At 42.7% G+C, this 144,179-nt stretch overlaps 4 protein-coding genes across 18 annotated transcripts in view; 3 read left to right on the top strand and 1 right to left on the bottom strand.

Moving 5' to 3' along the window:
• LOC110521687 (nucleoprotein TPR) overlaps positions 1–35,274 on the top strand; it is a 37,401-nt gene extending 2,127 nt beyond the window's left edge. Inside the window, exons 7-49 of one of the 8 annotated variants that reach the window (XM_036968490.1) lie at positions 831–1,004; positions 5,703–5,790; positions 5,943–6,083; positions 6,780–6,877; positions 10,780–10,977; positions 11,396–11,503; positions 11,707–11,933; positions 12,208–12,371; positions 12,585–12,727; positions 13,235–13,383; positions 13,552–13,714; positions 13,900–14,034; positions 14,193–14,333; positions 14,723–14,906; positions 16,058–16,224; positions 16,377–16,529; positions 16,727–16,843; positions 17,116–17,319; positions 17,569–17,756; positions 17,904–18,051; positions 21,340–21,477; positions 21,664–21,795; positions 21,982–22,106; positions 22,937–23,147; positions 23,482–23,628; positions 26,499–26,697; positions 28,550–28,746; positions 28,840–28,910; positions 28,996–29,195; positions 29,671–29,946; positions 30,126–30,370; positions 30,460–30,663; positions 31,470–31,598; positions 32,112–32,205; positions 32,501–32,646; positions 32,740–32,844; positions 33,281–33,372; positions 33,461–33,561; positions 33,751–33,849; positions 33,985–34,138; positions 34,240–34,358; positions 34,646–34,729; positions 34,962–35,274. In XM_036968490.1, the coding sequence (XP_036824385.1) occupies positions 831–1,004; positions 5,703–5,790; positions 5,943–6,083; positions 6,780–6,877; positions 10,780–10,977; positions 11,396–11,503; positions 11,707–11,933; positions 12,208–12,371; positions 12,585–12,727; positions 13,235–13,383; positions 13,552–13,714; positions 13,900–14,034; positions 14,193–14,333; positions 14,723–14,906; positions 16,058–16,224; positions 16,377–16,529; positions 16,727–16,843; positions 17,116–17,319; positions 17,569–17,756; positions 17,904–18,051; positions 21,340–21,477; positions 21,664–21,795; positions 21,982–22,106; positions 22,937–23,147; positions 23,482–23,628; positions 26,499–26,697; positions 28,550–28,746; positions 28,840–28,910; positions 28,996–29,195; positions 29,671–29,946; positions 30,126–30,370; positions 30,460–30,663; positions 31,470–31,598; positions 32,112–32,205; positions 32,501–32,646; positions 32,740–32,844; positions 33,281–33,372; positions 33,461–33,561; positions 33,751–33,849; positions 33,985–34,138; positions 34,240–34,358; positions 34,646–34,729; positions 34,962–35,014 (6,411 nt within the window). In that variant the 3' untranslated portion in view covers positions 35,015–35,274. Of the gene's footprint in view, positions 1–830; positions 1,005–5,702; positions 5,791–5,942; positions 6,084–6,779; positions 6,878–10,779; positions 10,978–11,395; positions 11,504–11,706; positions 11,934–12,207; positions 12,372–12,584; positions 12,728–13,234; positions 13,384–13,551; positions 13,715–13,899; positions 14,035–14,192; positions 14,334–14,722; positions 14,907–16,057; positions 16,225–16,376; positions 16,530–16,726; positions 16,844–17,115; positions 17,320–17,568; positions 17,757–17,903; positions 18,052–21,339; positions 21,478–21,663; positions 21,796–21,981; positions 22,107–22,936; positions 23,148–23,481; positions 23,629–26,498; positions 26,698–28,549; positions 28,747–28,839; positions 28,911–28,995; positions 29,196–29,670; positions 29,947–30,125; positions 30,371–30,456; positions 30,664–31,469; positions 31,599–32,111; positions 32,206–32,500; positions 32,647–32,739; positions 32,845–33,280; positions 33,373–33,460; positions 33,562–33,750; positions 33,850–33,984; positions 34,139–34,239; positions 34,359–34,645; positions 34,730–34,961 lie in introns of all 8 variants that reach the window. The other 7 variants (XM_036968495.1, XM_036968491.1, XM_036968489.1 and 4 more) reach the window with 7 other exon arrangements.
• Positions 34,878–58,185, bottom strand: LOC100135939 (proteoglycan 4). Of its 4 annotated transcripts, none has more exons than XM_036968497.1 (14): positions 58,060–58,185; positions 57,844–57,932; positions 56,242–56,358; positions 55,739–55,861; positions 53,485–53,565; positions 52,324–52,392; positions 51,808–52,224; positions 50,857–51,552; positions 50,294–50,380; positions 45,828–45,964; positions 45,542–45,698; positions 42,814–42,921; positions 42,201–42,329; positions 34,878–35,423 (listed from the first exon to the last, which is right to left on the bottom strand). In XM_036968497.1, the coding sequence occupies exons 2-14, from the start codon at positions 57,905–57,907 to the stop codon at positions 35,305–35,307; spliced, it is 2,304 nt and encodes a 767-aa protein (XP_036824392.1). In that variant the 5' UTR covers positions 57,908–57,932; positions 58,060–58,185; the 3' UTR covers positions 34,878–35,304. The 4 variants fall into 4 exon arrangements, with proteins under 4 accessions (XP_036824392.1, XP_021455129.2, XP_021455128.2 ...); XM_021599454.2 differs by lacking the exon at positions 58,060–58,185 and adding an exon at positions 53,680–53,750 and having other exon boundaries at positions 57,844–57,937; XM_021599453.2 differs by lacking the exon at positions 52,324–52,392.
• Positions 58,186–71,245: 13,060 nt separating this feature from the next.
• LOC110521686 (capping protein, Arp2/3 and myosin-I linker protein 3) lies at positions 71,246–122,572 on the top strand. Of its 4 annotated transcripts, none has more exons than XM_021599448.2 (39): positions 71,246–71,401; positions 73,641–73,735; positions 76,429–76,479; positions 76,569–76,628; positions 76,973–77,094; positions 77,214–77,308; positions 79,565–79,635; positions 82,106–82,179; positions 82,333–82,408; positions 82,501–82,589; positions 82,728–82,822; positions 82,922–83,008; positions 83,628–83,737; positions 84,930–85,007; positions 85,196–85,272; positions 85,768–85,872; positions 86,116–86,185; positions 89,152–89,233; positions 95,647–95,746; positions 96,030–96,084; positions 96,659–96,831; positions 96,925–96,993; positions 97,549–97,642; positions 97,853–97,951; positions 102,035–102,154; positions 104,116–104,229; positions 104,371–104,546; positions 104,761–104,848; positions 105,117–105,236; positions 105,311–105,377; positions 105,776–105,963; positions 112,076–112,155; positions 116,093–116,266; positions 117,227–117,428; positions 117,531–118,284; positions 118,716–118,822; positions 119,618–119,738; positions 119,819–119,890; positions 120,663–122,572. In XM_021599448.2, exons 1-39 carry the CDS (start codon positions 71,269–71,271, stop codon positions 120,701–120,703), a joined length of 4,584 nt encoding a protein of 1,527 aa, XP_021455123.1. In that variant the 5' UTR covers positions 71,246–71,268; the 3' UTR covers positions 120,704–122,572. The 4 variants fall into 4 exon arrangements, 3 of the variants coding, with proteins under 3 accessions (XP_021455123.1, XP_021455122.1, XP_036824565.1); XM_021599447.2 differs by having other exon boundaries at positions 120,148–122,572; XR_002473179.2 differs by lacking the exon at positions 119,618–119,738 and having other exon boundaries at positions 119,778–119,890; positions 120,663–120,680.
• A 10,451-nt stretch (positions 122,573–133,023) lies between these two features.
• LOC110522778 (transcription factor MafA-like) lies at positions 133,024–142,849 on the top strand. Of its 2 annotated transcripts, none has more exons than XM_036968669.1 (5): positions 133,024–133,255; positions 137,932–138,744; positions 138,908–139,189; positions 140,148–140,366; positions 141,049–142,849. In XM_036968669.1, exons 2-5 carry the CDS (start codon positions 138,118–138,120, stop codon positions 141,193–141,195), a joined length of 1,275 nt encoding a protein of 424 aa, XP_036824564.1. In that variant the 5' UTR covers positions 133,024–133,255; positions 137,932–138,117; the 3' UTR covers positions 141,196–142,849. The 2 variants fall into 2 exon arrangements, with proteins under 2 accessions (XP_036824564.1, XP_036824563.1); XM_036968668.1 differs by having other exon boundaries at positions 137,925–138,744.
• Positions 142,850–144,179: the final 1,330 nt, after the last annotated feature.

Below are 144,179 nucleotides of genomic sequence, written 5' to 3'. Positions count from 1 at the left end.
GTTATTTAACCTTTTTAATTTTTGGGAAAAATGTATCGCTGATATGAACAATCCTTATGTTTCCAAAGCAGTACTGCAAGCGATGCTTGTCAATGTTTAGAGCAAGCATCCGGGCTCTTAACAAAACTCCATGGCATTGTTGAATACTCATTTATGATTGGCTTGAAGGGCATTCTATAGCATCCATTATTTCCCTATTACGCATGGTGTATCAGCACGGTAGAATTCAATGGCTATAGTTCATTCTGATATTTTCTATTGAGCTGTTTCTGAAAGCAAAAGTCGAATTGAAAACATTATTGACATTGTTGAATTCGATTTTCATAATAGCAAGCTAGGACTTGATAGTTTAGTTAACTAAACTAGCAATTACGTTTGGATACCATGGCAACTACTGTATCTATCTAGTAAACTTGCTAGTAGCTACTTCAGTGGATGTTGAACACATTTCTACCTGCAAATGTGTTAAATTATAGCCATGGTATAAAAGGGATAATCCATTCGTGGCTCTGCGTTCTCTGGAAAATAATGCAACTCCGTGGAATGTCAGTTCCATTCCACCTTCCACGTCGTTCATTATTTTCTAGAGAAAGCATAACCCCTCGTTGATGATCTCTGACGTAGTTAGCGTCTGAATGGGGTAAACCAAGACATAACAGTAAAAAAGCATTATTTTTCTATCATAAATAGTTATGTTGGGACAACTGTACATGCTGGTTTCATATTCATCTATTGAGTATGTTTTTGATATGACAATGTCTCTAAACTATTACCTGACTGGTTTATCCCCATCTACTGTGTCAACATTATGTTTTCGGTTGTTTTTGTAGTTGAACAGAGTCCAGGACCAAGTGACAAGTTTAAAGACTTCAAGTGAAAGCCTTCAGAAGCAGACTGAAGACATGATCAGCAAACTGAAAGAGGCTAAGGAGCAGCACGCTAGCATGGAGGAGAAGTTTAGGAATGAGCTGAATGCCAACATAAAGCTCTCCAACTTGTACAAGGTATGTAGAACAAGTCTAGGATTTGCTTTCAATTCCAATGAGTACTCTATAGCTCTCAAAATCAGTCATGATTACAGATGTTGCTAATTTGATCGGTAATTTTTTTTTTGCTTTTCAAATCAAATGTCTTTGTCACATGCACCAAATATAACGGGTGTATATTTTACCGTGAAATGCTGACTTATAAATAAGCCCTTTCTCAACAATGCAGAGTTAAAAAGTGAGGGAAATTAGCACACAAAAAAAGGAAACGGTAACACAATAAAATAACGAGGCTATATACAAGGAGTACGGTAGGGGTAAAAGTAGTGATGCACCGATATGACATTTTTTGTTCGATTATGAGCTCCGATATTTTCCTTGACAAAAAACTCGATACCGATATTTAAAATTTTAGCAGCCCTTTGAGCATTCTAGTACAGTTAAATAGTTAACACACACACATGGATGGAGCGGTCTAAGACACTGCATCTCAGTGCAAGAGGCATCACTACAGTCCCTGGTTCGAATCCAGGCTGTATCACATCCGGACGTAATTGGGAGTCCCATAGGGCGGCGCACAATTGGCCCAGCATCGTCCGGGGTAGGCCGTCATTGTAAATAAGAATTTGTTCTTAACTGACTTGCCTAGTTAAATAAAGATTACACACACACACTACACTGACCAAAACGTTGTTTTGTTGGTATTTACGTATGTCCCCATTAGCAGTAAAACATAATCAAAACCTATTTATTTCACTTGCTGTGGTGTTTCGTTGTTCAGTCGTTTCATTCTCAACCAGGATTTCTATGGAATGCCGTTTGAGCCTTTGCGTGTCAAAAAAGATACACGTTAAATAGTGTCATAAGCTTGTCGACCAATCAGGACCTGAATATACACGTCGCATAATTTAAAGCGTTCATAAATTGTTAGTGTAGTTATTACACATTGAATACACTATCACTCGTATTTCATATGTCACAACGATTCATCGATACGTATGCTATGATGCTGGTAAAGTTGTCTCAAGCACCTACTGTGCTGGTCAAAAAAAAAAGCTAGCTAGCTCATGGATGGAAACAATGTTCTTTCCCAAAAGCATAGCTACTGAAACAGATTGTCATTTTGCTATCTTTAGCTAGCTAACTATATAGCTAGGTGTCATCATCTAAAATAAGTTCTTATTTGATACAGCCTGGATTCGAACTAGGGACTGTAGTGACGCGTCTTGCACTGAGATGCAGTGCCTTAGAACGCTGCGTCCGTGCGTATGTTAACTATTTAACTGTACTGGAATCCTTAAAAGGCCGCTAACATTTTTAATATCAGTTATCGATGACGGGTTTTTTGTCAAGGAAAATATCGGTATCGGCCAAACATGTCTGTGCATCACTACTGCGAATACAAATACCTTAAAGGGTAGGGACGTGGATCGGAACCAGTTAGTATTTGTTGTAACCACCATTTTGCTTCATGCAGCGCGACACCTCTCCTTCGCATAGAGTTGATCAGGCTGTTTATTGTGGCTTGTGGAATGTTGTCCCACTCCTCTTCAATGGCTGTGTGAATTTGCTGGATATTTACATTTTAGCCATTTAGCGGACTCTCTTATCCAGAGCGACTTAGTGCATTCATCTTAAGATAGCTAGGTGGGACAACACAGCACAGGCATAAAGGTACATTTTTCCTCAACTTGGCTATCCGTAGAGTCAGAGCTAGAAGGTGTGTGGGGGTCAAGTGCTGGTTGAGGTAAGGAAGAGGATTATTTAAGATACTGTATGAAGAGGTAGGGTTTCAGATGTTTTCGGAAGATGGGTAGGGACTCTGCTGTTCTAGCTTCAAGGGGAAGCTGGTTCCACCGCCAGGACAGACAAGAGCTTGGACTGGGCTGAGCGGGAGCTGCCCTCCCCTAGGTAGAACGGAGTGATCGGGTCGGGATGTAGGGTTTGCGCATACCCAGGAGGTAGGGAGGGGCAGTCCTCTTGCTATTCCCGTAGGTAACCACCATGGTCTTTTAGTGGATGCGAGCTGGAAGCCATTGGAGTGTGCAGCCAGTGAGTGGAAGCCAGTGGAGTGTGCAGAGGAGCGGGGTGACATTTTTGGAGAAGTTGCAGGGGTTTGATTGGTCAAGTGGGAAGCCCAGCCAACAGCAAGTTGCAGAAGTCCAGGCTGGGGAGGACAAGTGCCTGGATTAGGACCTGCACTAATTCCTGTGTGAGGTAGGGTCATACTCTATGGATGTTGTAGAGCATGAACCTGCAGGAGCGGGTCACTGATTTCATGTTTTAAAAAAAACAAAAAAACAGGGTTTTGTCCAGGGTCACACCAAGTTTCTTTGCACTCTGGGAGGTTGACACTGTGTAGTTGTCAACTGTGATGGAGGCCTTTGAGCAGGCAGGCCTTCCCGTGAGGATGAGCAGTTTTGTTTTGTTGAGCTTGAGGTGGTGGGTCGACATGCAAGTTGAGGTGGGGGGGGGGGGGGGGGGGGGGTAGTTGACATCTGTATAGAAATGATAGGAGAGACCACGTGAGGATATGATGGAGGCGAGTGACTTGGTGTATAGAGAGAAAATGAAAGGGCCTAGAATCGAGCCCTGGGGGGCAAAATTAGTGAGAGTACGTAGTGCAGACACAGATCCTCTCCATGTCACCTGGTAGGAGCGGCCTGCCATGTAGGATGCAGTACAAGAGTGTGCATATCCTGAGACGCCCAGCCCTAGGAGGATCTGATACGTTCAGTGTCGAAGGCAGCGGAGAGATCTAGAAGGATGAGAACAGGGGAGAGAGAGTCAACTTTGGCAGTGTGGAGAGCCTCCATGTCACAGAGTAGAGCAGTCTCGTTGAGTGACCCGTCTTGGTTAGTGTCGAGAAGATTGTTCTGAGAGAGATAATGAGAAAGTTAATCAGAGACAGCATTCTCAATTGTTTTACAAAAAAATGAAGAAGTGAAAAAGGTCTATAGTTTTTAATGTCAGTTGAGTCGAGTGTTGGTTTCTTAAAGAGGGGATGCATCCAGTGGTATTGGCGGGAACTGGAACATGCTGTCCTCCACGTCGATCCCAAACATGCTCAGTGGGTGACATATCTGGTGAATATGCAGGCTATGGAAGAACTGGGACATTTTCAGCTTGCAGGAATTGTGTACAGATCCTTGCATTATCATGCTGAAACGCATAAGGTGATGGCGGCGGCTGAATGGCACGACAATGGGCTTCAGGATCTCATCACAATATCTCTGTATGTACAAATTACCATTGATAAAATACAATTGTGTCAGTAGCTTATTCCTGCCCATAACCATAACCCCACTGACACCATTGGGGCACTCTGTTCACAATATTGACATCAGCAAACCGTCATACACACTGTCTGCTATTTGAAAACGGGATTTATCATGAAGAGCACACTTCTCCAGTGTGCTAGTGGCCATCGAAGGTGAGCATTTGCCCACTGAAATGCCCACTGAAATCAGTTAGGATGCCGAACTGCGGTCAGGACAAGACCCTGGTGAGGACGACGAGCACGCAGATGAGCTTCCCTGAGACGATTTCTGCTCTGGTGGACATTCCTGCAGTCAGCATGCCAATTGCTTGAGACATCAGTGGCATTGTTGTGTGATAAAACTGCACATTTTAGTGGCATTTTATTGTCCCCAGCACAAGGTGCACCTGTGTAATGATCATGCTGTTTAATCAGCTTCTTGATATGCCACATCTGTCAGGTGGATGGATTATCTTGTCAAAGGAGAAATGCTCACTAATGGGAATGTGCACAAAATGTTTGAGAAATAAGCTTTGTGCATGTGGCAAATGTTTGAGATCTTTTATTTCAGCTCATGAAACATGGGACCAACACTACATGTTGCGTTTATATTTTTGTTCAGTATAGACTAAAACTTTCTTGGTAAATAATATGGTCTACAGCTTATCATGAGGCATTCCAACCTTGAGACTTCCTTTTAATATTAGAGATCGCGCACCAGCTGTTGCAAACAGAGAGACACACAACTGCTGTTCTCATAGAAAAAACAGCTAGAATTATATTTTCCATGTCCTTGTTCATCCAAGAATCGGAAAACAAAGGATATTGCAGTTCTTCAGATCACTTTGATAGGATAGTCTCGAACGGAGCTCGTCCAGTTTATTCTCCAGTAATTGCAGGTTTGCCAATCGAATGGAGGGCAGAGGCGGTTTATCCACTCGCCGACATAGTCTCATCAGATATCCCGCACGCTGGTCTCTGTAACACCGCCTCTTCCTTTTTCGAGTGTCTGGGATTTGGGCCTTGTCCGGTATGAGAAAGCATGACCTTCGCATCAGACTCATTAAAGTAAAAATCCTCATCCAAATAGAGGTTTGCGATCGCTGTTCTGATGTCCAAAAGCTATTTTTGGTCATAGGAAACAGTGGCAGAAACATTATGTCGAAAAAAATTTAAGATCAGCGCAAAAAACACTAAATGGCATAATTGGTCAAGTGCCCATAAAATGGCTGCTATTCCCTCCAGTGCCATTCTACAGTATTTTCTTTATTTTTTAATAATTTTTTACTTTAGTTACAAAAAAATAGCTTTTTTTGTGGGTAAGCTTTTGGTGACCATTTTAGTTAACAGGTGCATGTTACATTTTCATGGTGGATGAAGTGAATAATTTAGCTAATAAGTGCATTAATTGTTCCTGTCCAAACACTGGCCAACAACCCTTTACCTTGTCTTCCCAGGGAGCTGCTGCAGACTCTGAGTCCAAGAGTGAGGAGTTGAGTGGGGCTGTAGAGGAGCTGCACAAGCTGCTGAAGGATGCTGTAGAAGGTGAGGGAGGGAGAGAGAGACCAGAAAGACAGTCACACACAACTATTGTCTCAATGCAAAACTGTCTAACACAGGCACTATGTTTTCTTGTCATTGGTAGGCTAACTTTATTTGTCATTAGTCTGAATTCTCCTCTCCTTTCCTCTCTACAGCGAACAAGGCCCTGGAGGTGAAACTGCAGGAGATGGATGCCTGTCGGATCAAGGAGGCTGCTGAGCTGAAGGACAGTATCTCCAGTCTGGAGAAAGAACTGGACAACGCCAACGAACTTCTGTCCGACACCAAGCTCAGAGGTCAGACTTAAGAAAAAATCAGCGGTTTTTTTACTGAAAAGTTGACTGGACCTTCAAATGACTTTAATAGGGATGCTGTCTCTCCGAGTTAGCATCATTACCAGCAGATTTGACAAACTGGCCACAGTCTGATTTCTATTGATCAAAGAATGATCAAAGAAACCCCATCATCCGAATACAAATCATTCTTGTTTTAGGATGATGGGGTTTCTTTGATCATGCTCTGGAGACTTTAGTGTGAAATTGTTAGCAGTTGATGTTATTCTTTAATAACACAGACCCCAAAGCAAATCAGGGGGAGGAAAATAGGTCTATTCAAAATGCACAAATCATGCTTGGAAGTAGTAGATGGTCATTCTCCCCTGTCCTCAGTGATGCTCTCCAGTGATTCTCTCCCCAGAAGAAAGGGACAGGATCTAGTTTTATAACCCAGCCCTAGCCTGTGGTTGACCAACTAGAAGTCCTTGCAGTACAACATGGCCAAATAACAAGTATTCTATTTCAGGCTAACTGTATAGACAAATTCCTGCCATTTTCTCTGACCCATTGATAAATCATTCCTTATTACAGAAAAAACACTTACCATTGATCGTTATTTCTATTTACTTTCTCTGCGTTGTGTATTTATCTTCGACATATTCTTACAAAATGGAGGAGGAACCTGTTTGCATGGTTGTCTATTTCAATGCCCTGCAGGTGCAGCCTCAGTGCTGTCAGAGGAAACGGTTACCACCATGTCCCCAACTGCAGCCGCCGTGGCCAAGATTGTCAAACCTGGCATGAAGCTGACTGAGGTAACCACTAGAGAACGGCCGACGTGGATTTGTTTTAGGGCCAATACCGTTTTTTGGGGTGTCAAGGAGGCCGATGGCCAGTATTTTAAGCCGATATTCAATATTTTTGTATATAGTTCCCCCATTTTAGGGGTACCAAAAGTATTGGGCCAAATATGTGTATTAAAGTAGTAAAAAGTTACGTATTTGGTCCCATGTTCTTAGCATGCAATGACTACATCAAGTTTGTGACTATACATATTTGTTGAATGCATTTGCTGTTTGTTTTGGTTGTTTCAAATCATTTTGTGCCTAATAGAAATTAATGGTAAATAATGTATTGTCATTTTGGAGTCACTTTTATTGTAATCAAGTATAGAATGTTTCGAAACACTTCTGCATTAATATGGACGCTACCATGATTACGGATAATCCTGAATGAATCCTGAATAATGATGCACAAATATACTCCCCCAAAAATGCATGTCTTGGGGTGGTGATATTTGTGCGTCAAACTTTCTCGCTGACCATTCACAATTCATTCAGGATTATCTGTAAACAGTAGCATCCACATTACTGTAGAAGTGTTTAGAAATTCGATTTTATTATTTGCAATAAAGGTGACACGTTACATTATTTACCATTCATTTATATTGGTCGCAAAATAATCGGAAAGGTTAGTATGTCTTGGGGGTATGGTATTTGTGCGTCTAACTTTCTCACTCATTCACATGAGCTGGAAAGCAACCAAAACAAAAAGCAAATGCATCCCACAAATTGGTAGAATCACAAGCTTGATATAGTTATTGTGTGCTATGAAGATGGGACCAAATACTAAACTTTTCACTACTTTAATACACATACACGTGAATTTGTCCCAATACTGTTGGTCCCCAAAAACGTGGGGACTATGTACAAAATGTGCTGTAATTTGTAAATGGTTCACATGATATGGATGAAAATCCCCTCAAATTAAATCTGGCAGGCTGCACTTCAACCTCATCGTCATATTGTTGTAAATCCAAAGTGCTGGGGTACAGGGCCAAAACAACAGTGTGTCACTGTCCCATTACTTTTGGAGCTCACTGTATATTAGCCTACTGATCATGTTATCAGTAGAAGCCTCACTCCAGCTTGCATAGAAGCATCACTCCAGAATGGCACGCCTGTATGGAAGGACCTCATATAGGCATTGCTGTTTGAGACTATAAAATAGCATTTATTCAATGCAAGTAGTTCCAACGTAACGTCATGATTTATAATCACAGATGCTTATGAAAATAGTTTATTTATTATTTTGTCATTTTCCTTGATCAGGATTTTTTTTTTAAACATTTTTGCTTTCAGGACGCATCTCTAAACAACTCAGCTGCCAGGACGAAATTCGAAACAACTCAATTGGCTAGTTCAGCTATCTGTCAAGAAAAAGGCGGGTTGTAACTTCAGCCTACTGCTACTTTTGGATAGGGCGAGGCTGTAACTCCGCTCCCTTTCACATCTCTCACCATTAGTGATGGGTAGGATTGGGCAGTATTAGGGCTGTTACAGTGACCGTATTACTGCCACACCGGCAGTCATGACCGCAGTCAAATTCCACGTGACCGTTTAGTCACGGCAACTAGGCTTCTCCAAAACTGTGCTTTGATGCTGCTGATGGTCATTAGTAGCCTACCAAATTTGATAACTGCCTGGTACTCAGCACTCCATTGTCCCTCTGCATGATAATGGTCCAGTCTAAATCCAAACTAATTTCACACATATTATTTAGTATATGTAAAGACAAGATTAAAGTAAGAATAGTCTGATGGGTGACAACATTATACCATGTGAATGATGTATTATCACATGTGAATGATGCCCAGCGTGTGCAGTAAGGCAAGAAACAGCACTGATTTTTTTCACATAATAGTCGGACATCTCATGTAGCTAGCTCATAGACTTATATGTTTTGATAAGGTTTGTATCACAACTAAAGTGGCCAAATAACTAACTAAAAATAATTAACTAAAAATAAGCACATTTATCTGCTTTACAACCGGTGTTGGCAGCGCATGAGTTTCAAGTTTGGGGAAGATAATTTTCACCATAAATTCACCGTTTATAATAAAGCATTACATGCATAATCGCATTTGCGGTCACTTTTGAGAACAGTATTTTCCCGCTAATTGCAATTTGGAACATTCCTGCTTATAGCCAGCCTAATGCAGTGTGCACATTGCTGGGCTTATAATGTGAATAAATATCCCAGTAGTTTATCAATATTTTGTGGTAAATGTTCTGATTTGTTGCATCAGCCTCATTGCTTTTAAAATGTGTTTTTTTGATGCTAGTTGTTGTATTCATTTGGGATCTATCACATCCCACAACCTTCTCAGAGTATGTTTGGAATATTTATTTATTGCACAGTAGGACAAATTGACCAATAGAATAGGTCAACTTTTGTACTATGGGGATAGTAAATGGACAGACCAGTGCTTTTGCTGTTCGTTAGGCCTACTCGTCTTTTTGGCTGACGAAATGTAAATCCGTGCAGTTGCGTTCCCGATGTGTCTGTCTTCACTTGAAGCCTACTTCGAAGATGAGATGCCTGTGAGAAGGGCCCGATTACGTGACGGGAATTAGCTAATAAGAATTGAGGTATCTGAGGGAGCCATGTGAGTGAGAGGTGCTTCGGAGCAAAGCGATTGGCAGCCGGGAGGAAGGAATTATAATGATTTTATTCAGCTCAAGGGCACAACTGCCACAAGGCATGGACTATTTTAGGGGGCATTATGTCCAAACGTGGGAATGCATAAATAACTCAAAATTAAGCATATAGGAGGACCTGTTTCTTTGTTAACTGCTCAACACAGAATAGCGGGACTCCTTTGGAAATCCTTTGGAGAAAATATCCTTTCTATTTTATTCAGCTATGTTCAATTGTAGTCTTCATATTATAAAATAATGCCACGGAATTCTAAGCAAATCTTGTCTGCTAAATGAACTAGTATAGCCCACAGCCATATGGCATAGCCAGATCAGGGCCTAACATAAGGACAACTCAGAGTATGCTATTATGTTCTTCTGAAATAGACGACATTTTCTACATATCATGTTTCTTTAGACCTGCCTAAAATAAATAATGGATTAACTGTGATGGTCTAGTCTATATTACATGGATTTATTACCCTTTTTTAAAAGATGTTCCAAAGGTCTGCATCAAGAAGGATTATTTCTTAGTTTTGATGTCTTCACTATTATTCAACAATAGTTTAAAAAATGTCAGATAAACCCTTGAATCAGTAGGTGTCCAAACTTTTGACTGGTACTGTATGTATTCTGTATTTACAGAATTCATCTGCAGAGATTCTTGACTTTGCTCAGCAAATGGTTATATTAAGAAACATGACGCTCATAGTATACAGTACCATGTATTGTATCATAGTATACAGTACCATGTATTGTATCATAGTATACAGTACCATGTATTGTATCATAGTATACAGTACCATATATTGTATCATAGTATACAGTACCATATATTGTGTCATAGTATACAGTACCATGTATTGTGTCATAGTATACAGTATCATATATTGTGTCATAGTATACAGTACCATGTATTGTATCATAGTATACAGTATCATGTATTGTGTCATAGTATACAGTACCATGTATTGTATCATAGTATACAGTACCATATATTGTGTCATAGTATACAGTACCATGTATTGTATCATAGTATACAGTATCATATATTGTATCATAGTATACAGTACCATGTATTGTATCATAGTATACAGTACCATGTATTGTATCATAGTATACAGTACCATGTATTGTATCATAGTATACAGTACCATGTATTGTGTCATAGTATACAGTATCATATATTGTATCATAGTATACAGTATGAGTTTGAGCTTCTTCTTTCTTCTCTCCAGTTGTATACGGCGTATGTGGAGACCCAGGAGGCGCTGGAGCTGCAGCGTGTGGAGAACAAACGGGTGAATAAGTACCTGGATGACATAGTGCAGGAGGTGGAGGCCAAGGGTCCCGTCCTCAAACGCCAGCGGGACGAACATGAGCGCATGCAGAAGTCTGTGGCCAGCCTGTCGGCCAAGCTGGAACAGGCAGTTAAGGTGTTTTTTAATTTTATTTATAGTTTGTAAATTTGTTATACAGTACCAAAAAACCTGCTGTAAGTCAAACGGAGGATATGTGAGGATAGTTAGAAACCAATGTACAGTCAACTCCTGATTAATGCAAGGTTTTGAACTGCACTAAAACTGCACTAAACCAGATCATGCAGATTGTCCAGCGTAAGTGAAAATAATGTGTTTGAATTGTAATTGGTGAACTGCACTGCACTGCTATGTATTTGAGTTGGTATTGGTGAACTGCACTGCACTGCTATGTATTTGAGTTGGTATTGGTGAACTGCACTGCACTGCTATGTATTTGAGTTGGTATTGGTGAACTGCACTGTTGATGCCGTGCACTAATGAAAGTCCACTAAATACGTTCTGACACACTATGACTGGTTACTATGTGTTTCAGGAGGTGCAACGTCTGCAGAAGGTGACTGACGAGGCCAACAAGCACTCTTCTGTCCTGGAGAGAGACAACCGTAGGTCTGAGGTGCAACTGGCAGACATGGCACAGCAGGTGGGACATCCTGTATTATCTCTTTTAGTGAAGCCTCACTGCTTTTCTTAACATCACCTCTAAAACCTCAGTGTTGTCATAGAATTATGTGTGAAAAAAATCTATACAAATGTTGATTATAAAAAAAGTGACTGTTGTAGGTATGACTGTTTTTAATTCGGACATAATCAATAGCTTTTTCACCCCATACCATTACCCACCAGATCCGTGTCCTACTCATTGAGCTGGAGGAGGCACGTGGCAACCACGTAGCATTCGATGAGGAGGTGAGCTCTGCTGACATCAGCAGCACGTCGGAGGTCATCACACAGCACCTGGTGACGTTCCGTGGCGTGGAGGAGCTCCAGCAGCAGAACCAGCGCCTCCTGGTGGCCCTCCGAGAGCTCAGCGACGCACAGGAGAGAGAGGAGACTGAGACCACAGGCACCAAGTGTGATATACTTAATTGTCCATGTTCTTTGCTGATCATTTGTGTTTTGCTTTCATCCCAACCCCCTCCCCCCTAAAATAAGTGTCTGATTGTCCGTGTCTCCATCCAGAAACAACCCTTAGCCCCGACCCACTAGATGCTTTTGTAGGTCTGATTTGGAATAGTATAAGCAATATGGTGGTAGCTCCTGCTCCACCTTTCCTTTTGGTTTCCCTGTCAGCAAAATGTTTCTGTTATCTGTGGATAGGTAAAGGTCATTGTATTCTCCCTCCAGGCGCAGTGAGCTGGAGCGGAGTCTGGAGAAGGCCCAGGCAGAGCTGGAGGCTCTGAGGGAGCAGCGGAGCCACCAGATGCAGCTGGCAGAGTCCATTGTCAGGCAGAGAGACATGTACCGTGTGCTGCTGGCTCAGGCCACTGGAGTCAGCTTCCCTCAGCAAGGTGGGGTTCACATACATTTCCTTCTTCAGGGCCTGATGAGGCTAGTGTAGCCAAACCTTTGTAAATGTGGGTGCAGGAATAAAGCACGGGAGCAACATATACCCTGTGTAGCCTTTTGGTTCTTTATTGTTAGTCAGTTTTGGCCCAGCCCTGGTGGAGAACTTTTAGATTTGTATATTACCTACACACTGACCCTTTGACCTCTTGTCTCAGGTGCAGCACCCGAGGAATTCTCCCTGACCTCCACCCCCCACCGCTCTCCAGCTGCCACCCCCACCACAGCCGCGCCCACTGGAATCGTTACAATGGCGACAGAGTCAACTGAGGCGGTGGAGGCCAAGGCAGCCCTCCGACAGGTGAGCCCACATAATTCTCACCCTTTTGCCCTCAGAACATCCTCAACTTGTCAGGGCATGGACTCTACAAAGTGTCAAAAGCGTTCCACAGGGATGTTGGCCCATGTTGACTCCAATGCTTCCCACAGTTGTGTCAAGTTGGCTGGATGTCCTTTGGGTGGTGGACCATTCTTGATACACACGGTAAACTGTCAAGGGTGAAAAACCCAGCTGCTTTGCATTTCTTGACACAAACCGGTGCACCTGGCACCTACTACCATACCCCATTCAAACGCAATGACAGAGTATTTCTCCCTCAACAGTTTTCCGTATGGGGTGCGCAACTGAATAGTAGGAAGGTGCTCCAAATGTTTTGTACACTCGGTGTATATGCAACATTATCTGTCCTTCTGTCGCATCAAACCACCATTTTATGATAGATCACAAACAATATCCTTCAATCGGGTTGATTAAAAAATTGTTGCTGTACTCTTATCTGAAGGAACATCTTGTTTGCTGTGTGTGTAGTTGCAGGAGGTGTTCTCCTCCTATAAGAGGGAGAGGTCTGAGAGTGACAAGGCCCTGGCGGAACAGACTGAGAAGCTACAGGAGCAGGTGTCTGACCAGAGATCACAGAATGCCAAGATATCCACCCAACTGGAGTTTACCTCCAAGAGGTAAGAGCACTGCACATCATTCTCAGGACACTACACAATATCACATGATGAGGTAGCTTGTCTTTTTCTTTGAACTCAGGAGTATGACGTTACTTCACAATATTTTAGCAAAGTTTGCTTGATAACTAACGGAACCTCCTTGGCGACTTATTTCCCCCCCCCCCCCAGGTATGAGATGCTGCAGGATAATGTGGAGGGCTACAGGAAGGATATTGCCTCTTTGAAGGAGAAGGGACAGAAGATGGCTGCTGTAGCCCAGAAGAATGAGCAAACTGTTAACACCTTGACAGAGGACCTGAGAGTTGCACAGGAGAAACTCAACATGGCAGAGGTGTGTGTTTGTGTGTGTACCTCATGTTTGTGTGTCCCAAGCCTTTTGTTCATTGTGTTAGACAGACAATACTTAGTCTCTCTCTCTTTCGTAATGTGTGTTAGTGTTTTGCTCCGCCTTTCTATACCTGCATTACATCTAGTTTCTAAGCCACAATGAGCTGTGCTGACACTGTTCTCCCCCAGGGTCGTGCTGAGAGCCTCAGGAAGGAGATGGATATGCTGAAGCTAGTGGAGTCCAGACTGACCCAGGAGAAAGAGACCATGCAGACCCAACAACGAGGACAGAACATGCTGCTCACCAATCTCAAGACCATACAGGTTTACACACACTCCATGTGCTTGCCTATACACAAACACCAATGTCAAGACAATGGAAACAACTCAAACTAACCACTCATAAAATGGTTGAGGCACTGTTATCTCTCTCTCTCTGCATTCGTCTGTTTTAACGTTCCACTCCCTGTGTGCTCATCCAGGCCACATTGGAGCGCTCAGAGACGGACACCAGGCAGCGCCTGAGCGCCCAGATAGAGAAGCAGGAAAGAGAGATCGGCCAGCTGCAGAAGAGACTGGGGCACGATGTTGAGCAACGCCACCTGCTGGGCAGAAACCAAGATGTAAGTCCCTGATACCTTTTCTCAGTGCCAACCACAACCCCCTCTACCTGGATTCTATCGATTGTTCTCTTCTATCTTTCCGCTTTCTCTAATATCACACTTCATTTTTTCCCCAGAGACTTGCTTCAAAAAGGCAGCACTCAAAGCATTTGTACATGCATACCAGTGGAGGCTGGTGGGAGGAGCTATAGGAGGACAGTTGCATTTGTAATGGCTGGAATGGAATAAATGGAACGGTATCAAACACATGGAAACCACATTTGATTCCGTTGCGTTTATTCCATTCCGGCAGAGCAATGAGCCCGTCCTCCTATAGCGCCTCCCACCAGCCCCCACTGATACGCACCATAGATTAAATGAACCCCTTCCGCTCTTTTTTTAATTTCCAGTTGCAGCTGATGGATGCCAAAAGGCAGCTGGAGACCCAGACAGGCCTGCTCCAGAAGACCAGGGATCAGCTGAGTGCTGCCCAGCTGGAGATTAGCTCTCTCAGGCTGCAGCAGGGCAGTGAAGAAGGCGGCCGTCCGTCCCTGGGCTCCCAAAGCTCCCCGTCCATTCCCATGGGCCTCAAAGGTAAGAGTACACACAATGTTACAGAATCAACCTCAGTGCCTTCTAAGACCTCAGAATGTTCAGGAACCACTCATAAAAGTTTTTATATCCTGAGAATCAAAATCAAATCAAATGTATTTATATAGCCCTTTGTACATCAGCTGATATCTGAAAGTGCTGTACAGAAACCCAGCCTAAAACACCAAACAGCAAGCAATGCAGGTGTAGAAGCACGGTGGCTAGGAAAAACTCCCTAGAAAGGCCAAAACCTAGGAAGAAACCTAGAGAGGAACCAGGCTATGTGGGGTGGCCAGTCCTCTTCTGGCTGTGCCGGGTGGAGATTATAACAGAACATGGCCAAGATGTTCAAATGTTCATAAATGACCAGCATGGTCCAATAATAATAAGGCAGAACAGTTGAAACTGGAGCAGCAGCACGGCCAGGTGGACTGGGGACAGCAAGGAGTCATCATGTCAGGCATGGTCCGAGGGAGGGAGGGAGGGAGGGAGGGAGGGAGGGAGGGAGGGAGGGAGAACACACACACACCTAATAGGACAGGATAAGTACTCCAGATATAACAAACTGACCCTAGCCCCCCGACACATAAACTACTGGAGGCTGAGACAGGAGGGGTCAGGAGACACTGTGGCCCCATCCGAGAATGTTGGAATGGCTTGAATGCGGATAGTACTCAGTTGGAGTTTTCCTCAAGACAGGCACGTACACAATTGCTATTTTCAAATAGTCTCTGATTCATATTTTTCAGACCGCCAAGCTGGTCTACAATTAATTGATTTAGGCCAGTCTAACATTCTCTTAATTGTTTCCTTAAAGTTGTGGGATGTTGTTCTGCTTTTCCTTGTGTAGACATAGGTCAGGTCGGTGTCTATAGCCATGCTTTCATTAGGTCGTCCTATAGTATTTTATAGGAAATGTAGTAAAACAAGCCAAATAAAACCCTCAAACAGGCCTGGAGGGTGTATGCTTCTGGTGCCTGCACCATTAGCAGTGTTATGGTAGTATCATTAGGGTTCGCCACAGCGTTCTTTTTCTATGCTGTCCATGACAGCTGTGACTTCAGTCTGTGGCACTTACACCTCTCTCCCTCTCTCTCTCCTTACCTCTCTGCTCCTCGCCCTTCTTCACCCCCCCTTTCCTCTAACCTCCCCAGGACTCCATGGTTCAAAAGGGGACTCTGAGGATCTGCGTGGCCGCCTGAGGCAGGCCGAGACGCAGGCAGAGGAGCTGGCAGAGCAGTTGAGGACAGCCACCTCCAGCAAAGAGCAGTACAGAGCCATGGCCCAGAGCCTAGAGGAGTCCATGGATAAGGAGAAGCAGGTCAGGACTCCACCCTGACCCCTAACCCCTTAGTAGTGTACCACCCCTTAGTAGCATGCCACCCTATCCCCTAACCCCTTAGTAGTGCAGTTCCATAAGCATTTTTAGCCCCAAATCTCTCACTCACTTCCTCTCCTTGTTCCTCTCTCTAGGTGATGGAGCAGGCTCGGTCCTCCATGGAGGAGCGTGTAAAGGAGGCTCAGGAGCAGCACCGTCATCTGGAGAGAAAGCTCCTGGAGGCAGAGAAGGAGAAGCAGGGCCTACAGGAGGAGAAGAGGAAAGCCCTGGCCTCCGTAGAGCAGCAGGTATGAAGCAGACATCTATGCCCTTATTAAAAATCTCCTCACTGTATAGCTCGAATGGTATAGCTGATACATTCAGTAGTATTTAACCACATCCAGTACGCACCATAGGTGCTGGGTTCACACAATGCCGACGTCCTCATTGTTCCATGTTGAAGATATGAACAGATTCCTGTTTTCCTTAACCCTGTGTGTGTCAGGTGGCTGAGCTGAGGAGGAGTCTGAGCAGTGTGCAGGCGGACCACCAGGAGGCGCTACAGAGAGCGGTGGTGGCAGCAGCCCAGGAACAGCAGGCCATACTGGATAGCCAAGAGCAGGTGAGATGGAGGCTGTGGCTAATTGGCCCTTATCGAGTTGTAGTGATATGCCAACTTTTCACAAGGCATATCTGACCAAGCTATTTGCCACCTTGTTTCCCACTTTCCTGCTATAGAGCATTATCTAGCTTGATTGTCGCTAACCCAAGTAGATGTCAACTATGATAATGTAGCATACATTACCAACCATTCATTAAGTACTGTATTACAGCTAGGTCGTCAGATAAAGCTAGTCTGTAATGCTGGTCTCTCCTCTTCTTCCCCCCTCCCAGGCCACGCTGGTGTCGGAGGCGCAGGATAAGTACGAGCGTGAGATGATGCTTCACGCTGCAGACGTGGAGGCCCTCCAGGCAGCGAAGGCCCAGGCTCTGCAGGCAGCCACGCTCAGACAGCAGCTGGAGGAGAGGGCTCAGAGAACCTCTGCTCAGCTGCTGGAGGCCAGAGTCTCCTGGGAGGAACAGGAGAGGATCCTCAAGGTAGGTAATAGCAGTCGATTGATTAGATAGCAGTCAAGGGAAACGCTTATATTATGAATAATAGATATGGTGTTTGTTGCAAATGGTTTGACGTGTAGATGATGATGGTCAAATTGATTTTTACACTTCTCTGTTGATGTTGGAAGCTAGCTAGTGATTGTGAACTCCCACTAGTTTGCAGGGGTTGTGCTGCTTACGTAGCTGGTGTACACCATGAGGCTATAATGTACATCTCTCTCTCGTTGTCAGGAGGAGATGTCTAAGGTGGTGTCTCGCTCTGAGGAGCTGCAGAGGCAAAACAGCCTCCTCCATGAACAGATTCAGACCATGAGCAGCAAGATAGCCGCCACCCTGCAGCGCCAGGTCAACGAGAGCCCTCTGAACATCTCCCTCACTGAGCAGGGAAAGTCTCAGGACCAGGTCCTCGAGATACTCAGGTAATGGTCTCTCACCTCCTCCCTCAATCTGTCTCTTTGCAAAGCAAGAGCAAGTCTGCCATTTAAAGCCAATTTCATGCAATCACTTCACTTCTGCAACACCTTTTCTCTCATCATATCTTCTGTCCCTTCCCTGTCGTGATGCAGGTTTGTGCGTCGGGAGAAGGAGATAGCGGAGTCACGGTTCGAGGTGGCCCAGGGAGAAAGTCTTCGTCACAGGCTGAGAGTGGAGCACCTGGAGAGAGAGCTGAGAGAACTGCAGGAGAGCTTTAGTGCTGAGCGGGAAAGGATGCAGGTGAGCTGGACAATATGGACAGCCAATGGTTTATGGGGGGATTTCCGGGACCCAGATTAATCCTATTTCTAGACTAAAAAGACATTTCAAAATCAGAGTGGTGAAAAAAAACACAAATTTTGTTGTCTTCATGATGAAATCGGTATGGATCTGTCTCCGTTCGTTAGTATCTCAAACACCACTGGGCCGATTTTGACTAGACTTGGGGTAAATGATGCGTCTTGCCATAGGTCTGGCATTTACTAAATTACTGATTAGTCCAAGGGGAGCGCTATAGTAATTCCAAACTTTGAACAAACTTATCGCCTGTCCCGTTTGAGCAACCGTCATGACATTGTGTACATATATGCATCTCCTCATGAGAAACCAGTTTCACATAAGTTCACCCAACCTATAACCTCCGCCCATTCACAAAAGGTGAACATTTTGATAGGGTGTGAAGACAATCATTGTATAATTATTATATATATTTGTTTAACCTTTATTTAACTAGGCAAGTCAGTTAAGAACAAATTCTTATTTACAATGACGGCCAAACCCGGTCGATGCTGCCCAATTGAGCGCCGCCCTATGGGACTCCTAATCACGGCCGGATGTGATACAGCCTGGATTCGAGCCAGGTACTTATAGTGACTCCTCTTGCACTGAGATGCAGTGCCTTAGACCGCTGCGCAAATCCGGAGTCCCGCTTCCGAATGGCGAGCTCAGGGCCAGGATCTCCTTCCAGAGAGACATCAGGGACTGTAACATAATCTGTTTCAGGAAATCATGGCTCTCTCTGGATATACTGTCCCCGTACATACAGCCAGCTGGTTTCTCAGTGCATCACACAGACATGAATAAAGAACTCTCCGGGAAGAAAGGTGGTGGTGTATGTTTCATGATTAACCACTCATGGTGTGGTTGTGATAACGTATTTTGTTCACCCGACCCTAGAATACCTCACAATCAAATGCCGACTGTATTTCCTCCCAAGAGAATTCTCTTCTGTTACAGTCACAGCCGTGTATATTCCCCCTCAATCCGATACCATGACGGCCCTCAGGGAACTACACTGGACTTTATGCCAACTGGAAACCACATATCCTGAGGCTGCATTTATTGTAGTTGGGGATTTTAACAAATCAAATTTGATGAAAACGCTATCGAAGTTCTATCAACACATTGACTGTAGTACTCATGCTGCTAAAACACTCGACCACTGCTATTCTCTTTCCGGGATGCCTACAGGGCCCTCCCTTCGGCAAATCAGATCACAACTCCATTTTGGACTCCCTCCCTTCCTATTGGCAGAAACTCAAACAGGATTTACCCGTGCTAAGGTCTATTCAACGCTGGTCTGACAAATCGGAATCCATGCTGCAAGATTGTTTTGATCACGCGGACTGGGATATGTTCCAGGTAGCCTCTGAGAATAACATTGATGTATACACGGGCACGGTGACTATACACAGACACGGTGAGTTCATCAGGAAGTGTATAGGGGATGCTGTTCACGCTGTGCTTATAACCTACCCAAACCAGAAACCGTGGATAGATAGCAGCATCGCGCTAAACTGAAAGCGTGAAACACTGCATTTAACCATGACAAGGTGACTGGGAATATGGTCGAATACAAACAGTGTAGTTATTCCCTCCGCAAGGCAATCAAACAGGCAAAACGTCAGAACAGCGACAAAGAGGAGTCGCAGTTCAAAACGGCTCAGACACAAGACGTATGTGGCAGGGTCTACAGACTATTATGGATTACAAAGGGAAAACCAGCCACGTCGCAGACACCATCTTGCTCCCGGACAAGCTAAACACCTTCGCCCACATTGAGGATAACACAGTGCCATTGACGCGGCCTGCTCCCAAAGACTGTGGGCTCTGGCTCTCCGTGGCCGACGTGAGTAAGACATTTAATCGTGTTAACCCTCGCAAAGCTGCTGGCCCAGACGGCATCCCTAGCCGCATCCTCAGAGCTTGCGCAGATCAGCTGGCTGGAGTGTTTATGGACATATTCAATCTCTCCCTATCCTAGTCTGTTGTCCCCACATGCTTCAAGATGTCCACCATTGTTCCTGTACCCAAGAAAGAAAAGGTAACTGAACTAAATGACTATCGTCCCATAGCACTCACTTCAGTCATCATGAAGTGCTTTGAGAGGCTAGTTAAGAATCATATCACCTATACCTTACCTGACACCCTAGAGCCACTTCAATTTGCCCCAATAGATCTACAGACAATGCAATCGCCATTGCACTGCACACAGCCCTATCTCATTTGGACAAGAGGAATACCTATGTAAGGATACTGTTCATTGGCTATAGCTTCTTAGCCTTCAACACCATAGTACCCTCCAAGCTCGTCATCAAGCTCAGGGCCCTGGGCCTGAACTCCACCCTGTGCAACTGGGTCCTGGACTTCCTGACGGGCCGCCCCCAGGTGGTGAAGGTAGGAAACAACACCTCCACTTCACTGATGCTCAGCCCCCTCCTGTACTCCCTGTTCACCCATTACTGTGTGGCCACGCACGGCTCCAAATCAATCATCAAGTTTGCAGATGACACAACCGTAGTAGGCCTGATTACCAACAATGACGAGACAGCCTACAGGGAGGAGGTGAGGACCCTGGCGGAGTGGTGCCAGGAAAATAACCTCTCCCTCAACATCAACAAAACAAATTAGATGATTGTGGACTTCAGGAAAAAGCAGAGGGAGCACGCCCCTTTCCACATTGACTGGACCACAGTGGAGAACGTGGAAAACTTCAAGTTCCTTGGCATACACATCATTGACGATTTTGAAATTGTCCACCCACACTGAAGAAATGTGGCTTGGCCCCTGAGACCCTTACAAACTTTTACAGATGCACAATTGAGAGCATACAGTCGGGCTGCATCACCACCTGGTACGGCAACTGCACTGCCCACAACCGCTGGGCTTTCCAGAGAGTGTTGCGGTCTACCTAATGCATCACCGGGGGCAAACTTCCTGCTTGCGTACTCCTTTACTAATTTCTTATGTATATACTGTATTCTATTCTATCACTCCGACATTGCTCGTCCTAATGGTTATATATTTCTTAATTCCATTCTTTTACTTTCAGATTTGTGTGTATTGTTCATTAAAATTAGATTTGAATTTTCACTAATTCGCCCAATGGGGGCGCTGCGTCATTAGTGGCAGACATGTTTACTGTTGCCTTGTTCATGAATGAAGAGGGTGTGGGTGATGAGAGAAATGGCAGCGTTAAATGATCATGTCACCTAAGTGCTGTTTATGACCTTTAACCCCTGACCCCAGGTGACAGCTAAGACCCTGGCTCAGCACGATGAGCTGATGAAGAAGACTGAGACCATGAGTGTCCTGATGGAGACCAACAAGATGCTGAGAGAGGAGAAGGAGAGGATGGAGCAGGAGCTGCAGCAGACACAGGCTAAAGTAAGACAGCAGATTTACTTTCTCGGGGTTAAATCACCAAACTTTGGATTTGATATCATAACCAATGTAAAAAAAAATCTCAGGAAACCTTCTGTGAATTTGGTCCCAGTTTAGTTTTTAGGCCTGTTTTAGACTGAGGCCTAACTTTTTTTCTCTGTGTATTGATTGACATATTTTTATATATAGGTGCGTAAGCTGGAGTTAGACGTAATGCCCATGCAGGAGTCCAACGCTGAGCTGAGTGAGAAGAGCGGCATGCTGCAGGCAGAGAAGAGGATTCTGGAAGAGGACATCAAACGCTGGAAGGCCAGAACACAGGTTGCTTAGCGACAGAAAAAAGAATACCCCCCCCCTCCCAAAAATATCTCTAAAACTCTACTTTCTCAAAGTAGTGACACCAAGCTTGAACGATGCCTTCCTTGCGACCCACAGCTTGTCAAATGTCTGTAAACCTATCTATTGAGTTTGGATTTGAAACATAATCTGTTCTGTATGTCCACATAGCAACTGGTGAGCCAGCAGAAGGACCCGGAGGAGTACAAGCGTCTCCACTTTGAGAAAGAGGCTCACCTCAAACGCATCCAGCAACTCACTGAGGAGACAGGCAGGCTCAAGGCTGAGGTGACCAGGTGGGAGTTAGCCTAGTCTGTAATCCAAACTGAATATCACTGTTTTACTATTCTCTTATTACAGGGTACCAACGACCGCAAGGAAGCTGATTTACTTGATACAATAGAAAAATGGGCTCCTCTTTGAAAAGCACAAATGCTACACAATAAATTGGCAAGCTACACAATACAAAGTTTGATAATCAGATGAATGTAGTATAATGTAAAGTCTTTAGTATTTTTGTATTAAAGGGGCTACATGTAGAATTCTAGCATTGTTATTTCAGAAAATGTCCATAATATGTATGCAGTAATAGTGGAATGATAGTGAAATAATATTGTCAACCACTAAATAAATATTTTGGGTCCATACAAAATTGCATTCTGATGGTGCAGCCTCCCAATTTGACAACAAAAGATGGTCCGTCTCTTGTCAAATGGAAAAGCTGCCCCCCCCTCTTCCATCAGCATCACTCAAATGCGTGGTAATCTCCTCAGGAAGAGATTCAACAGTGGCAATAGAAATTGCTCTGCCATTACCTGGTTGGAATTTGTTTTCTTAAATGTTTGCCTAATTTCAATTTGTTACAAAACAAGTATAGAAAATTGCATCATCTAAACCACTGTGAAATCTATTTTAAATAACTCAAAATATCAAATGTTTCAGCTGTTTGAAGCTGGTATACAAAACTGGAAGTAAAAAGACGCAAAAGCGGGTCAGGGGACAGGGAGTAAAGCCAGGAAAGGGGGGGGGGGGTTGTTTGAATTCAGGCTGTGTTGTTGTAATTCACCTAGTTTCGCAAGGGGGCTGCATTCTACATGTAGATCTTTAATATGTGATCTCCCTGTAGGAGTGGCGGGTCGGTGACGTCCCTGCAGAGCCAGGTGCAGATCCTGCGTGAAGGCCTGGGGAAGGTGAGCTCTGAGAGGGATGTGCTGAGGAGGGACGTGGAGGCCAAGAACCTGGACATCCAGGAGAAGTTCCGCACCATCACTCAGGTCAGGAAGATCGGCCGGCGCTACAAGGCCCAGTATGATGAGCTCAAGGTGGAGCACGACAAGGTGGGTTATTTGGTTAAACAACTGGGGCCTTTTCTGGTTTCATAGAGGGAAACTTTTTATTTGTTTTTATTGATTGTCAGGAAGTTGTTTCCTGAAACCCAGCCTTGAATTCACTCCGTCTCCAAGATTCAAGAACAAGATTCCTCTCAGTCCTTTTCTCATGAAGCTAATAATATCCCTACTCATCTTGTCGCTAAATTACAGATGTGCTGGTCTGGAATGGTACCAAGTCGGACAACTCAAAATGTCTAACCTGATGTCCTTGATTAAATAGACATTCTTTTGTGTGAATTCTGCCATGCTGTGTTGAGTGTTGGACTGATCTCCTTTACAGATGGTGTCAGAGGCAGCATCCACACCAGCCCAGGAGCAGGAGGCCCAGCAAGCCTCAGCCCAGGAGCTCCAGGGTCTAAGAGACTCCCTGGGACAGTCTGAGACCCGGACTAGAGACCTGGAGGGACAGCTGGATAACCTCAACAAGGTCAGAGCAGTGTTTCCACTATACCAGTGGTCACCAACGTTTCTGAGTCAAGATCACTTTCTGAGTCAAAATACAAGCCTAGATCTACCGCTCAGATTTTATTTTTTAACATGGCTTAAACGTAAGACTATGCAACATTAACCAATTTAAAAACAGTTATTTCTATAGCAATGTTTGTGCAGTAGGCTATAGCCCCAATACATTATCACTGCATATTGGCTCTGCTTGAATTACCCTGCCAATGTTCTTCTCAGATCATTTGTTGTATTACTTGAGGCACAGCTGAGTGAGCATAATAATGTGCTTTTTTTTAATTTTTTTTTTACTGGACCGAGGGAGGGAGAGCAGTGGGAGCAACCGCCCCTCTGCTCTCCCTCCCTCCACTGAGAAAAGGGTGATAGTTAGAGATGGCCTGGCCAATTTAATAAGGGCTGATTTTCACTATTTTCATAACAATCGGTAATCGTCCTTTTTGGACACCGATTATGGCCGATTACATTGCAATCCACAAGGAAACTGCGTGGCAGGCTGACCACCTGTTACGCTATTGCAGCCTCAAAAGGACTCTGTGGCTGCAACTAGCCAAGGTAAATTGCTAGCTAGCATTAAACTTATCGTATAAAATTTTTACAAAAATCTTAATATAATCACTAGTTAACTACACATGGTTGATGATATTACTAGGTTATCTAGCTTGTCCTGTGTTGCATATAATCAATGTGGTGCCTGTTAATTTATCATCGAATCACAGCCTACTTCAACTTCGCCAAACGGGTGATGATTTAACAAAAGTGCATTGCCAAAAAAAGCTATCTTTGCAGAAATGTACCTAGCCATAAACATCAATGCCTTTATTAAAATAAATACACAGAAGTATATTTTTTTAAACCTGCGTATTTAGTTAAAAGAAATTAATGTTAGCAGGCAATATTAACTAGGGAACTTGTGTCACTTCTCTTGCGTTCAGTGCAAGCAGAGGCAGGGTATACGCAACATTTTGGGCTGCCTGGCTCCGTTATGAATAGTAAACTAATTTTCCAGAATGTTACATAATTATGACATAACATTGAAGGTTGTGCAATGTAACAGAAATATTTAGACTTAGGATTGCCACCGTTCGATAAAATATGGAACCGTTCAGTATTTCACTGAAAGAATAAACGCTTTCTTTTCGAAATGATAGTTTCCGGATTTTACCATATTAATGACCAAAGGCTCGTATTTCTCTGTGTTTATTATATTATAATTAAGTATATGATTTGATATAGCAGTCTGACTGAGCGGTGGTAGGCAGCAGCAGGCCCGTAAGCATTCATTCAAATAGCACTTTCCTGCGTTTGCCAGCAGCTCTTAGCAATGCTTGAGGCACAGCGCTGTTTATGACTTCAAGCCTATCAACTCCCAAGATTAGGCTGGCAATACTAAAGGCTAAAGAACATCCAACAGTCAAAGGTATATGAAATACAAATGGTATAGAGAGAAATAGTCGACGCGTCATAATTCCTATATAACTACAACCTAAAACTTCACAACTGGGAATATTGAACCAACAGCTTTCATATGTTCTCATGTTTTGAGCAAGGAACGTAAACGTTAGCTTTTTTACATGGCACATATTGCACTATTACTTTCTTCTCCAACAGTGTTTTTGCATTATTTAAACCAAATTGAACATGTTTCATTATTTATTTGAGACTAAATAGATTTTATTTATGAATTATATTAAGTTAAAATAAAAGTGTTCATTCAGTATTGTTGTAATTGTCATTATTACAAATATATATAGACAAATCTCCCGATTAATCGGTATCGTTTTTTTGGTCCTCCAATAATCAGTATCGGCGTGGAAAAATCATAATCGGTCGACATCTAGACACCGTCTTCCAGCTGATGGCGAAACTCAAGTCGCACTGCATTATTTCTGCGTCATCCACTAATTAATGTTACTCCTATGAACAGAGAAAGTGAAATATTCCTCGACATTAAAAAAACACAAGCCTCTAATAATTACAACGTAACTTATCAAAACACTTTGCTATACTCATTCATTGATCTGCAGTGTTGGTTGTAGCATGAGTGGAAGTAGGGAGAACACGCATTTTAAAGTGTTGACAATGCCGAATAACAACTTAAACATGAACTTACTCAAAAACAGCAGCACCTTGCTGTATTCGTTGAGTCTCCATTGACTTCAAGGCTTCTTTTTACAGTCTATGACTTCGAGGAAACTGCAGACACGGTGATCTAAGCTATCTGATTGGTCTGCCTTAGGCCTAGAGGTGCACTTTATTTGCTCTTAGGGCCGGCCGGGTAGGCGGAGTTCTACCTTTAGAAACATTAAATGGATCCAAATAGGAACACTTTGCCTTCCCTGTGTTAGGGCTGCTGAATCGAGAGTACCAACAACGCGGAGAAAAAAAGAAAAAAAAGGGACACAAGGCTTTATCGTTGGGTTTTTTACAGAAATGTTTGGAGATCGACCGGTTGGTGACCACCTATCTACATTATTTTCCAGGCAACATCCAGGCTCACTTTCACCAAAATTGTAAATTGAAACTAGTAATTGCCTAACTCTTTTAGGCGGTGGTTTCATGGGATAAATCATTTTTCTACTTACCCAGAGTCTGATGAACTCATGGATAGCATTTGTATGTCTCTGCGTGCAGTATGATATTGAATATTGCATTGTCGGGAAAGAGCTTGTTAGTAAGCATTTCACTATACGGTTTTACACCTGCTGTATCCTGTGCACGTGACAAACTTTGAAAGTTGAAGGAACTTAGAGATGGCATTGGCTCTCGAAACAAACTAGCGTTATTGCATTGACTGGAAGTCTACAGGTATGCTAAACCATGGTGCGTCCCCCTCAGGTGGTGGCTGAGCGTGAGGCAGAGGTGCGTGGGACCCAGGAGCAGGCCTCCGGGCTGCAGACGGAGCTGACCAGGTTGAGACAGGAGCTGCAGGAGAAGGCCTCCCAGGAGGACACCCTCAGACAGCAGATGTCTGAGAAGGAGGAGAAGACCAGGAAAGCCTTCGTAGGGGCCAAGCAGAAGATCAACCAGCTCATCGGTAAGAGGCCAGGCCAGGTAACATGACTGCGGCGCAAGCTTGTGTGTCGGGTTGAGTCTTGGTGAGCTTTGCATAGAGGAATATGTGAATGCTGATCTCTCATATGTTTTTACTTGTCGTCTCAAACGTTTGCTGGGTGTCTGGGAAAAAGATTAACACCCACCAAATGAGCATAGATTTGGGTATTGGCAGGCAACAATGTCTATATCACCAGCCACGTTGGCGGGGGTCAATTTGCAGGGCTCTACAGTGCAAGCATTACATTTGCTTATTAAAAATAGTCAAAAGTCAAGTTTGAGCACATGTTGCTGTTATAGCAGAATAGCAGGAAAAGGCTGCAGTAGCTGTTTTCAAAGTATTTCTGCTGTTTTGTTTCATATCTGCTAATTGCACAAAGAAATATGAATCCTCTGTATCCCACCTCACATGGCAACACTGCCTGGCAGAGGAGCTGTGCGCACTGAGTGAAGTGCTGATACATTTTTGGAGGCTCAGTTCGCTGGAAATAAAGTTGGTCTAATTTACTCTAAAGACTACAAAGTGGGACCTTATCCTTGTGTTTCTTAGCTGTTTATACTGAACAAAAATATAAACCCATATGTCAAAGATTTTACTGAGTTCAGTTCATATAAGGAAATCTCTCATTTTAAATATACTAATTAGGCCCTTATGGATTTCACATGACTGGAAATACAGATCTCCATCTGTTAGTCACAGATAAAAAAAAAGTAGGGGTGTGGATCAGAAAACCAGTCAGTATCTGGTGTGACCATTTGCCTCATGCAGCGTGTCACATCTCCTTTGCATAGAGTTGATCAGGCTGTTTATTGTGACCTGTGAATGCTGTCCCATTCCTCAATGGCTTTGCGATGTTGCTGGATATTGGAATGCTCTGTCATACATGTCAGTCCAGAGCATCCCTAACATGCTCAGTGGGTGACATATCTGGTGAATATGCAGGCAATGGAAGAACTGGGACATTTTCAGCTTGCAGGAATTGTGTAGAGATCCTTGCATTATCATGCTGAAACATAAGGTGATGGCGGCGGCTGAATGGCACGACAATGGGCTTCAGGATCCCGTCACGTTACCTCTGTTTATTCAAATTGCCATCGATAAATTGCAGTTGTGTTCGTTTTCCATAGCTTATGCTTGCCCTTTCCATAACCCCACCGCCACCATGGGGCACTCTGTTCACAACATTTACAACAGCAAACCGCTCACCCACACAACACTCCATGCTGTCTGCCATCTGCCCAGTACAATTGAAACTGAGATTCATCCTAGAAGAGCACACTTCTCTAGCGTGCCAGTGGCCATCGAAGTTGAGCATTTGTCCACTGAAGTTAACTTTCCTGAGACGGTTTCAGACCGTTTGCTCAAATTCTTCGGTTTGCAAACCCACAGTTTCATCAGCTGTCCGGGTGGCTGGTCTCAGACGATCCCGCAGGTGAAGAAGCTGGATGTGGAGGTCCTGGGCTGGCGTGGTTACATGGTCTGCGGTAGTGAGGCCGGTTGGACATACTGACAAATTCTCTAAAATGACATTGTGGTAGAGAAATCAACATTAAATTCTCTGGCAACAACTGTAGACCTGTAGTCGGCATGCCTATTGCTCCCTCAACCTGAGACATCTGTGGCATTCTGTTGTGTGACACAACTGCACATTTTAGAGTGGACTTTTATTTTCCCCACCACAAAGAATTTACATATTGCGTTTACATTTTTGTTCAGAAACATTACAACGCATGTTTTTTCAAATGTTTTATTATTATGGCCAAGATATTCATCTACCTGCCACAGTTACTGGTGGACTAAATTACCTTTCACCTCATCCCAACCTCTTCCCCAGGCTCCAAGGACCAGCTGCAGAAGGAGAACGAGGAACTGAAGCAACAGAGGGAGGAGCTGGAGGTCAGGGTCAGTGCTCTGAAGTCACAGTACGAGGGCCGTCTGAGCCGACAGGAGAGGGAGCTGCGGGACCTGAGGGAGCAGCAGGAGAGACACGGGGAGCAGAGGGACGAGCCTCCTGAACAGGGCCTCAACAAGGTGAGATGGAGCACTTCTGCTTAATACCTCACAAGCCTGGATTGCTATTCATTATGGCCATGGTGCGAATAACAAATTATATTCTACCTGTAGGCCCAGGAACAGCAGAGGACCACCGAGCAGAGAGGACCACTGAAGACCACCCCAGCTGCAGACAGGGGCAGGTAAAGTACATGCTACTCCTGTACACCACGTTCAATGATGTTTGGTGTTACATTGTTCACCTGTTGTATTTCCCCATCCCTATAGCGCCAGTACCTCAGAGCCCCCCACTGCCAACATCAAGCCCACTCCTCTGGGGGCCCAGGGCCAGAGCAAGCCCCCTGTCAACCCCGGGAACAAGTCCACTCCCCGGGCCAGCATCCGGCCCATGATCACCCCCGCCACTGTGCCCACCCCCACTCCTACTGCTACGGTCATGCCCACAACACAGGTGGAGAACCAGGAAGGTGAGGAGTTCTGTGGAGCTAATATCATTGTTAAATCAAATAACATTACAACAGGTGTAGACGTGACCTTGAAATTCTTCCTTACGAGCCCTTTCCAAACAATGCAGAGTTAAAAAATAAGATGATTTGGCAAAAAAGGAAACGATAACATAAAAAAAATTACAATAACGAGACTATATAGGAGGAGTACCGGTACCGAGTCAATGTGAAGGGGTATGAGGTAATATGTACATGTAGGTACTAGGTGTAAAAGTGATAGTGATGTGAATGTTATTGCATAGTTGTTTGAGTATTGGTCGTTTTAAAAGTGCTAGATGGCATTGTGTTATGGTTGTTGAAGTGAACTTTATTACTTGAATTTGATGAGATCCACGGGGGGGATACTAATGCACATTTCAGACAGAAGGATAGTGAATCAGACCGTAGCCATGGTATTTCCCTGTCTGACCCCCTAGTGACCCTCTGACCCTTCCAGCCATGCAGTCTTCTGAGGGCCCGCTGGAGCATGTGACTGTGTATGGCAGTGCCAGCGGTTCAGTACGGTCAACCAGCCCCAGCGTTCAGACCGCCAACCCAGTGCTGGCGGTCCAGCAGACCCAGACCACAGCCTTCGTCCAACCAACACAGCAACAGAGCCTGCCCCACACTGAACCAGCCAATCAGGAGCAGCCCCTGGCCCCAGTCGTCATTGAAGCTGCACCCAGCTCGCAAGTGGAGAGGCCTTCGACGTCCACAGCTGTGTTTGGGACAGGTGGGAGACCGAATTTAATCTAACCTGGGGTTTCTATAGATTTGGGGTATAATAGCTTTGTCTAACTAAGCTCAAGGGTTGGCAATGTACTCACTGTATTACCACTGGCCCTCAAATATTGAATGAAATACGCATAACCACCAAGTGAAGTTGGAAATGTGACTTTTCCAACCTTCCAGTTTCAGCCACCCCAGGGACATCCTCCATGTCCAAGAGACCGCGTGAGGAGGAGCAGGACACCTCTACGGTGACTGACACGGACACCCCCCAGGAGGACCCATCTGAACCCCCCATCCCCAAGAAGCTACGCATCATCCAGAGGGTGGACCCAGAGGAGCCAGAGGCCCAGGAGGAGGTGCTGGCTGAGAGCAGTACAGAGGGATTGGTGCCTGGAGAGAGCCACGAGGCCCCAGAGAGCAGCCAGGTGAGTGTGTGCATGCGGGTACCCACCCTATGTCTAGAGGCTGAGAGGGTCTTTTGTGCGTGTAGCCATGTGTGTGTCTATATCAGCAGGTGGTGGAGGAGTACCCAGTACTAGACGAGGCTGATGAGGGGACAGCGTCTCAGTCTGTCCCCGTAGAGCTACTACTGTCCCAGCCCACAGAGGTCACACTCTCATACGACTCCCCCGAAGAATCCCCTCAGCACGACGTCATCGTCATAGTGACTGACTCGGAGAGCGAGGATGAGCAGGAGGATGACGAGGAAGAGGAACCGGTATGGACTGAGGGAAATATTGTTGATGGAAATATTTTAGGGGCTAGACACTTTAATTGAACTCCCTCAAGGCTTAGCAGATGGAAAATCTTGCCTAAAATTGAGGTATTTGGCCCTTAGAAACCTGTCAAATTTACATTTTAGTAATTTAGCAGACGCTCTTATCCAGCGCGATCCAGCGTACATTTCGTACTTTTCCATAATGGTCTCCCGTGGGAATTGAACCCACAACCCTGGCGTTTCAAGCACCGTGCTCTATCAACTGAGCCAAACTCTATCAGAATGGATGAAAAGGTCTATATGCAGCCCATACTCATGAAGATGTTAAATTCACCAATGTGCTGGATTATGAGACCTTTTGGTAACACTTTACTTGACACCCAGCCTCATAACAGTCATAACCATGTCATAACAACTGACCTAACTGGTCATAACTGTCCTGACACATATTTAGACCTGTTTTGAAATATTGCGTTATTTTATGTCTAGTTATGACACCAACGTTAGTGTAAAAATCCACAAACCCTACCACCCAAGGCAAAATATTCCAGTCCATCATAGCCTCCGTGTTAACAGTATGTTTGTCGTATTTGTGTGTAACTCTGTATTGTTGTATGTGACGAACTGCTTTGCTTTATCTTGGCCAGGTCACAGTTGTAAATGAGAACATGTTCTCAACTTGCCTACCTGGTTAAATAAAGGTGGAAAAAAATGACAAAAAGAAATAAAACATTTATTGACCATGTAAAATGATCTTTGTAATTGCGTAATGTGTTACCAACCTTTTTATACCTGCCTCTCTGTAGGACTATGATGAAGAGGAGGAGGATGAGGATGATGAGGATGAAGAGGATGGCGGGATGGGAGAAGAGGGAGAGGAGAGCAACGAAGGTAGCGGAGACGGCAACGAGGCATACGAAGACGACTACACAGAGGTAAGATCAACACGCGCACACTGTTACTAACCCGAACTAGATCATTTCCGGTATGTTTTGTAATCCCGCCCACTCTCAAATTATTTCCACTCTCACGCCTCCCGTTGATATTACAGCTAGCCAATGTTGTAACCACATGCACGTTTTTCTGTGTGACCAAACAGTGTCTCAGCAGTGCTCTTGCTTCTCTCTGCTACCTCATGTCTGTGTTGTGATCTTGTGGCGGTGTGTGTGGGAGGGAGGGAGGTGTTGGGGGAACTGGAGGGTTGGCAGGGGAGAGGGGTCAGGGTGGGAGTGCAGAAGAAAGTGGGGATGGCGGCACCGTCTCTGCCTAGCTAGCTGTAAAGTTACAAGACCTCTTAAGGGAATGAACACCTGTACAAGGGAAATAAATCAGGACCAGAATGCATTGCTAACTGCACCAACACTGCCGGGCAGTAGGTAGTGTGTGGGAACCACCCTGTAACAACCCCCCCTCTCTCCCACTGTGTGTGCGTTCCTCCTCCCTCAAAGGGTGCTGACGCGACAGACCCAGGCACGGAGACAGAGGAGAGTCTAGGAGCATCAGACTCCACTCAGCGCCCGGACGACTCCCAGACACACAGCTGTAAGACGATGGATACTCTGTCACACACCGTTGTCTCGACAGCCACCTAATGAAACTTTCGCAGGAGTGCCTGCGAGAGATGTTATATGTTAGTGTCTGTCCGGATTGAGTGATACATTTCAGTCACTCTGTTGCTAGACTAACCAAGTCATTTGATTCACCATATCGGAAACTCATACAGACATGAGCCTATTTCACAATATTATTGCGTTGTCTGTTGTTTTATTGTGATTTTGATGTGAAGGAGAACTCTCTGTCAAGCTAAACCACTGTTTCCCCTCTCCTGTTCTGTCAGTTGAGGGCAGCAGCAGTATGGAAGCCTTCTCCAGTGACCCAACCAGTTCTGCTCCCAGAATGCCCCGGTCACCACGGAGGGCACCCCACCCGCTGCCCCCCCGTCTCAACATCACCCAGGAACTGGGCCCCCCTGCTCAGGTACAGGTGTGTGCTTATGACTCAATATAACCATTTAAACTGTGTCTCTCTGTGTAAAACAATTGTATTGCAGTTTGTGGTATGGTTACATTTGTGCAGTATCAGGTTGTGGTAACCAGTAATGCGGGCGTCTTACAGCGCTCCATGCGTCGCCAGTCTGTAGGCAGAGTCCCTCAGCTCACCCCTGGGATGGCCAGCAGCGGAGTAAGTCACACCCTTGCATCTTAAAGGGGTATAATGTGAGATTTTGGCAATCAAGCCCTTTTTCTACCCAGTCAGATGAACTCATGAATACTATTTGTATGTCTCTGCGTGCAGTTTGAAGGAAGTTGTAGGTCTTTTTGCGAGCCTTTGCTAACTAGTGTTGGCGCAATGATGAAGTCTATGGGAACAGATGGCATTGTAGCTGTTCCCATAGACTCCCGGTCATTGCGCTAACGCTAGTTTACACTTTTGCTAGTGCTAGTTAGCAACTTCTTTCAAACTGCACAAAGAGACAAAGAAACGGTATCCATGAGTTCATCTGACTCTGGGTAGTTAGGAAAGGGGCTTAATTGCCAAAATCTCGCCCTATCCCTTTAAACTGTATTTTATGTGTTTTGTTGTCATTGTCTGTATAATATTCTCGCCCCTCCTACAGCAGCACTACTTTGACGATGATGACAGGATGGTACCCAGTACTCCTACTCTGGTGGTGCCACACCGCTCTGACGGCTTTGCAGAAGCTATCCAGTGAGTAACACTTAAACACACCAAAATCAGCAGCTAAACACCACTAGTGAAGTTCCCATAGTACTTCTGACCTCTCTCTGTGGTCCAGTTCTCCCCAGGTGTCTGGTGTTCCCCGATTCCGGTTCGGCACCCCAGAGGACCTGATATCCCAGACCTCCCACTCTGACCTGGGACAGCTGGCATCACAAGGTGGGTAGTGGACTGTACACAGGCACACCTCATCCCGTTTATTTGTTCCCATACCCTAATATACCCTTTTTTTCTGAGCCCTTTAATTTGACGAGAGCTTACTTTTGCCACGTCCGTATCTCCATCTCTCAAATTGTGTGGTTTGTTTATTGTCGGTTTGGTTCTAAAGTGTATCTGTGTGTGTTGTAGGTCTGGGGATGTATGATAGTCCTCTGTTCCTGCCAGGTCATGAGGATGAGTCTGGGGGCCGCAGTGTTCCCACGACACCCCTGCAGGTGGCTGCCCCAGGTATGGTTCACACACACATTCTCTCTACTATCTCAACTCGAGACAATTTGAGAATTGTGACATGTGTATCAGGCTATTAAGTTTCATTATTGGCAGTAATATTTGAACACTCCAGAATTCACTTTCTTCCCCCAGTGTCCACATTCACAGAGGTCCCGCCCTCTGACTGCACCGAACACTCCTCCCTGTCTGTTCCTATGGTAACCAGCTCTACCCCGGGCCAGGCGGTGGCTGGAGGATCCCCTCCTGGGGACGAGAGAGATGTCTTAATGGAGTCTGAGGGAGACCGGTGAGACCATCTTGCTTACTCTATGAAATTGAACTTGATCCACAGCAGTAGTTAATGGTGTGATCCTCCATAGTAAATGACTGTGATTTGTGTATGTCCAGTGTGGAGGTGTCTCTGGAGCCGGTGGCGTCTCAGGCAGGGGAGATGGAGGAACCTGCCCAGCCCTCAGACGACGCAAGCCTGCCTTCTACCAGCCAGGAACCCTCCTCCAGCTCTGCAGGTACTGACCCCTAACATTGTAACCCCTACCCATGCTCCAACCTTATATCAAACTATAAATAGGTGGATTTTATTGGATCAGCATTCTAGTTAGATTTCAGTCAAAATGACAAGCTTTATACCGGTTTTATAGGAGCTTGGTTCCGACCCCCTTGGAATGAATGTTTAATGAAATGGTCCATTGTCTCTGACTAGTAGGACAGATTGCTTTCACATTTGGTCTGTAGGAGCACCCAATGTTGGAATGAGCCGGGTAACTGCGCCCTTCTCTCACCCTCTCTACCTTAGACACTAGTAGCACTCAGCCCAAACCCTCTAGACCAGGACCCAGCCGTCAACTTCAACGCTGGACAGAGAACCATATGAGGAGAGGTTAGATAACACACACATTTATACTGTACACAGCTCTTAATACCACGTATATTAAACATGTCCACATCCATTGTTGATGTTAAAGCAATTTTAATAGTCACAAGCTAAAACATTTAATGTAAAATTGTTACATTAGCATTGTCTTTGCATTATATATTATATAATGTGATTTGTTTTTACATTGGTAAAGCAGACCGTTGTCTCATCAGTATGTGTCTTTTGATGGAACCAGGGACGTTGCCATCACGGGGTGTAACTGGGACAGGGAGGAGATTCGCCAGATGAACAACCAATCAGAGCTCCTGCCCTGACATCATCGCCATGGCACTACAAGATTGGTCACCATGGTTCCAAAGAGAACACCCGCGGTCACCATTAATCGAAATGACATATCACGTTTTAGAATCGGTTCTAGTCATGATGATCACAGATAATTTCATTGTTATGATTAATCATGTTTTTTATACTTAAAAGTTAGCAAGGACTCCGCTTACAAAAGCATTGTGGTGTTGGTTTTTATGACTAATAAAGTTTATGTGACTCAATCGGTTTTTGATATTCCTGGCTGTTTTTTCTCAGACTTCCTTTGGACAGTTTAAAAAGTCTTTGGCTGAGTTCTTCTGGGGAGTGGCGCTCACGGGAGGAGTAGCTATGAAAGGCCGTTCATCTCTCATATTGACGTTGTAGTATTTGGCTGAAAGACAAGAGGGGAGAGTGATTTGCGGAAAATATGGGCTCACTTGATGTCATTGCAGAGTTTACTTGTTTTGACTTGAACCATGCTAAATGTATAACTGACTGAAAACCACCAACCATGAACCATGTTTTGTCAGAAAAACATGGCATGTGGAAGGCCTCTTAATTGGCCACAGCAGACCCTGAGCCTCATGTTTTGTTCTTTTAGTGACAATAACCAGACGGATAGAAATACATCCCTACTCAGAGTTAGGAAGGTCAGCTGCTGTTGACAACCTATGACGGGATCAGGACCTAACCATGCTGTGCCAGCAGACCGATCATCTTAACTCCACCATCCCCTCCCTCTTGCTCCAGTTAGTCAGACAGACCAATTATTTTGACTAATCATGCCAGATCTTTTTCAGAGCTGATCTAATTGGTCAAAAAAACAAGGAAGGAAAAAAATATATACAGTGGGGCAAAAAAGTATTTAGTCAGCCACCAATTGTGCAAGTTCTCCCACTTAAAAAGATGAGAGAAGCCTGTAATTTTCATCATATGTACACTTCAACTATGACAGAGAAAATGAGGGGAAAGAATCCAGAAAATCACATTGTAGGATTTTTTATGAATTTATTTGCAAATTAGTATTTGGTCACCTACAAACAAGCAAGATTTCTGGCTCTCACAGACCTGTAACTTCTTCTTTAAGAGGCTCCTCTGTCCTCCACTCGTTACCTGTATTAATGGCACCTGTTTGAACTTGTTATCAGTATAAAAGACACCTGTCCACAACGTCAAACAGTCACACTCCAAACTCCACTATGGCCAAGACCAAAGAGCTGTCAAAGGACACCAGAAACAAAATTGTAGACCTGCACCAGGCTGGGAAGACTGAATCTGCAATAGGTAAGCAGCTTAGTTTGAAGAAGTCAACTGTGGGAGCAATTATTAGGAAATGGAAGACATACAAGACCACTGATAATCTCCCTCGATCTGGGGCTCCATGCAAGATCTCACCCCGTGGTGTCAAAATGATCACAAGAACGGTGAGCAAAAATCCCAGAACCACATGGGGGGGACCTAGTGAATGACCTACAGAGAGCTGGGACCAAAGTAACAAAGCCTGCCATCAGTAACACACTACGCCGCCAGGGACTCAAATCCTGCAGTGCCAGACGTGTCCCCCTGCTTAAGCCAGTACATGTCCAGGCCCGTCTGAAGTTTGCTAGAGAGCATTTGGATGATCCAGAAGAAGATTGGGAGAATGTCATATGGTCAGATGAAACCAAAATATAACCCACTGGAGGCCTAGCCAGTCTCCAGATCTCAACCCCATAGAAAATCTTTGGAGGGAGTTGAAAGTCCATGTTGCCCAGCAACAGCCCCAACACATCACTGCTCTAGAGGAGATCTGCATGGAGGAATGGGCCAAAATACCAGCAACAGTGTGTGAAAACCTTGTGAAGACTTACAGAAAACGTTTGACCTCGGTTATTGCCAACAAAGGGTATATAACAAAGTATTGAGAAACTTTTGTTATTGACCAAATACTTACTTTCCACCATAATTTGCAAATAAATTCATAAAAAATCCTACAATGTGATATTCTGGATTTTTTTTCTCCTCATTTTGTCTATCATAGTTGAAGTGTACCTATGATGAAAATTACAGGCCTCTCTCATCTTGTTAAGTGGGAGAACTTGCACAATTGGTGTCTGACTAAATACTTTTTTGCCCCAATGTATATATCCAAATTGAGCTGCCGGTCTAAATGCAGCTTGTTATCCACCCCACCCAGACATATATGGGGCTCAGAGGTGTCACACACCGTCATCTCTAAGGTATAATCTAGGAATGGATTTTTACAGCAGACAGATCAGTGCAGGGTTTTCCTGCAAACTAGTCTTAAAATAATAAGTTAAAGTAGTGACATTGAATTAAATCATCAAAGAAAGACTACAGGCTTTGATTTGGTCCACAAAAAAATATGATTTTGTAGAGGTCTATGCTACCTATAAGATTTATGGGAAGATTGAAAACATCTGTTTTCATATTCAGTAATGGAATAAAGTTATTTTATATATTTGTCACTTATTAAGCATCCTAAGTATTTATTTTTTTGTGGCCCACTTAATGACTGTGAGCTTGAGTTATTTCGGTATTTTCCGCGTAAAGAGTAAAAAAAAAAATATTGGTCAGGTACAGTTGAAGTTGGAAGTTTGCTTTGCTGCAGGATGGACTGGTGCACTTCACAAAATAGATGGCATCATGAGGGAGGGAAATTATGTGGATATATTGAAACAACATCTCAAGACATCAGCCAGGAAGTTAAAGTTTGGTCGCAAAATGGTCTTGCTTCCAAAGTTGTGGCAAAATGGCTTAAGGACAACAAAGTCAAGGTATTGGAGTGGCCATCACAAGGCCCTGACCTCAATCCTATAGAACTTTTGTGGGCAGAAATGAAAAAGCGTGTGCGAGCAAGGAGGCCTACAAATCTGACTCCGTTACACCAGCTCTGTTAGTAGGAATGGGCCAAAATTCACCCAATTTATTGTGGGAAGCTTGTGGAAGGCTACCCAAAACGTTTGACCCAAGTTAAACAATTTAAGAGCAATGCTACCAAATACAAATTGAGTGTATGTAAACTTCTGACCCACTGGGAATGTGATGAAAGAAGTAAAGGCTGAAATAAATCATTCTCTCTACTATTATTCTGACATTTCACTTTCTTAAAATAAAGTGGTGATCCTAACTGACTGTATTTTTACTAGGATTAAGTGTCAGGAATTGTGAAAAACTGAGTTTAAATGTATTTGGCTAAGGTGTATGTAAACTTCCAACTTCAACTGTATTTCAGGAGATTCTCTGCAAATAAGTTAAGTTTAAATTCATGTTTACCGATACCTTTTACTTTTGAGTCCTGTCTAATTCTTTCTGCAAGCGGTTCAATCTCAGTGCAAACAGGAGGGGGGGGGGACATCCCTGTCTTGTGCCACTTTCTAAAGACATTGCATCAGATAATGTATTATGTGTATATGTTTGCTTTGGGACATTTTTATATGTTTTTATAAAATGTATTATTTCAGCTGGAAAGTTTAAAGATTCCAAAGTTTTAATAGAAAGCCCTTTTGGCATACAGCAATTATTGATAAATCTATAGCTTGTTTTTTTGTGCATTGTATTAAACTGAAATGTTCTTGTATTTTTAATAAACCCTGTTTGATATGTATCAAGTCTGGGAAGACTTTTACCATTCTATTGCTTAAGCTTATTTTGCCACAATTTATTACATTTATGGGTCTATAATCAGTAGTTGACTCTAGATTTTCCTGGCTTTAATATAACTGAAATATCTGTTTGATACATGAAACTAGTGAGTACTGGATTGAGGGACAAACTTTGTCCCAAAATAATGAATAGAAGTCAATGGGAAAGTCATCCATTCCTGGTGCTGTTCTCAGCGCGAATGTTTGAAAAGTATCTAATATTTACTTTTTGATCTCTGTTTTTAGTGATTATTTTTTGACTGCTGATAATTGGTTCAGGGTTGTTGAGTCTAAGACGGCTATAGGATTCATCCAACTGTTTAATTCTGATTTATATAGATTTTCAGAGAGCTTTTAAAATGGTACTTAATCACAATATTTTTAATTACCAAATGTGTATCTTTTAAAATTATAACTGGTTTACCATGTTTTCGTTTTTGTGAGAGCTGTGAGATATTTACCAGGTTTATTTGCCATTAAGTAATATGCTTTATTTGAGATTAACCTGTAATTGTTGGCTCTCTCCAAAAGTAAAATATTGTAATTCCTGTTTACATTCAGACATTTTATTTTCTTCTTTACCTTGTAAATATTTTTTTTATGGGCTTTTTCTAAGATCGTGATACATTTTTCTTAAATTGTATTTTCTAAATCAGATTTAGCTTTAATTTAGATTATCATTCCTCTAATGTACGCTTTAAAGGCATCCCAGATTAAATTGGGGTTGGCTTTTCTCTATCCTCTGTCTGCATTTGTAATGGTTAAGGTTTTTATTTTTTCGTTTACGTATTTAATACATTTCTCCAAATTCTGTCACTAAGTGTATCTTCTATTGATGTAATTAAGCATGATACCAGTGAATGATCAGATATCACTATATCATACATTTTTTTTAAATCCAGTAAATTGTTAAGTGCATTTTTGGAAATTAATGTAGTCGATTCTTGTATAGCTTTTCTTACTTTGAGAAAAAAAAGAAATAGTATTTTGTAGTTGGGAGTAGTAATCTCCAGTTGTCCTGAAAAATATTTGTAAAGATGAATTTTTTTCAGCCTATTTGGAGGCTACCTAAATTTGCCTTGTTTATTACTACGTCTGGCGATCTTATTGAATGTATGATTTAGGTCACCTGCTAAATTGTTGTTCCTGTCTGGATATGATATAGTATAGCTTGAATTCGATCTACAAACACCAGATATGCCCCTGGTGGGATATACAATGATATCAATGTGTATTTTTCACCATGCAAGGTACAATTCAACATTGGAATATGGCCTTATTGGTCCATGTGCTGGGTTTTAGGGAAAATGTTGTCCTTATTTATCAGGATGATGACACCTGCTGTTACCTGCTGTAGGTGGCAGCATTGTCCTGTCCAACCCAGCCCCTCTTTAAATATGACAGAATGGCATGGCTTCCAAAGTTTTTGTATTTATTTTCAGTAATACCAATTATCCCAACGAAGACGTTCTTTAAAAAAGTATAGTCAGTCAAAGAGACTTTAAAAAAGGAAGATGTAAAATTGAGGGTGGTTTTAACCTTCCAGGCTTGGAATTGTATCAAATTGCTTCCCAAGGGTTTTACTTGTGATTATATATATATATATATATATACTGAACAAAAATATAAACTATAGAGTGTTGATCCAATGTTTCATGAGCTGAAATAAAAGTTCACAGATATTGTCCATACGCACAAAAAGCTTATTTCTCTCAAATGATGTGCACATTTGTTTACATCCCTGTTAGTGAGCATTTCTACTTTGCCAAGATAACCCATCCACCTGACAGGTGGAGTATATCAAGAAGCTGATTAAACAGCAAGATCATTACAAAGGTATACCTTGTGCTGGGGACAATACAAGCCCACTCTTAAATGTGCAGTTTTGTCACAACACAAATGTGACAGATGTCTCAAGTTGAGGGAGTGTGCAATTGGCATGCTGACTGCAGAAATGTCCACCAGAGCTGTTGCCAGAGAATTTGTAATACCTAAGCCGCCTCCAACGTCGTTTTAGAGAATTTGGCAGTACGTCCAACCGGCCTCACAACCACAGACCACATGTAACCATGCCAGCCCAGGACCTCCACATCCAGTTTCTTCACCTGGGGTATCGTCTGAGACCAGCCACCCGGACAGCTAATGAAACAGGAGTATTTATGTCTGTAATAAAGCCCTTTTGTGGGGAAAAATGTATTCTGATTGGCTGGGCCAGCTCCCCAGTGGGTGGGCCTATGCCCTTCCAGGCCCACCCGTGGCTGTGCCCCTGCCCAGTCATGTGAAATCCATGGATTAGGGCCTAATGAATTTATTTTATTTGACTGATTTCTTACATGAACTGTGACTCAGTAAAGTCGTTGCATTTATATTTTTGTTCAGTATAGTTAAATGCAATAAATGGTAACAATGGGTACATCTTGAAGATGCCGGTACCGGAGCACCAAGATGAGCGGTAGCGGAGTGCCAAGTCTAGGTCCAAAAGGCTCCTTAACAGCTTCTACCCCCAATCCATAAGACTGTTGAACAGTTCATCAAATGGCTACCTGGACTGTTTTGTATTGACCCCCCACCTTTATTTACGCTGCTGCTACTCAAAGTTGATCTATGCATAGTCACTTTACACCTACCTACATGTATATATTACCTTGAATAACCTGTACCCCTGCACATTGACTCAGTACCGGTAGCCCCTGCATATAGCCTAGTTATTGTGTTACTTTTTAAAACTTTTCTTTATTTTGTAAATATTTTCTTAACTCTTATTTTTCCTCAAAACTGCATTGCTGGTTAAAGAAGTGTAAGTAAGCATTTCACGGTAAAGTCTACACCTGTTGTATTTGGCGCATGTGACAAATAACCTTTGATTTGATGATGCGCATGCTCATCCTCAGAATTTTTTTACCTGTCTATTTTCAAAGGATAAGGCTGTGAACATGAACAACTTCATAGTTAAGAAAACTATAACAACATGGAAGAAAATGAAACGTATTCTACAAGAACCAATATAACTCCCTCAAAACACATCCTTATGGAACAATCCTTAGATAGCTTTTCAGAATTCACAATAAATTGGTCCACATGGAAAACTAAATGCATAGTAAATGACTTGGTAATTAGATTTTTTTTTCTTCCCATGACAGCTTTAAAAAGCAATTTTGGATTGACCAATGTAGATATTTTCAAATATATGCAACTTAAACATTTTATATCACAAAAAGTTGATTTGAAATATTTTGGAGATGAGAAAAATCTTGAGGGAATCCTATTTGAGTCAGAAAAGGATATTCATATGATAGGTAAGCTATAGAAAACCTTGCCTTTCCAACTAACAATCTCTTAGAAAAAAATGTAAACTACTGGAACCAAGATTTAAAAAGAACTGGGGGGGTGCTAGCGGGTCTGGGCAGGTGTGATGTAGTTGATGTTTGTATGATGCTGTCATTTGTATGTTTTGTATTGTTTATAAAAAATAAAAATATATATATTTTTTTAAATATGATTTTGTATCTGGGCTAAATACTTACAGCGTGAGAGGAGGTAGTAGTTGTATCCCTCAGGTTTCCTGTGGGTGGGGATGGACACGGCGGAGGTCACGGTGGAGGGGAAGCCTCTCCAGGTCAGACGGATGTTGATCTCCTGTCCCAGCAGAGACACTGAGAGGAGAGACACAGTTCAGTTTAGAGATTGACAAATCATCAATATTATTGATGATGGTCTGATGTTTGAAATTGAGAGTTTATGGTCTAGGAGTCTGATTGTTGGAGTAAAATGTCATGGACTGAATTGTGCGTCATTGCAGTCTGTCCGTTTACTTTTAGTTACTCATTAAAAACATTGTGTTGTGACACTACACTACGATCTGATTCTGCACCCACACAATCTGTTCTGCTTGTTTTCCCTGAATTACCTGTTTACATACAGTGGACCTTGTTCCCTCTCTTTCTCGTTCTTTCATCTCTCTCCCCTTCCGAGCAGCATCTCTCTCTCTGTGAGTCATCTTTATAGATAAAATGTGCCTCAACTCAAATATAACCTTACCTAAAACCTGAACAGTTCCTCATGTTTTCACCACTACTTCAGTCTGACAAAATGTTCACTGAAAGGACTGAAAAGGTCAAAATGTGGGCGGCTCATTACCTGCTTGTCTGGCAATGCGGTTGTGTACGGTATAAACAGAGTTGTGGGCCTTCCTGTTACATGTAGGGCTGGTGCCAGACTGGTAGGAATACTTCTGCACCAAGCCACCTGAATAGACAATGATACAGATATTAGACATGCTAACTCAGGATACTACATGAGCATGCTTGTTTATGTTATGTTATACCTAAGTCAATCTGTTATCACTGGCATTAGCAATAAAACATAATCTCATGTATTTATCATATCAGGGGTTAAGGGATATTAAAAACTGGGTGGTTCGAGCCCTGAATACTGATTGGCTGACAGCCGTGGTATAGCAGACCGTATACCGCGGTCGGTAGGACAAAAAATATTTGTATATTTATAATTTTTTTTTTGAAATATTTTTACTGCTCTAATTACGTTGGTAACCAGTTTATAATAACAATAAGGCACCTCAGGGGTTTATGGCATATGGCCAATATACCATGGCTAAGGGCTGTGTCCAGGCACTCCGCGAACCACACACCCTCGTGCCTTATTGATTAAATAAACAATGGGCTATGTGTTCTCTGGAAAATAATGAACAATGTGGAAGGTGTGAATTTACCTTCCACCGAGTTGGATTCTTTTCCAGAGAAAGCATAGAGGCCTAGTTGATTATCCCTTTTAAACCATGGCTATAATTTAACACATTTTCCGCAAGAAATGTGTTCATTTGTATGTATAAATGTGTTCAACATCCACTGAAGTAGCTACTAGCAAGTTTACTAGATAGCTACAGTAGTTGCCAAGGCAACCAAACAAACAGACTTTCTAGTTTAGCTAACCAAACATCGAATTCAACAATGCTAATAATGTTTTCAATTTGACTTTTGCTTTCAAAAGCCGCTCAAAATAGAACATTGAATTCTACCGGTCTGATATACCGTGCATGATACAGAAATAATGCATGCTCTAGCATGCCCTTCAAGCCAATGAGAAACAATGTAATGGTATAATTAAGCAATAAGGTCTGAGGGGGTGTGGTATATGGCCAATACACCAACGCTAAGGGCTGTTCTTTTTTTCACGATGCAACCGAAGTGCCTGGATTCAGCCGTTAGCCATGGTACATTGGTCATATACCACAAACCCCTGAGGTGCCTTATTAATATTATAAACTACCATAGTTGAACACACTTCTACCGCCAAATGAACACATTTCTAGCAGCATATGTGTTAAATTATAAACTGGGTGGTTTGAGTCCTGAATGCTGACTGGCTGACAGCCGTGGCATAGCAGACCATATACCACGGGTTTTACAAAACATTTTATCTGGGTTGGCCTCCCCCTTGGGTTGTGTCGTGGCAGAGATATTTGTGGGCTATACTCGGCCTTGTCTCAGAATGGTAAGTTGGTGGTTGAAGATATCCCTCTAGTGCTGTGGGGGCTGTGCTTTGGCAAAGTGGGTGGGGTTATGTCCTGCCTGTTTGGCCCTGTCCGGGGGTCTCATCGGATGGGGCCACAGTGTCTCCTGACCCCTCCTGTCTCAGCCTCCAGTATTTATGCTGCAGTAGTTTATGTGTCGGGGGGCTAGGGTCAGTCTGTATCTGTCATATCCGGTGTCCTGTGTGAATTTAAGTATGCGCTCTCTAATTCTCTCTTTCTTTCCCTCTCTCTCTCGGAGGACCTGAGCCCTAGGACCATGCCTCAGGACTACCTGGCATGATGTCTCCTTGCTGTCCCCCAATCCACCTGGCCGTGCTGCTACTCCAGGTTCAACTGTTCTGCCTGCGGCTATGAAACCCTGACCTGTTCACCGGACGTGCTACCTGTCCCAGACCTACTGTTTTCAACTCTCTAGAGACAGCAGGAGGTGCTGACTTGTTGCACCCTCGACAACTATTGTGATTATTATTATTTGACCCTGCTGGTCATTTATGAACATTTGAACATCTTGGCCATGTTCTGTTATAATCTCCACCCGGCACAGCCAGAAGGGGACTGGCCACCCCACATAGCCTGGTTCCTCTCTAGGTTTCTTCCTAGGTTTTGGCCATTCTAGGGAGCTTTTCTTAACCACCGTGCTTCTACACCTGCATTGCTTGCTATTTGGGGTTTTAGGCTGGGTTTCTCTACAGCACTTTGAGATATCAGCTGATGTAAGAAGGTCTATATAAATACATTTGATTTTACTGTTCTAATTATGATGGTAACCAGTTTATAATAGCATTAAGGCACCTTGAGGTTTGTGGTATATGGCCAATATATCACGACTATCCAGGCACCCCACGTTGCACTGTGCTTGAGAACAGTCCTTAGCCATGGCATATTGTCCATATACCACAACCCCTCTGCCTTATTGCCTAATTATAGCCTTGGTATGAAAGGGATAATCAACTCTGAGCTGTATGCGTTCTCTGGAAAATAATGCAAGTTTGTGGAAGGTTAGTTCCACTCCGCTAACACACCTTTCACGTTGCTCTTGATTTTCCATAGAATGCATAGTCCCTCATTGATTATCCCTTACACAATGGGCTAGTAGTGTGTAAGTAGTGTGTAGGAGGTTGGTGGCACCTTAATTGGGAAGGACGGGCTTGTGGTAATGGCTGGAGTGGAATCAGTGGAATGGTATCAAATACACCAAACACATGGTTTCTATGTGTTTGATGCCATTCCATTTGCTCCGTTCCAGACATTATTATGAGCCGCCCTCCCCACAGCAGCCTCCACTGAAGTAGTTTGGCTATAGAGATCAGTCACCTCTCTTGAAGAAGTAGACAGACTCTTTCCTCTTGTGGTACTCAGGCACAGACAGGGCAGCCGTAATCTGACCTTGCAGCCCATTGAAGCCTACACTGATCAGCTTGGGGAAGCCCATGTCCATCATGCTGTTCTCAAACCTCCAGTAGTTAGCACCCTGCGGAGGGGACAGCACACACATTAATATATATATATTTGTTTTGTTCTGTGTGTCACCTCCACTTAATGTGGTATAGAAGTCTTATAGCACACAATAGGCTTAGGATAGTCACAAGGTGTACTGTACCTTGAAGAAGTATGTCTTGCCCTGGCAGTTGCAGCGGGTGAAGACGGTGTCAATGGGAGAAGGGACTCCCCACACGTCTGTTATCCGATGGGCAGGTCCAGCCATCCTGTTACTATCCATGACCCAGAAATAGTGTCCTACAAGGGAAGCAACACTGGTACTTGCATCTGCATCTTGTCTTCAATCACTTTTCATCCTCAATGTATCCTCTATAGCCTTCAAACTCAACTCTGGACCGCAAAGCCAGATCCATTGCATTTTTTCATTGCTCCCCTCTAATCAGGGACTGATTTCGACCTGGGACACCAGGTGTGTGCAATTAATTATCAGGTACAACAGAAAACCAGCAGGCTCGCTTCAGATCTTGTAAGGTAAGAGTTGAATACCCCTGCTCTATAGTCTATATTGGGGGCATTAAATTGTGAGCCTGGAGGTCTGGGGTAATACTAGTTATCTGTTATACCTGATAATGAATTGCACCCACCTGGTGTCCCAGGTCTAAATCAGTCCTTCATTAGAGGGGAAGAGTGGAAATCATCAGTGCTATGGAACTGGTTTCAAGGTCCAGATTCAAAATTTCCTGGTCTATTTAATACATGGTGTTGTTTTAATAAACTTTAGTTAACTCTCTATACCCTCATGTCTCAATTTAGAACATTCTCTTGGGTTGAAAAACAATCAAAATGTCACATCTATAGAAAGCAAATAAGAGCTGAAGGACAGTCTACTCACAATTTCTTTGCATCATTGAATATTCAGGGTGCCGTCTGAGAGGGAAAAACCCAACATCTGGTGTGTTTGGCACATAGACTTAATTATCTACACCAAGCCGTTCACGCTCTCTGTAGCCGATGTGAGTAAGACCTTTAAACAGGTCAACATTCACAAGGCTGCAGGACCAGATGGATAACCAGGACGTGTACTCAGAGCACGCGCTGACCTACTGGCAAGTGTCTTTACTGACATTTTCAACCTGTCCCTGACCGAGTCTGTAATACCAACATGTTCAAGTAGATCACCATAGTCCCTGTGCCCAATAACACTAAAGTAACCCACATAAATGACTACCGACCCATAGCACTCACAGCTGTAGCCATGAAGTGCTTAGAAAGGCTGGTCATGGCTCACATCAACATTTCCCAGAAACCTAGACACACTCCAATTTGCATACTGCCCCAACAGATGACACAATCTCTACTGCACTGCCCTTTACCACGTGTACAAAAGGAACACCTACGTGAGAATGCTGTTCATTGACTACAGCTCAGCATTCAACACCATAGTGTCATCAAAGCTCATCACTAAGCTAAGGACCCTAGGACTAAACACCTCCCTCTGCAACTGGATCCTGGACTTCCTGACGGGCCGTCCCCAGGTGGTAAGGGTAGGCAACAACATCTGCCACGCTGATCCTCAACATGGGGGCCCCTCAGAGGTATGTGCTTAGTCCCCTCCTGTACTCACTGTTCACCCATGACTGCGTGGCCAAACACGACTCCAACACTATTATTAAGTTTGCCGAAGACACAACGGTGGTAGGCCCTGATCACCGACAATGAGACAGCCTATAGGGAGGAGGTCAGAGACCTGTGTGGTGGAATTGATTGTAATCAAAAGGAGAGACTTTTAAGATTTCTTCAAAACAATCAAACGTTATTATTTAATTACTGCAGTAATGGAGCTGGTCGGTAATCACCCCTGGAGGTGATCACCGATGGAGCTGGTTTGAGCCACAGCATTTTATGGCAAAGTCCAATCTCTTTCAGTTTACATGACACACAAAAGATGCATGGAATGGGTCACACGGTTAAGATTTGTATGAAAGATACTTAAAATTCACAGCAGACAGTATCTGCTGTAAAAACATGATAACTCATTGTATAGAGATGAGCCTGGCCCCCCAACCCCATACTGGAGCCATCTCTCCCTGATACCATCTCTCCCTGATATTTTGCTCTCACACCTGGCAGTGTGGTGCTAGGACAACAACCTCTCCTTCAATGTGATCAAAACAAAGGAGATGATCGTGGACTACAGGAAAAGGAGGGCAGAGCATGCCCCCATTCTCATTGACGGGGCTGTAGTGGAGTAGGTTGAGAGCTTCAAGTTCCTTGGCGTCCACATCACAAACTAACTATCATGGTCCAAACACACCAAGACAGTTGTGAAGAGGGGACGACAACGCCTATTCCCCCTCAGGAGACTGAAAAGACTGGCATGGGTCCTCAGATCCTCAAAATTGTTTTACAGAACTGGTTCCATCACCGCCTGGTATGGCAACTGCTTGGCCCCCATCCGCAAGACGCTACAGAGTGCATACAGCCCACTACATCACTGGGGCTAAGTTTCTTGCCATCCAGGACCTCTATACCAGGCGGTGTCAGAAAAGGGCCTGAACATTTCCAAAGGCTCCAGCCACCCTAGTCATTGACTGTTCTCTCTGCTAGCGCACAGCAAGCGGTACCAGTGTGCCAAGTCTAGGTCCAAAAGGCTTCTTAACAGCTTCTACTCCCAAGCCATAAGACTGCTGAATAGCTAATCAAATCTCGCTGTTTATTATCTATGCATATTCACTTTACCTCTACCTAAATGTCCAGTACCAGTCAAAGGTTTGGACACACCTACTCATTCAAGGGTTTTCCTTTATTTTTTACTATTTTCTATATAGTAGAATAATAGTGAAGACATCAAAACTATAAAATAACACATATCTAATCATATAGTAACCAAAAAAGTCTGGAACAAATCAAAATATATTTTATATTGGAGATTCTTCAAAGTAGCCACCATTTACCTTGATGACAGCTTTGCAGACTTTTGGCATTCTCTCAAACAGCTTCGCCTGGAATGCTTTTCCAACAGTCTTGAAGGAGTTCCCACATATGCTGAGCAGTTGTTGGCTGTTCTCCTTCTTGGTCAAATAGCCCTTACAAAGCCTGGAGAGGTGTTGGGTTATTGTCCTGTTGAAAACAAATGATAGTCCCACTAAGCGCAAACCAGATGGGATGGCGTATCGCTGCAGAATGCTATGGTAGACATCCTGGTTAAGTGTGCCTTCAAAATAAATCACTGACAGTGTCACCAGCAAAGCAGCCCCACACCATCACATCTCCTCCTCCATGCTTCACGGTGGGAACTACACATCTGGAGAACATCCGATTTCCTACTATGTGTCTCACAAAGACACAGTGATTGGCATCAGAAATCTCACATTGGACACATCAGATTTCCACCGGTCTAATGTCCATTGCTCTTGTTTCTTGGCCCTAGCAAGTCTCTTATTATTATTGTTCCTTTATTAGTGGTTTCTTTGCATGAATTCGACCATGAAGGCTTGATTCACGCAGCCTCTTCTGAACAGTTGATGTTGAGATGTGTCTGTTACTTAAACTCTGTGAAGCATTTATTTGGGCTGCAATCTTGGGTGCAGTTAACTCTAATGAACTTATCTTCTGTAGCAGAGGTAACTCTGGGCCTCTTTTCCTGTGGCGGTCCTCATGAGATCCAGTTTCATCGTAGCGCTTGATGGTTTTTGCGACTGCACTTGAAGAAACTTGAAAAGTTCTTGAAATGTATCGAATTGACTAGTAATTTGGACTGTCGTTTTTCTTTGCTTATTTGAGCTGTTCTTGCCATACTATGGACTTAGTATTTTACCAAACAGGGCCTCTGTATCTTTTGTATACCATATTTAAACAATTAAAATACAGAAATCCCGGTTTTGAATATAAACTATATTGTTGATAAACACATTTAAGCTCAGGAGTTACTCTTGTCATTTTAGTGTTTTAAGTCTGAACTACAGTCTACGTTTTTAACCTGAAAAGGGTCAGGCAGTTTGGCACGACAAGGAGTCTAATGAAATGGATTGGTACACAACACAACTGACGGGATCAAACGGATTTAGAAGGAAAGAAATTCCACAAATGAACTCTTAACAAGGCACACCTGTTAATTGAAACACATTCCAGGTGACTACCTCATGAAGCTGGTTGAGAGAATGTAAAAAGTGTGCAAAGCTGTCATCAAGGCAAATGGTGGCTACACTTTTCTGGTTACTACCTGATTCCATATGTGTTATTTCATAGTTTTGATGTCTTCAATATTATTCTTCAATGTAGAAAATAGTAAAAATAAAGAAAAACCCTTGAATAAGTAGGTGTGTCCAAACTTTTGACTATTACTGTACATATTCCCTCAATTACCTCGACTAACCTGTAGCCCAGCACATTGACTCGGTACAGGTACCCCCTGTATATAAGCTAGTTATTGTTATTGTTAATTTTATATTTATATATTTTTACTTTAGTTAATTTAGTAAATATTTTCATAACTCTTATTTTTCTTAAAACTACATTGTTGGTTAAGGTCTTGTAAGTAAGCATTTCACGGTAAGGTCTACACCGGTTGTATTCGGCGTGTGTCACATAAAATTTGATTTGATTTTGATTTGGTCTGGCACTGACCTCTGAAAACCACCACGGTCCCGTTCCTCAGCGTAGTGACCGCACCAACAGGGCGACCGCTGCAGATGTTGGTGTCGTTGTGTTCATCTGGAGGAAAAAGCCACGTTTAAAAGGAGCCACATGTGAGGACTAATAAGAAAAACAACATGGAGAATGTGTTAAGTGAATCAGAACAATTTCATGTGTCTGACCATGTGTCAACTGGCTAATGTGTTTCTCCCAAGAACTTTTACTGAACAGCACACACAACTTTAATGTCAATTCTTTTTCTGTTTGCTCTGTGAAGGAGTATTTTTTTTCCAAACCACAGAAACTGCTGGACTGACTTGTTAGGCTCTGGGAAAACGGTCACCTTTGACAGTTAATATAGTGCAGCTACACTTGACAGGAGGAAGCTCTTTTCATCCAAGAGAAGTAATACATCTCAGTGCCACCTATAAGAAAAGTAGGGCTGGCGAATCTACCCAGTAATAGCTTTTACCATTAGTAATAAGTGCTCTACAACATTGATTGAGTTTCTTTGCAATGGTATTAAAGTAAGGCAAAGCAAGGTCTAAGCTTACCTGCTTGGTAGTCCCTGGGGTTGTCTGTGCCCAGAGCTTGGTTGATATCCGTGAGGGTGTTTGGCTGGGTGGATTTGGGCTTAGGTTTCTCTGTGGGTTTACTAGGCTTGATTTTCTCAGTGAGTTTGTTTTGGGTTGGTTTGGTGGTGGGGACGGGGACAGGGACGGGAGTGGGGGCGGGAGTGAGGGCGGGAGTGGGGGCGGGAGTGAAATTCGTGGAGTTGCTTGTGGTCTCCTCTGGTGCTGCCTCATCTCCTTCCTCTTGTCCCGCTGGGTCTATTGTGAGACGCGTAGCCAGATCTCCAGTCTGGGGGACACTGTTGTCATTAAAATTATTTGGGGTGGCCCCTCTACCAGGTTTGGACTCGGGACCACTCTCAGATGCTGGTGCCTCGGAGGCCACATTGGGATCCTGTAGGTTCGAGGGTGTGGGTTCAGATTCATCTGGCACTGTGTTCTTAGATTCTGCCTCCTGACCTTCAGGGTCTAATTCACTCTGTCCTTCAGGTAGGAGTTCAGGGGTGTCCTCTGCAGGAGTAGGCCCGGGCTGGGGCTCTGAGCTCGGGGAAGCCTGGTCGGAGGACTGAGGGGAAACTGGGGAGGCGGGGGTGGGCTCAGAGGTGGCCCTAGGGAGTGTTGGGTCGGCTGCAGATGGGCTGCTGCTGGAATAAGGCTGTCCCTCAGCATCACTGGAGTCTGGAACACATGAGATTTGTGTCAGTGTCAGATTTGAATCCAGATGACTCAAAATAATTGTGAAACATCTTATCCAATACAATTTCTAGGAACAGTGAGATAGGACTATCTCTCAAATGTTGGTATGTGAGAGATGGCTTGGCTATCATTTCCCGCACTGTGCCAATATATAATTCTATACATATAAACTGTAAGCTCCTAACCGTACAATGAATTTCCCTGTTGTGACAATAAAGATTGAAATGAATTTGTTACCTGTTGCCTCAGCGTGGGTCTCATTGGCTGGTTCGGAAGTAGAGGGTTTGGGGTTGGCTGCTGGTCGGGTTCCTTCCGAGCCTGGTGTTGCTTCTGTATCCAATTCCTCAGGGAAGGGTGTGTAGTCCCCCTTTAAAATGGCCTCTTTCTCAGGGTCATCCTCTGTATCTGTGGGTTGGGGGTTAGTGTTAAGCGTGGGGTCTAAGGGGTCTGAAGAGGCTGGCTCAGTTGGTGAGAACTCTGACCCGCTGGTGCTCTCTGAGGCAGGGGTTTCTTCAGGGTCATCTGGGTTAGCGGTCGCCTCTGGATCCACCAGACCAGCTTCAGGGTCCTCTGGGTAAGGGCTTGCCTCTGGATCCTCTGACCCAGTATCAGGAGAGGGAACAGGAAGATCTGGCCAGGTCTCACCCTTCACATCTGTGGAAGGGAATAATGGCAAAATGTATGTACATTTTGAATCATTAAAATGTACATATGAGTAGCTATGTTGAGAAAATATCTTAATGTTTCTATCACCATCTTCCTGTTCATCCTGGAGTTCTGGTTCTGGGGTGAACAATGGCATAGGCTGGTCGTCTGACAAATCTGGAAATTAATTAGATCGTTTTTTAAATAACTTTGATTTATTCCCTGGGGTTGAGTTATATGGGACATTTGTAATTATTACACAACTCTATTTATTACACAAGTAAATGTTCCTGTTGTTCTAGTTCATCCTGGCATGTCTTAAACCAAACAGTCCACCAGATAAACTATGGACAAAGAACACAATGGCATTTTATCGAGATACAGTAATGGGATCCTGAGGCCCACTGTCGTGCCAACACCTCAAGTTTCAGTATGATAATACACGGCCCCATGTCACAAGGATCTGTACACAATTTCTGGAAGCTGAAAATGTCCCAGTTCTTCCATGGCCTGCATATTCATCAGACATGTCACCCATTGAGTATGCTCTGGATCGACGGGTATGACAGCGTGTTCCAGTTTCCGCCAACATTAAGCAATTTCGCACCACCATGGAAAAGGAGTGGGACAACATTCCACAGGCCACAATCAACAGCCTAATCAACCCCATGCGAAGGAGATGTGTCACGCTGCATGAGGCAAATGGTGGTCACAGCAGATACTGACTGGTTTTCTGATCCATGTCCCAACATTTTTTTAAGGTATCTGTGACCAACAGATGCATATCTGTATTCTCAGTCATGTGAAATCCATAGATTAGGACCTAATGAATTTATTTCAATTGATTTCCTTATATGAACGTTAACTCTTTGAAATTGTTGCATGTTGCATTTATATTTTCGTTCAGTGTATAATTACATTATTTCCCTTTGTTTCTCTTTGCCGGTAGGGCCGTGACACATCTGGGGAGACTTGGCCGCCGGGCTCCAGCTCAAGTCACAGCCAGAGAGAACTGCAGCAGTGTGACAGGCAATCCAAAACATCTGGGAGTCACACTCTCTACCAAGTGCTTTGTTGGTCAAGAAAAGTTCAAAATATCTGTATTTTTTGTTAGACAATATTACACTATTATTACAGGGAGTGTTTTGACTTTGGTGTTGGAAGATGTTGGGCTGAGTGGATACTGGTGAATAATACATTTACATTCTTATTTAAGACTAAAGTGTTGGTTGTCCATCTCCTCAGAAAGGTTGTTCTGAAAGTACTGACCTTCACTTAGTTCCACCTGTGGATTGGGAGTCATCTCTGGCTCCTCAGTTGTTTGGATCTGGGGAGGCTCTGGTTCTGGCTCTGGTGTGTCAATCAAGTACTAAATGAGTAAAGAGTATCCAAAAGCAACTACCTTTCCTACAATAATGATCTAAAATCTATTGTTTATAATAACTATTGCTTTATGAAATATACCTTTTGGTTTGTTATCGATTACGTTATCGCATGAGCTAGTCATCGGTGTTGTTGTACTGGCTGGTCTTGAACTAAAACAGAAAATAGTTGAGATGAACTGACGGGCTTCTGCATTTTAACATGCATATTTATATGAATATACTGCATGCCTATCTTTAAATCAACTCTATACCTGTTGATTAGTCATCATTTATGTTATTGCATGAGCTAGTCTTCAGTGTTGTTGTGCTGCCTGTTTTTTTTTTGGTGTCTGTAATAATTATTAAAAGAGAAAATAGTCAAAACAAACTGATGCAGGCTACTATATGAGTTTAACATTAACATGCCTATTTGGGATGCTTTCAGACCACTTTACTTTTTCCACATTTTGTTACAGCCTTATCCTAAAATTGATTCATTTCCCCCCCCCCTCATCAATCTACACACAATACCCCAAAATGACAAAGCAAAAACAGGATTTTTTAAATTTTAGAAATAAAAAACCTGAGATATCACATTTACATAAGTATTCAGGCCCTTTACTCAGTACTTTGTTGAAGCACCTTTGGCAGCAATTACAGCCTTGAGTCTTCTTGAGTATGACGCTACCAGCTTGGAACAACTGTATTTGGGGAGTTTCTCCCATTCTTCTCTGCAGATCCTCTCAAGCTCTGTCAGGTTGGATGGGGAGCATTGCTGCATAGCTATTTTCAGGTCTCTCCAGAGATGTTGGATCGGGTTCAAGTCTGGGCTCTGGCTGGGCCATTCAAGAGCATTCAGACACTTGTCCCGAAGCCACTCCTGAGTTGTCTTGGCTGTGTGGTTAGGGTTGTTGTCCTGTTGGAAGGTGAACCTTCGCCCCAGTCTGAGGTCCTGAGCACTCTGGAGGAGGTTTTCATCAATGATCTCTCTGTACTTTGCTCCGTTCATATTTCCCTCGATCCTGACTAGTCTCCCAGTCCTTGCCTCTGAAAAACATCTCCACAACATGATGCTGCCACCATCATGCTTCACCGTACGGATGGTACCAGGTTCCCTCCAGACATGACGTTTGGAATTCAGGCCAAAGTGTTCAATCTTGTTTTCCTTAGACCAGAATCTTGTTTCTCATGGTCTGAGAGTCTTTAGGTGCCTTTTAGCAAACTCCAAGCGGGATTTCATGTGCCTTTTACTGAGGAGTGGCTTCCATCTGGCAACAGTAACCTAAAGGCCTGATTGGTGGAGTGATGCAGAGATGGTTGTCCTTCTGGAAGGTTCTCCCATCTCCACAGAGGAACTCTGGATCTCTGTCAGAATGACCATCGGATTCTTGGTCACCTCCCTGACCAAGGCTTTTCTCCCCCGATTGCTCAGTTTGGCCGGGCGGCCATCTCTAGGAAGAGTCTTGGTGATTTCAAACTTTTTTTGTTTTGTTTTTTGCTCTGACATGCACTGTCAACGGTGGAACCTTACGTAGACAGGTGTGTGCCTTTCCAAATCATGTCCAATCAATTGAATTTACCACAGGTGGACTCCAATCAAGTTGTAGAAACATCTCAAGGATGATGAATGGAAACAGGATGCACCTGGGCTCAATTTCGAAGTCTCATAGCAAAGGGTCTGAATACTTATGTAAATAAGGTATTTCAAGCTTGTAGCGTCATACCCAAAATGGCTCGAGCCTGTATACATTTTTTTTTGTTTTTAACGGTTTTCGCTTTTTCATTATGGGTTATTGTGAGTAGATTGACATTTTCTATTTAATCCAAAATGTGGACAAAGAGAAGGGTTCTGAATACTTTCTGAATGCACTGAATGCATAGTGCCAGCATGCCTATCTTTATTGTCATAATATGACATATTATGTCATACTATCATGTACCAGACATTATTTCATACATTACTTCATGTCATACATATTATATCATATATGAAATCAAAGGCGCAACTTTGACTGGGGATGAGGGGGACATGTCCCCCTACATTCTGAAATTGCATTTTTGTCCCCCCTCACTTTTATAATTGGAATGTGCCTCAAAATGAGACAATGGTGTGCTTTACTTCACAAGACTATTTTAGGTGTCTTGGACATTTTACTAACCTTCTATGCCACACTGGCTGTCGTAGTCTGGGCAACACTTTTTGTACCGTGCACAGTCAGGATCACAGTCGCACAGCCTTCCCCTCTTAAAGGATTCACCACACCGCCCTTTACACGAGTCACCTGGTACCCAGACATACAGTACATCCATTATCACACCAGTCCTGGTTGTGCTATTATAACACATGCATAATACCTGTATGTACATGTGGATCTTTATCATCTGAATAAATGACATGTCAAGCACTCTCATGGATAATTTGTGATAATACAGGGTTTCCCAAACTCGGTACTGCAGACCCCAAGGGGTGCACATTTTGGCTTTTGCCATAGCACTACACAGTTGATTCAAATAAGCAGCTCATCATCACACTTTGGTTATTTGAATGAGCTGTGTAGTGCTAGGGCAAAAACCTAAACGCTCATCCCTTGGGGTGCCCAAGACCCAGTTTGGGAAACTCGGACACCACTAATACAGTAAATATGATAAGAAAAGTCCTTACTGGTGGTGCACTGGGATTCGTAGTCAATACAGCACTCATTGTGAGTGAGACAGTCATAATCACACTGGCACATGTAACCCCTGTTATACTCTCCTCCACATTGCCCATTGCAGCTTGCTATACAGAAAAGACAACAACATCATGTATATTTAGTGTCATTCAGTAGCCTAGCACACGGTTTCCAAAACTCTGTCCTTTCCCTGGATACACGTTTAGTTTTTTGCCGTAGCGCTACACAGCTGATTCAAATAACCAACTCATTATTCATCTTTGATTATTTTAATCAGCTGTGTAGTGCTAGGGCAAAATCCAAAACATGCTCCACAGTCATGGAGATATGTCACAAGTCACCAGCTATGACAGCAGTATCAATATCATTCCAACAATAAGGCCTTGTCACATTTGTCACAGAACTTGTCACTAGTGCTGAGCGATTAGTGCTTTATGAGGTCGGTTCAGTTTTGGTTTCAATTTCTTTATATATTTTTTAAAATATTAAATGTACTATGCATTATGTGGGTTGACTGATGTAACAACATAGAGTAAAACAAACAAAAGTCCCATGATGGTAGTGACTACCCATTACTGTTTATCACTTATTAACAATAATTTACTCACATTACTTTAATAAAATATTTGTTATATTTGATGACTTTATTATTTAATTCCAAGTCATCGTCTCATACAGAGCTGAAGTACATGCAATTGAAGTAGTTCTTCAAAGTAAATAAGACATACTTGTATGACCACTGAATACCAACTATCAATCACTAAATCATGTATTCTTCAGGCTTGCGAAGCAACTGCTTTCTATCCCTCTCGATCCTGTGTTCTCTCCTCTCTCAGTCTCCATGTCTTGCTCAGCACAGACCAGACAAGATTAAGCGGGACGCGCAATGGATTATGGTCACTGTAGGTAATTACCACGTTTTCTGCGCTAAACTATACTGAACAACAATATAAAAGCAACATATAAAGTGTTGGTCCCATGTTTCATGAGCTGAAATAAAATATCCCAGAAATGTTCCAAAAGCTAATTTCTCTCAAATTTTGTGCACAAATTTGTTTACATCCCTGTTAGTGAGCATTTCTCCTTTGCCAAGATAATCCATCCACCTGACAGGTTTAGTATATCAAGAAGCTGATTAATAGTCACATCAAGTTCACTGCACATCACTGCACATCAAGCTCACATAAACATTTCTTTCAATAGAATTCAAATAATTGAACCGATGTCGTCAATTAGTTGTTTAAAACATAAAATATGACAGACTTTTCAGTTAATTGCTCAGCACTACTTGTAACACTGACAAGATAATGGCTGAATCATACATTATAGAGCCAGAATACACTTTTTCCGTCTCTAGTTAATAATTTGTTAATAAGTCAATAGAAATCAGAGAGTGGGCAAGCAGTACACACAATCTGTTTTACCTTCCCGGAAAGCAGTTCAGTACACTCATGGTAATTTAAATCAAGAGAGTGACAACATGCATCCTTATCTCTAACTGACATTAAAACTATTTAGAATAAAACCCAGAAACACACACACAAGGAGCTGAATCAAAGCAATTTACATACGCAGTGATTACAAATACTCACACTGAGCAGAATTGAATGGGAGAGCACAAGCCAGCAGAAGAGCAAAGAAAACTGATGGAGTCATCTTCACAGGTGTCCTCTGTTTCAACCTGAGCAGTAGCATGTCAGACAGAAAGGAGAGAAGAAAAAACATCCCAACTCAGTTAATTTCTATTCCATTAGAATGTATATAATCTATGTACAACAGTTACTTGAGAGTGAAAAGTCTCATTGTACCTTGAAAGAGTAACCCTCTGTCCAGATCTAGCGGAGTCCTGCACTGTGTCTGCTTTTATAAGGAATGGGAGAGAGGCTGGCTGCCGGTTTCGTGTCTGATAGGAATCCCCCCCTTATATTTTGGGTCCTGGTGTGGTAGGACAGTAGGACTCATGAGGCAATTATAAGTTATATTCTTCAAGAATCAATGGGTACATATCATTAATTTATAACTTCAAAAATGTATGTAGCATCTGCTGATTACCCCTTTAAATGTCAATAATCTATCCTCCAGAGTGGTGTCACTACAGACCCGGGTTCGATTCCAGGCTGTGTCACAGCTGGCTGTGACCGGGAGACCCATGAGGCGGCACACAATTGGCCTGGGTAAGGGGGGGGTTTGGCCAGCCGGGATTTCCTTGTCCCATCGCGCTCTAGCAACTCCTTATGGTGGGCCGGGCGCCTGCAAACTGACTTCGGTCGCCAGCTGGATGGGGTTTCCTCTGACACATTGGTGCGACTGGCTTCCGGATTAAGCAGGTAGTGTGGCTTGGCAGGGTCGTGTTTCGGAGGACACATGGTTCTTGACCTTCGCCTTTCCTGAGTCCCTAGGGGCGTTGCAGTGATGGGACAAGACTTTAACTACCAATTGGGGAGAAAAAGGGGTAACAGTACAAAAACAATGATAAAGTCAATAATCTGAAAACGTATGAACTCAGATTTGTCTCATTTTCACATATGTTGTAGCATAGACCCTATTTTACATTGTCTGAAGTTTTGGTGTTGTGTCCGCCATCAGATGAGACATACCATACTCTTTAATGCAGGGTGGGTGCCATTTCAATCATAGAAATATAATTCATAGAAAGGACCTATCCCTTCAGAGACTGCAATTTAGCTGGTAACACCATTGACATTTTAATTCAATTTAATTCCACCCACCGTCGAACGTCAACACGAATGGGAATGTATTTTATAATGACCATATTTCTATGATTTTCTATGATTTCAATAGGTTTTGGGAGATTGACAGATTAATTTAAAACAATGGATATTCCAACTCAAGTCAACATTCTCTGATGTGTGGACCTCCAATCATCTTTGTGGTATCATTTGAAAGAGGACATTTCAATGTTATTCATATCAGCCAACACGACAAGAGAATGCTGTTTCTCAACTGATGGCAGGCACAACACAAACAACTGAGATGATGTCAAATATGTGTGTGTGTGTGTGTGTGTGTGTGTGTGTGTGTGTGTGTGTGTGTGTGTGTGTGTGTGTCTGTGCCAATGTTTGTGTTGCTTCACAGTCCCCGCTGTTCCATAAGGTGTTTTTTTAATCTGTTTTCTTTATCTAATTGTACTGCTTGCGTCAGTTACTTGATATGGAATAGAGTTCCATGTTATCATGGCTCTATGTACTACTGTGTGCCTCCCATAGTCTGTTTTGGACTTTGGGACTGTGAAGAGACCTCTTGTGGCATGTCTTGTGGGGTATGCATGGGTGTCCGAGCTGTGTGCCAGTAGTTTAGACAGACAGCTCAGTGCATTCAACATGTCAATACCTCTCATAAATAAAAGTAGTGATGAAGTCAATCTCTCCTCCACTTTCAGCCAGTAGAGATTGACATGCATATTATTAATATTAGCTCTCTGTGTACATCCAAGGGCCAGCCGTGCTGCCCTGTTCTGAGCCAATTGCAATTTTCCTAAGTCCTTTTTTTGTGGCACCTGACCACACAACTGAACAGTAGTCAAGGTGCGACAAAACTAGGGCCTGTAGGACCTGCTTTTTTGATAATGTTGTTAAGAAGGCACAGCATTGCTTTATTATAGACAGACTTCTCCCCATCTTAGCTACTACTGCATCATTATATTTTGACTATGACAGTTTACAATCTAGGGTTACTCAAAGCAGTTTAGTCATCTCAACTTGCTCAATTTCCACATTATTTACTACAAGATTTAGTGTTTTAGGGTTTAGTGAGTGTTTTGTTACAAATACAATGCTTTTAGTTTTAGAAATATTTGGTGCTAACTTATTCCTTGCCACCCACTCTGAAACTAACTGCAGCTCTTTGTTGAGTGTTGCAGTCATTTCAGTCACGATAGTAGCTGATATGTATAGTGTTGAGTCATCCGCATACATAGACACTCTGGCTTTACTCAAAGTCAGTGGCATGTTGTTAGTAAAAATTGAAAAAAGCAAGGGGCCTAAACATCTACCCTGGGGAATTCCTGATTCTAACTGGATTATATTTGAGAGGCTTCCATTAAAGAACACCCTCTGTGTTCTGTTAGACAAGTAACTCGTTAACTCTTTATCCACATTATAGCAGGGGATTTTCCAGCAGCAGACTATGATCGATAATGTTAAAAGTCAAACAAGACAGCCCACACAATCATTTTATCATCAATTTCTCTCAGCCAATCATCAGTAATTTGTGTAAGTGCTGTGCTTGTTGAGTGTCCATCCCTGTAAGCATGCTGAAATTCTGTTGTCAATTTGTTTACTGTGACATAGCATTGTATCTGGTAAAACACATTTTTTTCCAGAAGTTTACTAAGGGTTGGTAACAGGCTGATTGGTCAGCTATTTGAGCCAGTAAAGGGGGCTTTACTATTCTTGGGTAGCGAAACTACTTTAGCTTCCCTCCAGGCCTGAGGGAACACGCTCTAGTAGGCTTAAATTGAAGATGTGGCAAATAAATTTGGCAATATCGTCTGCTATTATCCTCAGTAATTTTCCAACCAGATTGTCAGACCCTGGTGGCTTGTCATTGTTGATAGACAACTATTTTTTCACCTCTTCCCCACTGACTTTATAGAATTCAAAAGTACAATTCTTGTCTTTCATAATTTGGTCCGATATAGTTGGATGTGTAGTGTCAGCGTTTGTTGCTGGCATGTCATCCCTAAGTTTGCTTATCTTACCAATGAAAAAGGCATTAAAGTAGTTTACAATATCAGTGGGCCTTGTGATGAATGAGCCATCTGATTCAATTACAATTACATTCCCCAAAATGTAATTTAAGGTGCTCCAAAGCTTTTTGCGATCATTCTTTGTATAATTTATCTTTGTTTCATAGTGCAGTTTCTTTTTCTTTTTCTTCAGTTTAGTCACATGATTTCTTAATTTGCAGTACATTTGCCAATTAGTTGGGCTGCCAGACTTAATTGCCATACCTTTTGCCTCATCCCTCTCAACCATACAATTTTTCAATCCCTCATCAATTCAAGGGGATTTAACAGTTTTTACAGTCATTTTCTTAATGGGTACGTCCTTATTAGTAACTGGAATAAGTATTTTCATAAATGCTTCAAGTGCAGTGTCTGGTTGCTCCTCATTACACACCACAGACCAGCAAATATTATTTACATCATCAACATCATACAAAACGTATTGTATGACCTCTTATAGACAATATTAGGCCAAGGCTTTGGAACTTTGGTTATATGGCTATTATATTGTGATCCCTACATCCTATGGATTTAGATACTGCTTTAAAGCAAATATCTGCAGCATTAGTAAAGATGTGATCAAGAACATGTTGATGATTTCATTCCTATGCTGTTGTAACTACCCTGGTATGTTGACTGACAACCACTGGTTACAGTTTGACGTTTTCTCCTGAGTGGGCAGCTTGATGATATCCAGTCAATATTTAAATCACCCAGAAAATATACCTCTCTGTTGATATCACATACGTTATCAAGCATTTTAAATATATTATCCAGATACTGACTGTTAGCACATGGTGGTCTATAGCAGCTTCCCACAATAATGGGCTTTAGGTGAGGCAGATGAACCTGTAGCCATATCATTTCCGGTCACAACTTGCAGACTTGTTTACGTGTTGCTGTGCGTTTTGTTGCCAACCTATTTTGCTACCTGACAACTTTACGGTTTTGACTTTTTTCTTTTTTTTTTTCCTCAACTTTTTCACTCCGGACGCTTTATCTGGACATGGTTTGTCAGGACCTCCGACAGCTGAAGCTAAGTAGTAACATTAACATGATGCCTTCTAATTGCAGTCGCTGTACTCATAATATACAGGAGAACGATCGCCTTATGGCGAGGATAGCTGTGCTACAAGCCCAGCTTCAGATGCAATCGTTAGGCAAGGGTAATTTCAGTGTAGGAAAGGATGAAACAGCGTCTGTGCCACCAGTAAGTACAGATAGTAGTATAAATCCCCTGGCACAGTCCCCGCAGCCGGACAACTTTCTCACGGTTTCTGGAAGGAAATGCTGTAGGAATGCTCAACCGGTGTCGCTCATTCAGCCGACAGAAACTTTCAACCGGTTTTCCCCATTAAGCAGCGAGTCGGAGTCAGAGGCCGAAACTCCTCCCGTTACGGGGTCTGAGACGCCGAAGCTTCCCACCATTAGCTCTGACAAATTGAAAACTCTAGTCATTGGCGACTCCATTACCCTCACTATTAGACTTAGAACGAATCATCCAGCGATCATACACTGTTTACCAGGGGGCAGGGCTACCGACGTTAAGGCTAATCTGAAGATGGTGCTGGCTAAAGCTAAAACTGAAGAGTGTAGAGAGTATAGAGATATTGTTATCCACGTCGGCACCAACGATGTTAGGATGAAACACCAAGCGCAACATAGCTTCTGCGTGTAAATCAGCTAGAAAGATGTGTCGGCATCGAGTAATTGTCTCTGGCCCCCTCCCAGTTAGGGGGAGTGATGAGCTCTACAGCAGAGTCTCACAACTCAATCGCTGGTTGAAAACTGTTTTCTGCCCCTCCCAAAAGATAGAATTTGTAGATAATTGGCCCTCTTTCCGGGACTCACCCACAAACAGGACCAAGCCTGACCTGCTGAGGAGTGACGGACTCCATCCTAGCTGGAGGGGTGCTCTCATCTTATCTACCAACATAGACAGGGCTCTAACTCCTCTAGCTCCACAATGAAATAGGGTGCAGGCCAGGCAGCAGGCTGTTATCCAGCCTGCCAGCATAGTGGAGTCTGCCACTAGCACAGTCAGTGTAGTCAGCTCAGCTATCACCATTGAGACCGTGTCTGTGCCTCGACCTAGGTTGAATTGGTCTACACGGACAAGTTCTGGCCTGGTTTAGATCTTATCTGTCGGAAAGATATCAGTTTGTCTCTGTGAATGGTTTGTCCTCTGACAAATCAACTGTAAATTTCGGTGTTCCTCAAGGTTCCGTTTTAGGACCACTATTGTTTTCACTATATATTTTACCTCTTGGGGATGTCATTCGAAAACATAATGTTAACTTTCACTGCTATGTGGATGACACACAGCTGTACATTTCAATGAAACATGGTGAAGCCCCAAAATTGCCCTCGCTTGAAGCATGTGTTTCAGACATAAGGAAGTGGATGGCTGCAAACTTTCTACTTTTAAACTCGGACAAAACAGAGATGCTTGTTCTAGGTCCCAAGAAACAAAGAGATCTTCTGTTGAATCTGACAATTAATCTTAATGGTTGTACAGTCGTCTCAAATAAAACTGTGAAGGACCTCGGCGTTACTCTGGACCCTGATCTCTCTTTTGAAGAACATATCAATACCATTTCAAGGACAGCTTTTTTCCATCTACGTAACATTGCAAAAATCAGAAACTTTCTGCCCAAAAATGATGCAGAAAAAATTAATCCATGCTTTTGTCACTTCTAGGTTAGACTACTGCAATGCTCTACTTTTCGGCTACCCGGATAAAGCACTAAATAAACTTCAGTTAGTGCTAAATACGGCTGCTAGAATCCTGACTAGAACCAACATTTTTTATCATATTACTCCAGTGCTAGCCTCCCTACACTGGCTTCCTGTCAAAGCAAGGGTTGATTTCAAGGTTTTACTGCTAACCTACAAAGCATTACATGGGCTTGCTCCTACCTATCTCTCTGATTTGGTCCTGCCGGACATACCCACACGTACGCTACGGTCACAAGACGCAGGCCTCCTAATTGTCCCTAGAATTTATAAGCAAACAGCTGGAAGCAGGGCTTTCTCCTATAGAGCTCCATTTTTATGGAACGGTCTGCCTACCCATGTCAGAGACGCAAACTCGGTCTCAACCTTTAAGTCTTTACTGAAGACTCATCTCTTCAGTGGGTCATATGATTGAGTGTAGTCTGGCCCAGGAGTGGGAAGGTGAACGGAAAGTCTCTGGAGCAACGAACCGCCCTTGCTGTCTCTGCCTGGCCGGTTCCCCTCTTTCCACTGGGATTCCCTGCCTCTAACCCTATTACAGGGGCTGAGTCACTGGCTTACTGGGGCTCTCTCATACCGTCCCTGGGAGGGGTGCGTCACCTGAGTGGGTTGAGTCACTGATGTGATCATCCTGTTTGGGTTGGTGCCTCCCCCTTGGGTTGTGCCGTGGCGGAGATCTTTGTGGGCTATACTCAGCCTTGTCTCAGGATGGTAAGTTGGTGGTTGAAGATATCCCTCTAGTGGTGTGGGGGCTGTGCTTTGGCAAAGTGGGTGGGGTTATATCCTTCCTGTTTGGCCCTGTCCGGGGGTGTCCTCGGATGGGGCCACAGTGTCTCCTGACCCCTCCTGTCTCAGCCTCCAGTATTTATGCTGCAGTAGTTTATGTGTCGGGGGGCTAGGGTCAGTTTGTTATATCTGGAGTACTTCTCCTGTTCTATTCGGTGTCCTGTATGAATTTAAGTGTGCTCTCTCTAATTCTCTCTTTCTGTCTTTCTTTCTCTCTCTCGGAGGACCTGAGCCCTAGGACCATGCCTCAGGACTACCTGGCATGATGACTCCTTGCTGTCCCCAGTCCACCTGGACGTGCTGCTGCTCCAGTTTCAACTGTTCTGCCTTATTATTATTGGACCATGCTGGTCATTTATGAACATTTGAACATCTTGGCCATGTTCTGTTATAATCTCCACCCGGCACAGCCAGAAGAGGACTGGCCACCCCACATAGCCTGGTTCCTCTCTAGGTTTCTTCCTAGGTTTTGGCCTTTCTAGGGAGTTTTTCCTAGCCACCGTGCTTCTACACCTGCATTGCTTGCTGTTTGGGGTTTTAGGCTGGGTTTCTGTACAGCACTTTGAGATATCAGCTGATGCACGAAGGGCTATATAAATACATTTGATTTGATGATTACTTCAACAGTATTTAACATTAGATCATCTCTAAGCTTTACAGGAATGTGTTTCTGAATATAGACCGCAACACCGCCTCCGCTGGCATTTCTGTCTTTTCGGGAGATGTTATAACCATGTCTTGCTACCACTGTATCATCAAAGGTATATCTAAGTGAGTTTCAGAAATAGTCACAAGCAGATGACTTTCATGGACCTTATTTATTGACTTCATGGACCTTGTTTATTAGGCTACATACAGTATGTTAATATGAGCTATTTTTAGCACTTTTCTGGGTTGCTTGATTGCTTTTAATGCTTTACTGGGAAGCTTATCAGAGGTAGACTTACTCATGTTATTTACATTGGAGCTGATAATGCAGGGAAAGCTGCATAAAGTGGTATTCCTACTATTGCACACCGCCTCAGTGCTAACAGTGTAACTCTGGGTTATAGGCTCATGATTACTGCTTACAATAGCTGTAGGATAAACAAATGTATTTGGTGAATTTAGGGGTACATAAATTAAATTACTTACATTGCGTTTGCCAATGCCCCTAAGATCATGTACATTTGATGCAGCATTATGACGACTCATTGTCACAATGGTAGGGATTAACTGAGTTGGTCTTGGATCAGAGGCAGTTGCAGAGGCAGTTGCAGTGCGTCCTGTGTGGCGGATACGTTGGATTTATCGAATGCATGCATCAAACTGTATGCGTAGACGGTTTGACAGAAATGGTAGCAGAAGGGGAATGTTGAATTTTTGTTGCACACATATCTAGATGATGCTGCATACCATTTTGCGCAATAACACTGTCGGTGTGATCGAAGCATAATCTACAACATAAACTCAGCAAAAAAAGAAACGTCCCTTTTTCAGGACCCTGTCTTTCAAAGATAATTTGTAAAAATCCAAATAGCTTCACAGATCTTCAGTGCAAAGGGCTTGAACACTGTTTCCCATGCTTGTTCAATGAACCATAAACAATTAATGAACATGCACCCGTGGAACGGTCGTTAAGACACTAACAGCTTACAGACGGTAGGCAATTAAGGTCATAGTTATAAAAACTTAGGACACTAAAGAGGCCTTTCTACTGACTGAAAAACACCAAAAGAAAGATGCCCAGGGTCCCTGCTCATCTGTATGAACGTGCCTTAAGCATGCTGCAAGGAGGCATGAGGACTGCAGATGTGGCAAGGGCAATAAATTGCAATGTCCGTACTGTGAGACGCCTAAGACAGCGCTACAGAGAGACAGGACGGACAGCTGATCGTCCTCGCAGTGGCAGACCAAGTGTAACAACCCGTGCACAGGATCGGCACATCCAAACAACACACCTGCTGGACAGGTACAGGATGGCTACAACAACTGCCCGAGTTACACCAGGAACACACAGTTACACTTACCAGATGATCATTTGAAACTGAAGTTCTTGTTGGAAGTTATTCTTGAAAAGGGAGAAGCTAACAAATTAGCAACAACATTCTCTTTGATAACACCTGCTGCAGCTGCTGCAAACTAACTGTCAACTAAAGCTAGCTAACTAGACCGTGGGAAAACTACTGCTCGCTATTGCTGTTGGCCTTCAAGAAGGTAGAAGTTTCCATACCTTATTGTAAAAACAGTCCCACCCATTAAGTCAAAATGTGATTGGTTGATTCCATTGTCCCTCCAAAATCTTGCCCTAATTAAGTTGAATGGCAGATGCCATTATCTAGCTTCTGATCGCCAATGGCTGAGGATCTTTCTCCTAAGAGACAAGCAATGAAAAATCTCTTCAGTGTTAACCCGTTCCTTTCCAACCAAAACTGAAGAGATTAAATCAGAAAACCTAGGCAAATAATAATATCATTATCATTATTATTATTATATTATTATAATCATTATTTTATAAATCCTTAGCCCTTCTCTGAAAGTGTAGAAGGCCCAGTGTTCACCACTGTGTTTGTGTTAGTAATAATTTGAAGAGTGGCTCTATTTTCCCTCAGCATGTATTTTTTCACCATTCTGAATGTCTAAAGAATCCATTTGTTGTTCTGAAAAATAATCACAGAAATACTGGCAATTTTGAACTGTTATTATGGTGGTGATTTGACCAAATTACAGTACAATCATGGTCTTGAAATGGACTTGCATTTTTCTGGTCTTAGTTTTGACTCGGTCTCGGCACTCCTCCGGTTAGGAAGTCAAGGACCCAGTGGATAGGGATGCAGTCTGGGCCGGCAGCCTTGGGAGGGTCAACACATTTGAATGACTTACACACGTCCTCCATGGAGACCGTAAGTACGTAGCCCTTGTTGTCCTCAGGGGCTCTCCTTGTCCACTCAAAGTCGTCATTGTGCTCGAAGCGTGAGAATAAAAGTGTTTTGCCTGTCCGGTAGGGTGGCGTTGGTGTCCACGACGTGGCTGGCTTTCTTTTTGTAATCCGTGATCATTAGGAGCCCCTGCCACATACCTCGTGTCCCACCCGCTGAATTGCTCCTCCACTTTATCCCTATATTTGTTTTTCGCCATCTTGAGCGATCTTCAGAGGTCGTATTTGTACTGTTTAACCATACTATTGTCCCCGGTCCCCTTGCCGTGTTTATAAGCAGCATCTCTCTCCTTTAGCTTCCCTGCAAGGCTGCCATTGTATAGGATGAGCAATGACTAGAATACAGTATATGCATACACTATCGTTCAACAGTTTGGGGTCACTTAGAAATTCCCTTGTTTTTGAAAGTCAAGTTCATTTTTGTCCATTAATATAGCATCAAATTGATCTGAACTACATCGTAGACATTGTTAATGTTGTAAATGACTATTGTAGCTGGAAGATTTTTTATGAAATATCTTCGTAGGCGTACAGAGGCCCATTATCAGAAACCATCACACCTGTGTTCCAATGGCATGTTGTGTTAGCTAATCCAAGTTTATCATTTTAAAAGGCTAATTGATCATTAGGAAACCCTTTTGCAATTATGTTAGCACATCTGAAAACTTTTGTTTTGATAAAAGAAGCAATAAAACTGGCCTTCTTTAGACAAATTCAGTATCTGTAGCATCAGCATTTGTGGGTTCGATTACAGGCTCAAAATGTCCAGAAACAAATAACTTTCTTCTGAAACTCGTCAGTCTATTCTTGTTCTTGTTAAGAAGTTAAGGCTATTCCATATGAGAAATTGCCAATAAACTGAAGATCTCGTACAACGCTGTGTACTACTCCCTTCACAGAACAGCGCAAACTGTCTCTAACCAGAATAGAAAGAGAAGTGGGAGGCCCCGGTGCACAACTGAGCAAGAGGACAAGTACATTAGAGTGTCTAGTTTGAGAAACAGACGCCTCACAAGTCCTCAACTGGCAGTTTTGTTAAATAGTACCTGCAAAACACCAGTCTCAAAGTCAACAGCGAAGAGGCGACTCCGTGATGCTGGCCTTCTTCAATTAGCTGACACAACATGCCATTGGAACACAGGAGTGAAGGTTGCAGACAATGGGCCTCTGTACACCTATGTAGATATTCCATTTTAAAAAATCTGCCATTTCCAGATACAATAGTCATTTACAAAATTAACAATGTCTACACTGTTTTCTGATCAATTTGATGTTATTTTAATGGACAAAAAATGTGCTTTTCTTTCAAAAACAAGGACATTTCTAAGTGACCCCAAACTTTTGAAAGGTAGTGTATAAAGTGGATAAAACAGTATGTAAACCTTGTTAAAGTGACCAGTGTACAATGTCTCTATACTGTACATGGGGCAGCAGAACCTAAGATACAGGGTGGAGTACCGGGTGTTAGCCGGTTAGTAACAGTGATTCAGGTTCAGGGCAGGGTACCGGGCAGTGGCCGGCTAGTGATGTTTGTTCAACAGTCTGATGGCCTGGAGATAGAAGCTGTTTTTCAGTCTCAGTCCCGGTTTTGATACACCTGTACTGTCTCCGTCTGCTAGATGGTAGCAGGGTGAACAGGGCGTGGCTCAGATGGCTGAGATCCTTGATGATCTTCTTGGCCTTCCTATGACACTGGGGGCTGTGGATGTCCTGGAGGGCAGACAATGTGACCCCGGTGATGCTTTGGGCTGGCTGCACCACCCTCCGAAGAGCCATGTGGTTGCGGCACTGGAGAGAGAAGCTCTCCAGCCATTTCTGATCCTTTCCTTCACAGCAACTCCACTCAACCACCAGTCATGGTCATGGAGTTTAGGGCATAAATAATACAGGAGTAGATAGTGTATATAGATGCACTGGGGCTTTAGTGGGCAGATAGTCTAGATTAAACACTGCACTCAAATCCACCAATCTGAACATGCTCTCTTTAGAGCAACGTTTTACCCCGTTCTTCTCACATTACATAAAGATAACATTTGAGAGCCCCAGTGTCAACTAAATAGGCTACAATAAACATATTCAAACAACAAAACAATCAAACAAAACTATAATTTAAATCATTCAAAATGATTAAAAAGTCTAAAACAAAATGATGAGTTACTGCAATTAGGTCCTCATTTCAAATTAAGCCAGGGTTATAGCATCATGCACATTATATGATTATATTTGGCCATTGAGATTTATATGATCTAATTATAATTATAATCATTCGATGAGGGAATGAAAATGTTGAGGAACTCACTCAGAATGACAGTGAAGGAGAGGAAATTAATTATATCTATCCGGAGTGGCATTACTGTGGTGCACAATTAAAAACCGAACAAATCTCTCCTTCTCCCTCAATCTCTCTGTCTGTCGTTCTCTCTATCTGTTGTGTCAATTTGTAGCATATATTGATGGATGTAAAGATTGTTAGCTATACCGACAAGGCCTGTAATTGCTAACAGGATCAATATCATACTGTGTGCCTATAGCTGCCCCGTATACAGACTCCTACAGTCCAATTGACTCACTGGGGTAAGGCTGAAAACAGAAAAGTAGTGAGATGTTTGTATGACACACTTTGACCTCTAAGATTAAACACCTGCTAACAAAATGTAATATATTTTGAATGTATATTTGTATGTTTGTTTGTCTCCTGATCTTGACAAAACAACTTTTGTTATGTAATAATCATGAGAAAATGATAGATGCACTGGAGCTTCCACTAAGGAAGTCCAGAGGACATATGAATGAAACAATTATTCACACTTTATGATCACAAGTTGTTTTGAGTTGTTTTTGTTGAGATCAAAAGATCATTTTCTCATGATTATTACATAACAAAAGTTGCTTTGTCAAGACCATGAGATAAACAAACATACAAATTTAAATTCAAATATATTACATTTTGTTAGCAGGTGTTTAATCTTCGATGTCAAAGTGTGTCATACAAACATTCAAACACACAAACATATTGCGTTTTGTTAGGTTGAGTTTAACATCAGATATCAAAGTGTGTCTTTAAAAGTGACAATGGGTCATGTCAGATAGATTTTGGGGGACATTTAATCCATGTTCTGGGGCCAGGACTAAAATAGCTAAAGATGAATACTACTAACATCCACTACCGTTGTGCAAAACACTTAACCCCTAAACTGTTCCAGGGGCGCTCCACTGCGGCTGACCCTCTGCCGCGCCCACCATTTTGGTGTGTGTGGTGTGTGTGTGTGTGTGGTCCCTTAATGTCTATGCTATGGTGTGGTCCCGCCGTCCCAGAGGTGTTGGAATAACATACGGGAAGCACTCTTTTCACCCCTCTTCGATCCCGAAATGACTTGTTCTAGCAGGTTAGGATAATTGATGTAGCAGGTTAAGAGACTGAGGTCAAGGTTAGGAAAGGGTTAGGGTTAGCAAACATGTGTTCCTAACCTGCTACGAAAATCCATTTGTATCTAAGTGGCTTGAAAATAGTGTCCCCATCACATACAGCAACCTCTGATTTGGAAGCCATATATAACCACTATAGTGTTCAACCGTAGCATAATTGTGTTGAAACGTGTTACCGCTATTTCTATCAGTAGCGTCACTATCCTCCTGATCATCTATTGATCAGTATTAGTTTCACAGTTCCAACAATTTCTGATACCACCAAATCCTCTTGCCCAATGTATCTCCTATTCTTTCAATTGTCTCTTTCCAACTCTCCTCCTCCCTTCCACCGCTGCGCGCTCTCTCACGTTGGCACATTAAACTATACTCTGAGAGCGGGTTTAGCAGCAGTCAGATGGTGGAATGCTTCGGAGAGAAGCAATCCGTTCGGTCCATCATTGCGAAAGGAAAAGGGGCGGTGATAGAGGAAGAAGAGACATGGCATCTAAAGACATAACTGCCTCTTGTTTCGTCAGTGTGAGCAGGGATATTACAGGTAGGGAAATATCAACATTATTCCTATTCCCATTATCTCGATCATCATCATCATCTGTAACGCGTACGGATTCTGGCTTTTCCCAGTCTGCGACTGAACAGGCGCATTGGGGGTTAATAAGCAACACCTCGTTCATGTATGCTAGTGCCACCAAGCTTTGTGTGTCATTCTTTATATGTCATCATCTAGGCTAAACGTGCTTTGCATTATTTGAGCATTTAAAGTTCGAAAATTATGTAAAGCAAAGACACCCTGCTTGCACAGGATTTACGATAAAAGCACAGCAGGCATGCAGATCATGTAAAATCCCCAGGCCTGGGCCATAGGAAAAGGGGCGTTGTGAAAATCATCGTGTGCATCACGCGTGGGTTTACTCGCTCATGGTGTGATCTGCATTCAGAATGTCATGCCAGGTTGTAAGAATAGGAATTGCTACCCTCTCAGCGTGTTGGCAGTGAGCATGGTCTTTCTTTGTCTGCTGTGTGTATGTGTGTGTGTGTGTGACAGAGAGAGAGAGAGAGAGAGAGAGAGAGAGAGAGAGAGAGAGAGAGAGAGAGAGAGAGAGAGAGAGAGTGTGTGAGTGAGTGAGTGATTGTGAAGAAAGATAGCGAGGGGGAGCAGCATGCATTTTCTTGCCAACAATTTGCATGTATTCTTCACTTCCCTTTATTGAACAAGCCAGACATGGACCTTGTATACTATACTTCTCATTAGTAGAATTCTCAGATGATGAGGCTGCCATTGAGTTGACACAAGCTTACGTCTCAAAAACTCACACCATCAGACCACACACAGGCTCACGCACACTCACACCTACATCACACACAGCTGGCACACACACTTAGGCCTACCTAGCTACACACACACACTCTCTCACCCTCTAACCAACACCACACACACATGCTTGCGTTTGCAGGGAGTCTCTGCTGAGATAATTATTCCTAATGGCTCTATTAACCACACTGTGATAATTAATTCAGTGGAATCCCTGCCTTTCAATCCACTCACCTGCCTGCCAGCCACTTCCCTCTGTCTCAGATAGCCAGCTATATAGCATCAGACTCCAAGTGGCCAGAGCCAAAATACCATCTATGTTTAAACAGTCATCATGGTGTTCAAGATCATCTTCTTCTTCTTCATCATCAGAACATTACTCTAAGGATCCTGTCAGAACAATCAGACTCAGCAGCATTCTCTTATTTGACCATGCATTGGTCACAGGCGAAGTATAGCACATTCAGGGCTTTGGATGGTTGGTTATCCATAATCTGATACCTTTCACCATCTCACCCTCTCCCTCCGTGTCCTCCTCTTCAGCCTCGCCCCTGTCTCTCTGATGGTGACTCTCTATGTCAGTGTGCCTGTCTGTCTGTGAGGGGATGTCCTCAGGCCAAGCCAGGTTATCTGCAGGTGTCTGGCAGGGGGGGTCACACCTCTGACTGGGATTCTATGTGACATCAATGCCTCGGTGACTGAGACTCACTTGAGCAGAGAGGATCCATGTGGTGGCTGGTAGTAATCATATTGTGCACATAAGGTTGTTTGTGTGGGAAGAAAATATTGTCTGGCAATGTATTCTGAATTTTATTAATAACAGAATGAATGCGATTGCAGGTTTTCGCCTATGAAACACACAATTAATAATAAGAAGTTTTTTTTTGATTATTAGATGAGCAATAATGAAAAGCCAAAAGTGCTTGTAGTATGCATAATAAAAGACAATTAACAGATAATAATGGAACAAATACAACAACAAACAGGAGAAGAAAAAACAGGCCGTTTTTTGTCTCGATCCAGTCTCACCAGCCTCAAGTACTGTATTCCAGCTCTGGCTTCCATATATATAAAACAAATGCTCTCTATTTTACGGCTTCATTCTGTCCTCGCTCACATATCCTTGTTTTATTGGGCAATTTCTGTGCGCCTGCCATGGAAAACAATACTGTTATTTACGTTTTAGTGAAAGATCCAATGGTTTTGGAGACTCAATGGTTTTATCCTCTGATAATCTCCCTCTGTTTATGAAATGCCAGGTGTAAGTTTTAAATGACACGGTTGGTCTGTCTACAGTTGTATGACGAAAGGGCTGTGCACTCAAAAGTTCAAGCTTATCTCTTTCACAGTTCTGATGTACTGTATACTTGGTTGATGTGTGTCATTTGTGTGTGTGAGATGTTTGCTTTGTGTGTTGTGTGTATTAGTGTGTATCTGACCATGGGGATGGTTTTTATATTTACAGAGAGTATCAGGAAGATTGTTGACAAGTCATCCATCAAGTTTATACGCGGCATTAAGCTTGACACCAAAAATGGCAAGTCAGAGGACCGGATACTGGTGAGTCCTGTTTTATCTGAATAACTTTGTCTGGTGAAAATAACATTTGCTATATTGATGCGCTGGCTGCGGAGTGGGTGGTATTCCCACAGATCATTGTTGATCTATTGATATAGAGGAGTTCTCCAGGCCATCCACACACAGTATTACTCCGTCCCTCACTACGTCAAGACAAGTCTGATGCAGTGGAGGATTCCTCCACAAGACATCGGATGGAAACCTGATGGTTGGTATAGGAGAGACATGATGCAACATAGGCAGTATTGAAGTGCAATGAATCACTATGGTCAGTTGCAGACTGAACACAAGCTATGGCCAGGCTGGCCACATGCCATGAATATATTGAGTTGACATGCTGCTTTCCCATGTCGGCTGTGCCTGTCTGGGCATTGTGGTGGGACAATGTAGGACACAGAGGTCTGTAAGAGCATCAGCTTGGGGAGGGATCTGTTTGAGGCTCTGTCTCTGTGAGACCCTGGTGGTGGAGGCAGTGCCAGGCGCGGGCGGACCTCTGCCTTTGATACTGGGGTGCTTTCATCAGAGAATATGGGGCAAAGATGTGAAATCTTCAATAGAGGAGCTGCAGCCCTGCCAGCTTATAGGACTAAATCTGGGCCAGTGAGCTCTTAAGTGTATAGATCCCAACCTATGTAAGTACAGAAAATAGGCAAAAGTATAAGAAATAGAACAACCAAATAACTGAGACTGTACTAACAATTCCACATAAAACTGCATTGAAATGTTTTCATGTTTTTGTGCTCCTGAAAACTACCAGCTGATGAGGCAATGAGCTCACACCCCCAGCTGGGCAGACTAGGCCTTGGCAGTGAGTCGTTCCCCCGATGACTGCTTAATGATTCATTATAGGACGAGTTGGAAGAGTTTTGCAATGTGCACCCATTGATATTCAGGGACTATGTCTCTCTGCCAGGACAATGTTATCCATTAAATCCTCACTGTCCAATCTCTCTCTGCTAAATGGTTCCTTTTTTACTCTGAACTAGAGTAGGGTATCTATCTGGAATTCTAGTCTCTATGGTGCTTAGATTAAGGCTGAGGACAGGGTTAGGATTTAAACGGTCAAGGTAAAGCTTGGGGAAGGGTTTGGGTTAAGAGTAGGGCTTGCTGATAAAGCCTGAGCGAGGGTTAATGTTTTAAGGTAGGTTCAAGTTCAGGCTGGTAGGTTATTTTTTCATTGTTCGTCTTCCTCTCCCATCAGGTTTGCTTGAGGCCATGTCATGTACTTTAAGTTAGGCTTTGGTTTCCTTGCTTGTGAATTATTTAACCTGGTACTGGAAGTACCTTATTCATGTATAACAGTTGCCTTACCCCCTTATCAAGCCAATAAGAAAAGACAGGCATCATCTCTTCTCCAGAAACAGACACATAAAACTGACACATAATTATATGATGCGTGCAGTGTGTCTCTTTGATCTGGAAGACTTTGATAAGGACTTCTCTCCTGGGGGGAACTGTCTCCCATTCTCTCCTGCACCATCAGCATGATTTACTTCTATATACTCATATGGTACAGTACTCACACACTGTATCCACTGCCACCTCCTACCCAGTATACCCACCCGCCCAACTCATCACGTTAATGTGATACAATCCCCACGTTTTAATTAACTCCTTCAGACACAGTGTCTTTGAAGTGGTGGAATGCAGGAGTCTCTCTCTTTTCTCTTTTCTCTTTTCTCTTTTCTCTCTCTCTCTCTCTCTCTCTCTCTCTCTCTCTCTCTCTCTCTCTCTCTCTCTGTAACTTTAGATACCATCGTTGTGGTTTGCTGTTGTTGTGTGTGGGTGTTGTGGCTGCCGGCAAGTGTTTGGCTCTGATGAGTAGAACCAAGCACCTCTCTCCCGAAATGCAAAATTGAGGGATAGCCACAATTAAATTACTGCATTTTATTAAGAAGGCATACTGTACTAGCTAGTGTTTCTAGAGAGAGAACAAATGAGAGAGAGAGAGAGAGAGAGAGAGGCAGAGAAAGATAGCCAGAGAGAGAAAGGCAGAAGAGAGAAATGTTCCTCCGTCCCTCCTCAGGGAGATGTTTAAAGGGGGCATCAAAGATGAAGGAGCAAATGATCAGGAGCGAAGGAGCAGAAAAAAGAGCAGAGGACGAGAGTCAGAGAGAGGGAGGGAGGGAGGGAGGGAGAGAGCAACCGAAACATATTTGCTGTTTGTTTATCCGGTAAAAAAAAAAGAAGTATAAACTGTGCTGTAGCAATATTTACAAAATGTTCTTCGCTCTCCTCTAAAAGATGGAGACAGGAGCACGAGTATAGGGTATATAGAGATTGTGTTTGTAGCTGAAGGCGATTGTATGTGTGTGAGAATGTGTACAGTACACCTGGGTGTGTGTGTATGTGGGCAGACGGGTGAATGTGGGTGCTTTTAAATCACTTCCCTATGGAACTATTATTGTTGTGACCATTTCTATAAACCATCTTAATACACATCCTGAGAATGCAATCATCCCCAGTATACAGCATAGCCCATCAAAGCATGATGCTGTGGCAGAAAAGATTCCTGCCCAGATCAATAGGTGAATACAGAGAGTACTCCTCATTTCACTCTCTCCATTACCATGGCAACCCACGAGAGCGTTGGATGCCCATAGTGAGTCTTGAATGTGCAGTGAACTTTTGCTCAGTATGGATGTCATTTGTTAATGTTTCTCCGTCTGACTCAGGTCCTCACAACATGGAGACTCTATTTCCTGACAGCCAAGGTTCCAACAAAGGTAGCCATAATGATCACTATGTCATTAGCTACCGTTTACCATACACCAAACTCTCAGCATTATGTTAACAAACGTGAATTTTATTACAGATTGAGGTGACATTTAACTTCTTGGAGATCCGAGCCATGAACAGTCACCCAGAGTTTCAGGCGAGTAACATATGCCAGATCAGGTTTTGAATGGCCATGTTGGTGCATCGTCCATGTGGCCTCTTTAATTTGAACTGATTAGTTATTTGAACAGATTTATAATGGAGTAGGCCTATTAGCAACATCATCTCAACATCTGAGCAATCAATCAAATCAGTTAATCTAATCTACAATATGGAGATACTGTATGAGGATCTTGATTCATGTAAGCAGAGCTACAGAAATTCGGTCTCTGCTTGGATATTTACTGCAATTAACTTAGTTATCTGGCATCATGCCGAATATCACTGGTCCGTCTATCACTCTATTAATTGAAACAATGTTGTTGTTGTTTTCCTATGCAGGTCGTCATAGACTTGGACAAGTCCACTTATTCCCTGAGGCTTCAGTCACGTGACCACCTCAGTCATGTGGTCAGCCACGTTAACTTTGCCCTGTCCAGAATATTCAACAACTCTGTTTTCTCGTAAGTGTCCATTTTCAGGCAGCATAGACTCCTGTACCTGACAGCTTTGAAACCCAGACAAATTATAAATAATGTTAGCTATTATGTCCCTTCTGAAACGTGTCCCCTCTCTCTCTCAGTCCCTCCATCTGTCATTCAGACAGTGACCTTTCTGAGGGAAGCAGGAAGTACTCCCCCAGCTCAGAGACGTCTGTTGAAACCCAGAGGGCCTGTGGTAAGAAATGCACAGACAGGCAGGAAGACAGACGGACACAGATATACAGACTGCATAAGAGACAGATTCTAGTTGATGATTGACAGACAGGAAATTGTTGAGTAAATTGAAATGAGAGGCTGAAAGCAGGTCCTCATTAAGTGACAAATGGATAGAGAAACCCACTGCACTGCATGCAGTACATATTTTCAAGTTAATTATTAGCTTTTTACACAGACATTGTAAACGTAGGGTAATTGCACTGCGTGTCATCTCTATTTTCTCTCTCTCAGTGAAACAAACACCTGCTCTGTACCCCTGTCCAGCAGTCAAATAACCAAATCGCCCTCTAGTGGCCTCATGGGTGGAATGTTGTTCATATTTTTAATCATACCATAAATAATAAACATATTGTTGTTGTTTTTTTTACGCTGAATATCCAGTGTTTCTACAGTACCAGTCAAAAGTTTGGATACACCTACTCATTCCAGGGTTTTTCTTTATTTTTGCTATTTTCTACATTGTAGAATAATAGTGAAGACATCAAAACTATGAAATAACACATATGGAATCATATAGTAACCAAAAAACTTTTAAACAAATCAAAATATATTTTATATTTGAGATTCTTCAAAGTAGTCAACCTTTGCCTTGATGACAGCTTTGCACACTTTTGGCATTCCCTCAACCAGCTTCACCTGGAATGCTTTTCCAACAGTCTTGAAGGAGTTCCCACATATGCTGAGCACTTGTTGGCTGCTTTTCCTTCACTGTGCCGTCCAACTCATCCCAAAACATCTCAATTGGGTTGAGGTCAGGGGATTGTAGAGACCAGGTCATCTGATGCAGCACTCCATCACTCTCATCTTGGCCCTTACATAGCCTGGAGGTGTGTTGGGTTAATTTCCTGTTGAAAAACAAATGATAGTCCCACTGAGCGCAAACCAGATGGGATGGCGTATCGCTGCAGAATGCTGTGGTAGCCATGCTGGTGACAGTGGTTCTTCCTGTAAAACTTCATCCTCATCATTCAGTTAATTGAAATTCAAATTTGAAGTCGTGCACAATTATCAGTTTCCATTTTGTTTAAATCGCCCATTCATTGTCAGGTAGAGACACATTGGGACCCAAAAGCATAATCAGTGCTCTAACTCCCCCTTGCGGTGGTTTGGAGCAATGAAGCACTGATGCAGGGTAACGTACTATACCACAAATTACCTCTAAGTTCCGTGGCTTAATCTCAAAACGTTTAATTGAGGAACCACTGTAAGTGTGCCATGAATTCTAAATAAATCACAGACAGTGTCACCAGCAAAGAAGCCCCACACAATCACACCTCCTCCTCCATGCTTCACGGTGGGAACCACACATGCGGAGATCATCCGTTCACCTACTCTGCATCTCACAAATGCATGGAGGTTGGAACCAAAAATCTCAAATTTGGACTCATCAGACCAGTTTCATCACAGCGCTTGGTGGTTTTTGCGACTGCACTTGAAGAAACTTTTTTGAAATTCTTGAAATGTTCCGTATTGAAAAGTTCTTGAAATGTTCCGTATTGACTGACCTTCATGTCTTAAATGAATGACAGACTGTCATTTCTCTGTGCTTATTTGAGCTGTTCTTGCCATAATATGGACTTGGTCTCTTACCAAATAGGACTATCTGTATACGTCCCCTACCTTGTCATAACAAAACTGATTGGCTCAAACGCATTAAGAAGGAAAGAAATTCCAGAAATGGACTTTTCACAATGCACACCCAATTGAAATGCATTTCAGGTGCTTACCCCATGAAGCTGGTTGAGAGAATGCCAAGAGTGTGCAAAGCTGTCATCAAAGCAAAGGGTGGTTACTTTGAAGAATCTCAAATCTCAAATATATTTTGATTTGTTTAACACGTTTTTGGTTACTACATGATTCCATACGTGTTATTTCATAGTTTTGATGTCTTCACTATTATTCTGCAATGTAGAAAATTGGTACTGGTTTTGTTATATTTCAAGTCAGTTTCTTTGATGTATAGTATATAAAGTGTAATAGTGGGATGCAAACTCAAAATGGGATACATTTCAACTCTATATCTGACATGGTACAGGTGTCTTCTTTTGTTAAGCCAATAACAATGTGTGTGAGGTGTATAGTTTTGTTTCAGAGTAGATTTGTTTAAGACTCCCAAGAAACACTCTGTGTGACCCCTATTTAGCCCAATGCAGTAAAAGGTTAAAACCCTCCTCTCTCACCATCATCTATTTTTCTTCCTCTCTGTCTGTCTCAGGAGGGTTTTCCGAGACCTACGCTGCCCTGTGTGACTACAATGGAATCAGCTGCAAGGAGGAAGTGCAGTGGGTAAGAGCGATGGGAGTAGGCCTGTTGTGTGTTAGTGCACTGGACTTTTATAGTGCTTTCACAAAGTATTCATACCACTTGACTTATTCCGCATTTCGTTGTGTTACAGCCTGAATTCAAAACGGATTCAATATTTTTCAACCCATCTACACACAATACCCTATAATGACAAAGTGAGAGAAAAAAAATGTTTGAAAAATATTGAAAATGAAATACATAAATAGGTAATTTACGTATTCACACTTCTGAGTCAATACGTGTTAGAATCACCTTTGGAAGTGATTACAACTGTGAGTCTTTCTGGGTAAGTCTCTCACCTCTTTGCACACCTGGATTATTCTTTAAAAAATGATTCAAGCTCTGCCACGTTTGGTAGTTGATCATTGCTAGATAACCATTTTCAAGTCTTGCCTTAGATTTTCAAGCTGATATAAGTCAAAACTGTAACTCGGCCACTCAGGAACATTCAATGTCATCTTGGTAAGCTACTCCAGTGTATATTTGACCTTGTGTTGTAGGTTATTGTCCTGCTGAAAGGTGCATTTGTCTACCAGTGAAAGCAGACTGAACCAGGTTTTCCTCTAGGATTTTGCTTGTGCCTAGCTATATTCCGTTTCTATTTATCCTAAAAAACGATCTAGTCCTTTCCGATGACAAGCATATCCATAACATGTGCAGCCACCACCATGCTTGAAAAAGTGGCACTCAGTGATGGTTGTGATGGATTTGCCCCAAACATAACACTCTTTTATTTAGGACATAAAGTTAATTTCTTTGCCAATTTCTTTGCAGTTTTACTTTAGTGCCTTATTGCAAACAGGATGCATGTTTTCAGTTTTCTCCTATCACAGCCATTCAACTCTGTAACTGTTTTAAAGTCACCACTTGCTTCATGGTTGAATCCCAGAGCAGTTTCCTTCCTCTCCGGCAACTGAGTTAGGAAGGACGCCTGTGTCTTTGTAGTGACTGGGTGTATTGATACACCATCCAAAGTGTAATTAATAACTTCACCATGCTCAAATGGATATTCAATGTCTGCGTTTTTTTATCCATCTCCAAATAGGTGCCCTTCCTTGTGAGGCATTGGAAAACCTCGCTGATCTTTGTGATTGAATCTGTGTTTAAAATTCACTGCTAGATTGAGGGACCTTTCAAATAATTGTATGTTTGGGGTACAGAGATGAGTTAAACACTGTTATTGCACACAGAGTGAGAGAGTGAGTCAATGCAAACTATTATGTGATTTGCACATTTTTACTCCTGAACTTATTTAGTCTTTCCATAACAAAGGGGTTGAATAGAGGATACCTAGTCAGTTGTACAACTTAATGCATTCAACTGAAATGTGTCTTCCACATTTAACCCAACCCCTCTGAATCAGAGGGTGCGGGGGGCTGCCATAATCAACATCTACGTCTTCGGTGCCCAGGGAACAGTGGGTTAACTTTTAAAAATAAAGGAGATCCGCACACTCTAGGAGCTCAGATGCAAAAAAAATATATTTTTTGGCACATTATAAGATCCGATGATAGTATCGGTAATGTGTTTTTGGGCTTTCCCTTCCCTTCGTATTCTCGCGGGGCAGAAACTTCAGAGATCAATTGGTAAACTCTGATTTACCACCCCAAGATATCCCTGCACAACGTGTATTTCCGCCCCTACTGGATGGAAACTACAAGTGTAATGGCTGTGCTCAATGCAATGGCACTTATAAATGTAGATCCTTCAAACACCCACTTGGCCCACTTTTTGGAAGAAAACCAGGCGATTTCGTCTCTACGTTATATTGGCATCGAACATGTCACCCTCCCTAGGAGAGAGGGGTGACCTCGACAATTTATTGTTGAAACGAGAGGCTGTCTGGATCTTTAATTTAAAGACCCTTAATCCCTTCGGTCTCAACGTGGACTTTGATCTGAAGCCATTCTTGTGATTATTGTGATGTTGCTATTGCAAATGTTTGTAGGCTTATGTAGCCAAATTGTATCTATGATCGTACGCTATCCATTTATGTTTTTTGTATGCTATTTTAATATATGAGAATTAACCAATGATATCAGGCCACACCCAGCCATGTTTACAGACACCGGCGTGTCTTTTGACACTATATAAACGCGTCAGTGTTTGTCATTATACCCTGATGAAGACACGTCTGTCAAAACGTTGGACATGACATTTTTGCATCTGAGCTCCTAGAGTGTGCTGCTCTCCTTTCTTTCTTTTTTTAAAGTGTTCCACTCCGCTAGCCAGCACCTCGCCTAAATAGGTGTGTGTTTCTTTCGCCTCTAAACAATGGGTTAACTGGGCCAGTGACAACAATCCCAATTTAATCACAGTTTTAATTCAGGCTCTAACACAACAAAATGTTGAAAGGTGTGTTCCTGAAGGTGAAAAAAATAAGAAAACTGCACCTTCAAATGAGGGGGTAATATACTATAGCAAGTGGACTCATGGGTAATCTTGCTCCTAGGATGTGGACACTATCTATCACTCTCAAGACAACAGGGAGTTTAACCTAGTGGACTTCAGCCACCTGGAGAGCAGGTGAGAGAATGGGAGAGGGAGCGAAAGAAAGAGAGCAGACGTTATCAAATGACTGCTGCTGCAGCCTAAGCAAATCCAGTTGCTAAATTCATTTCGAGGGTATTATAAAAATGTACCCATTTCGACACAGTTACTGTTGTGTGTTTGTGACAGAGACTTGGCAGTGATTGTGGCCTCAATGGCATACAACACCTGGTTCACCAAACTATACTGTAAGGACCTACGCATAGTAAGTATCGTTCTGTCTGGATCTCCTTCTGTTTCAATGGTAATTGAACGAAGTTCTAAGCATGTAATGACACAAGATATTTTTCTTTTCAGGGGTCAGAGGTCAGTGAGCAGGTTTTGCACACACTCAGTAAGTCCTCCAGCCTGGAAGAGCTCACTCTGGAGAATGCTGGTCTCAAATCGTGAGTTTTCCTTTCTTCACAAAACTCTCTTACTCTTTCTGTCTGAATAAGAAGAGTATTTGAACGAGAGAAAGAGTGTTTGTTTGTGTCATTGTGTCTTTGTCCAAATGTGTGTATTGTATACTGTGTATGTTTCAGTGACTTTGCGCAGAAGCTGTCAGTTGCGCTCTCAGAGAATCCTGCTTCTGTCATCCACTCTCTGAACTTGGCACACAACACATTGGACAACCAAGGTACCAAGCAGATGCCTTATTTTCCTGTTAGACTCACAAATTTGCCTATTTCTGTTTTAGTGACATCTCTCCTCCCTCTGTCTCTTTCTGTCGGTGTAGGTGTGTCTAACCTCATCCAGCAGGTGTGTCGTCTCAGCAAAGGACTGCGTCTCCTCAACCTCTCCAAGACCTCCCTTAACTCCAAAGGTTTGGACTGCTTCGTCTCTCCATCCTTCCATCTCTCAATCTCTCTACCAGCCCCACCCAGAGAGAAGGCCCCACCTCCCTGTCCTCCTCCATGTTACGGAAGCATACACATCTTCTCAGCGTCCCCTGACATTAATACCGGGCAGTAACTTAGCAGACTGGGACAGTCAGCTGGAGAATCAGTTCATGAACACCTTTGACTACATTTGGGTTTTATGAAGCTGCAACAGCTGGTTGAACAGGCCACTAAGCCATGCATGCTAGGTGATATAAACCTCTGTACCTCCTGTAAGTCCCCCCTGAACAGCTCAGTGTGTTGTCAAGTTTTGTTTCTACTATACAGCAGCTTCGCGATTTACGATGTGTCCCCATGGTAACCATCTTTCAGGCGACCTGCTCTCTATTACTTCCCACACTTATTGAGAGTTTGAATACTGAATATTGAATTAAGAATGATACGGCACACGTTTACACAGTCTGATTCTGCTGACAGATGTAGGTGAGAATCACATCATTCAAAATGTTCTGAAGTGTTTTTTCCCCCCTCTTTGGTAAACCTGCATTAGCTAGCTGAATGCATCTCTCATGGCTTCCCCCTCACTCTCTCTGTGTGTCTCAGGTGTGGTGTCTCTGTCTCAGGCTCTGTGCTCCAGTGATGAGTATTCCAACTCTCTACTGCACCTGGACCTGAGCAAGAACCCTGGGGTCCTGTCTGGGGAGGATGCTTCGGTCAGAAAACACACACATAAACCCATACACTGAGTGTACAAACCATCGGGAACACCTGCTCTTATCATAGACTGACCAGGTGAATCCAGGTGAAAGATATGATCCCTGATGTCACTTGTTAAATCCATATTAATCAGTGTTGATAAAGGGGAGAAGACAGGTTAAAGAAGGATTTTAACGTTTTGAGACAATTGATCCATGGATTGTGTATGTGTGCCATTCAGAGGGTGAATGGGCTAGACAAAATATTTAAGTGCCTTTGAACGGGGTATGGTAGTAGGTGCCAGGCGCAACCAGGTGCAACCAGGCGCAGCAGCACTGCTGGGTTCTACACTCAACAGTTTCCCGTGTGTATCAAGAATGGACATGTAGCCAACTTTTAATTATTGTTATTTGTCTTTTTTAAATGTAATTTTTTTATCAGAACATTTTTATACCCCTTTTTCTCCCCAATTTTGTGGTATCCAATTGGTAGTTACAGTCCTGTCCCATCACTGCAACTTCCGTATGGACTTGGGAGAGGCGAAGGTCGAGAGCCGTGCCTCCTCCGAAACACAACCCAGCCGAGCCGCACTGCTTCTTGACATAATGCCGCTTAACCCGGAAGTCAGCCGCACCAATGCGTCGGAGGAAACACCGTACACCTGGCGACCGTGTCAGTGTGCACTGCACCCGGCCCGCCACAGGAGTTGCTAGAGCGCAATGGGACAAGAACATCCCTGCCGGCAAACCCTCCCCTAACCCAGACGACGCTGGGTCAATTGTGCACCGCCCCATGGGTCTCCTGGTCGCGGCCGGCTGCGACAGAGCCTGGACTCAAACCAGGATCTCTAGTGGCACAGCAGGCATTGCGATGCAGTGTCTTAGACCACAGCGCCACTCGGGAGGCCCCATCTAGCCAACTGTGACCCCATCTTGACACAACTGTGGGAAGTATTGTAGTCAACATGGGCCAGCATCCCTCTGGAACACTGTTGACACCTTGTAGTCCATGCCCCGACAAATTGAAGCTGTTCTGAGGGCAAAAGGGGTTGCAACTCAATATTAGGAAGGTGTTCCTAATGTTTCGTAAACTCAGTGTACATACACTCACACTTTGTATACAAACCAAAGGTAAAGTAAACGCACTGATTATGCCTTATGCGTGAGTTTCTCAGTTAAACATTATAATCTTTTCTCTCCCTTTCTACAGAATCTGTACCTTTTCCTTTCCCAGCCTAATTGTCTGGTCCATTTGGACCTGTCTGACACTGACTGTGCTGTTGACTCTGTGAGTATCTAGTGGCTCTGTGAGTTAGATTTTCATTTGCACACTTATATAATGTAGGATTTAATGAGTTTCTCTACACCCTTTGCAACCTCTGTCTCTGTTTTTCATCCTCTATAATCCTCAAACCCTATCTTTTTCTCTTTCCCACTAAAATTGCACAACACAACTGTCTCTCGTCTCTCGCGTAGCTATTTGGGGCTCTGCTGAGGGGGTGTTGTGCTGATCTCTCCTACTTGAATCTCTCCAAAAATTCCTTCTCACACAGGTTAGTCACATATTTGAGATGAACTATTTATTTGGTGTGATGTGGCAGAAAAACGCTTTGAGGCTCTGAGTGAAGATAGAACACTAATTTTAGCAAGAATCCTCAGGCAAGAATCCTCAGGCTTCATCTTTTGCTCTCTCTCTCTTTCTTTTCACTCTCTCTATCTGCCTTTATCTCTGTTGCTCCCTCAAATGAGAAATCAGAAATGAGCTTTGTGGGAACCACTGGAACATTGTGTTTCCTCTCTGTGGGTGTGTCGGGGTCGATTTAAACGAGAACTTGCAGAGCCGTCTGCATAGATAAGACTCATGAATATTTAAGCAGAGCTGTTTATCTTCTGACCCAACTTGCTCCCTCCTCTTTGGCCAGCTTCATTTTCTCTCTCTTTCTCATTTAAACTCAATCCTCTCGCCACTTTATACCACTCATCTATACCTCCTTTTGCTCTCCCTCTCCTCTCTCGTTCACCTCCCTCTGACCTCTCTCTTCTCCCAGGAAAGTGAAGGAGACCCTGCCGTTGTTCCGTCAGTTCTTCAGCTCGGCCTTCAGTCTCACCCATGTCAGCCTGGCCTCTATGAAGCTGCCCCCTGATGCCCTGAGGTCAGTTCCCCTATTCTCCAATTCTCTCCTGCTCTCTCTCACACACCTACAGCTCACTAGAATGACAGTGGCAAGTTTAGCTGCACAACACACTGGTCACTATGGCACTTGAGACTGAGTTAAAGGGTGTGAACTTGCAGACAGAGGAGGAGGAAAATGGTCTTTGGTGTTGTAAAACAAGTCAATATCCTTTCCACCTATCACATATTGTTTGTATTTTCTTCCCATTCTGTCTTTCTTTAGGTCTCTTTTCATAGGTCTGACCACAAACCCTCACATTAATGACCTTCACCTGGACATCAGTGGCTGTGAGGTACAAGTCTGTCTTTCTGTCTGTTTGTCTGTCACTGCACACAGAACATTCAATTCCCGCTGGCCTTTATAATTTCCCATCTCTGTCTCTCTGGCATTCTTTTCTTATGTTTCAAGTAAGGACTTAGTGTACAGTAGATATAGAGTGCATGCGGAAAGTATTCAGACCCCTTGACTCTTTCCCCATTTTGTTACGTTATAGCCTCATTCTGAAATTGATAAAGTAAACATTTTAACACCCCATAATGACAGACAGGTTACATTTTTTGGGGCACATTTATAAAAAATAAAAAACAGAAATACCCTATTTAAATAAGTATTCAGACCCTTTGCTATGAGACTTGAAATTGAGGCCAGGTGCATCCTGTTTCCATTGATCATCCTTGAGATGTTTCTACAACTTGTTTGGAGTCCACCTGTGCTAAATTCAATTGATTGGAAATTATTTGGAAAGGCACACGCCTGTCTATATACAGTGCATTCGGAAAGTATTCAGACCCCTTCCCTTTTTTTCCTACACACAATTCCCCATAATGACAAAGCAGAAACAGGTTTTAATACATATTTGCTCATTTATAAAAAATAAAAATAAAAAAAATATCACATTTACATAAGTATTCAGACCCTTTCCTCAGTACTTTGTTGAAGCACCTTTGGCAGCTATTACAGCATTGAGTCTTGGGTATGATGCAACAAGCTTGGCACACCTGTATTTGGGGAGTTTCTTCGATGCTTCTCAGCAGATCCTCTCAAGCTCTGTCAGGTTGGATGAGAAGTGTTGCTGCGCAGCTATTTATCTACACACAATACCCCATAATGGCAAAGCAAGAACAGCTTTCTAGAAATTTAGAAAAAACTGAAATACCTTATTTTCAGTATTCAGACCATTTGCTATTAGACTCGAAATTGAGCTCAGGTGCATCTTGTTTCCATTGATCATATTTGAGATGTTTCTACAACTTGATTGGAGTCCACCTGTGGTAAATGTAATATTTCACTTTTAATTTGTAATAAACTTCCAAATACTATTTCATCCATTTTAGAATAAGGCTGTAATGTAACAAAATGTGGAAAAAGTCAAGGGGTCTGAATACTTTCCGAATGCACTTTAAGGTCCCACAGTTGACAGTGCATGTCAGCGCAAAAACCAAGCCATGAGGTCAAAGGAATTGTACTTAGAGCTCCGAGACAGGATTGTGTTGAGGCACAGATCTGAGGAAGGATACCAACAAAAATTCTGCAGCATTGAAAGTCCCCAAGAACACAGTGGCCTCCATCATTCTTAAATGGAAAAGTTTGGAACCACCAAGACTCTTCTTAGAGCTGGCCGCCCAGCCAAACTGAGCAATCAGGGGAGAAGGGCCTTGGTCATGGAGGTGGCCAAGAACACGATGATCACTTTGACAGAGCTCCAGAGATCCTCTGGGATGATGGGAGAACCTTCCAGAAGGACAACCATCTCTGCAGCACTCCACCAATCAGGCCTTTATGGTAGAGTGGCCAGATGGAAGCCGCTCCTTAGTAAAAGGCACATGACTGTCTGCTTCGAGTTTGTCAAAAGACACCTAAAGGACTCTCAGACCATGAGAAACAAGATTCTACGGTCTGATGAAACCAAGATTGAACTTTTTGGCCTGAATACCAAGCATCACATCTGGAGTAAACCTGGCACCATCCCTAGAGTGAAGCATGGTGGTGGCAGTGTCATGCTGTGGCGAAGTCAGTGGCAGGGACTGGGAGACTAGTCAGGATGGAGGCAAAGATGAATGGAGCAAAGTACAGAGAGATCCTTAATGAAAACCAGCTCCAGAGCGCTCAGGACCTCAGACTGGGACGAAGGTTCACCTCCCAACAGGACAACGACCCTAAGCACACAGCCAAGACAACGCAGGAGTGGCTTCAGGTCAAGTCTCTGAATGTCCTTGAGTGGCCCAGCCAGAGCCCGGACTTGAACCTGATTGAACATCTCTGGAGAGACCTGAAAATAGCTGTGCAGCAACTCTCCCCATTCAACCTGAAAGAGCTTTAGAGGATCTGGAGATAAGAATGTGAAAAACTCCCCATATACAGGTGTGTCAAGCTTGTAGCGTCATACTCAAGAAGACTTGATGCTGTAATCGCAGCCAAAGTTGCTTCAACAAAGTACTGAGTAAAGTGTCTGAATTCCTATGTAAATGTGATATTTCTGTAACGCCGTCGGAAGAAGTGGACCAAGGTGCAGCGTGGTACATGTTCATGATTCTTTATTTAATCCCAACACCAAACAAAACAACCGAAGAACAACGACCGTCACGTTCTGAAGGCTACACAGAGCTAACAAAAAACAACATCCCACAACCTAAGGTGGCCAAACAGGCTGCCTAAGTATGATTCCCAATCAGAGACAACGATAGACAGCTGTCCCTGATTGAAAACCATACCCGGCCAAAACATAGAAACATAAAACCTAGAAATAAAGAACATAGAATGCCAACCCAAATCACACCCTGACCAAACCAAAATAGAGACATAAAAAGGCTCTCTAAGGTCAGGGCGTGACAATTTCAGTTTCTCAAAACCTCAAGATTGATGAGGGGAAAAAACTATTTATACATTTTTAGAATAAGGATGTAACATAACAAAATGTGGAAAAAGTTGAGGGGTCTGAATACTTTTCTGAAGGCACTGTACATAGAAACTATCTTTTGTCAAGGTCTTGTCTTATTGTGCTTTGAAAGTCCTCCTTCCACAAATGTTGTCTCTCTCTCTCTTGCACGCACGCTCTCTGTCTCTGTCTCTGTCTCTGTCTCTCTCTGTCTCTCTCTGTCTCTGTCTCTCTCTCTCTCTCTCTCTCTCTCTCTCTCTCTCTCTTTCTCTCTCTCTGTCTCTCTCTCTCTCTCTCTCTCTTTCTCTCTCTCTCTCTCTCTCTCTCTCTCTCTCTCTCTCTCTCTCTCTCTCTCTCTCTCTCTCTCTCTCTCTCTCTCCCAGCTGAAATCTGCAGGAGCTTCTGTGATCCAGGAGCTGTTCCCCAGGGTCTCCTCCATCGCCACCCTGGACATCTCTGACAACGGTGAGCACAATGACAGACTGCACCACTATGGCCCTATATGGTACACTGCACTCTACACAAGTCGTGACCCAAAGAGGTCTGAGTACAGAAATACTCCTTTCTGAACTTAATCAACTTAAACCAGGTAGAAAGCGTGTAGAAATGATGACATAATTAAATAACGTAATCTCTGAACAATTTTTCTTCAGTCACAGTGTTTTCAATATGGAGCTATTAGCAGCGCTATTTTGGTTGATTTTGTGGCCTCAAGCCAGTGAGTTTATTAACATTTTTCATCAAGAATATGGGGAAAATGTTATTATTTACAATGAAATAGAGAATGTTATTACCTTTTCATATAATTGCTACATTTACTATCAATATAGCATTAAAAATAGTTTTTCTGATTGAATCTTGGCCATTAGTTTTCGCGATGCGAATATTGGGTCGCGACTGAGACATCCTGGTTCAATCTGGGTCCCAAGGTGAAACCAGTTGAGAACCACAGCTCTACACCACTGTGGCACACACTAGCAATCTCCACCACTCAGTCAGCTTATTTTGTGTGAGGTTTTTGTTTGTGTTTTAGCACGTTTTGTATGAGTGGTCTGTGTGCTTGACACTTTTGAGATAGTTTTGTATTTGTGGGGGCTGTGTATTTGTATTTATTAAGGATCCTCATTAGCTGCTTCCAAGGCAGCAACTACTCTTACTGGGGTCCATTAAGGCAGTTAGATACAGTTTAAATATTACATGACATTAAATGTCATAACACTTTTCACAGCACATTAACTGTGATCCCTCAGGCCACTACTCCACTACCACATATCTACAATACTAAATCAATTTGTACGTGTGGGTAGAGTGCGTGTCTTATCATGTGTATGTGTAAGCATCTATCTATGTCTGTGTGTGTCTCTTCATATTCCCCGCTGTTCCATAAGGTGTATTTTTATCTGGTTTTTTTTTTTTACATCTGACACTACTGCTTGCATTAGTTACATGATGTAGAATAGAGTTCCATTTAGCCATGGCTCTACATAGTACTGGGCGCCTCCCATAGTCTGTTCTGGACTTTGGAACTGTGAAGAGACCTCTGGTGGCATGTCCTGTGGGGCAGGTATGAGTGTCTGAACAGTGTGCTAGTAGTTTAAACAGACAGCTCAGTGCATTCAGCATGACAATACTTCTTACAAAAAACAAGTAGTGATGAAATCAATATCTCCTCCACTTTGAGCCATGATCCTATTTTTATTTCTTCTTTGCACATTCTCCCATTGCAAATCTACCATTCCAGTGTTTTACTTGCTATATTGTATTTACTTTGCCACCATGGCCTTTTTGCCTTTACCTCCCTTATCTCACCTCATTTGCTCACATCGTATATAGACTTGTTTATACTGTATTATTGACTGTATGTTTGTTTTACTCCATGTGTAACTCTGTGTCGTTGTATGTGTCGAACTGCTTTGCTTTATCTTGGCCAGGTCGCAATTGTAAATGAGAACTTGTAAATGAGAGATGTACATGCATATTATTAATGTTAGCTCTCTGTGTACATTTATGGGCCAGCCGTGCTGGCCTGTTCTGAGCCAATTATAATTTTCCGATATCTCTCTTTGTGGCACCTGACCACATGACTGAACAGTAGTCCAGGTGCGACAAAACTAGAGCCTGAATGACCTGCCCTGTTGATAGTGGCAGAGTAACACTTTATTATGGACAGACTTCTCCCCATCTTAGCTACTGTTGTAGCAACATGTTTTGATCATGACAGTTTAGAATCCAGAGTTACTCCAAGCAGTTTAGACACCTAAACTTGCTAAATTTTCACATAATTTATTTCAAGATTTAGTTGAGTTTTAGGGTTTAGTGAATGATCTTTGCCAAATACAATGCTTTTAGTTTATTTTTTTATATATTTAGGACTAACTTATTCCTTGCCACCCATTCTGAAACTAACTGCAGCTCGTTGTTAAGTGTTGCAGTGATTTCACTCGCTGTAGTAGATGACGTGTATAGTGTTGTGTTATCCGCATACACTACCGGTCAAAAGTTTTAGAACACCTACTCATTCAAAGGTTTTTCTTTATTTTTACTATTTTCTACATTGTAGAATAATAGTGAAGACATCAAAACTATGAAATAACACATATGGAACCATGTAGTAACCAAAAAAGTGTTATTTGAGATTTGAGATTCTTCAAATTGCTACCCTTTGCCTTGATGACAGCTTTGCACACTCTTGGCATTCTCTCAACCAGTTTCATGAGGTAGTCACCTGGAATGCATTTCACTTAACAGGTGTGCCTTGTTAAAAGTTAATTTGTGGAATTTATTTCCTTCTTAGTGTGTTTGAGCCAATCAGTTGTGTTGTGACAAGGTAGTGGGGAGGGGGGGGGGGGTATACAGAAGATAGCCCTATTTGGTAAAAGACTAAGTCCATATAATATAATATAATGGCAAGAACAGCTCAAATAAGCAAAGGAAAATGACAGTCCATCATTACTTTAAGACATGAAGGTCATTCAATACGGAACATTTCAAGAACTTTGAGTTTCTTCAAGTGCAGTCGCAAAAACCATCAAGCACTAAAATGAAACTGGCTCTCATGAGGACTGCCAAAGGAATGGAAGACCCAGAGTTACCTCTGCTGCAGAGAATAAGTTCTTTAGAGTTACCAGCCTCAGAAATTGCAGTCCAAATAAAGGCTTTACAGAGTTCAAGCAACAGACACATCTCAACATCAACTGTTCAGAGGAGAATGCGTGAATCAGGACTTCATGATCAAATTGCTGCAAAGAAACCACTACTAGGACACCAATAAGAAGAAGAGACTTGCTTGGGCGAAGAAACACGAGCAATGGACATTAGACCGGTGGAAATTTGTCCTTTGGTTTGGAGTCCAAATTTGAGATGTTTGGTTCCCACCGCTGCGTCTTTGTGAGATGCGGATTGGGTGAACGGATGATCTCTGCATGTGTACTTCCCACCGTAAAGCATGGAGGAGGAGCTGTTATGGTGTGACGGTGCTTTGCTGGTGACACTGTCTGTGATTTATTTAGAATTGAAGGCACACTTAACCAGCATGGCTACCACAGCATTCTGCAGTGATACGCCATCCCATCTGGTTTGGCCTTAGTGGGACTATCATTTGTTTTTCAACAGGACAACACCTCCAAGCTGTGTAAGGGCTATTTGACCAAGATGGAGAGTGATGGAGTGCTGCATCAGATGACCTGGCCTCCACACTCCCCTGACCTCAACCAAATTGAGATGGTTTGGGATGAGTCGGACCGCATAGTGAAGGGAAAGCAGACAAAAACTGCTCAACATATGTGGGAACTCCTTCAAGACTGTTGGAAAAGCATTCCAGGTGAAGCTGGTTGAGAGAATGCCAAAAGTGTGCAAAGATGTCATCACTGCAAAGGGTTGCTATTTGTTTAACACTTTTTTGGTTACTACATGATTCCATATGTGTTATTTCATAATTGTGATGTCTTCACTATTATTCTACAATGTAGAAAATAGTAAAACATTTAGAAAAACCCTTGGATGAGTAGGTGTTCTAAAACTTTTGACCGGTAGTGTACATAGACACACTGGCACACCTAGATTATGTTGGAGAGGCTTCCATTAAATAACACCCTCTGTATTCTGTTAGACAGGCAACTCTTTATCCATAATATAGCAGGGGGTGTAAAGCCACAATATATGTACATATGTTTTTCCAGTAGCAGACTATGATCGATAATGTCAAAATCCACACTGAAATCTAACAAAACAGCTTTTTATCATCAATTTCTCTCAGCCAATCCTCAGTCATTTGTGAAAGTGCTGTGCTTGTTGAATGTCCTTCCTATAAGCATGCTGAAAGTCTGTTGTCAATTTGTTTAGAGTAAAATAGCATTGTATCTGGTCAAACACCATTTTTTCCCAAAGTTTACTAAGGGTTGGTAACAGGCTGGTTGGTCGGCTATTTGAGCCAGTAAAGGGGGCTTTACTATTCATGGGTAGCGGAATGTCACGCCCTGACCACAGAGAGCTTTTTATTCTCTGTGTTGGTTCGGTCGGGGTGTGACTAGGGTGGGTCATCTAGGTGATTTATATTTCTATGTTGGCCTGGCATGGTTCCCAATCAGAGGCAGCTGTTTATTGTTGTCTCTGATTGGGGATCATATTTACGCATTCATTTCCCCTTTGAGTTTTGTGGGGTCTTGAATATGGATAGTTGCCTGTTAGCACTACTGTTAGCGTCATGTTTTGTTTGAGATTATTGTTTTGTTTTGCTGTGAGTTTCACTTAGTAATAAAAAGATGTGGATCCCAGATCACGCTGCACTTTGGTGCACTTATTATGACAAATGTAACACAGAATTACTTTTGCTTCCCTCCAGGCCTGAGGGCACACACTTTCTAGTTAGCTTAGATTGAAGATACGGCAAGTAGGAGTGGAAATATCGTCCTCAATATCGTGGCTTGTCATTGTTGATAGACAACAATATTTTTTTCACCTATTCCATACTGACTTTACAGAATTCAAAATTACAATGCTTGTCTTTCCTAATATGATCAGTTATACTTGGATGTGCAGTGTCAGTGTTTGTTGCTGGCATGTCATGCCTAAGTTTGCTAATCTTGCAACTGAAAAAAATCATTACAGTAATTGGCAATATCAGTGGGTTTTGTGATGAATGAGCCATCTGATTCAATGAATGATGGAGCTGAGTTTGCCTTTTTGCCCTTAATTTCATTTAAGGTTCTCCAAAGCTTGTTTTCATCATTCTTTCTATCATTTATCTTTGTTTCATTGTATAGTTTCTTATTCTTTTTATTTAGTTTAGTCACATGATTTCTCAATAGATTTTGCAGACAGACTTATTTGCCATTCCTTTTGCCTCGTCCCTCTCAACCATACAATTGTTCAATTCCTCATCAATCCATGAGGATTTAACAGTTTTTACAGTCATTTTCTTAATGGGTGCATGCTTATTAGCTTATACACGATATTAGGCCCAGCTTTTGGATCTTTGGTTTTCCTAGATATGGCTACTATATTGTGATCACTACATCTGATGGATTTAGATACTGCTTTAAAGCAAATTTCTGCAGCATTAGTAAAGATGTGATCAATACTTGATGATTTCATTCCTGTGCTGTTTGTAACTACCCTGGTAGGTTGACTGATAACCTGAACCAGGTTGCAGGCACTGGTTACAGTCTGAAGCTTTTTCTTAAGTGCGCAGCTTGATGAAAGCCAGTCAATATTTAAATCACTGAGAAAATATACCTCTCTGTTGATATTACATACATTATCAAGCATTTCACTCATGTTATCCAGATACTGACTTTTAGCACTTGGTGGTCTATAGCAGCTTCCCACCAGAAAGGGCTTTAGATGAGGCAGATGAAGCTGTAGCCATATTACTTCAACAATATTTAACATTAAATCCTCTCAAAGCTTTACATGAATGTGGTTCTGAATATAAACAGCAGCACCTCCACCATTAGCATTTCTGTATTTTCTGTATATGTTATAACCATGTATTGCCACCACTGTATCATCAAAGGTATTATCTGAGTGAGTTTTAGAGATAGTCAGAATATGAATGTCATCTGTTACTAGCAAGTTATTGATTTCATGAACCGTGTTTCTTAAGCTACATACAGAGCCGTCGGAAAGTATTCAGAACCCTTGACTTTACAGCCTTATTCTAAAATTCATGAAATTCTTTTTTTTGCTCATCAATCTACACACAATACCCATAATGACAAAGCAAACATTGAATTTGTTGACATTTTTGCTAATTTATTACAATTAAAAAAATGTTAATATTCAATTTACATAAGTTTGGCAGCATCAAGTCTTCTTGGGTGTGACGCTACAAGTTTGTCACACCTTTATATGTTGAGTTTCTCCCATTCGTCTCACAGATCCTCTCATGCGCATGTTATGTATGTTAGTGCAGAGTGAGCTGCACACAGTGTATTTCCTACTTGGGCACACCGCCCGAGTGCTAACAGTATATCTCTGGTTCATAGGCACATGATTACTGCATACAGTAGCTGTAGGATCAGCAGGGCAGTTAGAGGGACATACATTAGGTTACTTACATTGTTTACCAACTCCCCTGGGATAATATACATTTGCTGAGGCATTGTGACAACTTAGCGACACAATGGTAGGTATTAACCGAGCTGGGCTTTGGTCATTGATACGTCCTTGTCTCAACGCAGCCTTATAATGCTGTGAAAGGATCCAGGAACCCAAATTATTCGGGTGGATCCCATCTTCCTTGTAAAATGTGTTTTGTTTCCATAAGCTGTCGAAATTGTCAACAAAAGTTACACCCGTTGAGCTGCAATAATCAGGTAGCCAATTGTGAAGAGAAAGTGTTTATTTGATGTAGTTGGGTTTGTGGTTTGTGTTTACAGGGCTGGATGCAGACCTTCTCTCAGTCCTACCAGCTCTCTCCAGACACACCTCCTTAAAGCACCTGTATCTGGGCAAGAACTTCAACATCAAGAGCAGCAGGTAAAGCACTACAAAGGCACAGTGTGTGTGTGTGTGTGTGTGTGTGTGTGTGTGTGTGTGTGTGTGTGTGTGTGTGTGTGTGTGTGTGTGTGTGTGTGTGTGTGTGTCTGTTTGTGGGGGCATGCGTGTGCACGTGCATGTGTGTGCGTGTGTCAGTTTGCTTCACAGCTTGATTTTCCTCAGGCAGACTGGGATGATTACGATAGCGGCAGGAAATGACTAGTGCCAGAGCTCCTGCTGAGTGTAGCCTGAACTGCCTCTCTCCCCATGGCTCTATCTACAGGGTGCTGGAGGAAATCCTACAGAAGCTGGTCCAACTCATACAGGAGGAGGAATGTGTGAGTGAGAATGCGTCAACATTCACACATTACACAATATAATATTCCATTTTATATTCACTGATTGTACTGCAGAGTTTTTACACAAACGCACCAACACTATAGGCATTAATTTACTCAGTGAAAACTCATGGTCAAATACTGACATTCACCACACACACATGCTGTATTTGACATGGTACTCTCTCAAACTCTTTATCTTCTACAAAATTGTGTTTTCCTTAATGTATATCACTCCATGGCTCTGTTACTGTGGAACGTAACATATTGTGCCTTCTGAATGATTCACTTTGTGTACAAAGCTATGACACATCGCTCTGTTTATTACAAATGCTGAGTTCCTACGTTTCTCCTCAGCACTGCTCCCAACTGTTCACAGCAGCGTTTTACCATCTCTCTCCGCTGTCATCTCCTTCTCTGTCCTCTGTCCTGTCCAACCCTCTTCTACTGCCTTACCTTTCACCTGGTCTCCACCCTTACCTCTCACCCAACCATCTCACCCCCACTGCCTTGCCCTCTCCCGTCTCCCTCACGCCACACCCTTTCTCTCTCCCTCTTCCCTGTCCCTCCTCAGGCCCTCCAGTCCCTCTCCCTGGCTGACTCGCGACTGCGTTCTCGCGGTACAGTGCTAGTAAATGCTCTGGGTAGTAACACCTGCCTACGTAAGGTGGACCTAAGTGGGAACAGCCTGGAGGACATTGGAGCCAAGATGCTGAGCAAAGCCCTACAGATCAACACCACACTCAGGCAAGAGACAGAGAGCGGGAAGGAGAGAGATAGAGGGTATTGTCAGGTATGGTGATGGTTGTTTTTAACACTTCCTCTCCCCTGTCCTGAAAGGAGTGTGACGTGGGATCGTAACAACACCTCAGCTACAGGATTCCTGGATGTGGCTCGAGCCCTTGAACAGTGAGACGATTTGTTCGTCAAACACACACATGCATGCTCGCACACATACACACACTCAGTCTTCTAAATCCGTTATAGCTCGCTATAGCTTATTTTACAGACCCCTTTGATGAATTTGTACGCTCAAAATACAGGAAGCGAGAAAGTTGATATAAATAGCTTCCAAGAGAAATGGGGATGCCTGAAGCTATGTCTAATTTTGATGTCCTGTTGTTCAGAAAGAATTTTCAGAATTAGCTGGCTAATATATCAACTCAGATACATGTGAACCAAACCTAGCTTACTGTACACATTGAAACTTGCGATCTCAAATGGCCTAGGGTTGTGTTTAGGCTATAGATCACATTGGGGGTATTAAGGGGGTATTTTGGAAGGGATTCCGTTTACTAGGAATATTAACCCTTACCCTTGGGTCTGTAATGCAATTTTCTATAGCTATCTTTCTCTATCGCCTTCATTTCGCTGTTTCCTTCCTCTCCATCTCTTTCCTTTCTCTGTCTCCTTCCTAACTCAAACCCCTTGTCTTTCTCTCACCTCCGATGTGTTCTCTCCCAGTAACTTCACCTTGCAGTACATGCCCCTCCCCCTCAGTGACATCAGCCAGGCGTACCGTAGCGCCCCCGAGAGGACAGAGCAGGCACTGACCAAGGTGGGCTCCTTATGCTCCCTCTGTTAACCATCCTCTCCTTTCTTCTGCCTCTCCATTTCCTCTCCTTTCCTCCAATGTTTCCTTTCTCTACTGGCACCATCATTCTCTCTCTCTCCCTGCCCTTTCCATTTCAATTGACTCTGCTTCATTGACATTGTCACACAGTAGTATTGCCTGTGTGAGTGAATGTTTTTTATCTGTGGCCATCAGATCCAGCGTGCTCTGCTGAGGAACAACCAGACTCAGCGCTTCTCTCAGAGACAGGCTCTACGGCTGCACCAGGGCCTGGTCACCAGCACTGCTGAACAGGTAGCAAAAGTACAGTCTATTCTGAAAGTATTCAGACCCCTTGACTTTTTCAACATTTTGTTACGTTACAGCCTTATTCTAAAATGGATAAAATAAAATAAATGTCCTAATCAATCTACACACAACACTCCATAATGACAAAGCAAAAACTGGTTCCTATACATTTCTAAAAAACAGATATACCTTATTTACCTAAGTTTTCAGACCCTTTGCTATGAGACTCGAAATTGAACTCAGGTCCATTCTGTTTCCATTGATCATCCTTAAGGTGTTTCTATAACGTGATTGGAATCCACCTGTGGTAAATTCATTCCCGAGACAGGAATGTGTCGAGGCACAGATCTGGGGAAGGGTACCAAAAAAATTATGCAGCATTGAATTGAATTTATTTTGGGTAACAGACAAATACTACAAAATGTACGATGTGGATCCAGAGGATATCACTTGAAAGTATTAATTAAAACGCTTGTTTCCAAAGTGGTCCTCGATGGTAAAAACAATAACACATATAATGATTAAAAGGCAAGACAAAATTACAATCAACCTTAAATACATTCATTTATATTGACATCCTAAAAAGTGGCACTATTCTCTGCACTTCTCCCTAACCTTAAAAATCACCCATATTAATTTCACATTAAAACAATCTATTAATTGCACATCATACCGATCCTTCAAATAAATTGGTCCACTCTTGGCTCCAAAGGCAACAAGCCCACCTCCCGGAATTCCTGTATCCCTATGTGGGTCCTAGGGTGGACATTCAGCATATACTGTACAGTACCTGATAACATTATTTTGCATGACGTGCATTCTCTTTTTCAGCTTTTTTGATAGCCCACTATACCAGGCAGAGCAGGCATTATCAAAATGACACTGAATCAAGGCTGAGACAAGCAGTTTCTTAACTTTAATGTTAAAATATCTAGTGTCACGATATAAAATTTTCAATTTTTTCCGCCAATTTAGAAAGAATTCTGGCAGCAATCAGGTTTCCAGAAAGGGATTGATCTAGGGACACACCAAGATAAGATACACTTGTTTTAGATTCAATCTCATTGCCTGCACAGTTTACCGTTATCTAGTCAGCCCTAAGCAATCTACATTTCTTCCAAGCAAAATCGAGTTTTTCCCAAATGTAGTGACAATTTGTTGTCAGACAACCAATCTCTAACAAAATGCAAATCCTTACTCAGGGTCTCCTCTATGTAAACTGTATCCTTCCCTGATACCAGTATGTCTGAATCATCAGCATAAAGCAAGAGTTTGCACATTACTGTATCTGACATACAGTGCCTTGCGAAAGTATTCGGCCCCCTTGAACTTTGCGACCTTTTGCCACATTTCAGGCTTCAAACATAAAGATATAAAACTGTATTTTTTTGTGAAGAATCAACAACAAGTGGGACACAATCATGAAGTGGAACGACATTTATTGGATATTTCAAACTTTTTTAACAAATCAAAAACTGAAAAATTGGGCGTGCAAAATTATTCAGCCCCCTTAAGTTAATACTTTGTAGCGCCACCTTTTGCTGCGATTACAGCTGTAAGTCGCTTGGGGTATGTCTCTATCAGTTTTGCACATCGAGAGACTGAAATCTTTTCCCATTCCTCCTTGCAAAACAGCTCGAGCTCAGTGAGGTTGGATGGAGAGCATTTGTGAACAGCAGTCTTCAGTTCTTTCCACAAATTCCACAGATTCTCGATTCACAAGCACTATCCTTTATGAATCTTGCAGGAAGGTTATCCAGCCCAGTTTCTTTGTTTGTGCTCATTAAGCATAGTAGATTGGAAAACGTTGTCCTTTGTTATCATGCACAGCTCTAACAAATCATTTGTGATACCTTTGCTACGGTAAAAGTTGTTCATGAAAGACTGGCTATAGTGTCCAGAGCAGGTGGGTAACTTCTTAACCAGAGACGAGGCTATACTGGTAAAAAAAATGTGGTAAAATAATCTCCAACCTTTGCCTGGTCTTAACATAAAACATCATCAATATCCAGACCAATAGTACAGGATTTTAACTTATGATGGAGTTTTGGAGCCAATGTCCTTTAACATTTTCCACAGTTTACAAGGCCGATGTAAGTTGTCATTAACGGCGTCTATATAATGTTGGAATTTAGCCTTATCCATTTTGTATCTTGTCTTGTTTCTACAGGTAATATAACTATCATAATCTGGTTGTAGATTTGTCCTTCTGAAGCTGGCCAGGTAATCAATCCCTTTTCCTTATGAGGTCTAAGATCTCAGAAGTGATCCATTTCTCTGACCGCTGTTTGATTCAAATTTGTTTCATCGGAGCCAGAGAGTCAAGTGAAGACAGAAACAGATCTTTAAAAATATACCAAGCTTGATCATCACAGTTTAGTACATGAGACCAATCCAAAATTCCATGTATTGAAGCATTGAAGCATTGTAGGTCCCCAAGAACATAGTGGCCTCCATTGTTCTTAAATGGAAGAAGTCTGGAACCACCAAGACTCTTCTTAGAGCTGTCCCCCTGGCCAAACTGAGCAACCGTGGGAAAAGGGACTTTGTCAGGGACGTGATCAAGAACCCAATGGTCAGTCTGACACAGTTTCAGAGTTCCTCTGGGGAGATGGGAGAACCTTCCAGAAGGACAACCATCTCTGTAGCACTCTACCAATCAGGCCTTTATGGTATAGTGGCCAGACGGAAGCCACTCATCAGTAAAAGGCACATGACATCCCACTTGGAGTTTGCCAAAAGGCGCCTAAAGGATTCAGAAAATGACAAACAAGATTCTCCGGTCTGATGAAACCAAGATTGAACTCTTTGGCCTGAATGCCAAGCGTTTGGAGGAAACTTGGCACCATCCGTACTTTGAAGCATGGTGGTGGCAGCATCATGCTGTGGGGTTGTTTTTCAGCGGCAGGGACTGGGAGACAAGTCAGGATCGAGGGAAAGATGAACCGAGCAAAGTACAGAGAGATCCTTGATAAAAACCTGCTCCAGAGTGCTCAGGACTTCAGACTGGGGCGAAGGTTCACCTTCCAACAGGACAACGACCCTAAGCACACAGCCAAGACAATGCATGAGTGGCTTCGGGACAAGTCTCTGAATGTCCTTGAGTGGCCCAGCCGGAGCCTGGACTTGAACCCGATCTAATAGCTCTGGAGAGACATGAAAATAGCTGTGCAGCGACGCTCCCCGTCCAACCTGACAGAGCTTGAGAGGAGCTGCTGCAGAGAAGAGTGGGGGAAACTCCCCAAAAACAGGTGTGCCAAGCTTGTAGTGTCATACCCAAGAAAACTTGAGGTTGTAATCGCTACCAAAGGTGCTTCAACAAAGTACTGAGGGTCTGAAATCTTATGTAAATGTGATTTTTCAGTTTTTTATTTTTAATACATTTGCAAACATTTCTAAAACACCTGTTTTTACTTTGTTATTATGGGATATTGTGTGTAGATTGATGAGGGGGAAAAACTATTTAATACATTTTAGGGTAAGGCTGTAACGTTGCAAAATGTGGAAAAAGTCAAGGGGTCTGTATACTTTCCGAATGCACTGTATATGTGTGTTAGTTTTATGTGTGTAATTGAGAGACAATGAGTTGAGCCATGTTAGAGCAATAATATTGCTCTAATGATGGCTTATTGCTCTAACGAGGGCTCAACTCATTGTCTCTCAATAATATTGCTCTAATGATGGCTTATTGCTCTAACGAGGGCTCAACTCATTGTCTCTCAATAATATTGCTCTAATGATGGCTTATTGCTCTAACTAGGGCTCAACTCATTGTCTCTCAATAATATTGCTCTAATGATGGCTTATTGCTCTAAGGAGGGCTCAACTCATTGTCTCTCAATAATATTGCTCTAATGATGGCTTATTGCTCTAACTAGGGCTCAACTCATTGTCTCTCAATAATATTGCTCTAATGATGGCTTATTGCTCTAAGGAGGGCTCAACTCATTGTCTCTCAATAATATTGCTCTAATGATGGCTTATTGCTCTGATGATGGCTCAACTCATTGTCTCTCAATCACACACACGATGTATGCATTGTATGTCTTTATTGACACTCCTCCTGCTTCTCTGTTCTCTGTTTCCCAGGTGATGGAGCGTCTGTGTGTGCGTGTGCAGCAGCAGGTGTGTGTGCTGCGTGGAGTAGGGGAGATGGAGGAGATTCAAGCTGCTAAACAAGTGCTGAAGGAGGCCAGGAACTCTCGCGCGGTGAGCGTGTGTGCATACCTGAATCATTTCTCTAATCTCTCGATTGTAGTTGAGTGTTTAAGTGTATGTGGTCTTCCTTTAAACTAGGGTACCAGTGAGGATTTCACACACTGGACAACTTGTTACAGCTGTTGATACGTCATTGATAATAATCTGGCAAATTTTCTGCCAGGCTCTGGCTTTTTCTTGTATAGAGATCTCAGAAATGCACTGTAACTACCTAACATTTAGCGTCTTCTTATGTTACGGGGTGAAACCAGTTTTCATGGGCATACAAATCTAAAATAATGAACGCGATTGCAAAATCAAATGGTTGTAAACAACAGAGTCACCTTACCTTGATACTTAAAACCTAAATCGATACTGTCATTAAAATGGTTCTTCAATAATTATGCATAATACTTGTTGGATGTGCATTTGGTGTCCAGCTGATTAGATATGCCCTGGTATTTTCCCACATCATCATCTGATCCAGGAAGACATTTTCTGAATGACAGTCAAGTGATAAACAGCTGTTATGATAGCACATGCAATGCAACAACAGCCCAAGTGCTGGAAAAAAAAGGTGTTCATGAGGAATGTCCAGAAAATGTTGGTGTCTCATTCCTTACGTTGGTGTGCCTGGATCCACATTGGATCTAATATCCCTAGCAAATTGATCACCTGTTGTTGTCTGCTTGATTTACAGTAGTGTCTTTTTTAGATTTAACAGAGAAAGCATCAAGTTAATGTGTTCATGTTTTCATATGTTTTTCTGCCTCGGATTGGACACGGAGTCTACTGTGCGCAATTGGACTATTGCGCAACACCCAACGCTATTCCTATTAATTATTCTGGATATAATGACAACAAATTACATACATAATTACATAAGCTTATCCACAATATGATCTGGTAATGAAATAACATGACAAATACATTGTGGTTTCCATTGTTACACCTGCAATTTAAAAAAACATAAGTGGCTTGAAGTAGCCTACTTGAAGTTGTACTTCAATTACCGGAATAGGCCATCCCTTGAAAAATGTTCTAAATTTTGGTGCTTGAAAAGTCATTATTAATTATTGTAGCCAATTTTGTAAGTTCTCCTGCTCCTTTATAATTATCCGTGATTTCATTTTTTTAATACATTTCTGTGAGAGATGTGACCACTTTCGTTTGTTTCCCGCTGCTTCAATTGAATGGTGTTGCGCTCCTCTGTCGAGTAAAACTATGTGCGGTTATTTTGAAGACGACAAGATCTAATGTTGCCTTCAACTTGGCTTTCCATACAAATCCTTCGATTAAAAAAGGAACCTGGTATTTGGTCAAATTCGCATTAGAAAAACAGCGATGCTCACCATTCAAATGGTGAGATTAATGCTACCGCTATTCATAGCTTTATTATGTGTGCCCGCGTCGGCTACAGAAAAATCACCATGCGTGCATCTAATCGATTTAGTCAGGCAATGTCCACATTATTCTCACATATTTTAGAATGTACTATAATAATAATTTGAATATCAATGCATTGGCAAGGCCTAAAAAAATACATTATTCTTAAAGTGTTAATAATGGCCTACTTTTTGACACTTTTTGCATGCTTTTTAGGGGGAGGGGTTGGGGATATATATTAGGCCTTATATGTATAATTATTTAAAATATATAATTGTATAACATTGAATTTGACTTGCCAGGGTATGAACCCTGCTTAAAAGATGTATAGTCCTTTGTCTATGTTGTTGTATTGGTGCAGTTAATGGGTACATTTGCATATATGAACTTTTATACATGTGGAACTGCATTGAAATCATTTTGACATTTTGATCCCAATGGCACACATCAACCCCATTATTTGTGTATTAATGTGACTCTCTCTCTCTCTCTCTCTCTCTCTCTCTCTCTCTCTCTCTCTCTCTCTCTCTCTCTCTCTCACACACACACACTCTTTGTCTCTTTTTTTTTCTCTCTCTCTTTTTCAGCTGTACCCCTCTCTCTGTGAGCTAGCTCATGTGCTGTCAGTAGATGGGCCAGTCAGACAGAGACTGGACTCACTGGCAGGAGAATTGGCCAAGGCAGCTGACAAGGAACTACAGGTGCAATCCTCAATACATCCCATATTTATATAAACTTTTGATTTACTTCTTCATATTTTTTTAAAATAAATTAGGCAACACAGGGAATGGTTGAATATTTCATTGATTTATTGATTGTTTAATTGGCTTGTTGATTGACAGGTGATAGTTGACTCCATGGTGTCTCTCTGTCGTGAGCTGTGTCCGCTGTCCTCCTCTGCAGCAGAGAGATTGAGTCCTCCGCTCTCGTCCGTCTCTGAGCGTGTGTCCATCCCTCGCTCAGCCATCCGTACGGCCCTGATGGAGCGAGCAGCTCAGGACATCCACCGCGCGCTGGAGTAAGAAAGGGAGGGAAGGAGGGAGGGATGGAAGGAAGGAAGGAAAAAGAGGGGGAGCTGAAGGAGGAAGATAAGCGATGCAGTCTTATTTGTTTAATTTAATCAGTGTGGGTATCTGTGAACTAATTCCATCATACTGTCTTCCCCCTCCTCTCCGCCCTGCCTCCCTCTCCTGCTCCCTCTCCCTCTCTTTGTCTCTCTCCCCCTCTCCCAGAGAGGTGAAGCTCTCAGTGGTTTCCTATCTCACCAACTCCATTGTCGATCAGATCTTGCAGGAGCTCTACGCCACTCAAAAGACCCTGGTATAGACATGCTGCCGTCTGTCTGTGTGTCTGTCTGTCTATAGGCCGGATATCGATTCTGCCACCTTTTGCCTACCATAACCAGTAACACTTTACTTGAAGGGGCACAAATAAGGCATTCATAACACCAGTATACACCTTAGCAGTATCCTTCACAACAACCTTTATAGCACCTTTATGAAACCAGTCATAACACCTTTATGAGCGTTGCTGTATAACAACCTTCATAATACATTTATTCATGTGTAGCGTCTGCTCCCTGTCCCAGACGCGTCAGGTGTCCCAGGTGAAACGTTGGGAGGGGACATGTGATGGAGGGACAGGCCGGAGGTCACACAGACACAGAGACTCTCTGGACATCACAGACGAGGAGCTGGGCACCAGCATAGTAAGCATTGTGTGTTGACATTGTCTGTCTAGGATATGTGTTGGTGTTTTGACATCTTTCTCTTCCCTCTATAGGACACAATTGCCATTAAGAAGCACAGCTCTCGAACTAGGCGAATACGACCTGTTTCAACCAGACTGAGTGAGTATATCTCCGTCCCACTATCTCTCTATATCCCTCTATCTCTCTCTTCCTCCCAGCTCTCTCTCTTTTATAGGTCCATTAGTGACTGTGTCCTGCTGTGTCTGTTTTTCTCTCCCTCTTTCCCTCTCCCTCATTCGCCTTCCTTCTCTCTCTCTGAGTGAGCCACTAATGGCTTGTGTGCATGCCAACCTGAACCCATTACTGCCTCAACATATTTGAGTGCAGTTGCCAATTGTTGTAGTTTTTAAACTGTGTTTATTTCAAGCACAGATGACAGCACCACATGACTGCTAAGGGAACTTCTACCCCCTTCCTTCTCCATTTCTCTCCCTTTTATGCATCTGTTTCGCTCTCATCTCATCATCTTTCCATCTTTTTTTCGCTCTCTCTTTCAGGCCTGTGTGATGACTCCAGCTCCTCCCCGCCCCCCTCTACGTCCTCTTCTTTCTCAGCCCTCTCTCGCTCCGCATCCTGTGAGGGGCTGTCTGAACTCCCTACCCAGGGTGCACCTCTACATCATGTGACGCGTGTTAGGCCGAGGCCCCCACGGAGACACCGAGCAGGACACGCCCCCTCTGACACAGTAAGAGGAAGCTGACATTAGGATCTCACCCCGTATGGAATATACACTACCGTTCAAAAGTTTGGGGTCACTTAGAAATGTCCTTGGTTTTGAAAGAAAAGCCCTTTTTTTTGGTCCATTAAAATAACATGAAATTGATCAGAAATACAGTGTAGACATTGTTAATGTTGTAAATGACTATTGTAGCTGGAAGCGGCAAATATTTTATGGAATATCTACATAGGCGTACAGAGGCCCATTATCAGAAACCATCACTCCTGTGGTCCAATGGCACGTTGTGTTAGCTAATCCAATTTAATATTTTTAAAAGGCTAACGGATCATTAGAAAACCCTTTTGCAATTATGTTAGCACAGCTGAAAACTATTGTTCTGATTGAAGAAGCAATAAAACTGGCCTTCTTTATCAGGATTTGTGGGTTTGATTACAGGCTCAAAATGTCTAGAACTTTCTTCTGAAACTTGTCAGTCTATTCTTGTCTTCATCTGGCAGCTTCATTAAATAGTAGCCCCAAAACACCAGTCTCAACGTCAACAGTGAAAAAAAAGAAAAAAAACATATCTCAGAAAAAGTCTTATCTCAGAATGGCTAATAAAAAGAGAAGCTTAAGATGGGCAAAAGAACACAGACACTGGACAGAGGAACTCTGCCTAGAAAGCCAGCATCGCGGACACTCTAATGTGTGCACCGGGGCATCCCACTCCTCTTTCCATTCTAGTTAGAGACAGTTTGCGCTGTTCTGTGAAGGGAGTAGTACACAGCTTTGTAAGAGATCTTCAGTTTCTTGGCAATTTCTCGCATGGAATAGCCTTAATTTATCAGAACAAGAATAGACTGATGACTGAGTTTCAGAAGAAAGTTCTTTGTTTCTGGCCATTTTGAGACTGTAAGCTGATTAAAGAAACAATAAAACTGGCCTTCTTTAGACTAGTTGAGTATTTGAGTATTTACCAGCAGCATACCACACTTCCTACCACTGCTGGCTTGCTTCTGAAGCTAAGCAGGGTTGGTCCTCGTCAGTTCCTGGATGGGAGACCAGATGCTGCTGAAAGTGGTGTTGGAGTGCCAGTAGGAGGCACTCTTTCCACTGGTCTAAAAAAAATATCCCAATTCCCCAATGCAGAGATTGGGGACACTGCCCTGTGTAGGGTGTTGTCTTTCGGATGGGACGTTAAATGGGTGTCCTGACTCTGAGGTCATTAAAGATCCCATGGCACTTATTGTAAGAGTAGGGGTGTTAACCCTGGTGTCCTGGCTAAATTCCCAATCTGGCCCTCAAACCATCATGGTCACCTAATAATCCCCAGTTTACAATTGACTTTCATCCCCTTCCTCTCCCCTGTGACTATTCCCCAGGTTGTTACTGCAAATGAAAATGTGTTCTCAGTCAACTTACCTGGTAAAATAATGGATAAATAAATAAAATCTGGAGCATCAGTATTTGTGGGTTTGATTACAGGCTCAAAATGGCCAGAAAAAAATAACTTTCTTCTGAAACTTATCAGTCTATTCTTGTTCTGAGAAATTGCCAAGAAACTGAAGATCTCTTACAAAGCTGTGTACTACTCCCTTCACAGAACAGCGCAAACTGTCTCTAACCAAAATAGAAAGAGGAGTGGGAGGCCCTGGTGCACAACTGAGCAAGAGGAGAAGTACATTAGAGTGTCCGGGATGCTGGCCTTCTAGGCAGAGTTCCTCTGTCCAGTGTCTGTGTTCTTTTGCCCATCTTTAGCTTCTCTTTTTATTGGCCAATCTGAGATATTGCTTTTTCTGAGATATGGCTTTTTTCTTTTTCTTCACTGTTGATGTTGAGACTGGTGTTTTGCGGCTACTATTTAATGAAGCTGCCAGTTGAGGACTTGTGAGGCGTCAAACTAGACACTCTAATGTACTTGTCCTTTTTCTCAGTTATGCACTGGGGCCTCCCACTTCTCTTTCTATTCTGGTTAGAGCTAGTTTGCGTTGTTCTGTGAAGGGAGTAGGACACAGCGTTGTATGAGATCTTCAGTTTCTTGGTAATTTCTCGCATGGAACAAGAACAAGAACAAGAATAGACTGACGAGTTTCAGAATAAAGTTCTTTGTTTCTGTCCATTTTGAGCCTGTATTCGAACCCTCAAATGCTGATGCTCCAGATACTCAACTAGTCTAAAGAAGGCCAGTTTTATTGCTTCTTTAATCAGAACAACAGTTTTCAGCTGTGCTAACATAATTGCAAAAGGGTTTTCAAATGATCAATTAGCCTTTTAAAATGATAAACTTGAATTAGCTAACACAATGTGCCATTGGAACACAGGAGTGATGGTTGCTGATAATGGGCCTCTGTACACTGTCATGACGTTGGCCTGGGGGTAGGTTTATGACAGTCATAAATAACTCTTCCCCCCTTTTTCCTCTCTCTACCCTACTAATGTGACATTTGAAAATCCCTTGGTTAACATAGAGATTCTGGGAACATCAGAAGGTGGGGGGAAATGAACTATATTCTGGTAATCCGACCAATTGAACATATGCGGTGGTACTTAATGAATATTCAGTTCGGTTGTCATCTGAGACATTCTCATCAATGATAGGATGACATAAACTCTACAGTGGAAAGTCTGCACATTGTAGTTATCGGATTCACATGGAATTGTTGTTCAATTTAAATGTTTGAATATAAAATTATTGGTGAAGAGATTAAATGTAATTTTAGCTTCCAAATTAGAGATTTGGGTTTTCATAAGGTTAGGGCTCTGCTTAATCAGTGAGCAGATTTAGGCTCTGCTCAATCAGTGGCCCGCCCCTGTGAAGAGAGATGGGTTATAAAACTTTTCAAACACACCCTTCTCGCTCCACTACATAATGCCTTGACAAAAATGTAACCTCCTGTTCCGAGGATGTGAGGACGACAGTCCATACGTTAAAAGGACTAACATGTCAACTACAGAACTAAGCCAACCTCAGCGTGAGCTTTGGTTGCGAATGGTATGAACTTTGAACTCTTATTCACTACAGAAGTGATACCTCCTAGCCGATGAGTTAGCAACAGCAGCTGCAAACGTGGGCTAGGAAAGAACAGACAGAGTATCCCATCTACCACACAACGATGTTACTACAACGTATACAATTTACCACCAGAGACATTCTTCAAAGGACAAAGGACTCGGTTGGGCAACGTGGCCTTCCATCTACGACCAACCTACCGAAGCACAGCTCAGAGTAAATATTTATTGCATTTTCCTTTTCCAAATGGGCGGTAATTTAGAATGCATAAGATACTGTATTTACGATAGCACAGCTTCTTCCTTTGTTACTCAGTCTTCCCGCTCTTTCACTCAAACCCAGCCCCTTTTCCTTGTGTAACCAGCTGTCATATCTGTTCCGCCCACTAGGGACGTTTTCCTTTATGATGTAATTTGTAATCAAGGTATGATTCATTCTGTGCATATGTAATTCTGTGTGATTAGTTAGGTATTTAGTAAATAAATAATTAAACCCAATTTTGTATTGCTGATTCAACTTGTTAGCCAGGGTTCGTGAAGATAATTCAAAATAATTTACAACTTTCAGATGAGACTGAAATAAGGTGACGATTAATATTGACTGCTATTGATGTAAAATATTACTAGGTCTTTAAGAGTTTATTCGGAAGATAAAAGCTCTATAAATATTATTTTGTGGGGCTCTGACTTTGTAGTTAATTACATTTACATGATTAGCCCAATCAGGTAATATTAATCACAGAGAAAGGATTTTATAGAATAACATGTCATATCACTTAATGTGACATAGCCAAAGACACGACAACACCTATGTAGATATTGCATAAAAAGTCAGCTGTTTCCAGCTACAATAGTCATTTACAGCATTAACAATGTCTACACTTTATTTCTGATCAATTTTATGTTATTTTAATGGACAAAAAATGTGCTTTTATTTTAAAAAACAAGGACATTTCTAAGTGACCCCAAACTTTTGAATGGTACTGTATACTACTGAACTGCTGACTGTGTGTGATACTTAACTATGAATATGGAAATACAGGATCTATATTCGCTTACAGTGGGGAGAACAAGTATTTGATACACTGCTGATTTTGCAGGTGTTCCTACTTACAAAGCATGTAGAGGTCTGTAATTTTTTTTAATCATATATACATTTCAACTGTGAGAGACGGAATCTAAAACAAAAATCCAGAAAATCTCATTGTATGATTTTTAAGTAATTAATTTGCATTTTATTGCATGACATAAGTATTTGATCACCACCTACCAGTAAGAATTCCGTCTCTCACAGACCTGTTAGTTTTTCTTTAAGAAGCCCTCCTGTTCTCCACTCATTACCTGTATTAACTGCACCTTTTTGAACTCATAACCTGTATAAAAGACACCTGTCCACACACTCAATCAAACAGACTCCAACCTCTCCACAATGGCCAAGATCAGAGAGCTGTGTAAGGACATCAGGAATAAAATTGTAGACCTGCACAAGGCGGTGATGGGCTACAGGACAATAGGCAAGCAGCTTGGTGAGAAGGCAACAACTGTTGGCGCAATTATTAGAAAATGGAAGAAGTTCTCCCTAGTTCAACTCCACTCGCCGTGTTTGGAGGAAGAAGAAGGATGAGTACAACCCCAAGAACACCATCCCAACCGTGAAGCATGGAGGTGGAAACATCATTCTTTGGGGATGCTTTTCTGCAAAGGGGACAGGACGACTGCACCGTATTGAGGGGAGGATGGATGGGGCCATGTATCGCGAGATCTTGGCCAACAACCTCCTTCCCTCAGTAAGAGCATTGAAGATGGGTCGTGGCTGGGTCTTCCAGCATGACAACAACCCGAAACACACAGCCAGGGCAACTAAGGAGTGGCTCCGTAAGAAGCATCTCAAGGTCCTGGAGTGGCCTAGCCAGTCTCCAGACCTGAACCCAATAGAACATCTTTGGAGGGAGCTGAAAGTCCGTATTGCCCAGCGACAGCCCCGAAACCTGAAGGATCTGGAGAAGGTCTGTATGGAGGAGTGTGCCAAAATCCCTGCTGCAGTGTGTGCAAACCTGGTCAAGAACTACAGGAAACGTATGATCTCTGTAATTGCAAACAAAGATTTCTGTACCAAATATTACGTTCTGCTTTTCTGATGTATCAAATACTTATGTCATGCAATAAAATGCTAATTAATTACTTAAAAATCCTACAATGTGATTTTCTGGATTTTTGTTTTAGATTCCGTCTCTCACAGTTGAAGTGTATCTATGATAAAAATTACAGACCTCTACATGCTTTGTAAGTAGGAAAACCTGCAAAATCGGCAGTGTATCAAATACTTGTTCTCCCCACTGTATATATTCACTTATGAATATTGTATACACCGAGAGGCCCCTGCTGTAGTAGATTTCTCATCTGAGTGCAGAAGCATAAAGAAGTAGATATATTAGCTAATAAATTATACATTTAAGGAGACACTGATATGGCAACACATAGTTTATGTAAGTGAACTTTAAAAGCTCATGGAGTTACATCGAGATACTTGCATATTAATAAAACAGAATACAGATGTTATTTGCATAGCTAATGACCACTACAAAGACAATATTCCCTTTTGATACAAGCAAAATGTATAACTAATGGCTATATTAATTGCTTGTTAAATAGACCTGATGTTAATATTGATACATCTGGTTTATTTAACAAGCATTTAGTATAGCCATTATTTATACATTTTGCATGCGTGCCCAAGCACATTTTCTATTCCAAAAGAACCATTATTCATGTGATTAAAGTAATGATAATACAACTTTGACTTAATTTATGGTTCATGCATAATTCTCACCCCATATTCCCAAATGTTAGGGCCTCCCGGCAGTGGCAGCGTGCTGCTCTGTTTTTCAGAATGAATTGGATTGGGTCCAGGGTAATCTATACTAAGTGAATTACTCCAATTGGGTTAAGTCATCTCTCTGAAGCTAGTATAAACCATTTGTATTATTACCAACATAACATTAAAAAATACATTGTAAGCCCCTCCAATAAGCACTTACAAACAGTGTGGGACATCAGTCTTTATTTCTGGAATATAAATGGATGCTTAAGAATAGTATCGTAATTCTGAAATATCTCTCCTCGTCCCCAGCATTGCACTGAAAATGGAGCTGTCACTCCTCTTGATGATGGACTCCCAGATTTCTACTCCAAGAGAGTTCTCCCTGATAGGTAGATCCCTCTCTCTCTCTCTCTCTCTCTCTCTCTCTCTCTCTCTCTCTCTCTCTCTCTCTCTCTCTCTCTCTCTCTCTCTCTCTCAAAAACAAATAGGAGTGAATGGCACACTATAAGCATGATCTAAATTGCATGAATCACCTCCAAAGTAAGTACAACTCAAGTCATTTAGCATAGGCCTACTTTCCATTAGTCCATAGACTACTTTCAGGATAAGGATTTTAGGTGCGCTCTGCCTTTACTAATAGCTTTAGAGAGTACCCTCTCCTCTTGTCACATGCCAGCAGAGTAATGCTGGTCCATGCTAGAGTATATCCACACAGCAGATCATCTGGTTAAGTAGATGCTTTTAGTATTATTACATTTACTGTTAAGCATATTTCTAAATGAATGTACTCTGGATAAAGTGTTGTGTGCCATGAATTGTATCCTTGCAACGTCTCTCACTGCCAGGAAGTGTTTCAGTGAGGCAGCTGCCCAGAGCAACATACAGGGACTGATGACAGGGTGAATAAGTGAAAGTACAGGTGCTGACTAGGGACAAACTGAACAGGCTTATGATATAGACATATACTGAGTGTACAAAACATTAGGAACACCTGCTCTTTCCATGACAGACTGACCAGGTGAATCCAGATGAAACCTATGATCCCTTATTGATGTCACTTGTTAAATCCACTTCAATCAGTGTAGATGAAAGGCGAGGAGACAGGTTAAAGAAGGATTTTTAAGCCTTGAGACAATTGAGACATGGATTGTGTATCTGTGCCATTCAGAGGGTGAATGGGCAAGACAAAAGATTGTGCCGTGCCCTGATATTATTACTGTTGATATCTGGAAATGTGCATGTACACCCTGGCCCATCTACTGTTGCTAACCCCAATTCTGACTTGTGCTCTGATATCTGCTTCACTGATTTCTGCTCTCGTAAAATCCTGGGTTTTCTGCACATTAATACTAGAAGCTTATTACCTAAAATGGATCAGTTGAAAGTGTGGGTTCACAGCTCCAATCCAGATGTTTTGGTCATTACTGAGACGTGGTTAAGAAAGAGTGGTTTGAACACTGACGTTAACCTTTCTGGTTATAACCAGATCTTCCAAAGGTGGAGGAGTGGCTATCTTTACCAAGGATCACCTTCAGTGCTCAGTTGTCTCCACCAAGTCTGTCCTCAAACAATTTGATTTGCTGTTTTAAGCATTACACTTTCAAATCGCTTTTTGTTGTCTGTTTCTGGGTGTCATCATTCACCATCAGCACCGGCCTGTACCCTAAATGACCTTAGTTCTCTCCTGGCCCCATACACTAAGTCTGAATTTGTCCTGCTAAGTGACCTAAACTGGGACATGCTTAAACCACCTGACCAAGTCCTAAAGCAATGGTACTCCCTAAATCTTTCTCAGATTATTATCAATCCCACAAGGTATGACTCCAAACACCCAGAAAATGCTACTCTCCTTGATGTTATCCTCACAAATAATCCTGATAGGCATCAGTCTGGTGTTTTCTGTAATGACCTATCTCGGATCACTGTTTTACAGCCTGCGTTTGTAATGGCTGCTCAGTTAAACTGCCTGTCCTGATTTTTCATAAACGCTTGCTAAAAAAACTTTATTGAGCAAGCCTTCCTTCATGAACTGGCCTCTGTAAATTAGTATAGAATCAGCCGAAGACTCTTGGACCTTCTTTTTTTATATTTCCAGTGGTATTGTTAACAAACATGCCTCCATAAAGAAAATTAGAATTTTAAAGAGGTTCAGCCCCTGGTTCGACCATGATCTGGCAGAGTTACTCCACCTCAAGAATTCCATTTGCGAAAGGCACGCGCATATTCAGGCTGACTGGCTCTCGTTTAGGCAAATGAGAAATAAGTGCACTCAGGCTGTCCGGAAGGCCAAAGTTAATTACTTTAAGGAGCAGTTATCTCTCTGTGGGTCTAACCCCAAGAAGCTCTGGAAAATGGTTCAAGACCTGGAGAATTAATCCTCCTCCTCACAGCTGTCCATGTCCCTTAATGTTGATGATGTAGTTGTCGCTGACAAGGAGCACATTGCTGAGCTCTTTAATCACCACTTCATTAAGTCAGGATTCCTATTTGACTCAGCCATGCCTCCTTGCCCGTCCAACATTTCCTCATCTCCCACGACTTCTAATGCAATTAGCCCCGATGCTCCTCCCTCTTTTCCCATGCCCGTTACAAAGTTTCTCCCTGCAGGCAGTCACTGAGTCCGAGGTGCTAAAGGAGCTCCATAAACTTGAACCCAAAAAAACATCTGGGTCAGATGGTTTAGACCCTCTCTTCTTTAAGGTTGCTGCCCCTATCATCGCCAAGCCTATCTCTGACCTTTTTGACTTGTCTCTCCTCTCTGGGGAGGTTCCTATTGCTTGGAAGGCAGCCACGTTGCGTCCTTTATTTAAAGGGGGAGATCAAGCTGATCTTAACTGTTATAGGCCAATTTCTATTTTGCCCTGTTTATCAAAACTGTTGGAAAAAATTGCCAATAATCAACTGACTGGCTTTCTTGATGTCTGTAGTATTCTCTCTGGTATGCATTCTGGTTTCCGCTCAGTTTATGGATGTGTCACTGCAACCTTAAAGGTCCTAAATGATGTTACCATTGCCCTTGATTCAAAGCAATATTGTGCTGCTATTTTTATTGAGTTGGCCAAAGCTTTTGATATGGTAGATCATTCCATTCTTGTCGACCAGCTAAGGAGTATTGGTGTCTCTGAGGGGTCTTTGGCCTGATTTGCTAACTACCTCTCTCAAAGAGTGCAGTGTATAAAGTCAGAAAATCTGCTGTCTCAGCCACTGCCTGTCACCAAGGGAGTACCCCAAGGCTCGATCCTAGTCCCCACACTCTTCTCAATATACATCAACAACATAGCTCAGGCAGTAGGAAGCTCTCTCATCCATTTATAAGCAGATGATACAGTATTATAGTCAGCTGGCGTTTTGTGTTAAACGCTCTACAACAAAGCGACAGGATGTTCTTTACCATTTGGCCATCAAATTTTCCACCATTGTTCCTTATAGGACACATCACTGCACTCTTTATTCCTCTGTAAACTGGTCATCTCTGTATACCTGTCGCAAGACCCACTGGTTGATGCTTATTTATAAAACCCTCTTAGGCCTCACTCCCCCCTATCTGGGATATCTACTGCAGCCCGCATCCTCCACATACAACACCTATTCTGCCAGTCACATCCTGTTAAAGGTCCCCAAAGCACACACATCCCTGGGTCCCTCGTCTTTTCAGTTCACTGCAGCTGGAATGTGCTGCAAAAAACACACAAACTGGACAATTTTATCTACATCGCTTCATTCAAAGACTCAATCATAGACACTCTTACTGACAGTTTTGGTTGCTTCGCGAAATGTATTGTTGTCTCTACCTTCTTGCTCTTTGTGCTGTTGTCTTTGCCTTATAATGTTTGTACCATGTTTTGTGCTGCTACCATGTTGTGCTGCAGCCATGTTGTGTTGCTACCATGTTGTTGTCATGTTGTGTTGCTACTATGCTGTGATGTCATGTGTTGCTGCCATGCTATGTTGTTGTCTTAGGTATCTCTTTATGTAGTGTTGTGGTGTCTCTCTTGTCGTGATGTGTGTTTTGTCCTGTTTTTATAAAAAATATACAGTATATTTTTAATCCCAGGCCCCGTCCCAGGCCTTTTGGTAGGTCGTCATTGTAAATAAGAACTTTGTTCTTAACTGACTTGCCTAGTTAAATAAAGGTTCAACCTTTCAATAAAGGTTTGCAACTCACTATTATGAAGGTGTTCCTAATGTTTTGTACATATTTTTCCTGTATAGCTATGGTCAGTTTGTCTCTCTTTATATCTGCCTTTTGACTTCACCCTTTATCTTCTTCCTGTTTTGTTCCGCTCATCTCTCTCTACCCTTTCCATCTCCTTTTCCCTATGTCAGTCAGTTGTCCTCTCTCCATAAAGCCCACTCTCTCAGGCGAAAGAAAAGACGCAATATGCTGGCCATCTTTGGTTTCCGTAGGAACCGCAACTCAACTCTCTCCAATCAGGGGCCAGAGTCTGGCGGAGATGGGTGTGGGGAGGAGTGTCACACTGTTGCCACGGCACCCACAGGGTTGGTGAATCCTCAGTATCACACACACACACACACACACACACACTCACCCAGGTAGTATGATATATAAAGCCGTGCAATCTACACAGCATGATTTATATCAGTGTCGCATGTAGATCCTCACTTTCACTTAATACACATGTTTACCCCTTACCTCTTTATGAATATGGATCACTCTCATTCACTCTCTTTCTCCCTCTACCTTTCATTCTCTCTCTGTCCCTCTGTTAGTATGATGAGCATTAAATGCATGCTCTGGGTACCCTGTGTGCTATTAGTCTAAATCAGTGCTGGGAAGCAGTTCTGTATTGACATGAGGAATGGTCATGCTGCCGGAGAGCACTGCAGATGTAGATGACACCAGCGTGTGTAAAACAAATGTAGACGACACTAGTGTGTGTAAAACAGATGTAGATGACACCAGTGTGTGTAAAACAGATGTAGACGACACTAGTGTGTGTAAAACAGATGTAGATGACACCAGTGTGTGTAAAACAGATGTAGACGACACCAGTGTGTGTAAAACAGATGACACCAGTGGGTGTAAAACAGATGTAGACGACACCAGTGTGTGTAAAACAGATGTAGACGACACCAGTGTGTGTAAAACAGATGTAGATGACACTAGTGTGTGTAAAACAGATGTAGATGACACCAGTGTGTGTAAAACAGATGTAGATGACAGCTGTTGCCCTTCTCCCACTCAGATTATGAGATTCAACAGAAGGATGGCAATGATGATGCAGTCTAATGAATAAAGATGTTAAACATTATGCAAGTCTAATATATTCTATCCCAATATTAAAACATTATTATAGCTTAGCCTGCTGGGTTAGAAAGCCTAAACAGGCCCCATTTGTTATCCACACCAAATCAAATACTATCCAGGGGCCACTGAGCAAATTCTTGGTTGACTCTCATTGTTTCTCTGACTGTCCCCTTTGCTCTTCTCTCTCTCAGGACAGCCACTGAGAATGTCTACACGCTGCTGCAGCCCCCTCGTTCTGCTGCCAGGGCCTGCTCTCCTGGTGAGGGGGCTGATGGGAAGGTGGAGGACCAGAGGGGGGAGGAGCCAGTAGGCCTGAGCCTGCAGCCACTGCAAAGCATACCACCACAGCCTGGCATGCCGGGCAGCAGACACCCCTTCTACTCACCCAGCCAGGTAAGTCTATGCTGTATCACTTGTCGTAGAAAACATTCATACTGGTTGATGAGTTCATGGTTATAATATCTCTTCTCATCTTTTCCTCTGTGTTATTTACAGCCATCAAAGCTAGAGACAGCGCATGAGCAACCTGCAGATACTGACAGACATTGGTCAGAGGACAGACAGGTGGACAGACAGTGGACAGAGGGGCTTCACACAGACAGAGAGAGGACATTAATAAGACCAGCTGACAGACACTCTGACCGGCACTGGACCGAGGACAAACTGTCAGACAAAACATGGACAGAGGGAAGAACAGCAGAGAGACAGATGGACAGATATTGGACAGAGAGCAGGCATGCAGATAGACTCATGGAAAGACAGTGGACAGTTGACAGACACACACAGAGACAGATCGACAGACAGTTTGATCGAGATAGACAGTGGACGGTGAGCAGACAACAGACAGACAGAAAGTGGGCAGAGGGACGACTGACAGACATACAGATAGACAGACAGTGGATAGAGAGCAGGCAGTCAGGCAGACAGTCTGACAGACAAGCCCAGGGACAACATCTGGCTCAGAGGCCTCTGCCCCCTTACCCGTCAGACAGGACTCCATCACCTAAAAGTGAGACTGACTCCCAGAAAAACATGGAGGCAACCGTGGACAGACAGAAGTACTCTGACACACAGACGGACAGACATCTGCACTCAGACACTGCTGTAGGACAGGTGGAAGGGTGGAGGGGTGGAGGAGGGGTTCCCCCTGGACGGGTTTCTATGAATGCATCTAAACCAGACCCTCCTCCCCAAAGCAGCAAACCCATCCAGTCCAAACTGAGACAGAGACATCTACAGGAGAGCTCTGGTACTGCACCTGTCTCTTACACATTGTTGTGTTGATTTAAAGGTGCAATATGCAGAAATCGCTCCGCCATTTCCTGGTTGCTAAAATTGGAATAGTTCGCATAATTTCAGTTTATGTGACAAAACAAACAAAGTGTGGGGTTTGGTAAGATGATTCAGTGTAGAGAATTATTGTACCATCTAAACCGCTATAAAATATATTTTCAGCTGTTTGAAGCTGGTGTACAAAACCGAAAGTAAAAGAAACAAAATTCAACCTAAGAAGGTGAAGCATAGAAATAATGCACATAAAACCTATCTACCGCTTCTTAGACTTGCTTTCAGTGAAAATGACAGATCTATAACTCACATTTCTATGTGAATTTAGTCCGGTCGCCCAGAAAGTTACAAATTGCAGCTTTAATGATATTATTACTCCATCTTTATCTTCAGGTGCAGAGGAGGAAGCAGACGGAGATAGGGATGGTGGAAGAATGGAAAGGAAAGAGAGAGATCGAGGCAGAGATGCAGAGGGACAGCCACCTCCCATTCCTGAAAAGGTCTGTCTTTTCATATACTTATGGTTGTCATATTTATGTGAATATAACAGTATACTGGCCAGTTCACGAAAATGGTTTGCTCCTACAGACAGTGAGTCACGTGACTGTGGCTTGCTATATAAAGCAGGCAGACAGGCGTCGAGGACTTCAGTTACTGTTCAACTGAACGTTAGAATGGGCAAAATGAGTTACAGTCCAGTGGGAGAAAACAGCTTGTTGATGAGAGGTTGAAAGAGAATGGCAAGAATCGTGCAAGCTAACAGGCAAAAAACGGCACAGTGCAATGGTGGTTCGCAGAATGGTATCTTGGAAGGCAGAACTCACCGGTCCTTGTCACGGATGGGCTGTTGCAGCAGACAACCACACCGTGTTCCACTCCTATCAGCTAAAAATAAGAAGAAGCGCCTCCAGTGGACATGCGGACACCAACACTGGACAATTGAGGAATGGAAATACATTGACTGCTCCATCAAATCCCGGGTTCCTGTTGCGCCATGCTAAGGGAAGCGTCAGGTTTTGGAGTAAGCAGCATGAGTCCATGGCCCCGTCCTGTCTGGTGTCAACGATACAGGCTGGTGCTGGTGGTGTAATGGTTTGGGGAATGTTTTCCTGGCACACGTTAGGTCCTTTGATACCAATTGAGAAACATTTCCATGCGCCAAAGAATTCAGGCTATTCTGGAGGCAACCTGAGACTAGATGGGTGTACTTAATAAACTGCCCACTGAGTGTATGTGTGGTTATGTTTAGATATTAATTGATAACTTTGTTGATTTTGTGCCCCATTTATTTTCAGCCAAAGACATCCTATGTGTCTTCTCCAATTGAGTTTGCCAATGAAAGGCCGATCCCACATCTTGCACCATCTGCATTCAACAAGCCAGTGCTGGGATTGGCTGACAGGGCTTTCAGTCAAGGTATTAACAAATTAAATCAATATCATTTTGTCGTTACAGTGTATGACAGTGTATGATTGACGGTGGTATATGGTGTGCAGGTGAGGAAGCAGTGAGACCTCAAGCCCCAGTGAAACCCCAGAGGAACAGAAAGGCTATGTCTTGTGACACAGGTACGTACACCTGTCAGCCTGTATGCCTGTCTGCCTGTCTGCCTGTCTGCCTGTCTGTCTGTCTGTCTGTCTGTCTGTCTGTCTGTCTGTCTGTCTATCTGTCTGTCTGTCTGTCTGTCTGTCTGTCTTTCCAATAGTTAGTCAGTATGCTTGTATTGATCTGTGGGTGTGTGTTTGTGTGTGTTAATATGTGCCTCATGATCACACACTGTCTGACTGTTACCTTGTACAGTATTTCCTGTGTTCATTTACCCCAGGCACTGACAGGGATGCCCTAATAATCTCGAGAAGCCCTCAAATCGCAAACCTGTGAAAAAACCTAGACTACTCCAGAACAGAAACAAATCCTTGGACTATCCTGGTCTCTCTGCCTCTGTCGCTCTCTCTCTCTTTCTCTCTCTCTCTCTGCCTCTGTCTCTGTGAGAATGGGAGCATGTGTTTCCTCTCATACTTAATGCATAAAAACAGATATGTTTCTTTGGATACAGCTATATTTGTGTGTTTTTGGTTTTACCATCATTGTGGGGACCAGAACTGTTCACAAGAATATAAATATCTGGGGACAAATGTGTGTGTGTGTGTGCGTGCGTGTGTGTGTGTGTGTGTGAGTGTGTGTGTGTGTGTCTCAGACTAAACAAAGCAACGTTTTCAATCACCCCTTAGGTCGGAATAGAACTCAAACATGACTTCACTGTTGTTAATTATCTGATCAAATTGTGTCTAATGAGATTAATCAGTAATCAGGAATGTCTCTCGTTCTGTGCTCTCCCAGACAGCGTCAACTCAGCGTCTGTTAGCAGAGAGCTGTTGTAATGTCGATGGAATTAAGCTGCTTCAGACCAACCAGCCAGAGGGTTGTCATGACAACTGGGCAGCATTTTGTCCGATGTGGAAGAGGAGAAATATGCGAGGGAGAAACTAGACTCTAGAGAGAGAGGGAACACACGAATACAGAGAGAGAAAGGGAGAGAGGGGGAGGGGAAGATAAATGTCTTAGAGTGCAAAATGATACGGACATCGCTAAGAATAACTTACCTACTGCGGTATTATTGGAACACACACATGCTATTCCTAGTCGGTCTCTGTCTGTCCCTTGCCCTCACTGTCTGCTTTCCTGTCATCTCAATGGAAACCTGCTGAACTGTTTTGCAGCTATTCGAATGGTGTTTGCTACTTTTGAAAAACTACTGAATTGTTGTCTGCACTTACAAAATGGCTAAAACACTGTCATGCTATAATGCTAAGGGGCCAAACATTGGAGCATTTTTGTTATCATTATTGAGAGTTACACTTTATTTTGTATTATTATTGTTTATGTAAACCAAGCTATGTGGCTAAGCTCGACTAAAGAAAGGAATGTGTCTATTAGAATGTTATTTCTAAATCTGCAATGCAATTTGACTGCTGTGAACGTTGGTTGCCATAGTTGAAACTTGAGAATGAGTTGTTGCATATTATTAAATGAAATATTTATATCTAGTTCTGCTTTCATGGACTGAAAGGTAATATATTTTATAGAAAAATTCAATAAAAAAATATTATATGAGTATACCCTGTGAATGAATAAAAATGCTGTACTGGAATACACACTGAGAATGTCATCCTTTTTGTGGTTTGGTTCATAATAGGATAATAAAGGGAGGTAAACGATTTTGCCTTCCAAACTGCGTTCACTATGCTGTTTAACCACAGAATTACCACTCTGGGTCATAATACTTTAACCAGCAGGGTGGCAGCTACATTAGGCCTCCTGTAATTATCCCTAACAGCAGGTGGCGACCAACCCCAACAAATGAAAGGCGGACCTCTCAGCAACAGAAAGACTCATAATCTAGAACACCAAACACGTGAGCTGCTGAGAAGCAGTCTTGCTGGTTGTCATTAGCAACCATGTCATGGCCCTATTTCTGAAGATGGTGGAATGAGTCAAATATGGGCTTTGGCTGGCTGGTGTGCTAAGTACTAATGAGCTATTCATATGGAAATGTAATGAAAAGCTGCTTCTTCAAACTCTGTAATTAAAACTTGAAAATACGGTTCTACCACTGTGCCTACAGATATAGAATCCTAAATTGATCACTCTTGTTGCTGAGAATTTTCCTCCACTGCAGGACATGCAGATGAGCTTCGTTATTTATATAAATTCCTACTTAAAACAAACACGAATCAATGGTGATATTAACAGTTTTGCACTTTTCATGTAGCCTACTTTTGGCCAGCTAGTAGCCTAACCACCGATACTAAAACATTCAAATGCTGTTGCTGCAGGATTATTTTTCCTGGTCAGATTAAGATCCCACACCTGTAACTTCTCATATCGTTGAATCTGTGTCTGATGATTCAATGCATCATTTTGTCGATAACTGTTTTAAGCCGTAGATATTTATGTGTGATTGTAGTTGTTTGAAATGCATTTCCACACTTGTGGACTGTCTTCATGGGGTGGATGGTGGAGTGGGTGGGAGGAGGCCCGACAGACAAAAGACACAGGATCTTATATTGATCTATTTTATCATTGGCTTTCATGCACCTGGCAGTTAATCATCGGGATTAGAAAGAAAAACACTTACTTAATATCCTCTCTTGGATATGTTGACTTAATTTGACTGTCTGGACTTATTGTCCTACCGTCTATCAATATGAAAGGCCGTTTTCTATTACTCTACATTTACCCCCCCCCCCCAAAAAAAAAATATATTATATATAATATATATAAAAAATATATATTTTTTTTTTAATAAAATTGTTTAAAAATACTGTATTTGAATATCAAATCATTTCTGGGTAACAATGAAGTACCTTACTGTAATAGTTTTCCATGAAAGTGGTCAAAAAGAAACAAAGAATTTGGGGGGGCAGAAAAATATTTCTCAAGCTAAAATGTCAGGACTGTCTGAGAGTGGTCTGAGTGGGGAGGGGAAGGTGATGTATTAACCACAGTGTGGATCAATCCACCAGGGCAGAAGGGCATAATGGGAGGAAAATGTAGCCTAACCTGAAAACTAGCTGTTATTGGTAGAGATGTTTGGAACTGGTCTATTAACTTATATGCAACTCCACCCAAAACCTACTGATTAAAATGTCCTGTGTTGATTGTATTTTCAACCAGTAACTATTAGGAAATAACAGCTGAAATGATCAGGCCTCTCCAGAAGGTTTGTATGAAACATAGTAAAAGTAGAAGAGAATAGGAAAAACAATTATTGGTGTTTTAAGGACAATATAGGAAATACAATAGATGTGAAAATGTTTAGCAATTCAATTTCAGCCTGAAAGCATTTTTTATTCAAAATTAAAGAAATGTTATTTTTTTGGCTTGACACTTTATATACACTGAACAAAAAATGTACATGCAACAATCTGTCAGTATCTAGTGTGACCACCATTTTCCTCATGCAGTGCGACACATCTTCTTCGCGTAGAGTTGATCAGACTGTTGATTGTGGCCTGTGGAATGTTGTCCCACTCCTCTTCAATGGCTGTGCAAAGTTGTTGGATATTGGTGGGAACTGGAACACGCTGTTGTACACGTTGATTCCAAACATGCTCAATGGGTGACATGTCTTGTGAATATGCCATGGAAGAACTGAGACATTTTCAGCTTACAGGGATTGTGTACAGATCCTTGCGACATGGGCCACCACATTATCATGCTGAAACCTGAGGGGATGGCAGCGGATAAATGGCATGACAATGGAGCTCAGGATCTCATCACGGTATCTCTGTGCATTCAAATTGCCAAAATGCAATTGTGGGGCACTTTGTTCAACCATGGGGCACTTTGTTCACGTTGACATCAGAAAACCGCTTGCCCACACGACACCACACGTGTTATCTGCTATCTGCCCGGTCCAGTTGAAACCGGGATTCATCCATGAAGAGCACACTTCTCCAGTGTACCAGTGACCATCGAGTCGGTTATGACGCCGAACTGCAGTCAAGTCAATGATGACGAGCACGCAGATGAGCTTTCCTGAGATGGTTTCTGACAGTTTTGCAGAAATTCTTTGGTTGTGCAAAACCACCGTTTCATCAGCTGTCCTGGTGGCTGGTCTCAGACGATCCCGCAGGTGAAAAAGCCAGATGTGGAGGTCCTGGGCTGGCGTGGTTTCATGTGGTTTGCTGTTGTGAGGCTGGTTGGACGTTCTGCCAAATTCTCTAAAACGACATTGGAGGCGGTTTATGGTAGAAAAATGTACATTCAATATTTTGGCAACAGCTCTGGTGGAAATTCATGCGATCAGCATGCCAATTGCACACTCTGTCAAAACTTGAGACATCTGTGGCATTGTGTCGTGATAAAACTACTCAACTAATATTTCTATATATTGTGTATGCTTTTAAAAAAACGTTTTTACTCAAACCAACCATGTGTCGGATTGGACCTGTATGTTTGACACTCCTGCTCTAGAGCCTACCCTTCTTACCTCTTCAAAGTAGGAGGATGCATATGCAAATAAAAGACGACTGGTCATTTGTCAGAATAATTACATCCTGTGGGCCAAAAAGTCCATCCCAACTGAACGGGCAAAAATTTCACTAAAAGGGCATTATCATAATGTTCACAATTTCAGAGTGTTATTTTGGCCTCATATTGTGGAAATATATATATATATTTTTTAAACACTTTTTGACTGTGCTGCCCCTTTACACTGCCAGTAAAGTGCTGAAGCAATCAAGATTACTATGAGCGGAATTGTTAGATACTCCACCTGAAATTGGAAAAATGTGTCACCTCCTCATGCCCACTGGTGCACCATTGCCTGGCTCATAGTAAATGACATGTTGTACCTTTTCATAATAGGGCCCTATAGACCCAGAGTAAAGAGAAATGGTAGCCAAGGACTGATGTGTGTGATCGGTTGTGGTCAATAGTTTACAGTAGACACTATAGTGTGTGTCTGAGTGCCGCCCTCGCCCTCGCCCCCGCTGTGTCAGAGTCTGACAGGTCTCACATGTGTTGATTCCCTCCACACAGAGCTGACGCCCCCTCGGCTGAAAAGACTACCGGTAATCACAATTATTATCAGACTTTAAATACCACTATCACAATTCTCTGCAATTACTATTGAGTTCCTGTCACCCTGTGTATATACAGTACTACCTTCAGCCCCAAATGTAGTGCCACGCATTTAGGATTACTTTCTCTGTTTTTTCTCAATCGGTTTTTCAGAACTTTGTGTTGAGTTTGTTGTACAGTATTATGTGTATGTCTTAAAGTTATTATAAAGTGATTGAAATATGTCTGTACAGAATGAATCTATCTCCCTAGCATTACAAGACCATAATGTGCGTATTATACCAAATGCACTATATATACAAAAGTATGTATGGACACCCTTTCAAATGAGCGGATTAGGCTATTTCAGCCACACCTGTTGCTGACAGGTGTATAAAACCGAGCACACAGCAATGCAATCTCCATAGACAAACATTGGCAGTAGAATGGCTCAGTGACTTTCAACGTGGCAGTGTCATAGTATGCCATCTTTCCAACACGTCAGTTCGTCACATTTCTGCCCTGCGCAGGTCAACTGTAAGTTTTATTATTGTGAAATGGAAACTTCTAGGCACACAACTACTCAGTCGCGAAATGGTAGACCACACAAGATCCCAGAACGGGACAGATGAGTGCTGAAGCGCGTAGCGCATAAAAATAGTCTGTCCTCAGTTGCAACACTCACTACTGAGTTCCAAACTGCCTTTGGAAGCAACGTCAGCACAATAACTGTTTGTCGGTAGATTCATGAAATGGGTTTCCATGGCCAAGCAGCAGCACACAAGCCTAAGATCACCATGTGCAATGCCAAGCATCGGCTGGAGTGGTGTAAAGCTCCCTGCCATTGGACTCCGGAGCAGCGGAAACGCGTGCTCTGAAGTGATGAATCACGCTTCACCATCTGGCAGTCCGACGGACGAATCTGGGTTTGGCAGATGCTAGGAGAACGCTGCATAGTGCCAACTGTAAAGTTTTGTAAAGGAGGAATAATGGTCTGGGACTGTTTTTCATGCTTTAGGCTAGGCCCCTTAGTTCCAGTAGGGAAATCTTAACACTACATCTTAAAATCTTAACACTATATAATGACATTCTAGACAATTTTGTGGTTCCAACTTTGTGGCAACAGTTTGGGGAAGAACCTTTCCTGTTTCAGCATGACAATGCCCCCGTGGACAAAGTGAGGTCCATATAGAAATGGTTTGTCGAGATCGGTGTGGAAGAACTTGACTGGCCTGCACAGAGCCCTGACCTCAACCCCATCGAATACCTTTGGGATGAATTGGAACGCCGACTGCGAGCCAGACCTAATCGCCCAACATCAGTGCCCGACCTCACTAATGGTCTTGTGGCAAAATGGAAGCAAGTCCCCACAGCAATGTGGAAAGCCTTCCCAGAAGACTGGAGGCTGTTATAGCAGCAAAGGGGGGACCAACTCCATATTAATGCCCATGATTTTGTAATGAGATGTTCGACGAGACTACTTTTGGTCATGTAGTGTATTTTGAGTTCTGAAAGGCTTTACAGGGTTGCATGAATATGTTCCAGTGTAATCCCAAAAACTAGCGAGGGAGGGGTAACGGAAGGGAGCGATGAAGGGAAGGGAGGAAAGATAGAGGAGGAGGGGAGGATGGAGGAGGACTAGGGAGGGGAGAGAATTAACAGATTTAGTGCCATCTCTCAGTTTGGGAGAGCCACTTAGTATCGACCACCTTAATCCCTTCATCCCTCTCTTCCTTCTTATCCCTCTTTACCTCTGTCTCTGTATCTGTCTACTCGCTGTCTCTCTCTCTCCCTCTCTCTCTCTGTCTGTCTGTCTCCCCCTCTCTTTTCTTTATGTGTCTGTATTTTTGTCTATTCAGATGAGTCTTTTTAATGCCTATGTTTGTGTGGCTGTTCAGATCCAGCCCTGTAGCCTTCTGTATACTGCTGAAATGTTGTAGTTATTAAGCTATCCATAGCCATTCTCTAACTGGAACATATAATTCTCCAGGGAGGAGATGGTCGGCTAGGGTCATTCATCTATTCAGGCGGAACTAATGGTAATTTGTGGTACAGGAATTGCTGTTCTCTGCAAGTATGCGAATTAAAATGAAGAGTGGTTGCCATGGCAAAAAAATGGAAAAGGTGCGTTGCAGCATACAGTAGCTCATCTGTGATGACTACACACAGTATGTCACTACGGTCCATAGACCAGGTACAGATATTTAGAAATTAATTGTTGGGAAGTTTTAGAATCAAGAGAAATGAAATTAGGAGCCTACACATCTAATAGAAAAACATGTTAAAACTAGTAACATGATCGTGATTAATATTGGACTGAAGTATTGACACTTCAGGTGGGGTGGGGTGGGGGGGGGGTGAAGCAATAGTCGTTGGAGGGGGGGCTGCTGACAGCTTAAAGACGCTTTAATAAAGCGTGGGTATCTGTTAATCTGATGCCAGTTACAGAAGCAGAATCAGCTCTCTAATCCATTGACTAGCCTGATAATCCCACTCACAACGAGACCTCACTCATTAAGTAAACAAGTAAACACACACACACACACACACACACACAGACAAACAACACATACTGTTGAAACTGATGCCAGACAGCTCATGGTACCAGTACTGTGCGGAACCGTTTCTGGCATTGGTAACTCTCACTTCTAAGAATTGGGGTGAAATCAATTAATCCTAATTGGAATCTACCCATAATACTGTCTGTGAGAAAAGGGGGTGGGGGGGGTGGGGAGGGGGTGGGGGGGTGAAGGAGGGAGAATTAAATGGGAAAGATACAGTGGGGCTTAACAGTTGAAGTGGTGGATTAGATCTATTTTACAATAATACTGAGATTAGACACAGACACACAGGGGAGGGAGGGAGATGGACTATAAACAACTGTTGCATCAGTGAATAATCCATAAAATAAAGAACTGGAAGAGGAGAACAAATTGTAAAAACTTTAGGGTAAACTATTCATTATTTGTAGTAGAACATTATCTGACTGTGTACCTGACATTCACCTGTGTTTCCTGTGCGTTGTTTTACAGTGCACTGTTGTCCTCAATATTGTTGTGGACTCAGGATATAGTAGGAGAGGGATGGACTGAGAAAAATATACACAGAGACATAATAAACAGTCATTTTCATGTCTCAAAGAAAGAATAGGGTTAAGGCAGGTTATACTGCGTGCATGGGAAGTGAGATAGAGAGTGAAGGAGGCAGATCCTGCGAGGGAGGTGCCCTGTTCTGTGTAATCCTGCTTCTTGTAACAGAGTTAGTCAGGCTTAGGACATGTATCTGTGGGATCAGAGGGAGTTAGAGGGTCCCTCCAGACCAAAACCTCACACCATCTGTCTCAGTCAGTGCCCTGCCCTGCTCAAAAACAGGCCAAATCGCTATTTTACTCCCTGAAGTCCCTCTGCCTCCATTCTCCGTTTTCTCTACTATCCTTTTGACCCTATGACCCAGGACAGGAGCTGTTTTATCGTATTAGGGTAAACAAACTGAGGTGGCTGTGGGGTTGGGGTGCGTCACTGGCTCTGTGGCAGGAAGAGCAACCCGCTCGTGTGGCTAATTATTGCCCTAGGCCGAAGCCTGGCCCTCTGCTCAACCACACAACACAAAGAGCCGTGAAATACCTACTACACATATTACACTCAAAACTGCGCATGCCAAACCCGAGTGTGATTATTACAGTAACTTATGTGGATAGCAGCTCAGACTGCTCCATTTTCAGTGACTCAATAGAAAAACCATGAGTGGCTCTAAAGAAAAACCTTTGCTATCATCATTTTAGAGGGGTGCAGCAGCATCACTTCTGAAAGTTAGCCAGCTGACATTGATAAACACACAGATATAGCCCTACATTTTCCGGTTAAAAATGGGAAAATGTATAATGGGTGGTTGGGAGCATTGAGTCGGTTACCGTTTCAATCTCTTCATAGATTCATAAATATGAGGTTATTTCAGAATAGCTGGCTGATTCATTGATTATAAATCACTGTATCCAACCATCGCTGCGGTAGACTACCTGCAGGTGAGGAATCGGAGCATCTGAAAGGTAGCACAATGTTTCGAATCAGCTGAGGGGATTGAGAGAAATTGATAGCCTCATTCTATTAAAGCACTGCTGGAGTGTTGCTGTTCAGATGAAAGTGCTCAGAACAAGGGATTTTACAAAGGAGAGAAAGATACATGTCGGTTGGTTATGGGCTGAAACAGAGTCAGCTATTGAGGTGTCTGTACGCGGTATCATACTGTATGTGAGTTGTGATGTCTGAGCTATGTTGATGATTACACTACAAGTTTGCATTTCCTGCTCTGCAGGACAATTCTTAGCAACAAAATAGTGATCAAATGAAGATCCTGCTTCTGTATTTGGCATGAAGAATGAGGTAAGTTCCTCTGTACCTCTCTTTGTCCCACAGACTCATGGGAGGCCCTGTTGGTTTAACCACTAAGCTTTCCCCCCGGAAACATAGATGACGGGAGATAGTGAGGGAGAGATAGAAGGGGGGGGGGGGGGGGGGGGTGTATGTCAATTTGTAACTGTTTTTGCAGTTCTAGAGACAGTAGGATTGTCTCTGTGCGTCCTTTCGTTTTGTGTGTGGGTGTCTGTGTGTCCAAGCCTGTTGCACTATGTATTGGTTTTGTTCATAGCCTCCAGATCAGATTTGAGCAGACAATATTAACTCACTGATTACTTAACGAGACATTACTAAGACACAGACTCCGGATCAGATTTGAGCAGACAATATTAACTCACTGATTACTTAACGAGACATTACTAAGACACAGACTCCGGATCAGATTTGAGCAGACAATATTAACTCACTGATTACTTAACGAGACATTACTAAGACACAGACTCCGGATCAGATTTGAGCAGACAATATTAACTCACTGATTACTTAACGAGACATTACTAAGACACAGACTCCGGATCAGATTTGAGCAGACAATATTAACTCACTGATTACTTAACGAGACATTACTAAGACACAGACTCCGGATCAGATTTGAGCAGACAATATTAACTCACTGATTACTTAACGAGACATTACTAAGACACAGACTCCGGATCAGATTTGAGCAGACAATATTAACTCACTGATTACTTAACGAGACATTACTAAGACACAGACTCCGGATCAGATTTGAGCAGACAATATTAACTCACTGATTACTTAACGAGACATTACTAAGACACAGACTCCGGATCAGATTTGAGCAGACAATATTTACTCACTGATTACTTAACGAGACATTACTAAGACACAGACTCCAGATCAGATTTGAGCAGACAATATTAACTCACTGATTACTTAACGAGACATTACTAAGACACAGACTCCGGATCAGATTTGAGCAGACAATATTAACTCACTGATTACTTAACGAGACATTACTAAGACACAGACTCCGGATCAGATTTGAGCAGACAATATTAACTCACTGATTACTTAACGAGACATTACTAAGACACAGACTCCGGATCAGATTTGAGCAGACAATATTAACTCACTGATTACTTAACGAGACATTACTAAGACACAGACTCCAGATCAGATTTGAGCAGACAATATTAACTCACTGATTACTTAACGAGACATTACTAAGACACAGACTCCGGATCAGATTTGAGCAGACAATATTAACTCACTGATTACTTAACGAGACATTACTAAGACACAGACTCCGGATCAGATTTGAGCAGACAATATTAACTCACTGATTACTTAACGAGACATTACTAAGACACAGACTCCGGATCAGATTTGAGCAGACAATATTAACTCACTGATTACTTAACGAGACATTACTAAGACACAGACTCCGGATCAGATTTGAGCAGACAATATTAACTCACTGATTACTTAACGAGACATTACTAAGACACAGACTCCGGATCAGATTTGAGCAGACAATATTAACTCACTGATTACTTAACGAGACATTACTAAGACACAGACTCCGGATCAGATTTGAGCAGACAATATTAACTCACTGATTACTTAACGAGACATTACTAAGACACAGACTCCGGATCAGATTTGAGCAGACAATATTAACTCACTGATTACTTAACGAGACATTACTAAGACACAGACTCCGGATCAGATTTGAGCAGACAATATTAACTCACTGATTACTTAACGAGACAATACTAAGACACAGACTCCGGATCAGATTTGAGCAGACAATATTAACTCACTGATTACTTACGAGACATTACTAAGACACAGACTCCGGATCAGATTTGAGCAGACAATATTAACTCACTGATTACTTAACGAGACATTACTAAGACACAGACTCCGGATCAGATTTGAGCAGACAATATTAACTCACTGATTACTTAACGAGACATTACTAAGACACAGACTCCGGATCAGATTTGAGCAGACAATATTAACTCACTGATTACTTAACGAGACATTACTAAGACACAGACTCCGGATCAGATTTGAGCAGACAATATTAACTCACTGATTACTTAACGAGACATTACTAAGACACAGACTCCGGATCAGATTTGAGCAGACAATATTAACTCACTGATTACTTAACGAGACATTACTAAGACACAGACTCCGGATCAGATTTGAGCAGACAATATTAACTCACTGATTACTTAACGAGACATTACTAAGACACAGACTCCGGATCAGATTTGAGCAGACAATATTAACTCACTGATTACTTAACGAGACATTACTAAGACACAGACTCCAGATCAGATTTGAGCAGACAATATTAACTCACTGATTACTTAACGAGACATTACTAAGACACAGACTCCGGATCAGATTTGAGCAGACAATATTAACTCACTGATTACTTAACGAGACATTACTAAGACACAGACTCCAGATCAGCGAGTTTAGATTCAGAGGATCATGAAAAAGTGTTTGTTATGCATTTCTCCGCTTGATGAATTTCAAAGGGGTAAAGAAAACTGCTCTGTTTCTGAGGCTAATTCCAAGAGACAAGGGGGTGTGAGGGGACATGGGGGTGTGAGGGGACATGGGGGTGTGAGGGGACATGGGGGTGTGAGGGGACATGGGGGCAGGGACAGGCAAAGAACAAAGACATGGATCATGCCCAGATACCTGTATTATTATATCACTTGTCAGTTCCTTTGGTATCTTCGAGTTTACTTTTTCATGTAGAAAATCAAAGAATTATTTGAAGAGAATTGACGTCATTTCCATTACTCCATCTACTCCACAAAACCGCATTTTATGATAATCCAATAGGGTCGTTCTTGAATTGAGATGGCATTTTCATCCCTTGCATTTGAAACACTTTGAGATTACAAATAGTTACACATCATATATGTTTTTGTTGATATTGAACTTTTGATTAATGACAAGTCCTTCATACTGCAACACGGTATGTTTATGCATTGTTTAAAGTGCTTAGGGTAAGCAAATTGGTGTGTAGAGTTCTTGTGACATGTTTTTGTTATTTAGAAATAAATATATATTATTTTAAATGCTAGACAGTGAACAAAAGTATTTATTATATTGTATGGATTAATAAAATCAAAGAAGGCTATTAAAATACTTTTATTTTACTAGTATAATGTGTGTCCCTCAGTTTTATGCATTGGTGTTAATGCCTTCAAAATCACTGGTTACAAAGATATACAAGGACCTTGAGCATTCTCTCCAGTAGCAAACTCTTATCAGGGAGAGATCTATATTAAATAAAATGATTAGATAATCACACCATTTTAGCATGTCATACATTTAAGGGTTTATTTGTGTGTCTAAATCCAAAGAGTTACTTGGTGTTAGCAAATTGAAAATGAAGGGAAATACCATTGTGAGAATTGTTAATCATGTCACTTTTTTAGTAAATGAATCAATTGTTTGGTCCTCACAAGGATAGTAGAAGAAACGTGTGTGTGTGTGTGTGTGTGTGTGTGCATGCGAGTGTATGTAGAGTTGGCTAGGGGGATGGGTGTAGGTGCCTAGGTGTATGTTGCGGAGAGAGAGAGAGAGAGAGAGAGAGAGAGAGAGAGAGAGAGATAGAGAGAGAGAGAGAGAGAGAGAGAGAGAGAGAGAGAGAGAGAGAGAAATTTGAACCATGTTTGCAGAGAGCCATGGCTTTAGAGAGGGATATAGGGGTGAGAGAGAACAGGGGAGCGTGACGAAGAGAGGGAGAGAAGGATTTGCAACAGAGAGGAGAGAGAGGGGGCAGTGATACTCAGTGACAGAGTACCATATACACTCACATGCGCACACACCCTCTCTCTCTTTTTTTTCGCTCTCTCTGTGTACGCGTGTCTGTAAATCACTCATTCAGTTTAGTCACTGTTGTGGGGGGAAATGGTGAGAGGACCTCCAAACCTATCATCCAGTCTATGACCTACGGTAAGAACTTGTTTTCAACCTGTCTGTCTCTACACATCCTTTTCTCATTCCCCCTCATCACTCTCTCTTTCGGGGCTTTATCTCTCCCTAGTTCTATTCTACTCTTTTCTCTCTCTTTCCCCATGTCTCTCTTTCTTTCTGTCGGTTCTTTCTCCCTCTACTCTGGGCCGAAGCCAGGTTGAGGCCTCTGGGGCGTCCCATCACAGTTTGCTCTCTCTCTGTCACGGTCCATTGGGGACATCAGGGGGTACAATTAATGTGTTGAGCATTGGAGTGGAACCAGTAGAAACATCTGTCTGACATGAGTTATCATTATTCATTTGACATTAATGACGATGTTCATCATCAGTATAATCAGTGCTGTTACTGATTTTTTGTTGTGGAACTAGTGGGTGATGGTGTCCTATTCATTTTGTGGTTGTTGTTCCTGAATCTTATTTCAAATGTACTCATTTAGCACTGTATTTAGAAATAGGCACGTGCACATGATCAGACAGCTTTTCAGTTTGTTTATGTATTTGTTTTGTGGTAGTTAGCCAACAGTCGAAGTTTCAAAACGTTCTAACATGAAAAAGATTGCAGAAAGATGGAGCGTCTCTGTCTGAATGTAATATATTTTGACATGTTCAGTGAATGTTGGAGAATGCCTTTGAGGTCTCCTGCTGTAAGACTGTTTGTTGTCCTGTAATTCATATTTATCCACAAAATATCCAGGTAAGTTATCTGCACTGTATAAAGTGTTTCTTAGTTCAATTTCCCTTAAGGAATAAAACAGCAGAGAAAAGTTACAGGGCTTCATTCATTCGCAAACGTTGCTTTGAAACGTTTTTAAAAAAGAATGTATCGGATTTAGGACACTATTCAATCTGTACCGTTGAAGCGGTACAGATTGCTCGATATACATTTTAAGGTAATTCCGGATTGAGTCAATATATGCAGCGTTTACCGTGAATGACATATGCAGCGTTTACCGTGAATGACATATGCAGCGTTTACCGTGAATGACATATGCAGCGTTTACCGTGAATGACATATGCAGCGTTTACCGTGAATGACATATGCAGCGTTTATTGTGAATGACATATGCAGCGTTTACCGTGAATGACATATGCAGCGTTTACCGTGAATGACATATGCAGCGTTTACCGTGAATGACATATGCAGCGTTTATTGTGAATGACATATGCAGCGTTTACCGTGAATGACATATGCAGCGTTTACCGTGAATGACATATGCAGCGTTTACCGTGAATGACATATGCAGCGTTTACCGTGAATGACATATGCAGCGTTTATTGTGAATGACATATGCAGCGTTTATTGTGAATGACATATGCAGCGTTTACCGTGAATGACATATGCAGCGTTTACCGTGAATGACATATGCAGCGTTTACCGTGAATGACATATGCAGCGTTTACCGTGAATGACATATGCAGCGTTTACCGTGAATGACATATGCAGCGTTTACCGTGAATGACATATGCAGCGTTTACCGTGAATGACATATGCAGCGTTTATTGTGAATGACATATGCAGCGTTTACCGTGAATGACATATGCAGCGTTTACCGTGAATGACATATGCAGCGTTTATTGTGAATGACATATGCAGCGTTTACCGTGAATGACATATGCAGCGTTTACCATGAATGACATATGCAGCGTTTACCGTGAATGACATATGCAGCGTTTATTGTGAATGACATATGCAGCGTTTACCGTGAATGACATATGCAGCGTTTACCGTGAATGACATATGCAGCGTTTATTGTGAATGACATATGCAGCGTTTACCGTGAATGACATATGCAGCGTTTACCGTGAATGACATATGCAGCGTTTACCGTGAATGACATATGCAGCGTTTACCGTGAATGACATATGCAGCGTTTACCGTGAATGACATATGCAGCGTTTACCGTGAATGACATATGCAGCGTTTACCGTGAATGACATATGCAGCGTTTACCGTGAATGACATATGCAGCGTTTATTGTGAATGACATATGCAGCGTTTACCGTGAATGACATATGCAGCGTTTACCGTGAATGACATATGCAGCGTTTATTGTGAATGACATATGCAGCGTTTACCGTGAATGACATATGCAGCGTTTATTGTGAATGACATATGCAGCGTTTACCGTGAATGACATATGCAGCGTTTACCGTGAATGACATATGCAGCGTTTACCGTGAATGACATATGCAGCGTTTACCGTGAATGACATATGCAGCGTTTACCGTGAATGACATATGCAGCGTTTACCGTGAATGACATATGCAGCGTTTACCGTGAATGACATATGCAGCGTTTATTGTGAATGACATATGCAGCGTTTACCGTGAATGACATATGCAGAGTTTACCGTGAATGACATATGCAGCGTTTACCGTGAATGACATATGCAGCGTTTACCGTGAATGACATATGCAGCGTTTACCGTGAATGACATATGCAGCGTTTATTGTGAATGACATATGCAGCGTTTACCGTGAATGACATATGCAGCGTTTACCGTGAATGACATATGCAGCGTTTACCGTGAATGACATATGCAGCGTTTACCGTGAATGACATATGCAGCGTTTACCGTGAATGACATATGCAGCGTTTACCGTGAATGACATATGCAGCGTTTATTGTGAATGACATATGCAGCGTTTACCGTGAATGACATATGCAGCGTTTACCGTGAATGACATATGCAGCGTTTATTGTGAATGACATATGCAGCGTTTACCGTGAATGACATATGCAGCGTTTACCGTGAATGACATATGCAGCGTTTACCGTGAATGACATATGCAGCGTTTATTGTGAATGACATATGCAGCGTTTACCGTGAATGACATATGCAGCGTTTACCGTGAATGACATATGCAGCATTTACCGTGAATGACATATGCAGCGTTTATTGTGAATGACATATGCAGCGTTTACCGTGAATGACATATGCAGCGTTTACCGTGAATGACATATGCAGCGTTTACCGTGAATGACATATGCAGCGTTTACCGTGAATGTGGTCTCCGCTAACACAGGAACATTGCGTTTAAATTTAAATCACGCTGTACCAGGCCTTCTTAACTAGCACTCGTATTTTACCTCCCCATGCAAACCTTTTCCTCATGTGGGTGCTAGCAAGCTAACAAGAATACTAGGTACTGCTAGTTATAAACAGCCAATCTAAAGGGCTGGAAGCTTTAGTGAACTTCGATTGGGCAATAGCGCTGCGACATCACGTAGTATTTGCATAAAGTTCAGCTATCCCCAACTTTGGTTCCGCCCTGGTCATGCTCCCTCGCCAATGCTCGCATCGCCCAATGGTCCCCCCGCCCACTTCGTTTCCCTCCAGTGAAAATGAATGGAGCCTCCATTGTTTCATCGCCCTCCTCATGTTATATTAACACGTACTGTCATGTTTAACTTCAGCGATACGGATTGAAAAGAGCCCAACATTTCATGGGCTTGGAAATCTCCTTTGATATTGGGAATGCTAATGCTAGTGAATGTGTTTTGAAAAATGTAAATATACTTTGACTTGTTAGGTTATGAAATGACTGAGGTGTCTTTCAATTACGAACATTCTGAAGCCGTGAGATGGGGTAGAAGTTATATTATATTGCAGTTCATTATCTTGAGCAGGGTGTCCCAAACTCAGTCCTGCCCCCAGTGTGCACGCTCTGGTTTTTGCCCTAGAACTACACAGCTGATTCAAATCATCAAAGCTTGATGAGGAGTTGGTCATTTGAATCAGCTGTGTAGTGATAGGGCTAAAAAACGAAATGTGCACCCAGGGGTGGCCCCAGGACCGAGTTTAGGAAACCCTGATCTAGAGTGCACTGTCTTTGCTGGTTTGTCCCCGAAATTCAGATAGCATTGAAATGACAGACAGCAAGACTCAGTGAAAAAGATTAGTGGGACTTGACTATGGTCAATTATTTCATTATCACACCATTCCAGTCATGTGATGTTACACATGGTGTCAAAAAAAACAAAGTCTCTATTGTTTGATAAAGCCTATATCAGACATTGGTCTTTGCTGCTTAATAGCATGTTTATGACTGGCATATAGTAGGAGTGTTAGTCATATAGTAAGACAAGAATGTAAGACACATTTCTATAAAATATAATTGCTATCAGTGGGTAGACGTAGGACAGGTAGATATGGATATGGATCCATGTGTGTGTGGGTGTGTGTGTCTCTATGAGGGACAATGGGGATCTGGTGAGGATTATTCGCTTAATACTTCAACATATAAACAGACCATTGGACACATACTCACACCGGAGAACAGCACTACCTAACATACTGCTGTAGAATCACTTCATTGAGTGCACAGGGTGACAGTTCTGATTTCTCTACTTTCTGGAAAGTTGCTATAATTGTTTTGTAACTGGTTTATTACTTGTACATGCTGACAAATTGTAAGACATACAGAAAGAGGTCTGGTGAAGAGGTCATTGGCAGTATGACGTGTTCAATTCTGTTCTTCCGTCTATGGCCAGATTGTTGTTCTTGTGTTTGTTTGCCACATCCTGTCCTCTTCTCTGTCCTATTGATGTTATCTTGACCTCAGTTCCTGTCTACCTAACACATAGAGATGACTTTGTACCAACTTTGAGAGAACAATCATCTATGCCATTTTCTCTCTCTCACAAGGACACAGGAAGACTGATTTTTCCACAGAGGACATTCGTCAGTCAGTCCATAACTGGACACCAGGGCTGTCTGAGAGTCTGGAGGCATCAGGCCTGTGGTTGTGTATGGATTGCTGCTGCACTAAAACAGAGAGGTGGATTAACACACAACCCTGACACACGGACAAACTCAGTCTGTTCCCAAAGCGGTGGCCATGTCGTCTCCCTCTCTTCCCATGCCCTCCCTCCCCCCCAGTCCACTGGCCATGGAGTACCTCAATGACTTTGACCTCCTCAAGTTTGAGGTGAAGCCTGACAGTCCTCCTCTTCCTCCCTCCTGTACGCTCCCCAAGACTGGCCTCCCCCTCGATCCCTCCAGTTCCCCCGGCCCCTACACCAACCACCCTCCCCAGGACTCCAGCCTCAGCTCCAGCCCATACAACTCCCTGCCCCCCTCTCCAACGCTGAGCGATGCCCACCCACCTCCCTCAGCCTCCTCCTCCCTCTCTTCTTCCTCCTCCTCCTCCATCTCCTTTCCCCTGTCCATCTCAAACAGCTACACCTCTGGCATCAGTTCGGGCTCTCAGGGGAATATGGAGGGTAGCCCCTCCCATGGGGGTGCCCAGGGTCCTAACCCTGCTTCTTTGGAAGACCTGATCTGGCTGGCAGCACTGCAGCAACAGTTTGGAGGGGAGCCGGGGGGGCCTGCATCCCTGTTGGGGGCATTGGGAGGAGGGCCAGAGCGGGGAGACAGAGAGAGGGGGCCGGTTGCCAGCTTCCTGGGCTGTGAGGACGCAGTGGAGGCTCTACTGAACTCAGCTGCTGCAGCTGTTAGCTCGCAGGTATGTAACACTGTCCAACTTGTCTAAGGATGTCTGTAAATAATATGTTGTTATTCTCTTCTGATAGTGGGTTCGTAATAACATGTATAGACTATAATCAGTGTTTCTATTTCTCTCTCTCAACCTCTTTCCAACCCTCCACTACATCTCTTCTCTCTCTCAGTTTCCAGTGCTTTCCCAGAGTTCCAGCAGTAACCTTGGGGATTCAGGAAGTGACAGTGGAGGTGACATCTCCTGCTCCAAGGGGACAGATATGTGCCACCGTCCACTCCTCTACCTCTCCTCTGGCCCCCAATCACTCCCTAACGCCAACCCTTCCTCGGCAACCTACCCACAACCCCAGAGCCCCTCTGGCCGACTTCATCACCATCACCCACATCATCATCATCACCACCCTCACCACCCCATGCATGGCCATCATCTTCACCATCATCATCACCTCCAAGTAATTAATGGGGTCAAGGGGCGTGACAGTATGCAACAAAAGATGGTAGAATAACTGAGATAAGTGTCACTGTGGGAAGGCTAGCAACAATAGCACAACACCGGTTGGAGCTGGAGCATATGGGAGAGGCGAGGGAGAGGTGATAGAGGGATCATGCTGTAAGGGATTGGGATTAAACCATTAGAACATGATTATGGGTGCATGTCGTGTACCTGCTATAAGTATTGAAAGCATGCCTCAACACTGAGATGACAATGAGTTTGGCTGAAGACATTACATGTTTAAAAATGCATTACTTGTCCTGCAGGGGCAAGAGCAGAATATGGAATTAAATGTAATAATAAATGCATGTATTTGTAATGCGTCAACATTGATAAATGAACTGTGTTAAAGCTAACACTTACTAGGCTACATCAATATTCTCCCCTTAGTCTCCCCTGGCTTTGCAAGAGTAAAGGGTGCTGTGTGTGGGGCTGCTAGTGCTGCCGTATATGGTTCAGTACTGTACTATAGCTGCATTCCCCATCCAGGTGTCTGAGAGAATCTCTATGTACAGTGTGTGAAGCACAGGGTGAGCTTATGATAATATCTGCTATTATTGCCATGTATAATCCTGATCACTGTCACTCACACTCTGTCAGATTACCTGACAGATTATGGACATGTGTGGCCAAAATGTGCCTCCTGACACAAACAGTTGGGCACACTCACATCACACACACACAACCACATATGCACAACTCAGACACACACACACACAAACAATCACAGAATCATACTTAAATAGACGAGCAGACTGTAATCTAATATCAGTATTACGTATAGGCCTATTTATAACTAGTCCACCATATTTCCTACTATACGTAAGTCAGACAAACATGTTTAAGTCCTCTCCACAACTGAAATTCATGTCAACATTTTGAAGTAAGCATCTCTCTCCACCTCTCCCTGTGTGCAGTGTGGTGGGGTGGATGAACGTTTCTCGGACGAGCAGCTAGTGAGCCTGTCAGTGCGGGAGCTGAACAGACACCTGCGGGGCGTCAGTAAGGACGAGGTGGTGCGTCTCAAGCAGAAACGCCGTACGCTAAAGAACCGAGGCTACGCCCAGTCCTGCCGCTACAAACGCTTGCAGCACCGCCACGCACTGGAGTCCGAGAAACACGTCCTCACACAACAGGTAGGATACACACACACAATAACAACAACACACCATTGCCAACAACTCCAAAATAATAGCTCTAAGAACTCTCTAATCTCTCTGTCTCTCTCCTGTCTGTCTCTCTCCTCTCTGTCTCACTCCTGTCTGTCTCACTCCCCTCTGTCTCACTCCTGTCTGTCTCTCTCCTGTCTGTCTCCCTCCCCTCTGTCTCACTCCTGTCTGTCTCTCTCCCCTCTGTCTCACTCCTGTCTGTCTCTTTTCTGTCTGTCTCTCTCCTGTCTGTCTCTCTCCTGTCTGTCTCTCTCCTGTCTGTCTCTCTCCTGTCTGCCTCTCTCCTGTCTGTCTCTCTCCTGTCTGTCTCTCTCCCCTCTGTCTCACTCCTGTCTGTCTCGCTCTTCTCTGTCTCTCTCCTGTCTGTCTCTCTCCCCTCTGTCTCACTCCCCTCTGTCTCACTCCCCTCTGTCTCACTCCTGTCTGTCTCTTTTCTGTCTGTCTCTCTCCTCTCTGTCTCTCTCCTGTCTGTCTCTCTGCTGTCTGTCTCTCTCCTGTCTGTCTCCCTACACTCTGTCTCTCTCCTGTCTGTCTCTCTCCTGACTGTCTCTCTCCTGACTGTCTCTTTTCTATCTGTCTCTCTCCTCTCTGCCTCTCTCCTCTCTGTCTCTCTCCTCTCTGTCTCTCTCCTGTCTGTCTCTCTCCTCAGTTGGAACAACTACAGTGTGAGCTCTCTCGGGTGCTGAGAGAAAGGGACGCCTACAAGGCTCGCTATGAGAAGCTCATCAGTACAAACAAGGCTCAACCTACCCGCGCCAACAACTCCCCCTCACCACCCCCTGATTACTTCCTCTGAGGATATACCCATGGTGGAGGACAAAAAAGTGAGAGATGTGAGCGGTGTGTGAAAGAGGAGGTCAGCCTAAATAAGGCTGTCACTGAGTAATCAGACTTGGGGAGGAAGGGAGGGAGGGTTTGGTGTGTGTTTGCGTGTGTGAAGGTTGGCAGATGGGTAGTGGGGTTAGGACAAGGTCCTATATGACTGTCAAATTAGCCCGCTGAGCAATCATGTGGACTGTTAACTAAGGGTTAGAATCGATCCCTATATTTATTCATAAACAGGACTAATGGTGAAAACTGATATCACTGTGACGTTCATAGTAGCACAAAGACCCAATGAGACATTTTCAGGATGCATCCTGCGCTGGTGAAATCAGGGCATTGAAGGACACAGGTCATCCTCAGACTGACCAATGCGCAACCAAGGGCTTGTCTTCAATAAAAAGCTCCATTGCATAATTCATCGCCCCTATCAACTGATCTATGCATATTTCTTTCAAGCAGAACAAATGAAAAGATGAACTTATGTCCAGACAATGGATGGGTTGAATCCATTCCCTGACAACACACTGACAACACCCAACACAGTGTGATGGTGTAGGTCCGCTGGGCTCATTGGAAACCCAAAAGTCTGAGTAGTGCAGTGGTGCAGGATGTGTGGGGGTGTAGGATGATCTTCAAGTGTCCATGACATGCAGTTGTACTCACCAGCTAATATTTCACAGTTGCCTACCAAGACGTTTTTACTCACCAAGACATGTTACTCACTATCACATTTGAAAGAAGAAGAATCATAGAAAAAGAATGTACAAGGATCATTTTCCTGAGAGTATTATTGTGGTTGTGCTAAATGAATACGGAGATACACTCATGTATAGAATTTATGCATTTAGAAAAAGCATGCAAACGAATCCATACTTTGCTTGTTGAAAATAACAAAACTATGACAATGAAGAATAATTGCGGTGTGCCATCTGTGATTGGTGTTTTGTTTCAAGAGGATGAACGGACATCCCAAGAGAGCTCTTCTGTCAACTTGTACTGTAGGAACTCCACAATCAATCAGCTTTCCCACTAAGACGTAAAGCAAGAGACTGTGGTTGATGTAGTTGTTGTGGTCAATTTGGTCTGTACAAAGAAAATCCATCAAAAAGGCAGAGTGCAAAATGATATGTGTGACTGTGTACTGTCGTCCAACTTTAATATTACAATCTAGGGTGAGCTGAAAACACTTTTGTAAGAGAGCGACGAACATAATGCGACAAGCACCACAGAGCTGGACACTGTGGATTCTCAAAGACTGGGGTGAAATGCAAGAAAATGCAGACATTCAGAGACATCTCGTGAAATTTGACCAGGATGGCGACATTAGAGCTGTTTGTTTTGGCTAGGTGTAGGTTAATTAAGTGATTTCTCTGTTTTATTTATTCACTTATTTATTCACAGTATTTATTCATTGTTTATTTATGTACCAATTCTTACTATTTTAATTTGACTGGTTTACAATTTCATCTACAAGCTTAGTGTGTACTTTTATTTCCAAGCAGGATAAATCAATACTCTTTTTTTGATTATTTTCAACAGTTGGATTACAATCATTATTGCCATCATGGCTTATGCTCCTGTTGTAGTGTGGTTTCCTATGAAATAAAGACAATATTTTTACCATCCTTGGTAGCTATGTTTCTTTTCCACTGCTTCTCTGAATTTCTCTCTTTGTCTCCGTTTCACTTGTGCTTTAAACACCTAGTAATCCCTCCCTCGATCCCTCTTCTCTCTCCCTCCCACTTTTCCAATCTCCTGTAGACCTGTTCTATTTACTTCATCCGCTCTTCCATCTCCCTCTCCCTCTATCTCTCTGTCATTCTGTGTCCATCTATAGAGAGGCAGTGACCCTGGTTGAGCTCTGTTTGGGATGACCTCACCCTTGGCCCTGCCTCCCTCTCTGTGTCTCTCGCTCACTCTCTGGCATGTATAATAGGGACAGGATTAGGGCTATAATAGCGCCCTGACTGCTCACTGCCGGAGTCCATTGTAGCATTGTGTGGAGAGGACGTACACAGAGTAACATGAACACTCACCCCACTCACAGTTACACACAGCCACACACACTCACATTCAGGCAGGCACACAACACATATGTTAAAATACACACAGTTTCCAGTGATGCGTAAATTAATTCACATTCATACAATCTCAGCTAGAAAATATTCAAGGTGAAAAATGTAAATGTGTTTTTTTCCCTCTGTAAAATTATCTTTGCAGAGAGCGGGATAGAGAGAGACGAGAAACAGACACTAGCACTGGTGGACTTACCATTAGGGAGAAGAGGCAATTGGCTCAGGCCCGACATCATCAAGGGGCCTCCAGATCCCACGAATAAAAAATAAAAAATATATATAAAAATATACAAAATAATATACAAATAATTTCTCCGCTTGAGGCCCCCACAAGCTCCACTCGAGAAATAATAAGAAAATAAAAAATCTGTCTGTTTAAGCTAGAGATATATACGGTATGTCTTTTTTTTACCCCTTTTTTCGTGACATCCAATCGGTAGTTACTGTCTTGTCCCATCGCTGCAAACCCTATTGACTCGGAAGAGGCCAAGATCAAGAGCCATGCATCCTCCACAACACGACCCTGCCAAGCCGCACTGCTTCTTGACACACTGGTTGCTTATCCCAGAAGCCAGCCGCACCAACGTGTCAGAGGAAACAATGTCCAGCTGGCGACCGAAGTCAGCTTACATGCACCCAGCCCGCCGCAAGGAGTCACTAGAGTAACAAGGACAAGGAAATCCCGGCCAGCCAAACCCTCCCCTAACCCAGATGACCCTTGGCCAATTGTGCACCGTCAATTGTGCGCCACCTCACGCCTTGTGCTCCCAGTCACGGCCAGTCACGGCCAGCTGAACCCAGTTCTGTAGTGACGCCTCAAGCACTGCGATGCACCACTCGGGAGGACCTGAAGTTACTGGGCCGAAAAACGAACGTGCTG

The sequence above is a fragment of the Oncorhynchus mykiss genome, chromosome 30, assembly GCF_013265735.2.
Source record: "Oncorhynchus mykiss isolate Arlee chromosome 30, USDA_OmykA_1.1, whole genome shotgun sequence".
Lineage (NCBI taxonomy): Eukaryota > Metazoa > Chordata > Actinopteri > Salmoniformes > Salmonidae > Oncorhynchus > Oncorhynchus mykiss.
This window is presented reverse-complemented; position numbering and strand designations above follow the sequence as displayed.

Bases quoted from the DNA above. Each gene is read 5' to 3' on its own strand.
- LOC110522778 (XM_036968669.1), top strand. From the start codon at position 138,118: ATGTCGTCTCCCTCTCTTCCCATGCCCTCCCTCCCCCCCAGTCCACTG. The intron at 138,745-138,907 runs GTATGTAACACT...TCTCTCTCTCAG, and splicing joins CTGCAGCTGTTAGCTCGCAG to TTTCCAGTGCTTTCCCAGAG. The intron at 140,367-141,048 runs GTAGGATACACA...CTCTCTCCTCAG, and splicing joins AACACGTCCTCACACAACAG to TTGGAACAACTACAGTGTGA.
- LOC110521686 (XM_021599447.2), top strand. From the start codon at position 71,269: ATGCTTCGGAGAGAAGCAATCCGTTCGGTCCATCATTGCGAAAGGAAA. The intron at 97,952-102,034 runs GTAGCAAAAGTA...TCTGTTTCCCAG, and splicing joins TCACCAGCACTGCTGAACAG to GTGATGGAGCGTCTGTGTGT. The intron at 102,155-104,115 runs GTGAGCGTGTGT...TCTCTTTTTCAG, and splicing joins AGGCCAGGAACTCTCGCGCG to CTGTACCCCTCTCTCTGTGA.
- LOC100135939 (XM_036968497.1), bottom strand. From the start codon at position 57,907: ATGACTCCATCAGTTTTCTTTGCTCTTCTGCTGGCTTGTGCTCTCCCA. The intron at 53,566-55,738 runs GTTAGTAAAATG...TTGACACACCAG, and splicing joins CAGCCAGTGTGGCATAGAAG to AGCCAGAACCAGAGCCTCCC. The intron at 42,330-42,813 runs GTAATGAGCCGC...CTCTCCTCTCAG, and splicing joins CCGCATTGCCAGACAAGCAG to TGTCTCTGCTGGGACAGGAG.